General features: G+C 43.4%; 5 protein-coding genes across 5 annotated transcripts; 3 read left to right on the top strand and 2 right to left on the bottom strand.

Annotated features, from left to right (window-relative positions):
* The first annotated feature begins 3,964 nt into the window (after positions 1 to 3,964).
* On the top strand, positions 3,965 to 38,675 carry LOC149863635 (vitellogenin-2-like). Its single transcript, XM_090048510.1, has 35 exons — positions 3,965 to 4,004; positions 5,061 to 5,081; positions 5,252 to 5,403; positions 6,052 to 6,303; positions 6,485 to 6,646; positions 6,828 to 6,976; positions 9,082 to 9,232; positions 9,318 to 9,475; positions 9,563 to 9,728; positions 10,244 to 10,369; positions 12,813 to 13,031; positions 13,664 to 13,881; positions 13,990 to 14,087; positions 15,827 to 15,951; positions 16,729 to 16,830; positions 17,011 to 17,130; positions 17,222 to 17,411; positions 17,692 to 17,785; positions 19,434 to 19,619; positions 21,349 to 21,510; positions 22,860 to 23,008; positions 23,090 to 23,265; positions 24,792 to 25,169; positions 25,640 to 25,690; positions 25,861 to 25,968; positions 28,527 to 28,739; positions 28,835 to 28,977; positions 30,440 to 30,578; positions 31,330 to 31,462; positions 33,562 to 33,748; positions 35,581 to 35,675; positions 36,286 to 36,383; positions 36,474 to 36,633; positions 37,420 to 37,794; positions 38,542 to 38,675. The coding sequence occupies exons 1-35, from the start codon at positions 3,965 to 3,967 to the stop codon at positions 38,646 to 38,648; spliced, it is 5,403 nt and encodes a 1,800-aa protein (XP_089904636.1). The 3' UTR covers positions 38,649 to 38,675.
* Positions 38,676 to 38,725: 50 nt separating this feature from the next.
* On the top strand, positions 38,726 to 50,236 carry CTBS (chitobiase). Its single transcript, XM_090047125.1, has 7 exons — positions 38,726 to 38,945; positions 39,160 to 39,298; positions 39,562 to 39,770; positions 40,813 to 40,984; positions 43,423 to 43,520; positions 46,082 to 46,243; positions 47,308 to 50,236. The coding sequence occupies exons 1-7, from the start codon at positions 38,823 to 38,825 to the stop codon at positions 47,491 to 47,493; spliced, it is 1,089 nt and encodes a 362-aa protein (XP_089903251.1). The 5' UTR covers positions 38,726 to 38,822; the 3' UTR covers positions 47,494 to 50,236.
* A 3,188-nt stretch (positions 50,237 to 53,424) lies between these two features.
* SPATA1 (spermatogenesis associated 1) lies at positions 53,425 to 78,688 on the bottom strand. The gene is made up of 12 exons (XM_090048213.1): positions 78,255 to 78,688; positions 76,322 to 76,428; positions 72,985 to 73,102; positions 68,843 to 68,896; positions 68,407 to 68,758; positions 67,095 to 67,346; positions 63,373 to 63,514; positions 63,163 to 63,220; positions 60,783 to 60,900; positions 55,837 to 56,015; positions 55,174 to 55,272; positions 53,425 to 54,220 (listed from the first exon to the last, which is right to left on the bottom strand). Exons 1-12 carry the CDS (start codon positions 78,300 to 78,302, stop codon positions 54,116 to 54,118), a joined length of 1,632 nt encoding a protein of 543 aa, XP_089904339.1. The 5' UTR covers positions 78,303 to 78,688; the 3' UTR covers positions 53,425 to 54,115.
* A 2,829-nt stretch (positions 78,689 to 81,517) lies between these two features.
* Positions 81,518 to 85,182, top strand: GNG5 (G protein subunit gamma 5). Its single transcript, XM_090048723.1, has 3 exons — positions 81,518 to 81,653; positions 82,372 to 82,527; positions 84,933 to 85,182. The coding sequence occupies exons 1-2, from the start codon at positions 81,573 to 81,575 to the stop codon at positions 82,495 to 82,497; spliced, it is 207 nt and encodes a 68-aa protein (XP_089904849.1). The 5' UTR covers positions 81,518 to 81,572; the 3' UTR covers positions 82,498 to 82,527; positions 84,933 to 85,182.
* A 1,243-nt stretch (positions 85,183 to 86,425) lies between these two features.
* Positions 86,426 to 94,720, bottom strand: RPF1 (ribosome production factor 1 homolog). Its single transcript, XM_090048722.1, has 9 exons — positions 94,521 to 94,720; positions 94,300 to 94,356; positions 92,543 to 92,623; positions 90,958 to 91,053; positions 89,720 to 89,873; positions 88,668 to 88,750; positions 87,775 to 87,956; positions 87,565 to 87,691; positions 86,426 to 86,707 (listed from the first exon to the last, which is right to left on the bottom strand). The coding sequence occupies exons 1-9, from the start codon at positions 94,695 to 94,697 to the stop codon at positions 86,666 to 86,668; spliced, it is 999 nt and encodes a 332-aa protein (XP_089904848.1). The 5' UTR covers positions 94,698 to 94,720; the 3' UTR covers positions 86,426 to 86,665.
* Between the last annotated feature and the right edge of the window lie 15,850 nt (positions 94,721 to 110,570).

Below are 110,570 nucleotides of genomic sequence, written 5' to 3'. Positions count from 1 at the left end.
CTCTCAAAGTTATTTAAAATTGTAAGATAAAAGCAGAGCTAAAGTAATATGAGAGCTCAGGAAGTCACACTGTGCTTTGCTGCTCCTACTGTACATAAACGGTAAGGTTGGGATAGTGATGGACATAAAAGCAATGCTGAAGAGCTGGTGCTGTTTTTCATGTTAATCCAAAGGACCCCAGCAGAAGGTGGGGTGTTACTGTGTGTTTAAAGGTTTTTAATTAAACTAAGCATCATTATATCCACATGACCAGATTCAGCTAGTCCATCATGTCTGCAATATCACTGGGAACTGCCAGGTGGTGCTGGGGAGCCAGGGGAGGTCTAAGGAATCCATAAACGTGATGCACTGGCCAAGAACCCCCACGCTGGGAAGAGGGAGGCAGCAGCTGCTGTTCCAGCTTGTCTGGAATGAGCTCTCCTACACAGTTCCTTACCCAAAGCTGGTTACCTTGTGCAGGGGATGGAGCGATTAATTTCCCCTTTGAAATCTGTTCAGTGCAGACACAGACATAGCTCAGGCTTTCTGTCTTCCTCTCTCTGAACAGAGTGACATTTTATTTTAAAGGGCACAAAAAGCTTACCTCATCAGTTTTCAACAAGCAGAAAAGAAAACACGGACCTGGGATCAGTGCTACAGTTAAACAGAAGATAGGTTAGTAAAATATTTACTGTATTTAGAGAAAGCCCTTTCCTCTTCAGAAGCCACTTCAGCTCAAGGCACAGTGGCTACACAATTTTAAACTTTACAAAAAAGAGAAAATTAGATGGAATAAAAATGCCCTACCAGTTCAACCAAACAATATAACCTAGTAAAACTAAATCGTCCGCTTTGGATAATATTTGCTTTTCTGTTTTGTAAAACCAATTACTTATCATCTTTCCATATTGAAACAAACTGTAATATGTATTTTCTTTAAAAATTTGTAGTATTTTTGCTTGCAAATAAAACACTGAAAATAACAGTCCTGGGTTTATTATAAACCATGATTAATTCCTGCTCCCCCTACACAAACAGGTAGTCCTACTGAAGTAATAATGTTTATAACCAGCCATTTAAATGTGAACAAATCAGCAATCAGCCTGGGCCATATAACTAGGAGCCTACCATATTTGCTATTGTTTGATTATCGCAGAAACTGCAGATTCAGGCAGGTTCTGCAAAAAATGGCAGGCTCTATGGTTTTGGTGGGACTATTTGATGTCCTTTGTGGTTTTGGTGGGCTTGCTGCAAACAAATCCCCAACAAATTTACTGAAAATAAAATGGTTGCTCTCCAAAGGGAGCCAGCAGTCTTCATGGCACTGCAGCCTGGCTGCACAGCCCGGGGAAGTGGGACCGTCAGCACGAAGAGCTGCCATCAAGATGGATGCAGCCCCCACTGTCACTGCTGATTGGCTGAGAGGGCTGCCTGTCTCCAACAATCAGTGGTGAGGGGCAGGGCTGTATGACAGACAGCTCTTGAAGCCAATCAGCAGTGCAGGGCAGGGCCCCCAGGATCTCTTGGTCATTCAAAGGCTTGGGGGTCCTGCTGTCGTCAGCCCTGGGATCTGCCCACAACATCCACTAGCTTTCTTCTTGAGTTAGGTAGACCCTACATATAACCCACAAGCTCCCTGCTAGGTTAAAACTGTTCCTCTCACTTTCTTTATTCCAGAGCCCAGTTCAACCTGATCTTTGTTCCCCACTTCCCACGAGTCGAGAGGAACACTCTCAGCTTTATTTGGTAACTAGCCAATTGCTGGTCAAGAATGACGGGGGGGCGGGGCTGGGGTGGAGTGCCGCCACCTAACCCCACATGTTGCTGCTCTTCTGCCTCTTGCAGAGAGCGGGGCGGGGGGGCCAAGGCCAGCGCTGCTGGACCCGGCTCCCCACCCCCTGTCTGGTCCTCGGCGCGGCTTCGGAATCATGGCGGCGCTCCCCCACACTTGGAGCACTCTGATTACCTGTTTCCGTCAGCCCATCAGAGAGCGAATAAAGCATTACAGACAGACAGACCTAGGCTTTTATAATATTAGAACTGGGAGAAGAGCCTTCAGTTTGGTAGTAGCCACTTAGTTAGAGAGACTAAAGGACCTCAGAGGTTTTAGCGCTCCACAAGAAAATTTGCTGTTTAGTTCTTCTCATTCATGCCTGACTGTCTTCATTGTACTTGGTGGTCACTGCAAAGAGAAGTTAAGCTATGAAGACCAAAGGGCATCCCAGACAGATTAAGCACATGCAAGAGCCAAGGCATTGACTGAAGGAGCTGGTGGAGGTGGGGAGGGGAAGTTTGAAAGAAACAGGAGAAAATACTAGAGAGGAGGAAGTCTAGGATACACTCAGAACAGGCACTGGGAACATGGCCCTGATAGCACAAAAACAAAGTCAAAGAGACAAAGCTTTTGTGGCTAAGTGCTGACTGGAAAAGGGGGCCTGGAAGTTTAAGCAAAGACTCTTTTGTCATTGCGTTCTGCTGTGTTCAGGGAAACAGGACTTTGTACATCCTTAACAAACAAGATTGCATCAGAGAAATGTCTATTCCATCACCGGCTCCTCATAACTGGAAGAAATGAAGAGATCCTGAATTTTTGCACAATGCTTAGGTCAAAAGAGGTAATGCTATTAAACCCTGTAACAAAAAGCAAATGGAGACCAAAACAATCAGTTTCCATGGTCTTTCTAGCAATTAGACAATGTTCATATCCCTACATTAACTTACCCCTGTTACATGCTGTTTTGTGAAGTATCAAACATACAGCCTGTGAGCTAGATCTGGCCCATGGAGTTGCATGATTTGGCATGTGGACTGACCCCACACGCTGGCCCCAGTCCAACGCACTGTATGTGGTACATGGGCTGGACCCAGCACAGTGCAGCGCTTCACTGGATCGGCTCTGCATGCTGGACCTGGGGCCGGTCTGGATTGGGTCATGCTGGAACCAGTAAAAAGGGCCAGTCTGACAAGGTGCTACATGCAGCATGCTGCCCAAACCAGTCCCCTGCACTGTATGCGCTCCTGGCTGGCCCCACACACAGCCCCAGGTTTGCTGTTCACATGGCACATGGGAGCAGCACAGGGCATGCACTGCCTGTGGCGCACAGCCTGGGCCCAGCGTTGCCTGTGGCATAGAGAGTCCAGGGTGTGTGCTATGTGCAGTGCCCTGGACCAACCCCTTGTGCTGCCTACAGCACCAGATCCAGCCCATGTCCCATGAGCAGTGCATGCCCTATGCCAGCCCTGCTTGCCACGTGTACAGAGAGCCCTGGGGCCAGTGTGGGGGGCTGCATGCAGTGTGCTGGCTAGACCCAGTTCCATGATGCTGTACAATGGGTCAGTCCTGGTCCGGCCTACAGACTGCCCCAGCAACCCTCATCTGGCCCTAGGAGGCCAGATGAGTTTTAACTTATTTAGTATATAGCATCAAACTATTTAATACAGTTACTTATAAAATGTTGGAGGAAGCTTGTCCAGCAGTTTTTCTGGCTGTACAATTGGCCTAACAAAAGGCATCACAAAAAGCGTAGTGACAATTTGGAGTTGGAGTATCCCATATTTTGGCAAAATTCTTCTGGGCCACTATCAGTTAGATAAGATCTTGTGCTTAATGTCAGGTCAGAGTAACCAGGGCACATTTAGCACAAAGTGTAATAATGCCAGCAGCACCTTGTGAATAAAGATCATGGGCAGTTTTCCTTACAGAATAAATATTTTGTTTTAAATTATCTTTAAAAAACAATAAAAAGGGCAGCCCTTTAAAATGTATTTCTGTGAATGTATTTTGCTAGACTGGAGTAACTGTAAAAGGAAATTGCCAACAATACCTTCATTTCAGATTGAAACATCAGCATTATCACCAAACAGAGTTTGAGTAACTTGATAAAAAGTTGATAACTCAACAAAACTCATTCCAGCAGTCATCACTGTGTTGCCAATTCTTCTATAAAAGCTGCGTGTTCCCCTACGGTCTTCATTCATCTTCATCATGAAGGGAATCATACTGGCATTGCTCTTCACTCTTGTGGGTAAGTTTCTGTTTCCCATATTATTGGCCAGAGATATTCATTGTTGGCCTAGGAAAATAGACATCCAGTTCTCATTGATTTTCAATAGGAAAAGGAGCTTAACTCCTGAGGCTTAGAACAAAAAGCTCTGGCCACATGCGTTAGTGGATGTTTATGTATAAATAAGAGACTCCGGGCAGGAGTAGTGGACTGGTGAAGATTGCTGCCTAGGAGTGTGGGGTGAAATGGGCCCAGGTAAGACCACTCCTTTCCCCAGCCCTCTCCATGACCAGAACCATGCTTGGGATGTCCACACGAAGACTGGGGTGGTTGGACCTCCACTTCTCCTCCACTCCCTGGTCTGTGGCCCTGGGTAAAAGCTGACAATAAAGACTTCTTCTAGTAGAAGTAGCTGCAGAAGAGCAACAGCAGGGACCCTGGGCCTTTCAGACTACTTCTTGCAGTTCTGCCTGGACTCTGTGCCCTGTGCTGATTGCTCCTTTGCTTCAAAATTGTCTTTCATCTCTCCCAGACTCTTCACATCAGTCTTATTCCATATCTGTCCTTCTTATAATTCTCCCCACTTCCTCTCAGTGCCCTGTCCTTTCTGTTTCCATTTAGCTGACTCCACTGCAATAACTCTCTCTCCCAAACACTAACATGCCACTTGTTGCTCTTGTAAATGCTTTGCTTGTATGTCCACCACCCCGTGTCTATTTGGATTGTAATCAACTTTGGACAAAGACTATTTAATGGTCTGAAGCCTTGTCTACACAAGGCTGTTGCTGCCACCAGAAGCTGGCAGCAGACAGCAACCATGGAAGAGAGCCAAACAAAGTATTCTCAGACATTCTCCATATGTCTTCTATCAGCTCTGTACATCAGCTCTGTAACATTCATGGATACACTCAGGGTTTGGTCAGCAGAATGCACGGGCAGAGAACACTGGTATATGCAAAAGACCTAGCATTAGAGAGCCATTAGGCACTACTGTGATAACGCAAGTATAGGTAACATTTAATTGGAAGTTAAAATAGTTTTCAGTTTCTTACCTATCCATTGTTTTTGCTTCTACAGGCAGCCAGAAGTATGATGCTGGTAAGTGTATTGTTCCATCTGAAGCACTGGACCTAATTTGGCCTTCAGATGCATCTGACTTCACCCATGTTTCTGACGGCTGAGTTAGGTTTGTGCTCTTGTTGCTGTTGTGTTGATTGCTGTGCCACAAAAAATAGGATAAGGAGGTATTTTTACTATTTTTTCCCTAGATCCTGGCTTTAGCAGCAACAAGACCTATGTGTACAGCTATGAAGGCCTCATTCTGCATGGGCTGCCAGACAAAGGCTTGACAAGAGCTGGGCTGCGACTCAGCTGCATGCTAGAGATCAGCACATTGGCAGGCAATAACCACATTCTTAAGGTAAATTATACAGTGTAGAAGACAGTCAAAGCAGACACTCAAATAAGCTACGTTAGTTAGTAACAGTACATTTTATTTGTCAGTCCAATCAGTTTCATGGACTAGATACGTATTAAAAAAATTTAAATCCTCGGACCTGCTTTTTGGGTCTGATCTGACGATATACAAAGAACTGTTAAAGCCACTCTACTTTGCTCTTGTGCTTTTGTGTAGCACAGTGGCCATCAGCCATAATTTGTTTATAGAAACATTTAAGCGGTGTTTTGATAGTACTTCCTAGAATGCTTTTTATGGACATGGATTGAAAATTTGGGAATAAGGAAGGGTATTTCCCTGACCTGCAGTTAGGCTATGGTCAGAGTTTTCACCCTCTCCAGCATTCAGGAGGCAATACACAACTAACGGAGATTACTTTACTCGTTTAATTCTCTGTCAGAACTTAAGGTGGACAGAAGCTGTGTTTGGAAATTGTGCTTGCACAAGTACAGGTCTAAGAAAAGGAGACAGTTTAGTGCAATGATTGGGCAAGCAGCTTTGTGACCTAGGACAGATTGGGCTACTTCATTTACACACCTTCTCTCCATTCTTCCCTTGATATTTTAATCAATAACAATCTCAACAAATGCTTTTTCTCTACTTTTTTCTTAGGTCCGATCTCCACAGCTGGAGGAATACAATGGAATCTGGCCCAGAGATTCATTCATGCCATCTTCCAAACTCTCACAGATGATTGCAGCATGTTTCACTCAGTTTTTTACATTTGAATACAGTGGGGGAAAGGTTGGAAACATTTATGCCCCAGAAGACTGTCCTGTCATATGTGTTAACATAGTGAGAGGTATTTTGAACATGGTGCAAATAACCATCAAAAAGTCACAGAATGTATATGACTTACAAGAGGTTTGTATTTCTATTGTAACTCTACTGTCTTGGGAGAACATATATTTCCTTTATTATTGTACAAAGATGTGAATGTATATATACTTTCCATGCTGTTTTCCTGCTTGTGTCCTACTTCTGCTGTAATGAAAGTCGGTTTCAGATTAATAATTTAATTATGCTAATGTTTCAATATCTATAGGCTGGGATTGAGGGCACGTGCCATACAAGATATGTTATCCAGGACAACAGGAAGAATACCCAATTTGTTGTGTCCAAAACCAAGGACCTAAGCAACTGCCAGGATAAAGTGATGAAAAACATTGGAATGACTTATGTCCGTCCTTGTCCTACCTGCCCACTGGTATGAAAGATGTAAATAAGATGTGTCAAAATTCACCACTGGCATAACTACACAGAACCAAATTGATTTAAATAGAGATGCACTGTCCTCAGGCCAGTGTTGAATTTGACCCATGCATAATGAATCTGAATTAAACTGTTGTCTGTTCTTATTCACTTTGGGAGTTTCTTTGTACTTTTAGAAAGCAGGAAACATAAAAGGAACTGCTGCATTTACTTACAAAATGAAATATGCAGAGGCTGGTCTCCTGATCACACAAGTCACGTCACAGCAAATGTACCAGATCTCCCCATTCAGTGAACCTTCTGGTGTTGCTATTGTGGAAGCAAGGTAAGCCTTAACAGTTCATCTGCAAATAACTGAATTGACCATAACCAGGAGAGTTCACATAAAATGTGATCACCCAGGTTTGTGAATTAAGCAAAGTAAATTTGTTTTACTGCAACTGAAAGGTCCTCTTGCTAGCTTTCTCACTTTTGGACAAGTGCTCTGGCCAGTTACGTTTCTACCTATGAAAGAGATTATATCTTGTAGTTAATGAAGACCAAGTTGCTATACATTGTCTTCTACTTTTACCTAATTCCCAACCAGGGGATAATATGTATTGTTAACGCTGATTCCATATAGTTTGATGTTTTGTAGGTTTAGAAATGTTGTGAAATTTAAATCTGAACATTTTACTCTAAAAATATTCATGTCGAATATTTCCTATGAGCTAATATTGTGCACTTGGTGCTTTTGTACAAATATTTCAAGATGACTTACAATCTTAAATGAATGGAGGTGGTTAGCCATGTTAGTCTGAAATCAGGCAGAAGGCAGAACAGGGTGGCATCTTAGAGAAAAATTAGTTCAAGGAGGCTTTTATAGACAACAACCTACTTCATCTGGTACTTTTCATAGCATCTCACATATAACCCTCACTCCCCCTCCCCACAGCCAGTTGGGGAAATTTGGGGTGCCCATTATATATAAGGAAAAAGGCTCCCCATGGGTCTTGAAATTTGGCAGTTGAGGATGGCCAAGGGTGGAGCAGAGGCAGCGTTAATTACCATGGCTCTGGGAACCACAGCAATTAACATTGCCACAGTCTGCCCATCCACACCCCTTTGCTGCCAGATTTCAAGACCTGTGAAGAACGCCTCTCCCCAGCTGCATTCTAGATCAGGCTGACTTGTGGGGTCGGTCCATAGTCAGGGCACCATGTCCAACCTAGCACACCATGCTGGGCCTAGCATGCCAGGTCCAACCCTGTGTGCTGGCTCCTGGAGCCACATGAAGGATAGGATTCAGCACACCAAGTTTGGGACAACATGTCTTACGTTCAAGAGCCATTGTGCGGTCCCAAATAGCACTGGATTTGGAGCCAGTGTGTGGGGTTGGATCAGCCACATGGCCCCCATGCCAGGAAGTTGGATTGGGCCCTGCTGCACTGTCCCAGTGCTGGCATGCCAGATCAGACCAGTGCATGGGGTTGGTCTGTGCCCAAGGTACTAGGTCCAACCCAGCACATAGACCCAGATGCATCATCCTAGGTTCAACCCTGTGCACTTGCTCCAGAGCCACATTCTGGGTTGGCCTTGGCACACCAAGACCAGAGCTTAATACCAGGTCAGACTCTGCTGTGCAGCCACAGTGCTGATGTGCCAGACTGGACCCTGGGGCATGGCTTTACTCCCCCAACCCCAACACATGGCCCCAGACTTCAGGTACTTACCTGTACTCCAAGGTAAGATCTTTTTTCCTTCTTGGGGCCATCCAAAAATAGGTTGCATGTTATATTTAAGTCAAGTTATATGTGAGAAAATACAGTAGGTTGTTGCTTAAGGGTAGAAGCAGACATCACCTGATATTGCATTTATGCCTCCATAAAAATTATTATGGCAACACAAATGGTGAGCAAATAGATGTCCCTACCCTTTGTTGCACCACATTAATGGTGCAACAAAAGATACTGTTAAATAGTTTCACTTTATTGTGGCAAATGTCTGTTTGCTTGCCACACTCTTCATGTGCCCCAGGCAGGTGCTTCTGGGGGGTCTAGGACCCAATCCTGTGCACCTCTGGAATTCCTGTAGTAGGGTTGGGCTCCTCAAGCCCCTGGGCCACCTGCCCGGCTTTCCCTGCTTACAGAAATGCCCCCCGAGGGAATCTTGGGTACCTCTCTATAAGTGGGGAAACTCAGGGTTCCTCGCTTATGAAAACCTTCTCCAGGATCTCCATAGGCATGTCTTCATAGGAGGGAAAAGCCCATGTGGTCATTAAATTAAGATTCCCATAATATCACTGGCTTATGTAAATGACCAGTGTAGAGTGATTTGTGAGTATTCAAAATAAACATTCACTAATGATCTTTAATATGCCTCACATTAACATCTCACAGAATGAAGCAGCCTAGTGAAACATTTAATAGACTCTCAGTCTTTTTCCTGCAGACAAGAATTTACCTTGATTGAGATGCGGATCAACCGGGAGAGCACATCAGAAATTCAACTGGAAAACCATGGAAATCTTTTTTACCGTTTTGCAAAAGAGCTTATCCAAATGCCAATTCACCTCATAAAGATTAAAAATCCAGAGTCACAGGTATAAAAAGCTTAATTTTTTTAGGCTCTTTCAAACATTAAAAAAATACTTTAGAAATCCCTCTGCTTTCTCTTTTTTGTAATAGATAGCAGAAGCACTACAACAATTAATTCAGCATATTCAACAAGGATTGAACAGAGAAGCTTCAGCCAAATTTTTAGAACTTATTCAGCTTTTTCGTGTAGCAACCCCTGGAAACATTGAGTTTCTTTGGAATCAATTTGCATCTAAACCTCAGTACAAGTAACTGAACTATGTTACTCTCAACCAGTATTTCTGATCAAAGAAATACTGAAAATGAAGGTAATGGATGTCTTTTCTTGTTTACAGGCATTGGTTCTGGAGTGCAATTTGTACAGCAGGAACAACTGATACATTCAATTTCCTTATACAAAAAATGTATAATGAGGAAGTTAATTACCTGGAATCAGTTCTGATTCTCACCTTCTCATTCCATTTAACTGAGACAGATAATAACACATTAAAAGCGGCAGCAGTGAGTACATTACACAGTAATATTCCTCATTTTGTAATTATTTTACTTAGAAGCCTCCAGACTACTTTCATTTGTGAACATACATAATTATAAATGGATATTATGTATTCCCTCCTGAAGTGATACTTTTCCTCCTTAAAGAGCTGGGTAAAAAGGGAAATGTTGAATTTTTGATGAAAAATTCCAACAGCTTTGATATGTGGTTATAGACAGTCAAAAAACAAACAACCTGCCCCCACCCCCCCAATAAAACCCCCCAAGGAGGCCTCCAACATTTTCATCAATTTATTCTTTCAGAAGATACATTTGAAAAATTAAGACCAGCTCCAATATAGATTATAAAGATTAAAGTTCTAATTGATAATTCTGCACACTGGTTTTATGTCTGAACTATTGAAAATAGAGGGGAAAATCCAGGCTAGCTTTGTTTAACTGTTAAGGGCAAGGTAAATGTTCAATTAAATACTAGATCTCATGATACCAATGTTAAGGTATGTTGCTTTTTACTTGTACAGAGACTACTGACCTTGCCTCAGTTTCAGAGCGCTCCCTTGCTCCGCAAACTTGCTTATCTGGCATATGGTTCCCTGGTAAACAGATACTGTTCTGTGTCTTCATCTTGCCCCATTGAAATTCTTCAGGTGAGTGATTTTCATTTCATTTTCTAGAATGTGTAGGAATTAAAAACAAAAAAACAAACAGAATTCCCTCTGTTATTCCCACAAGATTATGCGTAAATCAAATAAACAGATGTTAACATGTCAATATTTGTAGTTGTGGTCAGCTGCAAACACAAAATTAGAAGCAGAATTAAGGACCTTGACAGTTCTATTCTTTTACAGGTCAGAAGTGTGAGAACAAGTAGTAAGAATACCTAGGGAGAACAGAATCTGTAAAGGAATTGAAATGAAAGCTGCATGTGGCAAACTGTAGGATTAGAATGTGAGTTCTGTGATACATGATCTTTAGTGTTGTTCCTAGAAGTCCCTTTACTCCTCCACACCAGTATAAATGAAGCTGTACACATTTCACAAATCCTGGTTTCCAAAATTATGAAGTATAAAAAAAGCTTCATGTCTGCACATTCCTACCAAGTTCTTTTTGGTCTTTGCCCTCTGATGAAAGAGACCTGATCTTTTGACCATAAATTACAGAGGTTATTTGACTTTAGAATGGGGCGGGCAATTATTTTGGACAGAGGGCCACTTAACCAGTTTTGGCAAGCTGTCAAGGGCTGTACAGGTAGCCCTGCCCCTTGACCGGTACCTTGCCCCTTGACCGGTGCCCCACCCCCTGGTCACCATCTTGGACCAATGTCCCAATGTCTTGGGACCAATGTCCAGAGCCAGCACCAGTGGGGCCCAGAGTGGGGTGCAGGCTGGCAGGGGTCTGCGGAGCCGGGCTGGGGTGCACCAGCAGGGAGAGGGGGGAGCTGGCCTGGCCCCATAGAGCCCCTGCTGGCTGGGACCCTGCACTCCTGCTACCCTGCTCTGGGCCCTGCTGGCACTGGCCCTGGAACACAGGTGTGGGTCCCATGCTCCCACTCACTCCCAGTGCCTCCCAGCCCCGCGGTACAGGCGGGGGGTAGCGTGCAGCCCTGACCCTGCGCTCACTGGCAGGGAAGGAGCTGGTGCAGAGCGCAGGGAAAAGTGGCCCCTCCCCTGCCCCGTGGCCAGCACTCCTTGCTGCAGCCACTTGCAGCCTGAATGGGGCTGTCCTGAGCAGGCACAGGCAGTCTCACATGGGCTGCGAGAGGCTGCAGTGCAGGGTGCTGGCCATGGGGCAGGCAAGGAGTCACTTTTCCCCACACTCAGCACTTTCTTGTAACCCACCCCTGCTGCCAGCCTGGGCCCCACGCCAGCTCCGGGCTTGGCTGTCGGGGCTGCGCCGCAGAGGCAGCAGCTGTGGTCCCCTGCTTGCTGCGCTGGGCAGTGTTTGCCACTGCCGCCTCTGGGATGCCCATCGTGCAAGCTCAGGGCGAGCAGCAGCAGCAAACACTGCCCAGCATGGCAATGGGGGAGACTGCAGTTGCTGCCATCATGCACAGCCCGACGGGCAAGCCTGGAGCCAGCGCGGGGCCCAGGCTCTCAGCAGGGGCAGGTTACAAGCTGGTGCTGAGCGCGAGGAGAAGGGGCCCCTCACCCACCCCGTAGCCAGTGTCCTGCACTGTAGCCACTTGCAGCCTTCCTGGGGCTGCCTGTGCCTGCTCAGGACATCCCCACATGGGCTGCAAGCTGCTGCAGCAGGGAATGCTGGCCACAGGGTGAATGAGGGGCTGCTTTTCTCCAGGCTCCTTCCCTGTCCGGGGTCCTCCTCCCCCCTCTCCCCCCTTACCTGAGACTCCCGTACTGGAGAAGCCATGTGGTCCCAGGCCAGAAGCCCCTGCTGGGCCTTCTGGGTGGAGGGCAGGGCCTAGCCTGCTAGGCTTCCCCTGGGTCCTATTGCCCCTGGTTTCCGTCATTTTTGACAGGAACCAAGGACAGATCACTATTAATTTTCAAAAATTTTTAGGGGCCCCACGGGCTGGATAGAATGGCCTCATGGGCCAGATGTGGCCTGCGGACCATATTTTGCCCACCCCTACTTTAGAATATAGGTTTATACCTTGAAAACTGGCACAAAATGGTAAACAAAACAAAGCCACTACAAAAAATAATCTGTCCTTGTTATAGTAGCAAACCTGGTGGATTAAGTTCCACTGGAAAGCAGTAAACATTCAGCAACCCTGTTGGAATGGAATGGGCCACAGTCTGTCATGGTGGTTGGACTCTGATGGGGACCTGCAAGGGAGTCCTGTCAGTCTCCAACTTGCCACAGATAAAGGCACCCTCTTCTGGAATCGTCTCAGGGCTCAGGTCAAATTATAGTTCAAAATTATTCAAATATTCTAAGCCAGTGAGTTCTGTTTGCTCTTCCTATGGTTGAGACTTCAATAAAGAGGAACTGGGAGGAAAAGTTTGAAAGGTTCAACTTCAAGAAGAGAGCAAAGTCTTGTGGCAAAGGTTGTTTTTATTCACTATGGGTAAGAAAAGCAATATGTATGCATTTGAAATAACAGAGCTATGAACTGTACTTTGTTTTTAGCCTCTGCATGACCTTGCAGCTGAGGCTGCCATCACTGGCCAGGAAGAAGACATGGCATTGGCTTTGAAAGCCATTGGTAATGCAGGAGAACCAGCCAGCATCAAGCGCATCCTGAAATTCCTGCCAACATTTTCACCTGGTGCAGCTGCCTTTCCCAGCAGAATTCACGTTGATGCTGTGTTGTCCTTGAGGAAAATAGCTAGGAAAAATGCTGCAAAAGTAACTGAAATGTTTATTTATTCTTTAAACAAAGACTTCAGAATTTCACTTAAAAAGTAATAGAGCATAGGGCCTTCTTCTCCTTAGATTTCTAGATGAGCATTATAAGCTGCATAAGAAAAATAATCCTGTTTCATGTAACATGATAGTAATGACCTTTTATTAATGTCAACAATCCAGGATATGATACATACTCTCTCTGCTTTTATCCCTTATGTATGACAGCTGTAACAGAGTTATTCAATGCACAAGTCCCACAGGTAACAATGAGAGGTGGGTGGGTGGGGAAGCACAAATCACTGTTCTTTCCCCAATCACAGGCAGCGCATTCCTGACTTCACTGGGAATTTGGCTAGCCTGAAGGTCATAAGACCAGCACCACTAATAACAGCAGTTTCTTTCACAGCTGTTTATTATGCCTCAGTAATACTTTTTATCTTTGTGTACCAGCTCCTGCACCGAAAAGAAATTCACCCCTTATTCTCAATTGTGCATGCATGCGTGCGTGTGTGTATGTGTGTGTGAAAGAGAGAGAGAGAGAAACTTATCACTGAAAATTACACAGGTTCTGTAGGGAGAATTTACCCCTCAGAGTTACAAAACACTCATAAAAATATGTTTTCTTCTTTCAGGTACGTGAAATCCTTCTCCAAATCTTTGTGGACCATTCACTGTCTCCTAATGTCCGAATGGTGGCTTGTGTTATCATCTTTGAAACAAAGCCTGCCCTTCCTTTGGTAACAGTTATTGCCAATTCTCTCCTGAAAGAGAGCAGTTTACAGGTGGCCAGTTTCACATATTCCCACATGAAGGTTTTGGCACAAGGCAGGATCCCGCAGCTCTACAATCTGTAAGCAGAGAGAGAAGTAAAACTTTCATTTTTAAGAGGTGATTTCTATGACAGTTTTCTACTAATGTAGTTACTAGGGCTTAATCCATTGTTATCTGTTTTACTTAGATCTTCTGCTTGCAACATTGCCATTAAACTACTGGACCCCAAAGTTGACAGGCTGAACTATCGTTATAGCAAAGTTATTCATGTTGGTGGTTATTACTGTGAGTAAAAATTGCAAAATACACTGTTCAACTACTTTGTTTGACATCAGGTTTTTGGAAAATTCCATAGAAAAGCCATGCAATGCCACAGATTTCACCTTGCAGACGAGGTTCTTTGGGTAAATGTGGTATCTTTTATTAGACCAACTAAATCGGGGCAGGCAAGTATTTCAGGTGGAAGGCCGCTTAACAAGTTCTGGTGACATGCTGAGGGCTGCATGAGTAGCCCCACCCCTTGACAGGTGCCCCGCCCCCTGGCCATCATTTTGAGACCAGAAGTCCCACCCCTTACCTTTGCCACCAGAAGTCCCTTCCCTTGCCCCCTGGAAATACTCCTTTCAGGATGGGCGAGTTGCCATATTAGAACCAGAAAACCAAATCATACACTAAAAGTTGAACACCTACTACAACATATTTCAATTTTATCACAAAAATTTTTTTGTCATGATTTGTGTTTCAGTAGTGTATGTAGAGATGATTGCATAATAACTCACAAATAAATTCTTAGTTTTTTTATATTGTGTTGGGGTGTGTGGTTGTGTGTGTCTTTGGTGGGGGTGTATGTAAGGTGGGAGTGTATGGGGGTGTATGGTGGGGGTTTATGATGGTGTCTGTGCGGTTGCATATGGGAAGTTTGTTAGAGGGTGTGGCTGTGTGTGGAGGTGCATAGGGTATGTTGGGAAGTTGCGTGGTGTTTGTGGGGTGTGGGGGTGTGGCTCTGGAACATGCTGTCATCTCCTGCAGTCAACACAAGCAACACGGCGGCTGAGGTGCGTGTATCTGCGTACGTCTGTGTGTGTGTGTGGGGGGGGCTTGTGGGTGTTAGGGAGGGGTGTGGGGACCCCTCCCACACTCCCCCCATGGTGGGCCATTTGTTTCCCTGGTGCTCCTTGCACTCATGGGGCACAAGAGAGAAGCCCCAGGTGCTGGAGCTGGATGCTTTCCCAGCCCCAGCCTGCTCCAGTGCCCCAGAAGTGCAGGGAGTGTGAGGGGAACATACAGCCCAGCAGGGCTGCGCTCCTTGCCCCCCTCACACCCACACGCTGCCCAGCCAAGCTCTGCACTGCTGCCACCCCCCGGGCAAGGGCTCTGCATTGCTTCCAGCCCCAGCCCTGGGCCATATTTTACCTGCCTCTGAACTAAATAGTTGGAAAAATAGTTCTTTGCAAGCTTTCAGGCACAAACAATCTTCTCCAGGCATAGGTAAAGTCTTCTGGTATTTGTGCCTGAAAGCTTGCAAAAAACAATTTTTCCAACTATTTAGTTGGTCTAATAAAAAATATCACATTCACCCAAAGAACCTTGTCTGCCTATGTCCTTAGGCCAATACTGCTACAACCAACAACCCTGAAGCATGGGACCAATTTCACCTGGAATCTATTCACACTTGAATTGGGGGGAAGGAGGGAAAGAGAACTTGGACTTCCTAAGGAGTTGATATCCCTAGCTCTGGGATGAGTTCTGTAGATTTCTGGACATCTGCTGTGGGCTGAGGTATTTTTGCAGAGACCCAGTATTCCTCTGACCTCTCACCCTGGCTAGAACACGGTTGTATTGCCTATGGAGTCATGCTTCTCTTTGTGGGACTTTCCATAGACAGAGTTGGCAATGTATGAAAACAAATGCTGAGACATTTACATGATTCATCACAGCATGCAAATATATCCTCATGGATTCAAAATACCAATGGATACTACAATGCAAACTAAACCTTTACTGCATTTTTCATTCTGTTATAGCGCAATACAGGGCTGGTGCAATTGGAAGGGTGTATCTAATGAACAGTGCAAGGTCTCTGTTCCCATCTGATATAATTATGAAACTGAGAGGGTACTATGCAAATTCTGCAGTGGATATTGTAGAGGTAAATATGACAAAATTAACAGTCAGAGCTATAGAAACATAACACACTTCAGTCTTTGGGATTTAATGCTACCACTTAACCCTAGCCCTGGGTGGGAGAAGATGCAGAGGTGAAAGTTTGGGGATGGTTATTATTTCACTTGTCTTTGGCCTTTACAGCCTTCATGGCCTATAGACTCTGACAAAAAGTGATATGAAGGTATTTCATGTAGAATAAATTGCAACCAAAAGAAAAAAATGTTAATTGAAGATCTCTCCCCATCTCTGATCTGGAGTTGGATAATATACAGGGTGGAGTTTTAAAGTTTTGGGGAGTCTATTGTTGTTTTTTATCTTACGGATTGTTTGTTTTTGATTTTAAGCTGCCCTGAACCATTTCTCGATAGGGTGGGATACATTTCTAAACAATAGTAATAGTGCACGTCTGCACTTCTGCTCTAATTCCAGCAAGTCTAGGCATTTAAATTAGCTAGTTCCTGAACTGGAGCTCGGAGCAGGCAAGCCACTCAGCTTCCCAGGCACGTTTTGCAGTTCACATTGAGTTCCACACTGCTGTGACTATATTGCTAGGCGTGCCTGTGCAAGCTAACTTAAAACTAGCCGGCTGTTATTTTTGCAAGCATGACTGCAATGTAGACGTACCCTTTTTTAAAGGTCACCTTAAACATTTACCTATATTCTTTAAATTAAGTGTATTACTAGATACATGAAATTCCTTTGCTCTCTATAGATTACTGTGTTGGATTCATTCCTGTCTAATTCTGTTTGTTTCATGTAGGTGGCTCTCCAGTCACAAGGCCTAACTGATATTATCAGGGAGCACAGCATTCCCTTTGATAAATATGCCACACACACATATCTGAAGGAGCTGGGGAAAAGTGTAAGTGTGCTTATTCTTTTCCTCAGTTTGAAATATGTTACACACAGCACCTACAGCCTTACCCAGACAAAATTCCTGTTGTAGCATCACTGAAATGGGAACTCATATGTGGTCACATCCTCAAGGCTGGATCCAAATTTGTTCATACAATACAGTGTATTAAGCAGCTTTTTTTCCTAGCTTCCAGGATGGAAGGAATTGCCTCCTGAAAACCCAGTGGTATCAGCCTATTTAAAAATATTTGGCTATGAGATTGTATATGGTGATGTGGACACAAAGTTCATCCAACAGACTCTGAAGGTATTGATTTTCCCTTATTTATCTATTTTGGCAGCTGCTCCAGAATTTCATTTCCCTCCATGTACCTACCTGGATCTTTGTTCCTTTATAGACTCTGATTAACCCATCAGACAGGCATGAATTGTTGAAGAAAATAATTAATCAAATCCAAAGGGGTATTGAAGGACAATGGGCACTGCCAATACCGACAGGAGAACTTCGTTATATTATGCCTACCTGTGTTGGCCTGCCCCTGGAATATAGTTTATACAGCACTGGCCTGGTACATGCTACAGCTGATGGTGAGTTTTGAAAGGTGTCATTTAATGTTTTCACCCAAACCTCGCTAGGAATTCCTAACGTCAAATCCCCATTCTAAAATTAGATCCCTCTGCAGTTTTGGCAAGTTATCCAGCTTACCTGTCTCAGGTTCACTCTACAATATGATGATAATATTTAACAGCTTCAGAGAATTAATTAGCTGGGGACAAATCCTGTCCTGCATATATCCATGTAATTCAGTTTCAAGAACAGTAAATTTGTTCTTTACTAATAGTACAATTCTTTTTCTGTCTTTTGTAGTTGATGTAAAGATGTCCCCTCCTTTATCTGGCAATTTTAAACCTTCACAGTTATTTGAAGCCAATATTCAACTTCAAACTAACATCAATCCAAGGTAAAAATAACTGGTATATTTATATACATTGAGAGAGAAATATTTTACTGGGATTATGTTTTGTGGACCTGTCTATAAGGTGCATCTCTACCTCACCACCTTTGTGGACCTGCACCACTGGTGAACTTTATCATTGCAAATCCAGCTGCAGAGACCCATACAGAACATCTGTAAAATAGTTATAGACTAGCATTTCCATACCTCAAAATGACATTTTAAGGGTGTTACCTCAGAAACTTGTAAGGCTAGCAGTGTACGCTGAATCCACACTCAGAAGCTGGGATTCTCTTATTTCCAGTTAAACTTCTGTTTTGTCCCTGAAGGGCACCAGATACTGTACATTAAAGTCATGTCATTGTTGTACATAAATACTTTTAGTAGTGCAGAACTGAATCTGGTCATAATGGGTCTTGGGCCACGGTCACTTTGGAAGGAAGAAAGAAGAATTTTTTTTCCAGAGCAGGCTAAATTTATTTTTATTTTTTAACAAGATTGGCAGCTTTTTGAAGCTGTTTCAGTAGTTTTCAGTCCTGGGATGATGGATCTGTGATGCAGAGGGCAAGTTAGGAGATCAAAGGTCTGTGTTAAATTTATTTATCACATGACCCTCCAGTACATCTATGGCTCTGCAACTTGTCACATGAATCTAACATCTAACACATGGATATCTCTTTATCCATGCACAGATGGCTAGATCAATATTGCTTGTCAAAGCTGTTGACCCTCAGATATATTCTGAGAACCATAAAGGTTTGAAGAGCCAGTCACACCAAAATGAAATCAACACAAACATAATGTAGATATATTTTAATAGCAAATTTAATAGAATACAGTTAGATATAAATGACCAACCAGCACAGATAATGCAAATCAAGCAAATTATATATCGTATATAATTATATATATATAAACTACATATTTATTTAAAGAAATCAGTAACATTGAGTAAATTTAGAATTAATTTCTCTAACTCCTAAATTTAAAAAAGAACAAACAAACAACCTTCTAACAGGTGGTCAGCTTGTTTGGGGGAAAAGACTTTTCATCTAGGTTTCAAATTCAGTTTTAAAAGAGTGCTTGCCTTAGCTCGTCTGTAGATGGGCTATTCAGCAAGAATCATAGTTCAAGGCTAAAAAACAAACATTCTGAGATGAGCCCAGATTTTTATACTCTGTTGCCTGGCTCAATATAAAAAAAATGTACTAAATTAGGTTAAAAAATACAAACATTTCTAATAGGTTTTACTCTAATTCATATGCGTATGTTTATTTTTTTTCCATATCTGAACTATGTTTAGTCTCAAATCAGCTTGTCCAACATCAAACCATTAATTGTACTCAAGGTGCCTATTAGCCCTTTTTTTTAATGTTTCTTGAATTTTCTAAAACAATTCACACCTTGTGACATCCTCTGGTTTCATTATCTCCTTTGCCTCTTCTTTTCTTAGCTAAACTTTGGTCAAGCAAATACTATACCATAACACCATTAAACTGCTGAGAGCCTACTATAATCTACAAAGTAAAAGCAACCTCTGATCTCTGGGAACATCTTTTATTTAAAGGGAATTCTGAATTTCAAAGTGTGATTGCTGGGTAGATATATGTTCATTTATCTAATCATGCATGTTTGTGTTTCCACTCTCTTTCAGAGTATATACACACACTATGGCAATGATGGGCATCAATACACAATACTTTCAGAGTGGGCTTGAATTTCATGCTGAGTTCCTTGCCAATATCCCACTGAAATTTGATACCAGATTAAACTTGAAAAGTAAAAATTTTAAGCTTGAAACCAATCCATGTCACCAGGAGATGGAGCTAGTTAGCGCAAGGTACAGCAGTTATATTTTGTGCGTTTCCTTTGAACACTTCTGTACTAGTGACTGTGACTTTCCTATTATAATATGAAAAATATACTGCTGTTTTCAAAGACTTTGCTGAATTATGACCATTACATAAAGCTTAATATTTTTTTTGTGAATAAGAAAGTTGAGAAGAAGGTCCACAGTTGAAACCACAGACTGAAAATGACCTGCCACTAAGTCTGGAGTCAACAGTGAAGGATTATCCCCTCAATACATATCAGTTTATCTCAGGAGTTTTTTCTGGGGCCTAGGGAAAAGAGGTGACCTCTAAAATAGCCAGATCCCAACCACATAAGGCAGTACCGAGGATAACTAACACTTCATATTTAACTAGAAGTAGATAGGAAACCTGGATAACTAGCACCTTATATTTGTAGATAGGAAACCCACGTAGCCCATAGAACAAAAGGTGTTACGTGCTTTTCACTTAGCAAGTAAACTTCTGACTAGAGTTCAAAAGCAGCTCTAAATATAATTTGTTATGCTTACACAGTCTGGATGTGGCAAGGGCCCCAAAGAGGGAAGGCAAGGTTACCCCAGCCTTTCAGAGAGAAATAAAGCATCCCCCTTGTGAAAACCAGGAGATGGAGCTAGTTAGTGCAGTTATATTTTGTTTGTTTCCTTTGAACACTTCTGTACTAGTGACTGTGAATTTCCTGTTATAAAATGAAAAAAATACAGCTGTTTCCAAGGACTTTGCTGAATTATGACCATTACGTAAAGCATAATATTTTTTTGTGCACCATGCTTAGTACGGATTTTGTATAGCACATTCTACTGGTGAGTTTTGTTTCTCCATCATTTAATGGCCAGGATCCTGAGGTCCATGCTAAGATAGTGAGTTCAATGAGCGATTTACTTCTGTTAGGGATGAAAGAGGTGGTCCAATGTATTTTGGGTGGCTAACTGCAGAGTAACTCATGGAGTAGTTTCCATTGTTGCATAATTCTTGATCAAAAGTGTGTCCTGAGCTGCACTCAGCAGGGAAATGAAGTTCTGCTGTGATGGGCCATTGGAGAGAAGTTCCACAGTTGAAAGCATAGGCTGAAAATGACCTGCTACTAATTCTGGAGTCAACAGTGAAGGGTTATCCTCAATGTATATCAGTTTATCTCAGGAGTTTTGCTGGGGCCTAGGGAAAAGAAGTGACCTCTAAAATAGCCAGATCCCAACCACATACAGCAGTACTGAGGATAACTAACACTTTATATTTAACTAGAAGTAGATAGGAGACCTGGATAACTAACACCTTATATTTAACTAGAAGTAGATAGGAAACCCATGTAGCCCACAGAACAAAAGGTGTTACATGCTTTTCACTTAGCAAGTAAACTTCTGAATAGAGTTCAAGGGCAGCGCTAAATATAATTCATTATGCTTACACAGTCTGGATGTGGCAAGGGCCCCAAAGAGGGAAGGCAAGGTTCCACAAAGAAATAAAGCATCCCCCATGTGGAAACCTGACAGTAGAAAGGAGTCCCCATATGGCCTAAGATCTTGAACATCTTTTGAAAAGGACAGAGGGACTCCACCAGCAAGAGTTTTATTTCCTTTTATTTCCTCAATTACTTTCTTCTTCCAACCAGCATGACCTATATCACTTCAGGACTAAACACAGCAAGAGTGAGCAAAACCAGAATAAAGTGGTTGAGTGGTTATGCCATTTATAAATCATATATTACATCTGTTCTTGCAGGACTAAAGTTTATGCTATGTCAAGAAACATCCAAGAGGTAGATTCACCTAAGCTATCCTCTGTTCTACCAGACAAAATCGGGCCAGATATCTCAGAGCAGCACTTCAAGTCAGCAGAAAGTGTGTCAAGAGACACTGCTGTGAAGGTAAATAACACTTCTCAGTTTTTACTTTGTGGGCACATCTACACGTGCAATTAATGTGAAGCAATAAATTCCAGGGCTCAGTGCTCTGGAGTTTATTGCTCCCAGGCATAACGTTTGAATGTGTACCTGGGACCCCAGCACATTGAGCTGGGTCAGAGCATCTCTGGCTACTAGGGGGCCCCAGGAGTCAACCTGCAAGCTGGGGGCTGCTCCCTACCAACTCAACGTGCTGCAGAGGGGCTGGCTGGGGCATGAGGGTACTCCAGTGCTGGGCTAGCTGACAGGCATCTCTACACTGAAGTACCCTCATATCCCAGCCAGCTGGGGCAGTGTCTAAATAATACTTGTAGAATTATTAGTATTGTTAGTAGAAACAAGTACTATCTTGTTTCAGAGTTAGTTTACTCCAGCCTCTTAAGGGCACATGTGTAGACATGTAACATTTACTATCGAGCTAATTAGTCTACTCTGCCACTAAACGTCTCATGTAAATGCACCTTGTATGTGCTAGATAGATAAGAACCTGATTTTCCAAAGTGCTGAATATCCACAACTGTAACTGAAGTCTGGGGAAGATGTAGATGTTAAATTTAAACAGCTACAGGATAACTTAATTCAATTCTTAGAATCAACTTGCACTTGTTATGAATGCAAGAACTGGCTCTTTCTTTACAGTGGTGGAAAAGCAGTGGATCCATAGGATAGACACCTCTCTCTTTCTCTTCCCAGTACTCCACAGACAGGCTTTCCAGAGGTATCAGACATATGGAAACTGTGGTTTGCAGGCAAAAGAAGGGAATGTTGAAGATAGGATGTTTATTTTTCTTCCCTAGCCCTGTGCATAATACAATATAACCATAGGTTCTTTTCATAGCGTGCCCTGTATACTTGGGATTTTCTTTTAAGGTAAAGCTCTAGGTCAGCTGCTGGCTTAGGAGTGAAGGCAGTAGAAATCTAATGGAAACAAGAAGGACTTCTGCTGGATCTAAACTGATAGACAGGCATAGATTCCTCCTACACACATAACCCACATATTTATGAAGACTCCTGTATGATGGCTGCCTGTTTTGTGGGTGTGGGTGGGAGGAAGCAGGGAAATAACCTCTCTTACAGAATAATGTTGTGGGAACTCCAGAAGGGCATCATTGAATGTTTTTTCTCTTTGTACTTCCTTACTCAGGAAAATCCCCCAGTGACCTCAGCATCAGTTGGTACTGAGAAGAGATGTTCAGATTTTACCCATTACTTGTAAAATGTTTTATCTGCCATGTTTCTTCCTAATACAGCAAAGATATGCTTCTGATATAATAGTCAAGAAATACTCCCGTGGTTCTGAAGAGGAGCCTTCCTCCAGTATAGGAAGAAGATATCATACACAAGTCTTTTGTGGCAAATTACCTGCTTTGGATTGCCAAGCCTGTCTTAATATAAAATCACAGGATTCCACTTTCTTAAGAAATACGTATCTGCACAATCTAGTTGGAGACCGTGAAGTCAAATTAATTTTGAAACCAGGTACAGAACAAAGCATGTAGTTTTTTGTTTATTCTTCTTGGTGCAGCTGGATATCCCCTAATGCATGTACTTGGTGTGTAGTCTATACAGATGCTGTTGTTGACAAAATACAGCTGGAGATTCAGGCAGGATCCAGAGCAGCTTCCAAAGTGATCTGGCTGGTAATGCCAAAATCCGAGGAGGAAGATGACTCATCTCTAGATGATGAGGTTCAAGCTAAACTGAAGATGTTCCTAGGAATTGAAAATATATTCAAGGTAAGTTAACTTTGGCATGAAATGCAACATAATTGGGTAAAAAAAATCTCCCATTCAGCCTAATAAATACAGTCTAAAAGAATGAGATAGAAAGTCTGCTGAAAGTGCTATTTGATTTAGTTGGAACTACAGTATGTTTATTTTCTAATAGTATTTCCTGAAAAGATGATCTCAGACAGTCTGAGTTTGTTCAAATAAAACAAAAGGAAAGAAGAGTTAAAAGTCTAATAGAATCCAGAACTATTCAGTAGGGGCATAGCTAGATATTTCAGTGCCCTGTGTTTCCCACTGCAGTGTCATTCATTTATAGGTATAGGGAGTCTGAAATAGTTGTGTGAGAGGATAAAGTGGGAGAATATGGTGGAAATAGAAGCAGTGTCATCACTGGGGATAATGTTCTTTATAGCTTGTAATCTGTTCTCATAGGGGATGTTGGTTGTACAGAGACATGGCATCTATGGTAGATAATATAGTGTTAACTGGAAACTTGTCAAAGGAGCCCAGTTTCTTAAAAAAATATGTGGTGTCTTTCAAATAGCTGGCAGCTCCAGTGGCATACAGGAATAGTATAGTCAATGTAGCCAGAAACTTCCTCCATAATGGTGCTAATGCCAGAGAAAATGGGGTAATCCTAGGTTTCTATGACAAGGAGCCATGCAATGATCAAGCTGCCACAGACTGAAACCATATACAACATAAAAAGGACAGCTCCTGGAATTTGCCTGAGGGCTGTAGCCCCACTCTAGACCTGTATATAACCTCTGTGCCCACTCTGAGATTATAGTATAGTTTGCCAGGTTTGTGGCTCTTGGGTAATCCGTGGCCTAGGCTCCTGAGAGGTGGAAGCATACCTGTGCTTCCAGAAGTAGTATCATTAAAAGGTCATTTAATTCCTCCTGGTATTGTGCTAGGGGTCCTTGGTCAGGAGGGTCTAAAACTTCATGTTGGAAATTTGTCTCCTGGGTTCCTTTATGTATGCTGTTTTGTCCATGGCAATTGTAGTACCCACTTTTCAACCTGCTGTATGACAATATTAATGGGAGGGGGTGGGGGTTGAGGCTGAGTATGGCTCTCTCTTTCACCGAGCAGAGGTTGTAATAGAGCATTATTTTTTTGGCAATCTTGGAGCAGGCACAGAGATTATATACAGGTCTAGAGATGGAAACAGGTTATATATACAGGTCCAGAGTGGAACTGCAGTCTTCAGGTGATTCCAGGAGCTGTCCTTCCTCTTATGTTGTATACGGGTTCTGTCTGTGGCAGGTTGATCACTGCATGGCTCCTTGTCGTGGAAATGTTTCCTTAGTCTTAAATACTAGAAGAAAGCCTTAAAATCTCTATACACTTATAGCATATTGAGTTATGTAGTATAATAGGGAAGAAAGAAAGACCATGGAAGAGTACAAACACCTTAGCTGGGCTGAGTGTGTCAAAGAGTAAGTGTGTCAAGTCTTGTCAAAGACTAAGTGTGTAAGTGTGTCAAGCCTGGTATAAGTCTTCAAATTAACATTTGATTGGATTTGCAGGTTAGAAATCGGCGTAAACATCAACAGCCGAAGAAACAGTCTGCCAAGAAGGTTAAAAGCAACATTGCCGAAATTCACATAGTCCCCACATCTACATCTCCACCCAGCTTGTCCTCCTCTTCCTCCTCCTCTTCTGTAGGTGACAAACATAGCAATGCTCAAAACCAAATGTGGCAACCTAGAGAAGGGAAAGGAAACAGCAGTAGCAGTAGTAGTAGCAGTAGCAGCAGCAGTAGTAGTAGCAGCAGCAGCAGCAGCAGAAGCTGCAGCAGCAGTGAAGAGGATTCTCCTGAACACAAAAAGCAACAAGGAGGAAGTGATGAAGTACTCAGGAGTTGTGGCAGTAGCAGCCAGGACCATGAATACTCCAAGAAGCAGGTAATTTATCAAGACTCCTATTGCAGTAGTACACATGACATTTCTGCTGATGAATGGATTTCTGTAGTTTGGTATCATAAATCAGGAAATTATATTTCATTAACAATACAGGGCCAAATGCTACTCTCACAAGGATTTCCTTGACTTGAACAAGAATCATTCCTTGTAACTGAGGGCAGAATTAGGCCCAGACACTAAAGAGGGCCTAGCACAATTTATTCTTACTTTCTAGATAATTACATATAGGATGGAAGAGAGAAACAGAAAAAAAATAGATGGTTCTCTACTATCATTATGATATGGACTAAATGACCTAGTATACATCTTTAAAAGGTGTTTTAACATTTATTTTTCATTTTTTAAATTCTTACCTTTTTTACCAAATGTATGTTGTTTAGTACATTTGTATGCAGTATCCAGAAAAAGTTCCCTTTGTAATATTTTATTCTGTGTCCTGTTGATTTTCACAGGCATATCCAGAGATTTATCAGTATCGGTTCAGGTCAGCACAGCAAAAACAGGTACATTTTCTACTTGGTGGATGCAGAGTTAAAATTGGTCTCATTCTCTACAGTGGAAGCAGGATTTGGGCTACAGAGAGGAATAACATGAAAATTACTCCTGGAACAGTTTTCTCTGAAATGTCTTGATATACCAGTAACTGAAGGACAATTTTTTCTCAATTTTGCAGTATCCAGGAAGGGAAGGCGAAAGAATCAGAGGTTATAGTAGCTCATCTTCTTTCACCTCTGCTTACTCTGAAAGTAGCGATGATGGTGGCTATGGAGCAGACGCTCAGGTTGGTGTGTCATTGAATAAGCAATACAAGTATATGAAAATCATGTCCACATTACCATGGATTTCCAATTATTCTAAAGTTTTGATTCTAGTAATAGAAAGAGACAGTGATTTATCAGCTCAACTAATACATAAAATATTACAGGTTTCTAAAGATAGCTCTCTCTTGTCTATATGAAGGCAGGACAGAGTTACACTTTACAGACCAAATAATTCAGGGATGCATAAGTTCTAATAAGCAACAGCTCACTTGGTCAGATGCTGTAAGGTGCAGCTCTACCTTGCCTTCATATACCTGCCTCAGACTAACACAGGTAACCACCTGACAGTGTGAAGGTAGTGTCATTGGGTGAATACCACAATGTTCAAAGACTGACAAACGCTTCATGTTTTAACCATGTGGAATACTGTCACAAACCAACCCATGGGGGGGACCCCCAAACCCCCCAGTTTCTCCCCACGATGCTGCCACTTCCCCCAAGAAACCGACTAAGGTTGCCTTGGGATAGCTCCGTATCCCAGCATGCCTCAGCTCCATTGCTCTTATACTGGACCCTGCAGCTGAAATGAGGGAACCTCTGCCAGCTGTGGGTGGCCAACCCACTGGGTTACAAAAGAAATTATAGGTCGCCCTTTCCACGGAAATGGTCGACCTGGAATATCACTTGCCCAGAAGTCACTCATCCCATAGGCAATCAGTAAGGAGACAAACAACAAAAGGATGTATTATTGAAAGAATTAAGGAATGAAGAATTAAGGAATAAAAGAATAAGGCAAGCAAAACTTACTACAGAAAAGCAAAACAAACAGTTTCCTACCCTCTCATTTGGTTACAGCTCAGCCCTCCTGAGAGACCTGTCGGTATCCCCAGAATTCAGTGTTCCTGCTGATTACACCAGCAACCAGCGTCACCGAACCCTCAAAGCCTGAGAGTCTGCCCTAGTTAGTTTCCAAACCACCTGCAAGCCAGCCCCACTTCCATCAGCATTATTTGACTTGCCAGTGAGCCACAGAACTCTCCAGAAGTTTCTGGCCTCCCTGGCATTCCTCTGACCTGATGGGCCATTCCTCTAAGATGCCTTTGCTATAGAGGAGCTAATTTCCACATTACAAGCAGACATGTAATTTCCACATTACATGCTTCCAGGGCCCAACCCCTTCTGCCTACGTCTGGGGGAGCGGTGATTCTTCTTGCCCTTGAGCAGTGGTTTTCAACCTGTGGTCTACAGATCCCTGGGGGTCCACAGACTATGTTTAAGGGGTCCATGAAAGAGGACTATGATCAATCAAGAGTATATGAATACCTACACTTACAAAGGTTTCACGCCTCCATTTGAAAATGTTTAGGCAAGCACAAATTAAAAGTTTGAAAAACGCTGCCCTAGAGTCACAATAGCAAGAGAGAATTAACAGTTCCATGCATTCTTCTTCCTTGACTAAACCATATCCAAAACTATAATAATGTATCGAGGCAGTATAACATAATCTTTACAGTAATATCAGCAACATAAATTAGTACGGCATAACATGGACTTTCTGATGAAACCGCACATCAGTAAAACACAAGCCTGCAAAACATAATGGGGTTAACAACATTAATTAACATTAATATTAGATTTGCTTGCTCACCGTGAATGGCCATTACCACACATGGAGTCACTCTGAAGTGCCATTTTGTGTGTGTGGAAGGGTAATAGCGATTTTAGGTTTGTGGGGTTGATGCACAGCAATTCCATCCAGCTTGAGGGCCTGCTTTAGTCCTAACACACGCTATGGAGTGTTTTTGTTGGCAGGTAGTTTCATTAATTTCAGTGACACTGAGGGTAAAATGTTCAAAAACATCTAAGGGACTTTGGAACTCTAGTCCATTTTCAAAACAGAGGTAGGTACCTGGAGCCTATAGTTCATGGAGAGTTAGTGGGACACTAGGAGTTCAGTACTATGCAGAATAAAGGTGACAGATATTGATCCTTGCTAAATGTAATGAAGTCTACAATATAAATCCACTGAACAGATCAGTTTGTAGTCATAAATTGTTATAGTTTAAAAATGAAAACTTAAAATGTGTTTATGAAAGAAGGTGGTTATTTCGGTTTAGTGCACAAAAGAATTGATTTCAGTAGTTTTGACTGAATAAGGCAACATAAATTAGCACGGCATAACATGGACTTTCTGATGAAACCGCACAACAAGACAAAAGAATCAAAGAATTGATTTCAGTAGTTTTGACTGAATAAGGCAATCCCAAAGCTTGTTAACAGAGCTATTCTTTAATAGGTCAAGTTCCTATTCCTCGTTTATTTTTGTTGGATTAAAAGTGCTCTTGTAAAAGATTCTTAAGTCGTTTAGGGCTTGATTGTAGAAGTCAGTGGCCAATCCCATTGACCCCAATTGAATGAGATAAAGTACTTATAATGTGCCACTGTACATGATCCCATTAAGTTCTGTACACCTGCTGTACAAGCCTACTCCTTTACAAACAAATTTCCTGATTAATGTATAGTGATTTATTTATAAAAATGTCCCAGCTTTTCTTTTCCTTTCCTCTTGTGATTTCAGCCTAAATTCTTGGGAGACAGAAGGCCACCAGTACTGGCTGTTATTCTTCGTGCTGCTCGAAATGACCAGAGGCTGGCAGGATTCCAGCTTGTGCTCTACTTGAATCTGAATTCCACAAGACCTAGGATGCAAGTATTTATGTCAAATATAACTGCACCAAGTAGATGGAAGTTCTGTGCTGATGCCTCAGTAATAAATTCTAATAAAGCAGCGGTGAGGTTCAAACATTACCTGATCAACAATACACAAAGTATACATATTCTAGTATGTTTTACACTGAAAATAAAGTAAGTATTTCCCTCCATTAGGGTTATCTAAAATGGGGTCAAGATTGCCGTGACTATAAAATTGCTGCAAAAGTTGCAACTGGTCAATTTGATGATCGACCAGCCATGCAGATGAAGCTAGAGTGGCCTACTATCCCTTCAAGACTCAAAAGAGCTGAACGATGGTAAGATTTTACCCATCAGTTTCTGAAAAATCCACATTCAGCAAAAAAAACTTGGATCAGTCTGGAAGGGTTTTTGTGGGCAAAACTAAAACAATAGGAAGGTGTGACAGGAAGCTTGTCACTTAAGAGGGGACGAGGCTCCATGAGAAGCAGCCTGTAGGTGTGGCAGGAGCCAATTAAAAAGCCACCTGGCCAGAAGGGGGCTGGGGCTTGAAGCATATAAGCCCAGGACCTGAGCTGGGCAGCCAGTCTAGCCCTAGAGCCATGAGGAGAGGAGCTTCTGGGCAGCAGGGCTGCAGTGGAGCTCCTGAATAACATCTGGGCTGGGGGCAAGCAGCCAGAGGTTTGAGGAAGGGACTAAGGGAAGGAAAGGAAGTCCCAGCTGGCTCTGAAGCAAGAGAGGGACCAGAGAGCTCAGAAGTTTACTGATGGGGTGAGTGTCAGCAAGGCCAGGAACGTTAAAGTTTGGAGCCCAGGAAGGGTGAGTGTTGGCAAGGCCAGAGAGCCTGGAGGCCTGAAGCCCAGGACGGGTGTATGTAAACACTAGCAGGGCTAGACAGCCTGAAGGTCTCATTGGCCCAGGAGGCTCAATTTTCCTAGGAGCAGGGCCAGGGCCTAGAAGGAGGAGCCAAAGACTGGGGGTCACAGCCAGAGACCAAGGTAGGGCAAGTAGCCTGTAGTTCAAGAGGGGCAAGGACTGGGGCTAGGAGCCCATAGCCCAGGTGGGCCACATGTCTGCCAAAATGAGTATCATATGTGAGGCTGTAAAGGGCAGCTGGAGCCCCAGAATTAGCCCTTAAGGCAATGAGGACAGATACCTGTGTTCATGAGAAGAGATCTGACTTGGGGCGCCCTGGGCTGGTCTTCTTTTTCTGAAAGTAACATTTCATCAAGGCATGGTGGGCAAGGAGAAGGGCAGAGTGCCCAAGAAAGGGCTGGGGTGGGAGGGGGGAGGAATTCCAGGGGCATCACAGACACCTTCAAGCCAAACTGTTACCGAATGTTTGTTGCACACGTGTGTGTGTGTGTGTGAGAAAGAGAGTGAAGTGGAGCACAACAGGGCCATTTGAAACACAGTGTTAATTATATGCTAATTGTTAAGGGCAGTGTTGCAGGTGTGGGATTGAAATTACAAATCTGGTTTTTTAGTTATTTGAATATACTGGTGTGCCTCACTTTCAGCATTGACTCTCTTTAAGGCAGCCAAGCTATCCTTGTTCCTGACTGCTGTCAGGTGGCTTCCTGAGTGCTACTATGTACTCTAGCAGTGTTTGGTATTCTGAGACTGCTGCCTCCCTGCTTATGCCCTGCTCTGCACAATACCATGCATGGCTGTATGATAGACGTGGCGGCAGATGCCAAAGTTTTGGCCTTTACTTCATGAGTGTTTCCAACCTGAATAGAATTTTTTAAATAATCCCTTCAAGGAAGATCAGTTAAGTCCCTTTATTCTGTTTCCCAGGATTTACGAGCTTGTTCCAGGACTCACCTACATGTTTGGATTCTTCCAAAAGGAAGAACACAATCCCCCTCGACAGGCCACTCTGGTGATGGCTCTGAGTTCTCCAAGAACCTGCGATGTTGTTCTCAAACTACCAGACGTAAATATTTTACTGACTTTTTAAAAAACATTTGCTAGAGCATTTTACCACTCATGAAATTGAAGGTTTATACCTTTGGCTTGAGCCACAATTTTTCCCCAATGAATAAAACCCTATGCTTCTGTTGCTTTCAGTTTTGTTTTATAAAAATATATATCTCATAAATGACTGCTCTTCTCACTCCAAGGGGCTTAAAAATAAATTGGTGTTCCTCCACAGAATAAGAACAATACATTCCTGTCCTCCCCAGCAATCACACCGAGAAATGATAGTTCTTACAGCATGCTTGAAAGGATGAGAGTTCAGGCTCCAGAGAGGCAGAACTTGTTTGCCCCTTATGTGACCAAGAATCATAACAGATCCTATAAACAGCTCTTTCCAAGTTGACCAGCCCCCACCTTGACTCTTTTCTAATCTTGATTGCAATAGTACAGGCAAGGACAGAGTTCATCTGTCAGGTGAACAGGTCCCAAACCAGTAGGGTTTTAAATGCTGTATCAATGAATATCAAACCTAGTCTATAACACTTCTATTTTTTGCAGAGACTGTAGATGTGCCAAATAATGTACTGTTTTGCAGCTTAAAGAAATGAGGATTTCCATTCATTTTTCACCTGTGAGCTAAGCATATATTGAAACTTAGACTTTGGAGTATAACATGGCTTTATCTGAATGTTATATAAAATGTTGCTTTCACTCACACAGTATACCTTGTATCTACTGTTGGTTTTATTTTCCCAATTCATTTTCAGGTCACAGTTTATGACAGAGCTATAAAACTCCCTGTGTCATTGCCTTTTAGTCCCCAGATATCAACCTCAGCACTACAGTACCCTGACTGGAATTTCCATTCTGTGCCATTCTCGGTCATTGGAAATCTTAAAGGTCAGCAATTCATCTACTTTAAAAACATGCATTCTAGAAACTCTGTCAATATCTACGGTATTTCTGACATTGCATGGAATTATTATGCATTCATTTAAAAATCAAATAGACTCCAAAGAATAGATGTAAATGTGTAATTAAAGACGGTGAGGTCATAGAGGTAAGAATGAAGGCAAAATTGTATTAACATTTAAATCTATTTAAATCCAGGTCAGAAATCAGGACTTGATTCTGTGCAATTGGGACTTCAGTGACAGTAATGAGAAACAGAGAATTTCCCAAATTTACACACATTATATTTTAGATTAAATATCTCTCTAGAAAATGACCAAGTGACTAATAATTTTGAGTGCCTCACCTTCTGGATATGTACCATGAGCTGTGCTATTAAACAGCAGTTGATATCACTTACATCCTGGCCAATCAATTAATTAATCTGCATTTTGAAGAAGTTACTTGCATATTAGTGGAGCACTAAGTTCCTTGGTCATTTTCAATTAAAGGACCATATTCAGTCGCAGTGTAAGCAGGCACAAGTTTCTAAAGCTAGTGGATTTGCATCAGAGATACCAAGGGCTTTTTTTCCCCACAAATCAGCATGGGGAGAAAACCCCTCCTCTGATGTTTGCATGCAGGGAACTCTCATTTAAATACATTGTCTGTCATTAAACTGCTGCCAGAAGCAGCGTGTGCTCAGCAATGGAAACCAGCTCTGAAGCTGACTGAATGCAGCCCACACTGAGCATGGCAGTAAAACATGTGGCCCATACTGGGCAAGCATACTGATGATAACCTACCACAAGGCTAAGTTAGTGCTGCAGCCCATCTGAATGATATATAATGCCCATTGTGCTCAGTCCCCCATAGCACCAACTCATTTTAAACTCATTTTTTAAACTTTATCAACTACATTTTGACTTCCCCTTCACTCCCACAGCTGAGTAGCACCTTCTTTCCCATTTCCAGTGATTCCTGTTTCTTCACCAGCCTTAAATGTCTGGCAAGCACCACCAAACATCTGTGTAGATGTTGTAGCTCAAAAGTGTGTTTATGGAGTACCTGTGTTGAAACTTGTGGCAGTTTCCAAAAAATGGGAAATGCATTACTTCTAGATGAATTAAGCTTGTAGGTACCCATAGTAATTTTAATGTGTGCAAATTACTACGGGTATGCTTGTTTCAAAGTCAGTATTTTTGGTTCTGTGCATTTTGTTCATCCAGCACGTGCTCAGGGAGGGAACAGAACCCGGGTAGGGTCCGAAAGTAAGGGGGGGGAAGAAGTTGGTAGAGGGAGTAGAGGACAAGAGGGCCACTTGACCTCTCCCCCCAGCCACCATTTTCCCTGCAGTAGCAGTGGGTGGGAAATTAAAAATGTATACATGTTACATATATAGAATATAATTATTGGGGGGTGTCTTAAATTCAGGTTCATATTAGATTTGAGTAAATACGGTAAATTTGGACTAATGTGAGCACAACAGAATTGGTTTGTTAATACAACCACAGGAGTGTAACCCATGGAACATACAGGTGCAATTCCTTGAAGTAAATCCTAATCAGAACTGATCAGAAAATTTCTCATAAAATGAGTTTAGTGGAAAATGGGGCGGGGAACATGACAATATGTGAAAGTGATTATTTTCTTTGGTTTGTTAACCAGCTCCAATTAGATATAAATCATTATAATGCATAAATCCTTATAGCTGTCAAATACTCTGGTGTAACTCCACCTTCTAATGCACTCATTTATGAATAGTAATAGTTAATGATGTGGCAATTACTAACCCTGTTGGGGAAATTCTCTCCTTTTCACTGTAGCAAGACTGCTAGAGTCAATAGGCCAAGTGAATAACATTGTGCCAATGCAAATGAGAGCAGAATTTCTTTTGCGGGGTTTAAAATCATTACATGTCTGCTCACTAGTTTGCAATAAAAAGCAAAGTTTTCTTCTCACACTGATGAAAATCTGAAATTGTTTAATCTAATTAGGCTATTTTGCATTTATGGTGCAGAAATTGATCCATCACGTTAAAAAGCAATTCTAAATTAGAAAAATTAAAATGTATAATGCTTGCTAACAGTGGGCTTTTCCTTTTTCAGCACATTGTTCAATATCAAAAAATACGATCACGACCTTCAATGATGTTGTATTTAACTATTCAATGCCCGCAAATTGCTACCACATCTTGGCCCAGGACTGTAGCCCAGAACTGAAGTTCCTAATTTTGATGAAGCAATCTGAAGAGTCACCTGACCTAAAAGAACTCAATGTCAAGCTTGCCAGTCAGTAAGTAATTTCAAAGTATGTGACAATTAGGCCCCTGACACACTACTCTTAAAATGATATTAACCAGTTAATTACATCTTAAATTGTAGCCAGGCCACAGTTTAAACAATTAATGGAGTCAGAATATCTAATAAGCCATAAAGTTGTTCCACAAAAAATCTGTAATAACTTTGTAATTGGTTCCTATCATGCCATTGATTGTGTGGCAAGGTGCATCCCCAAGGCTGGGAGTCCCATCAGTTGTGGGGTTCAGGTTGCAGGAGTGCATGGTACACTGCTATGGCCAGGGGGACAGCTCAGCTGATGAAACTCTAAGCCATGGGAGCACATGGTATGCCCTCAGAGCTGGAGGCCCTGTCACCTGAGGGGGCTCCTAGCTGCATGAGCCTGATAGTTGCCAGTACAGGGAGACCCCTCATGATGAACAATAAGGCACAATGAGATCTGCTGTGTGATTCACACAGTTGCACTTCCTGCCATGCGTGTGTGGCATGGCAAGAAGCACAATTGTGTGGATCACGCATCCTATCCTATCACATCTTTACCTGCACATCTGGCAGGGGCCTTAGATAACAAGGTAATTACATAGTAATCCTCTGTAAATCAGGGGATTAGATGATTAAAGGACATTTGTAATGGAACAGAATTCTCCCAAAGTCAACTGAAAAACTCCTATTTCTTATTAGGATCTATTTCTTAGGTTTCTTATATCTTGATCAGTCCTTTCAATCCAACTGAAGTCCATAACAATCAGGAATCTCCATTGTTGAGGAGCTGCTCATGAAGCAGTGGATGTTAACTGTTTGAGCCCAATTCTTAGGGATCTGATTATAAAGCCGGAAGAGACTATTGTAATAATTTAGCTGGCCTGTCTAGTAATTAATATGACATGACAATCTCAGCAGAAACGATGAGTCGTGAATGTAGATGGAAACTGAGTTATGCTTTCATTTTAGAAAGGACAGTTCCCTTATTCCAAGCCTAATGGCCCAGGTTTTACCAAGTCAGTTTGGGATATACTGTATCTCATATTACCCAGTAACTTTGCAGAATACCTGATACAAAAGTGTGATATTACTGTGTGATCTTGTATTTGACAATTGCATAAGCCAAGAAATATAGGAAACACTCTTTAAGGGGAATAAAGAAATTTTGATGTGAAAATTTTCATCACAGTTATCTCTGATTTCTTGAAATCACTGATGGGTTTCCCCAGCTGCAGTATATTGATGGGGTAGCATATTCCATACCTGTCTGGTGACAGAGTAAAAGGATGTGCCTTCTAAGGTCACTGGTATAGCAGTTTGGGTTCTTTTTCCATTCCCTGGTCATTTCATGTATTTGGACAAAGCTCCTCTGGCTTTTTTTATGAAGCAGTGGGCACTGTCTGGGGTTCTCTGCTCAATCTTTCCTCCTGGTACCTTGTTTTACACCCTTAAACATGCTCCCAGGCCTCTTTTCAGTATTTTGTCATAAGAAATTATTTCCTTTTTGTGTCTTACGATCCTTCCCTTACCTGAAAGACAGGCCTTTAACTTGGTAGGGGAGGATTCTGACCTACTAGAAGTCAAATAGGCTAGTCCATTTCAGAAGTGGTGACATTTTTTTGTTTAATGTTTGAAGAGGTGACCAAACCTGAAGTTATTACTGATCATTTGTATTTTGAAGTTGTACTTTTACATAGAATCTGGTTTGGGTGTTTTGCTTCAGTGAGAGATTGAAGGATTTTGGAACATGACACAATGAAAGCCACAAGAATTGCATGTTGTGTGAATTGAGTAACACACAAAAAACCGTATCTTCGATTAAATTCATTTTTCTTCTTTTTGAAGTGAGATTGATATGTATCCTTCAAATGGACATGTCTGGCTGAAGATAAATGGTGTTCAAGTCCCAAAAGATTATGTTCCATACACATCTAATTCTGGTAGGTGACATGATATATACATTGTATTGCATCCTCTTTGCCAGGTAGGTTAAGTAGTAGTATCAATATTCTGCTTAAAAAAACAAGTGTATAACTGTAGACTCATGGACAGGATTTAGGGAACAGGAATTTAGGAATTTGGTCCTGAAGGCTTCAATCAAAGTAAAGTTTGCTCAACTGGCATGAGTCATGCCAAAGCTGCTTGCACTAGTTCAGTCCGTAATTGGGGATATGCAGAGGAACAATGGTGGGACAACATACAGGGCAAACATTGCTCCATTTGCACATCACATATGCTATTTTTTGCTCTGGCTCCACATAGGAAGATAGCAATAAGCATGAGCAAAAAATGAGATTCTTGCTTTGCATAAACTTGCACAGATGTACAGCAGCTACAGTGCCTTGGTAAATCACAAGCCAGTGCTGTGGATGTGGTATACCAATTGCTCATTCTACCCCCTCCTCAATGAATAATATTTCATCAAACTTTCCAGCCAGTAGAGCAGACTCTTTCTGGTTAAGTCCTGGTGAAACTGAGTGTGTTAAAATCAATGGGTACTGGTACCAAAAGTCTGTTTCAGAGAAAAGTCATTTTGCTTTTGTGTTGCAGAAGCGTACATGCTGATCACCAGTGAGAAGGATGGGTATTTAATAAAAGCCACAGAGTATGGCATAGATAGACTTTATTTTGACGGACATACGCTTGAGGTATTCCCCCCTACACTCCATTTTGTCAATATTTTAATTTTTATAAAATAAGCATTTCAATGAACCTTTTGGTTTTTTTTTCCCCTGAAGATTCAGGTTGCTTTCTGGATGGCAGGAAAAACATGTGGCATTTGTGGAAAATACGATGGTGAAAGGAAACAGGAATATCAGATGCCTAGTGGATATGTAGCAAAAGATGCAGTGAGCTTTGCTCAGTCCTGGGTTCTCTCAGAAGACACTTGTGCTGGAGGTATTAAGATCCTAATACATATCAGCAGAAATTGATTAGCTTTTAGCACAGTTGTCATGTTTATATAGATAGATGTGTTGTAGTGAATAGAAATAGCAGAGGTGGACAGTGGAGTAGTTGCCAATTTGCTTCTGGACTTGCTTTTCCACTATCAGTGTGGTTATGTCCACAGGCAAAGTAAATTATTTTTTCTGAGATTGTGAGCTCATTGTTTGTTTCACTGTTACAGCGGCTTAGTTTCTATTATGTAATGCATGTGTGCCTCGGGTCATGTTATAAACATGAAAGCCACGGTGCAGTGTACGTCAGGGAAGAGCTAGTAAGTACGCATGAAAAGTAGCTACTTCCTTTACGGCTTACGAAAGACTTTGATTTGAGTTGATACTCAGCATGTGCAGAAGAGAAGCCTTGATGTCAAAGCCAGAGATGCCTACAGAGTTTAGGTACTTGTAGGGTTCAGAAGCAACTGGTTCAATATGTCTGACCCTCTTCCCATTGAAATCAATAGCAAAACTGCCACCAGCTTCAGTTGGAATAGACTTGGTGTATTCATTGACTTCCTTCAATTTGATTTAATTGAATCAATCAACATAATCAACCACAGCTGGAGAAACATACAGGGCTGTTGGTTGTAGCCATGTTGGTCTTGGGACATAGGATGGGAAAGTTCTTTGGGTAGATGTGATCTTTTATTAGATCAACTAAGTAGTTCTTGGTTGTAGCTGTGTTGGTCTAAGGAGAAACATGCATGCTTTCTAAAATGGCTTTAAAACAAATGTCTTGTAGCCTGTAAACTGCAACGCATGGCTGTTAGAATTGAGAAGCCAGTTGGTTTTGAAAAACAGATTGCAGAGTGCCATTCGGTCGAGCCAGTTTTACGCTGCGTAAAAGGATGCTCAGCCACCAAAACTGTTCCCATCTCTGTTGGCTTCCGTTGTGCGCTAGCTGGTAAGTCTACACAAGCCATATCTGGTCAGCAGGCTCCAGCCTGTTTGCTCAGCCAGCATGTCCAGCTCACGCTATTAAGACTCCCAGGAGTTAGTACCCCCCAGCTCCACAGCTGTAGGAGGGAGAGCAGCCCCCTCCTGCCACACAGTTGTTCCAGATGTAGAGTTTGCCAGGAAACTTCAGGGTGGAGGGGTAAGGAGCAGAGACACAGGCAGATCTAGAAAGGGGAGAGATGGGGTGAGGTGCATCAGCACCTACAAATGCACTATTTTCTCCCTTTAAAAAACAGAAGTGACAACTCTTGCCTGGTCTAGCACCAGAAAGCAGTTTAAAGCTGGGACCAAACAAAACTGCAGGCAGCTTAAAAAGTGGCTGATCTGATAAAAATATGACCCCTCATTGAATAAGGTATCAGATAAAGACATTTCAAAATGTAGCATCTTTTGTAATTTGTCTGGGAAGCTCCCACTCTGTGGCTGTTTTCTGATTGGGAGGGGAAAAAGGGAGCAACAGGCATTCAGTCTGGGGGCGGGGTTCAGCACCAGCTGGGGAACCCCAAGAAGAGCTTCCCTCTGCTGCTTCCCCCACTCACTCATATTGTGAGAAGAGCAGCGCTGGCCGTTACTGTGGCACGCTGGATTCCCCTTGCCCTGGGACCAGCAGGACCTTGTGCCTTGTCAGACATAACCTGTAACTCAGATGCTTTGCAGAATCACAGAGTTGCAGCCCAGAGCCACACTGCTGCCTGCACCCAGCACGCTTCACTCTTAGGGTTGCCAACTCTATTTGAATCTATTCTGGGAGGTTTCATCGGGTGATGCAACATTAATGACTGATCTACCGTACTGAGTAGACTTTATGCCAGAGAGGCAAATGCACATTACTACTACATTTAAAAAACCCACTGGACTGCTGTATAAACTGGATTTATACCCCGCTCACCCCCCGCGTTCTTCACAGACTCCCAGATCAGCTCCGCCGAGCGGCGGCGGGCGCCTGAAGACCTGCAGCAGCGCGTGGACGCTCACGAAGCCTGCGCATGCGCCCGGCTGCGCTGTCCGACTTGACCCCGCCCTGCGCGGAACCACCAATCACGCGCCGCGCCGCGGACCAGCCTCGCTCTGGCCGCCCAATAAATCTCTGTGTTTGACACGCACGTGTGGTCTGTGCGTTTGTGTCCTGCGAGTGCTCGGATTGTCCCTTGTCCCCTCCCGTCGTACAGCCGAACGGACGCCGAAGGCATGAGGCTGCTGCGGGGCCGCCTCGCACTGCTACTGCCCCTCGTGGCGCTGCCTTTGGCCGCCGCCTGCCCCTGCGGCGACCCCGACCTCTGCCGCCCCATCCAGGGCGCCCGGGACTTCGAGGTGCGCGCGCCGCCGGGGTTCGCGTGCTGGGGCGCTGGGCGGCGGCGGCCCCGCGGGCTTGGGGCCGCTGGTGTGGGGGAGCCGCGCGGCTGCGTGCGAGTGCCGCTCCCCGCGGCCGCCGGGGGGTGGGCGTGGGGGACTCGGCCCCCGCCCGTGTGGTGCGGCGGCCGGGCCGGGCGCTGTGAAGCCTCGTGCGGTTTCGCTCCGTTCCCAGGTCTTCGTGTTCGATGTCGGCGGCGGGACGTGGCGCTTCTACAACTGGACCCACATCACAACGGTGGCGACTTTCGGAGCCTACGACCCCGAGCTCATGTGTTACGCTCATGCCAGGGGGGCCAGGGTAGTGCTGAAAGGTGGGTTGCAGTGCGGGCAGCAGGCTTCCAGACGGGTGGGAAGCACCATCCTTGCGGGCTGTCAAAACCCGGCTGGGCGAGGCTCGGGTGGGGAGGATGTAGCTGGGGCCGGTCCTGCTTTGAGCTGGGATTGGACTAGATGTGACCTCCTGGTGTCCCTTCCCACGCTCATTTTCTGTGATTCAAAGTAAATACTAAGGATAAAGATGCTCTTTCTGGCACCATGATTTAAAAGTGATAACTTACAAAGATGTCCTGTTTAGGAGATGTACCTGTCGAGAAGATGCTTGAGCCTGCTGCGAGAGAATTGTGGATAACTCAACAGGTGGAACTGGCTAAAAAGCAGTATATGGATGGAATTAATATTGATATAGAGCAAGCAGTTAATAGGTTATCACCTGAGTATGATGCATTAACAAATCTAGTGAAAGAAACTACAGATGCTTTTCACAGGGCAATTCCAGGATCACAGGTATAAGATGCATTCTGTATAAGTATAGGTTTTAATGTTTTGAAATCCTCACCTAGTATAGACTACGTATTTAAAGTTTTCTGCAAACTTTTGTCATAGTCCTAGTTTTCCACTTGTGTGCTTTGTTCATTTTGCTTGTTGACCATCTATTTTTCTCATAAGAATTGCTAAACTTTTCCTACTGTGGAACCTAGTTATAAAAACAGAACCGTTGTTTTGCTGAGACTTACAATGTTTATGTTATAGCCCTCTTTGGTATATTATTGGCTGCCATTCCTAAATCACTTGCCATTCACTATAACAATGTGGTAGTGATATGGATTAATGAAACTTCTTGACAGTGTACATATGAGATCAGAAAAAAATAGGTCTTTAGAAATTAGTGGTATAATGTTGGAGAGATTCACAAAAGTTTTCATATCTTTAAATGGACAGCCCTAAACTATAAAAATCTAATTTCAGAGCAGCCGGAGGCCACACACCACATAGGTTGCAGGCCCTGGGCCACACATTGTAAGGTCTGCTTGCCTGAGGGGACACATGGGTTCCTCGGGATCCCTGCCACCATGCAGTTGCCCACCTCTACCACCATGGTGGTGATCAGCCCACCACCACCATTACAATTGCACAGATAAGTTTCCCCCCCCACCATGTGATTTCTGCCCCCCCTGTGCTGGCACTGCCAGCAAACTCACCTGGCTGCCTCCTGTACTGTTTTGCCCCAAGGACCCTGGCTGCCACACACATCAGAACAGCCAAAGCAATAGGGAAAGTGTTGGTAGGACAGGAGTCCATGGGCTGCATATGTGGGTTGGATACAGCCCTGTTATAGTTCAAGAGATGTAAAGTTCTGATCTCTTTAGTGATTTTTAAACTACAGTTGTCACAGACTTGACAAGACAAGAAGGAGCAAGTTAATTCTCCTATTTTTATGCGTGTTAAATGAATACTTCTATAGGCAGACTTGTTCTGAAAACAAGCATCAGAACAATAAAGTACATCAATTCCATAGGCAATATAAACTTCTGCTCTTTTCCCTTAGGTAACATTTGATGTGGCTTGGTCTCCAGCATGCATTGACCAAAGATGCTATAACTACATTGGCCTTGCGAATGCTTGTGATTTCGTGTTTGTGATGTCGTATGATGAACAGAGTCAAAACTGGGGAGAATGCATTGCAAGGCCCAATGCTCCCTATAATAAGACCGTGAGTGGTAAGGTTCTATTTAAAAAAAAATCGCCAGCCAGCATATACTTTTTTTATTAGAATAGCTTATTAGGTGAGGGCACTTTATTTTTTTTCCTTTTTCTTTTCTTGGATGCTTTTTGATTGCATTGTTGGAAGTTGTTGTGTTTTTATTTTGGTTTTTTTTCCCCCAAAGTCTCAGACACGGGTAAAACCTCTGAAGAGTATAGATTTCTTGGAGCTTTATGACACTGGATAAACAGTATATCACAATTGCATGGCATAATGAGACAAACTTTCAGAATGCAAGCAAAACATGGTGCAGTAGTGGTGTCATCCATTTCTTTGTAAAGAGCATTAAGTACTTATCTCTGAAAGGTGTGAAGTACCTCTCTGTGGCAGGTTAACTTGGATGCTATGAAATGGCAGTTCAGAATGTCTCACCTGTTTTCTGAGTGGAGTGGGGGAACCAACAATAGGAAAAGAGAGGGAAGATAATATGAAGATTTATGTACTCTGCTGGGAGTGGCCTCTCAGTTAATAGCTATTTATAGAAGTGCTTTAGAGAATACTGTCTCCTTTTGCACCCCCCCCCAACAGCCTCCACTTTGATCTTTGCAGATGGAGTCAGAGGGGAGGAACAGACCATATTGCAGATCAACTGAAAGTTGCCAAGGGGGATGAACCCAATGGGGAGGTCCAACCCTTTGACCAAAAAGCACCATCTAACTTACTCTGATACAGAGTGTGGGTTCAGAGGCATCTTCCTCTAGCTTCAGTAGCTGGTGTATATGTCCAGACCTGGCCAGAGATTACTGGATCACTTACTGTCAGTTCGTGATTTTTCACAACAGTGGAAATAGGAAGCAATTTCTGCTTGTGTAATGTTTAAAGTCTAATACCCTTTGCGTTTCTTGGAAGTGGGTGTTGAGCAGTGCTGTATGTGCCTGTGTTTTAATCCTCGCTTTGCCCGGGAGTGTATATGAATCCTAAAATCTCTGTGAGCCAAGCAAACCATGCCATAATTTCAGATATTCTAAACAGTTTATTGTGACTAGCATCTTTAAATAGGCAAGCCTTGGTTTGGAAGCAGAAGAGGAGATAGTAAAACTGATAGGCATTTTTTTAAAATACCCTGCCTGAAGTGGGGAGCAGCTGGCTTCCAGCCAAGGAATATAACAGTTTGTTCACCTTAGGTGGGAAGGGAAACCCTGGGGAGGCTGTATTTATTTGAGATCTGTCACTTGGGTGCTTCTAATTCAGGTCTTCCCCATAAGTGACGTGTGCCTCTAGCAGTGTCAGCAGTGCCTTCTTGTAGGTGGTGCATGTGCACCCACATGCACCCCCTACACATTGCCAGTGGTCTTCCCTATGCAGAGTGGTAGTATAAAAGACAGAATTTGGCACTGGTAGAGTATAACTTAAGTTCAGGCTTCCATACCTGCTGTTCAGCCAGTATGCCTTAATCTCAGACTGGTGTGATTGGCTGTAGAGGTGCATAGGGAGAGTTGCATTAAGCTATTTTTTGTTTTACTGGACTGTTAGTGATAGCACTTTGTGATATGGACATGCCTTGTTGGGGATTATCCTGAGACCAGAAACTCTTGAGGTGCACCAGAAAAAGATGGGGACTGTATTGGATTCCTGAAGCTAATGGCCTAGCATCTGAGTATTTATTACTGAGTTCTTTATGAGTTAAGTAGGCCAGGTCTGAGTGGACATCATATATTCAAAAGTAAGACTACAGAACATTTTCATGAATGCTGTGTGCCCCCAGAGGCTGTGGGGACACAGCAAGCACCAACCAGTGGTTTGGTGAACACCAGCAGACGCTGGTGCTAGCAGTGACCAGCAGCCATTGGGGACTGCCTGCAGATGCCACTGGCAGTGTTGGCATGCCTTTTTGCAGGGGGTGCCCCACAAAGCTCAGGGGGTGCATGTGCATCCACGTGCACCTCTTTCATGCATCGCCAATGGAACATGTACATTATTAGCATTATTTTTTAACATTTCCCACTTTGTTTTGTCTTTAATGCCATTTATTTATATTTATATTTATATTATTGATTTATATTTAATGTCACGTCGTAACCATTCCTTAACATGTTCATTTTAACATGACCCAACATCGACCTTCACTTTGGGTGTTTAGTATTGTAGTATTTCATAGTTAATTCTTGAATTATTAAGAATTTGTATGGAATATTAAGCAGCAAAAGAATCGGAGTAGGACTGGAAGGGACCTCCATAAATCATACAGTCCAAGCCCCTGCTTGAGGCAGGAACAACCCTATTGAAACTGTCCTATACAAATATTACAGGTGTAGATCATGTATTTTTTTGTTTTTGAATATCTTTCATCATCATTGTTCTTCAGTAATGTTGAAAAAATTAGTGTTGGCAAGCTTGGAAGCTTGTCACTGTATTAACGTGAAAGCCGGGCACACTTATATTCTGTTAATTTAGGATATGAAGACTACATTAATATGGGGATTCATCCTAAGAAGCTTGTGATGGGTGTTCCCTGGTATGGCTATGACTATACTTGCCTGAATTTATCTAAGGTAAGATAAAGGCATTTCACTCCTTAACCATTTTTAAATCATTTTTACTCCTGTAATATACTATGTAACTTTTGGTACTGATTTTTACAGTAAAGAAAAACAAAATCAGTGTCATCTGGTGGTACAGGCACAACACTTATGTTTTGGATAGTGGACTTCTTGTTTCTGAAGCTGATTTGACAGTGTGATGTTAGAGAGGATATTTTACTTCTGTCCCTCATGTTTCTACATAGTAACATTTTAAGATTATGAGATTTAGGCATTGTTATAAAATGCTTTAAATTAGTGGTGCCCAACCTTCCCAGCACTGTGGGTTGGATGCTTGGTGCTAGGTCAGGGGTGGGCAAAATACGGCCTGTGGGCCGGATCCGGCCTGCTTGTAGCTCACGTGGGGCTACCTGTGCCTGCTCCGGACAGCCCCACACGGGCTGCGAGCGCCTGCAGCGCGGCATGTGGGAGGGGCTGCTTCCCACCACACAGCTCTTCCCCAGGCTCCTTTCCTGCATGGAGAAAAGCAGCCCCTCGCTTGCCCCACACTGCAGGTGCTTCCAGCCTGCACAGGGCTGTCTGGAGAAGGCACAGGCAGCCCCAGGCCAGCTGCGAGTGGCTGCAGCGTGGGGTGCTGGGCATGGGGTGGGGGAGGGGCTGCTTTCTTCCCCCACGTTCAGCAACAGCTTTTGTAACCCAGTCCCACTGTCAGGCTGGCAGTGGGCAGGGTTACAAACTGGTGCTGAGTGCTGGGAAAAATGGCCCCTTGCTCGCCCCATGGCCAGCACCCCACGCTGCAGCCTGCATGAGACTGCCTGTGCCTGTTCCAGACAGCCCTGTGTGGGCTGCAAGTGCCTGCAGCAGGGAGCTCTGGCCATAGGGCGGGTGAGGCACCACTTTTCCCATGCTCAGCATAGTTTCCCTGATGGCAAGCAGGGGGTCGGGGCTGAGCACTGCTCCCTGCCTGTACCGCGGGGCTTGGGGGGCACTGGGAGTGAGTGGGCAGGGAGCCAGTGGGGGCACGGGGCCTGCACCAGTGTCCCAGTGCCAGTGGGGCCCAGAGCAGGGTGGCAGGAGTGCAGGGTCCCAGCAGGCAGGGGCTCTGTGGAGCCAGGCCAGCTGCCCCCTCCTTGGTGCAGGCCAGCCCGGCTCCACAGACCCTTACCAGCTTGTGCCCTGCTCTGGGCCCCGCTGGTGCTGGGACATTGGTCCCAAGATGGTGACCAGGGGGAGGGGCACCTGTCAAGGGGTGAGGCCCCTGTCGAGGGGTGGCGCTACCTATGCGGCCTTCGACAGCCTGCCAAAACTGGGTAAGTGGCCCTCTGCCCAAAGTAACTGTCTGCCCCTGTGCTAGGTAAATCCCTTGCCTGATGTGTACTAGATCCAGCGCGTGGGATTGGTCTGGGCCTGATCAAGCCCACCACATCAGCTCTGCTATTCCAGCCCTACCTGCACCAGATTGGGCCCTGACCCCATATGTTGGGATGGTGCCTGTCATCTGTGGCAGCCCTAATCTGCAAAAGCATTGGGGCCCATTATTTCTTCTTTAGGAATATTGGGACTTCCACTGAAAGGCTGGGTACATAAATCAGTAAACCTGACTTGTAGACATTGCAGGAAATCATGCACCAATGTAAGTAACATTTAATTCATGGAAGGGCTAGAAATTTAAATACAAGGTATCGAGCAAAGGAATTGGCTTTCAAAAACATGACCCCAACTAATCCTGTAAACACTAGAAATCTGTAGACTAAATTAGTAGGATACCCACCCCCCCCACACCCTTTGCTCCACACACGTGCACAAGCATACATGCATTTCCTGATGGTCTTGGTACCGCTGGGTTGAGTTCAATATGAATGGCTGGTACTAATTGCAGGGAGTTCAACAGCTGTGTTTTTTCAGTTGAACTGAGTCCCTGGAAGTTTCCATCCCTGGTCTTTTATTTCCACTGCAGGGGAAGCCCCATCTTACTTAACTGGCCTTCAGTCCTCAGAATCAGAGCGACATCTTCCTCCTACCCTGTACCTCCCACTGCCCCATGACTCCTTGGTCATATCTCCCTCTGTGTGTGGCCTTTGTCAGGCTCAGCTCTGATGGCTGAGCAATGGGCAAGGGATTTGGGAGCCAGTGGTTAAGTATTAGGTGTGCCAATTAAATACCTGGCCTAGCCTCCACGTACCATGCATGTGGGTTTGAGTGCATGAAAGCCAGGTGAGGGAGGCAAGTTCCAGTTCCGGTCTCCTGCTGAGATTTGCTTCTTTGAATTACCGATGAGCCACAGATAAAATAAATATTTTTATTAATCCTGTCATTAAGTTGGTAACAGCGATTTTTTGCTTTCTACATTGAACCAGTCTGAGGAGCTGGAACTTCCAACTAAATAATAATTATATGGACTTCTTTCTCTAGCTTAAAAAAAAAAAAAAGCTAGTAATTTTTATCCAAATATGTATTTCAGGTTGTTTTTCACAGGTGCCTTTTTTCCTCTTTTTTTTTTCCAGGCTTATTCTTTTTCAAGAGTTGCATAAAGTTGAGTAATATGAACCTGAGCTCCTTTTATTTTTCCACAGGATCACATTTGTTCTATTAAACCAGTTCCTTTCCATGGGGCTCCATGCAGTGATGCTGCAGGGCGTCAGGTCCCATATAAAATAATAATGGACCAAGTGACTAGTTCAATTTCTGGGAGCCAATGGGATGAGGAGCAGGAAGCTCCTTATTATGAATACAAGGTAAGCTGTTTTACAGATACTCTAGGCCAAATATAGTCTGGTTCACTTTGCCCACATGGTGCATAGTGGATGGATTCCAGCTTAGCATCTGCAGGGAAACCCTCCCTTGACAAAAGGGTGCTAGACATGGTGAAGCAGGTTTCTATACCAGAGTGCTGTTTCCTTGAGAGTGAGATGCTGTCATGCCGTAGAGAGAGATTTGGTAGAACAGACGTCCACTATTTTTTTTTTTTAATCTTCCACTGCTGTAAGGTCCTTTTTAAATGTCAGTGCCTAAAATTTAAGCTGCTCTTAACTTTCAGCTAGCGCTGATTTGATGGATGGATTAGGAGTTGCAGCCAGCACTGCTTTTTCTTCTCCACTGCATCCAGAATTCACTTGGAAGCAGTGGTTGTTGGAACCTCTGGAGTCTTCTACTTGCACTGTAATTTCCTATTCAGTTAGTGACACGCTCTCTCTTCTATTTTCTATATAACCTTCATCTGTTGATAACTCTATAAGATCTTAAAAGTGATTACTGGCCTGAAGTAATGTAAACTTATTTAGCAGAAGTTCATAACCTTTTCTAAACCTGCATTTATTGCTGGAAAAAACAAATCTGACATTCATTTACTGGTATACTTGAAATCTTAGCACAAACCTTAAGTTTATTTAAAGAGTAATAAATCATTTAAACAAATTTCAAATTTAGTCATTTCATTTAACCTTTTAATGAAACAAATCTCTTTTATAAAAGAGTTGCACAAAATGAGTGTTTTGTCTGGGAGATCAGCCCTGCTTTCCTTATGTTCTTTTTCCCTGTTTACTGGATCATCTTTTGTAGAAGAAAGAGGACTGGGTAGTTAGGTTTCCTATTTGTATTACTTTAAACTTTCTTGCAAAGCAGTGAAGAAATTTTTACATGAATACTTTAAAAAGTGACTCTGGAAAACCACTGTTGCATATATTCACATTTGTGTATCATGAGTTATACCTAACTTTTTAGGTATTTTGTATTCATTAAAATAGTCCTGTTAATGTAACTTTTATTTATACTAACACACACATTCTGGACATTTTTATAGGATGCTCTTGGTCATTTTCACCAAGTCTGGTATGATGATTCCTGGAGCATTTCCCTGAAAGCAGCATATGCACAAGAACGTGGTTTAAGAGGCATTGGCATGTGGAATGGAGATTGTCTTAACTACTCAAGAACTGCTGTAGCAGAACAGCAAACTGAAGCAATGTGGCAGGCCTTGATACCATAGCAACTGCATGAGATGATCAGCTTTTACTGCTTGGTTTAGAATGATGAAAAATTGAATGGGATATTAATTCTAAAGAGAAATGCGTATGTTGTTGTCTTACAAGCATATGCTGGTTATGAGCAAAACTTCTGAAACAATCAAAACGTTATTTTATCCAGTACTTTAGAAAGTATTTAATATTGCATTAATTCATTTTAAGAGATTGTTTAGATTTTCTATTTTTACAATTTTCAATTATGTTTCTTATTAGTCTAGCTGTTTACCTATCGCTCTGTTACTTTCACAATTTGAAAAGCTATGAAATCATGAACTCTTAAGAAATATCTCTCTCTCTCTCTCTCTCTCTCTCTCTCTCTCTCCTTTTTTTAAGACCAGTATTTTAAATTTCATATTATGAAAAGTATTTCTTAACCAGTTTAAAATACATTATTTACAATTAATATTTAAAATGAATATCTGATATTCTGAACTTCCTACTTGTGGTCACTGCACTGCTGTAGTTTGATGTATTGCTGTAAGGTTTGTATGCTGCTGTTAAATAACAGAGGAAGAGGTTGTTATTCTTGAAACTTTTCGAGGTTTCTTCTCTTCCTCCTAGTTGTCTGTAAATTGTACTAGTAACAGTAAGAAATGCACATTGCATTTCCTAGCGCTGTATTTTTCTGTATGCATTACACACCTTTTTTCCAGTAATTAGCTGCTGAAAATTGAAGTGTGTATCGTAAGCAAGGAAATACAATAATGATGTTTAGCTGATAGCTATAGCAGAGGACAATAAGTGGGACACTAGTCCCGAGCACTGATTTTAGGGAGGTGCCAGACTGGCACCCCTCAAGAGCTTTTGCTGCAACTGGTGTGTGGGTAGCCTGTGTCCTAGTGGAGCAGCAGCCTACTTGCAGCAGCCTGCATTGAGGGCAGAGCCCTGGCTGGGTCAGGCAAGACTCTGGCCCCACCCAGGTGTCACATAATATTCTTCCCTTCCTCTTCCCAGATCTTGCTTCACTTCTTATTCCCCTCTGCCCGCTTCACTTAGATACTCCAGCTACTGTTGGACTCCTGCTGAGTAAGCAGCAGCAGTTAGAGGGTTAAAGGAGCACTGACAGGCTGTTGCTTCCTGATCCCCTTGCTGTTCCTTGTGGCTCAGTTGATTACAGTAGGGGCACATGAGTGGCTGGGCTGTGAAACCTGTGAGCATATGCAAATAAGAGTGGGACATGGTAGTTATGTTCTGTCCGTGTCAGTGAAAAACGTAAAGTACCAAGAGAAGCAGAAGAAATTGGAAGGAGATACAGCAGCAATGAAGCATGAAAGAAGGCAAAGGAGAGAAACTGCTTTTGAATGATGGTGGTAGATGAGCATTTTATGGTGCAGGTGCATAATACCCAGAACTTGAAGAATAACTTTGGGATATGTGTGAGAGAGATGGCAATTTGGATATGCAGTGTCAGATAAAAGCATGTCAAATTGCAAGGGAATTTGGGTTAGGTCTTTAGGGTTGGCAGAGGTTTGAGATGGATCTTTTTATAGAATAAATGGATTTTCAGTAAGAAGTCTCATACATTTCCTAATGTCTGCCTGAGGTATATGAGAAGAAATTGACAGCTCTTGAACAATATGTGATCAGGCTCTGGAAGCAGCATTCATACCTACAGTCACAAAGAGGAAATAAGGATGCCATGTGATACCACAGGAAAGGAGAGTGGAGCAAAAACAGTCTATGGAAGAATGGGCAGATACAGAAAGCAGCACTGCATTGTGGTTGGTGATGGAGTGTTGCCAGCCTGTGTGGTCTGTGTTTTAAACCAACAGAAAACCTTCCCTAAAGAGAAGTTGCCACCAAGGATAATTGTGTGGGCACATAGAAAAGGATAGGGAAGCCAGTCCATCATTGTTTCCCAAGTGTGTATGGGAATACCCACCTGGTGCTGTTTTGCATTTAAGAGACAGGCTCACATTGGATAGGTTTTTAGAGAGAGCATGCAGAGGGAGTGAAGAAACAGCTGAAAGATGGAAACGGAGACCAATACCAGGAAGCACAACGTACATGCTTCAGCTATTAGATATCAGCAAATAATTATTTCAAAGCAAACATGAAACCTCTATATGCAGAATGAATAGCAACTAATAGCCACAGTTTGACCAGAACAGGGAATAGGGCAAGCTACACCAGTGGAACAGGGTTATATGAAATTTAAATGTTTTTTTAACAATGTGGTCTAAGGGGATGAAAAGTGCTGCATTTTTCTAATGGGCTGGATGGTAGTAAGGACTGTGCTGTGGGGGACAATGGTGCAGGTTCTGCAGGAGGCAGCAGTGATTAAAAAGTAAAGTTGATTACTGAAGGATTTGCTTCCTCATTGTTTTAATCCTCTTGTCAATTTTTTTTTTTTTTTTTTTTTACTTTATCAACTTCTAATGTGAGACTACAACACAGCCAAAACACCGAAGTCATTCTGCCACATGGCAATGAGAGATGTGAGGGTCTACATCAATGTATACAATAATTTTTTCACCTCTGATTTCTTGTTGCTGAAACCCAAGCTTAAATACTCTTTGCGTGTCCTAAATCCATGTATTTTTACACACAACTCAGGATGCATTAAACTTTCTTTTACTTTCTACCTAATGCTGCTTATAAGATTATTTTTTCATTCTGAAAATTTATCTCAGGTTAGTTGTCATATTTTCACAAAATAATTTATTGTTGGAAATGTATAATTATATTAAACTATTTGCAGATTGATTTTGGCTATGTGTGAGTGACTCTTCCCCCGTGCCTCCCCCTTACAAATGTTAAGGAAATGTTCTCAGCAGGACTAAACATAATGAACAAGCAGTGAAACTCGTAGTGCATCTACACTGCATTTGGCCTCATGTCCTAGCATGAATGCCCCTGAGCTTACCCCTTGCCCAATGACATTACAAATCCAGAAGAGCACCAGGGAGGTTCTACCAGTGGCCACAGCTGGAAGCCTTAAAGGGACCTCCCTACTGCTGTAAATGGGAGTGGGTGGTATAGATAACTTCCTTAAAGACATGATTAAACGGCTTGTGTTTTTCTCCCTTTAGCTCATGCGGTGGTGATGCAATCTTCTTAGACTGCCTTTAGTCTTTCAAAAAAGTCCTACTCTCTACTGGTCACGTAGATAGGCAGGACCTCACCCTGTAAGCATTTACATGTGTTCTTCACATGTTTTGAGTAGCAATCCCATTACACGCTTCCAGTATTTTGGCTGTAACAGGGTATTTGCATGTGTGATTGTGGTACTGGGAATGTTTTTTAAATATTGATGCAGTTTCACTAAGTTGTAGATGCACTAAAAGAATTTAGTGATAGAAGTGGAACATTTCTCTCTCGATTTCTGGTTTATTGTCAAATCAGGCCCTGTCCGTACTGCAGGTAAAAGTGATGTTACTTTCTCTGGTAACTGAAAAGTGGCCAACATTGTACACATCAACCATGACACTTCTCAAATTGTTTTTGCAGTTAAGTAAGTGTAACTGGACATTTCTTGGTGACAAAACTATAACAGTGTTGTTGAATGCAATTTAACCTGAGTTTATGCTGAATGCATTTGCAGCAAAAATCTGTTCCATGTACAGCACATCAACAGTGGTGGTGGTGTCTCTTGGAAATGTGCAAAGCTCTTTTCCTGATGCCAATTCAGGCAAAGGGCATGAGGTAATTCTTTCATTTAGCCATGATTGTTTGGTTAAATTTTTCCTGTGAAATGGAGAAGATCACAAAATATGGTCACTTCCTCTTCTTCAGAATCCTCTGAAACTTAAATCCTATGGGAGACTTCAGCAGTGTCAGGGTAGAGCATCACTGGGTTTGAGAGGGTACGGTGTAGGACAGCAATCATCTCGGGCTGCTGCTGTACTGAAGCCAGATTCCCATGGAGTGACTATGGGGTAAGAAAGAATGATACCGAAAAGCCATCATGCTCATCCTCCATGCCTCAGAGTCGTGTGTTGAATCTGAGTTCCTTGTAGAGTGCGTCTACGTGTTGCCACATGGTGATGTTGCTATGGGACCGTGCTCTAGTACTTGCTATTGCACTGTGCTTTAGTACTTTTAGTATGGGTGGCTACTGCTTTATGTGCTTGGTGCATGGGTAAATTTCACCACTATGTTGCCATAGTGGTGCACTATACCCAGGGACTGTGCTGCTACAGTAACATATCTGGCCATCACGTTATCACTGTCACATTAGCAGCCATGTCTCTATGTTGCCACAGGGCAACATGTAGACACGCCCATCAATACGTAAAGCTTTTGGTATTTCTGTAGCATATAGCACTTTTTCAGTTACTCTGTAATTTTCATTCACTAACTGAGTAGAACTTTCAAGGATGTTTGTTAATTCTGTTTAATATAAAGCTTCATTGATTGGCACTTTAGTTGAACTGTAATTAATCATACCAATTTGTTGCATCTGCTTCAGAGAATAGAGAAAATGCTGTTTATTTTTAGATATTGTTATTTTGTTGCAACAGACTTTAAACTCCATTTATACAACTCCAACACTGACAGTACAATCCATATATTTAGCATTTTAGGATTTTTTTTTCTTGAAGTGGAGCAATGTTTGATTGGTTTTTTTTTCTTTATTAAAAAGGTTTAATACCAGGTTAGATCAGAGACAAAGAGGTTGTTTGGATCGTAAGATTTAAGAGTTCCTCCTTTTAAAAATATTGCAAAATGTTCACATCCCATTTCTGATTTCCTGCACTTACTGTTGCCAGCAGTCGGTACATTCTTGTCAAGTGTTATGTTTTATGATGCAATAATTTTTCATAGTTTCATAGTAGTTTGGGGTCAGAAGGGACCTGAACAGATCATCTAGTCTGACTCCCTGCCACTGGCATGAGCACATGCTGGGATCACACGACCACAGACAGGTGTTTATCCAACCTCTTTTTGAATTTACCCAAGGTAGGAGTGAGGACCACTTCCCTAAGAAATTGGTTCCAGATCCTAGCCACCCTGACAGTAAAATAGTGCCTCCTAAACTCTAACCTGAACCTATTCTCCAGCAGCTTCTGGCCATTGTTCCTCATCACCCCAGGTGCTGCTGGGGGGAATAGGGCCCTTCTATTTGCTGCTGATCTCCCCTGATGAGTTTGTAGGGCCACCAAATCACCCTAAGCCTCTGCTTGTTGAGGCTGAACAGGTTCAGGTCCCCCAGCCTCTCCACCATAGGGCGTGCCCTGTTGCCCTCCAACAAAGTGGGTGGCCCTCCTCTGAACCCTCTCAAGGCAGGCCACATCCAGAACTGGACACAGTACTCCAGTTGCAGCCTGACCAATGTCACGTAGAGGGGGAATATCATCACCTCTCTGGACTGGCTTGAGATGCGTCTTTGGATGCACGACAAGGTGCGGTTGGCTTTGCTGGCTGCAGTCTGGCATTGGCAGCTCACGTTCATCTTGGAGTCAGTGACTCCAAGATCCCTTTCCGCCTCTGTGCTCACAAGGGGGAAGCTCCCCAGCTTGTATGTATGCTGTGGATTCCTTCTCCACAGGTGCAAACTATAGGACCAGGCAGAAAATAATTTTAAAAATGAAACATGAAGGTAGCTATTCCTTCCAGAAATTTATTACCCCCACAATGTGGAGATCTGAATTTAGTTAGTAAATGTATGCACAACACCACTTTTTTTTTTCCAAATATACCATATCATGTTCATGATCATATTTGTAATCTAGGTGGGACAAAGCTTGCAATTTTCAATAGTTTACAGAACACTTGATTGTTAACGAAGCTACAATTAAGGAACAGAAACTACTAGGTAGAAAGTCAATAGATTATTATGTGCTTTAGTTCAATTTTACATAATTACAATTTTACATAAATACTTTACAGAGACTGTGTTTTTCATGCTTTGATTCCACAATATAGTGAAAAAGTAAATTCTCAAGATCTATTATTAGATTTTTGCTTCCCTACTCAAGTAAACGGTTATTTTGTGTGTCAGTTAAATTGTACCTCTAAATAAATGATGCAGGAGTTTGGGATTTATGAATATACTTGTAAATTTGAACAACGTTTTTGTTAAACAAGCATATAGTTTATTATACAGATTGGATACATTAGAAAAAATTAAATTACAATTTTTCTTTAATTTTCCTTATAGCCAAAAATTCAGGTTTAACTGCATATTTCTGTTTAAAATAACGTATTCTGCCTTGGTGTCTTATTGACAAATTTTGCTGTATTTACACATTTGATAAATGGCTTTACAAAAAAAATACTAAGAACACAACCCAAAAAGTTGACAGTGCTTTTTTTTCTGTACAAATATACACTAAAGCAATGATTGTCAACTAGGGTGCCATGAGATCTTTTCAAGGTTATTGGGTGCCACACAATGTTAGCACTTAGGTATGCCAACACGGTTCACAATCTGAACACAACGACTTCCAATACGAATCTATAGTGTCAAAAACATCCTGACTCAAATTCTTTCTGACTTCTTTGCAACATAAGAATTGCTCTATTATTTTTTTTTGTAGTCAAAAACAAGTGAAAACTAAGAGCTGTCATTTTCCAAGGGGTGCCTTGAATCTAACAAGGTTGAGAACTCCCGCACTAGAAAATCCGAAGGTGTGTGATCTTCTAAATTACTAGTTTTCCAGTCTGCAGCATTAAAGATGACTGAATCTTCTTCTGTGCTAGCTCTGCTCTCAGTACTCGTAAATCAGAAGCTGCTTGTTTTCTCATCTACCAAGGAAGCAGAGATTATTTAAGGAAGACTCTGGAGTTGAAGCCCATGTTGTTTTATATAGATAAATGGTAACACAAACACAATATTCTAGTTCAAGCTCTGGTTTTCAACAGGGGGGTGGGGGGTTGTTTTGTTTTTTGTTTTATGTTTCTGGGGTTTGTTTGGGTTTTTATTACTCTATTCTGCTATTTTTAAGAATCAAAACCTGAAGTCCTTATTCAAGTAAACTTCCACTGATGTCAGTGGTAGATGGCTTGAGTAAAGAATAGCGAAAAAAAGATTGAAAATCTCAGGATTTAAGCATTTGATTCATAAAATATTTCCATGCTTGTGATTTTTTACTAGTAATGACAGAATTGGCTTCCATATTGGAATAAGACATGGGGTCACATTCTAATTTGCTTTATATTGTATTCAACATTTTCTCATTGTAATGATCTGTACCTTCCCTGGTGTAACTAAAATAAAAATGACTCCAGGTTTTTAGGTGAGAGGATGATTTGAGGACTTAGTCTGTCTACAGCTTAAGAACTTGTTGGTGTTATAAAGCTGTTACTATGGAAAAATTCAGTATTGCCTCATGCATTAGCCTTTTAATGACAAAGCCTCTAGCACACATCTGCCTAATGACAGTGGAGAGGAGTTTTGACCAATAACTGCTATGCTAAGGAGGTTGGCTGGAGCTGAGAGAAGCTACAGTTCTTAAGCTGTCTGCAGAGAAGGGGAGTTGGGGAGGTGATACTTAATAATTCAGGTTTGTCATTAACTCGAGCGAGAAAGCAAAAATACCATCACACTCGCAGGAAAGTTTAATTTGAGGAGATTTAATTATAATCTCAACTACTGACTAATTTTTGAAGTTTCAAATGCATGTTATGACTTGATGTTTACAGGGAAGGAAATCTATATAATTCTGATTTCCAGGTTTGTTAGGACACATGCGAATTACCTTAATTTCTATGGTAAGTTTCATTTTGATATTATCAAGCTTTCTCTTTAGGTGATCGATTTCATGTTGCTCTGTGGTGATCCGAATGATGGTGGCGTTCTGCGTGAAACAAACAAAGCGTGTTTATACCTGCAGTACCAGGAGTTTTATTCTATGTGGTCTACAGGATTAAGTACCTGAATAAATTGCTGAAGGACAGCGATAGGTATGTACCTTCTGGGGCGCCATGCAGGTACAGGTCAGATATATAAAGATACTTGGAGGTTTTTTCCCATAACAGCCCACACAGATCTTAACAAGGTGGAGAATGCTAACAGAACATGCTTATCTTACCATGAAACACTCCAGGTACATAAAAATTAATTCAGGGCTTGTCCTCATTAGGCACAGGGCACTAGACAGGTTTTAAACATGCAAAGCAAAACGGCACTAAAATTGTTTCAGACAAGTGATTTTTATCTTTTTTTTTTTTAAAGTGAATTGAGCTCTTTTTTTTTTTTATATCTATTGCTAGGGTCTCTCAATGAAGCCAGTTAGATTCCCTGCAGATTAATTAAGCACAACAGGCTGTTTTTACAGGTTCTGTTATTTCACATATCAAGCTTGAAACTTCTGGGTCCTTTAAAAAAAATTAGTGTTACAAATAAGAACCAGCAACCCTACCTTAGAGTCTGCAACATGTGTTGTGTTTTTTGCTCGTTTCCAGCTATGCCTGGCTTCCAGCTGCGACAGTAACTTTTGGTGAGAAAGCTCTAAGTCTTGCCGCAATTTATTTAAATAATCTTCAAGTGAAGCTGTAGCCTTTTTGGTTTCAAAGTACTTCTTTTTCCATGCCTGGCGAGCTATAAATGAAAAAGAACAGCTCTGCATGCTCTTCTCAGGTTAACTGGCATTGTAGAAGGAATAATGACAACAGGCATGTGGGTGGAGGGAGTTCAGGCAGGGGTTTTCAACCCCCTCAGGAGTGTGAGGCTGGTGTATTGGAGCCTCCCTGAGGGGTGTGTGGGGGGGGCTCCAATTCACCCACACCAGCCTTGAGCACTGGCCAGGGAGCCCCCAAGAGCGAGCTCCCTCCTGCCTTTCCCCGCTCCCATTCTGAAAGCCGAGCACTGGCAGAGAGCCCTGGCCACTGCTATGGGAACCCGGGTGCAGGCTCCCAGCCCACAGCTAGATTCCCCCGACCCTGGAACCAACCGTGAACTTCTGTTTGGTCTGGGGTAACGTCGTAACTTTATAGAAATCGTTCTGACTAGGAGCTGCACTTCTGTCTGCACCCCAAGTGGTTTGGTAACACTGTTAACTTCAAAGGGGATTATGTGTATTAAATGCAAAAGGGGATTTCTTTTTACAAGCACAATTAATGGCTAGCCAAAGTAAAAACTGCTTCATTTATACTATCACCAGTGGATCAGCTGAACTCTAACCAACTGAAACTTCAGATTAGCTCTGTCATGCAAGGTTTGTCCATGGCTGGAGCAGGAGTCCTGCAGCACTACACCTTCAGGCCTGTGCAGGCTGGCAGCAGCAGAGACTGCAATGTTCCCAAGTGCCTGATTTGTGGAGGTTTGTAGCAGCACAGGACTGGAGAAACAGGCCTAGGACAGTTCTTTACTTTACAGCAAGTGTGTTTCTTCAAGATGTTAGCTACATAGATCCAGACCTGTTGGAAAGGAAAAGGAGGGGTGGGGGAAGAGAGAAGGAAAGTGGGGAAGAGGGGAGTAGGCTGGAGGGATCTGGACCTGTCTAGGGGGAGGGGGAGCAGCCCTGGTTGTGGTGTGTGGGCAAGGGCCCAAGCGAGGCTGGAGCTGGCCACTTGTAGCTTCTGTTACTCCCCACTGCCAAACTTTCTGACCCATTGGGCTCTCTGTGGTGTTAACAGTAACCTTTAAATCATTTTTAAAAATCACTTAAAATGAAAATGTCCATTCATTAAAGGGTGTTAAACTGTGCTAAGTACCACCCTAAGCATCTTAAAGTAATGCCCTTGCAGGGGAGGGTTGGTTATCTTTGAGACTTTCAAGCTAGCTGGAGCTAGGGTACTATTAGTCTGCTCCACAGCAATAACATGACCACTTTGCAGTCAACTAGCACCCTAGGGTGCAGGGCTACCAGCAGCTCTGCCCCTGACACATTTTCCACCATCCAAAGCTTTACTCAGCAGCGTGGTGCTGGCCCCAGGCTAACACCCCCTCTCATCTGCTGCCACTGCCAGTGCATACTGTCCCTCCCCAAGCCCAGTTGGTACCGTGCTGTTGGCTCCAAGAATCCCAGGAGAGCCTGGGATGGGGCCCCTGAGACAAGGACCAGGCACCTGGGATGGAAGCGGGGGTGGGACACAGGGGGCAAAGATCTGGTTTGGTAGGCCCTTGTGCAGAAAGCTGGTGCACAGCCAGCTACCTGAGCTTAACTTGGCACTTGCCAGTCCCCATTCCCCCAGGCTGGGTCTGGTGGGTGAGGAGAGCACTTGGGCTCCCATCAGCTCCCCCATCACAGCCAGCATAGCCCCTGCCAGCCCTAACTCAATTGCACCCCCTGCCCTGCCAATCCAGTCCTAGTTCATTGAAATGCACGCAATATTTGGTCTTTATTTATTTTGTTTTTTCTCCCCCTCTTCATTTCAAACACTAAATTTTATTAAGCAATTTCTCCACCCCCACCCTTGCTTCTGTCTCCTGTTGTAGCACACACTGAGATGGAGGGAAGCCACAGCCCCCTATACTGCCTTCTGGCTTCATGATCCTGACACATGCCCCACCCCTCCCAGCCCAGAGGAGCGATATAGTCCTGGCTCCTGGCCATGCCCCTCTTTAGTGGCAAGTTACAATTATGCACATCAGAGACAACATTAAGCCTTAACCTGCAACTGCTCTGAAACACGTCTAACTTTACCACTGCCTAACATGCCACAGCTTTAGAATGGTTTAAAGGTCCCTGTAACAATGCCCTAAGCAGCATTCTTAAAAGCAACAGCAGACTGTTTGAATTGCTGTGAGTCCATGGAAGCCTTCTGGATATGATGCTCCCACATAGGATGTAACAGTCCCATTGTTCATACACAGATTTATTGAAGTCCCACAGAACACTCACAGGGAAAACAGATAGTTTACCCCTGAATTTCTTTGTACATTATACAAAGGAGCTTTTGGAATGGGGCTCCTTGAGCCACCTGATCATCTGTAATTAAGTACATACTGGGCACATCTATACATTCATTAATGCAGTGTAACGACCTGTAATGACAGATACTAAGAATGAGCCATAATCAGCACTACTGTGCATTAGCGCACATGAACAGTTTGTTTTTTTGTTGGTGAGTTAATGTGCATTAGACTAAATCTGTGCATTAGCACAGGTTTTGCCTGCCGTGCTAATGAGTGGTAGAATTAGTCCTCCCACTGTAACACTAGTGAAGTATAAGAATTCATACCGTTGTTTGCACATGATTTTAGTTTCTTCAGTCACCTCAAGATGTGATCCAATCAAAGCACGTACCGTGATATCTTTTCAGTTGGTTTTGTTCCAGCAGGCCTTTGGCTTTCTTGATCAGTTCCTCTCTGATTCTTTCCATGTGCAGTCTTTCTGCCTTCCTTTGTTCTAGCTGTTCTGCCAGCTCGATTTCTGAAGATATTGCAGCCTGTGCTTACTAAATAGGTGTCTGGAGTGGGAAAGCCCAGTCCTATTTAACCTTACTGCAGCACCCCCACCATAAAGCACGCTAAGCCTTAACAGTCTGTGTCTTTTACAGACTCATAGGGTGCATCTACACAAGATGCTTTATTGTGCAGTAGATTAGTCTACTGCGCAGTACAGCATCACTCCTTAGATGTGTTCACATTAATTGTGCAGTAAATTAGTCTATGGAAAGTTAGCTACTACCTATAAATACACATAGTTAATTAACTGCACAGTAGATGCTATGCAGTATAGACGCTGGCCAGGAGCAAATATACTCCTGGTCAGCCTAGACAGCATAGAGCCACAGTGGACAGAAAGCTCTCTGTCCCTGATCCTAGTGCTGCTGAGCTCCCCACAGAAGCTGGATCAGCACCAGGACTGGGGAGCTCTCTGCCTCCTGTCCCAGCATGGTGCTGGCTGCTCTAGGTGATAGGTTATGGCTGGATTCCCAGCCCCCCTCTCTGTCCCCAGAGCAGTCAGTTCCATACCAAGCAGGGCAGCTGCTGGTGAGCCCCGTTCCCCCCTGCCTGATAGGAGACTCCCCTGCAGCTGTCCCACACTGCTGGCAGCTCCCAGTAACCGCCTGCCGGCAGAGCCATCCCGGGGAGGGGGTGTGTGCAAATCAGGGCTACTGCCCTGGGCCCCACACTTTGGAGGCCCTGTGGACAGCGCCATTGGCATGTGCCGTGCTCTAGCTGCTCATCACTGCCTCCCCAGCCCCGCGCTCCAGTCCTTTGTCACCTCCTGGCCCCCTGTGCTCCAGCTGCTCGCTACCACCCCCCCTCTCCTGCACAGGCTCCACACAGGCCAATATGCTCCAGGCTCCACATACCCCTAGGGTCAGCTCTGTCTGCCAGGCAGGGAAGCCCTGCTAGCAGGGGGCTTCCTGGCAGCTGTGTCTGGATGAAGATGGAGCCAGGACGGCTCTGCTTGCTTGCAGGGGCTGCTCTCTTCCGGCTCTGTGCACATCAAATTTCCTCCTAATGTATACAGGGCCAGGAGACAGCTGCCATTGCAGCCAACAGAGCTGTCCTGGCTTCATGCCCACTGGGACCACCCCATGCCCCTTGCTAGCCCCCAGGCTAGCATGGGGTGGGGGAAAGCCTGGAGCTCCCTCTGGCTTCTGCAAGAGGGCAGAGCAGGGTGGGAGAAGCCCTGTAGCAAGCTGCTCCCACTGGGACCAAATCTGTTTTGAACATGGAGAGATGAGTTCCTTGGTAGGCTTACTGCACAGTATTTTTAATAGCACATGTAGGTGCACCCAAAGAATAGGATTTCAAGTGTCCTGTCTCTGACTGGTGTTCTGGAGAACAGGATAAAAATCTAAGATACACTCAGTCACTTATGGATGTATGAATAAACAACAAAAGTCCACTTTAAATGGGCATGAAATATACCACCAGGACTCTTATTAAAAGGGAAAGCAAGAGAAAAACACACGTGTTAACTTTTTGCCAGCTGAGGCCTAAAGAATAAGAGGCAATTTCAGTAAGTATACTATAACAGAATGGCTAGTTGCTCACTCACTGAGTCAGGAACTTTAAGATACATGTGCTTGCACCAGGCTGGCTCAGTACAACCAGCAGCCACTCAAATACTTCCACTACAAATACCTTTCAGTTATAGCAGGGATCTACTACAACCCATACCCTCTTGAGCCAGCATCAACTTATGCAGGTCTCCCTCCAATGGAGAGGAGACCACAAGAGTCTTTGTGCTCCAAACTCCCAGTGAGGGAAGCTGGGGAGCAGGGAGGATCCTTCAGCCTGGGGAGAGGCTCTTCTGGTGCCAATGGAAGCTTATTTCCTCAACTCAATTTGATTTTACAGTACTACTGTGAACTGCTGCTGTGAACTACAACTTTTAGTGAAACCCTCATTCCCATCTTAAGCAAATGTTCAACCCCTTGAGATCTTTGTAAAGCACATACTTACTCACTACCTGAAATACAGGAGCTTCTGTGGCATCTACAGGAAGAGTCAGCAGAGGTGGAGCAGGAGGGGAAACATATTTACTGGGATGTGCTGGATGACCTAAGTTATTCTCAGCTGTCTGGAGTCAAAGGAAAAGGGTATAAATGCAAAATATTGACCTCACTGTATTTGGAGGTCTTTAATATGAGGCAACCTCTACCTTCCCCTACACCGGGGCTACTCTGTAAAGCTGCAGGGGTATAAGGGAGATATGTCTTCTCTGTGTACCATCCAGTGAGATCACTCCTAAGTCCCCACTGGCTAAACCTCTGTCAACACAGCAAAGGGACTGGGGTGAAGAAGTTTTTTTTTCCTTAGAGTCAGGTTGAATGGTAGGGCAGATTGATTTTTTTTTAACTTGTAAAAAAGCTCCAATGTATTAGGAAGAAAGCCTGCCTCTGGAGCCCAGCAGTATAGGGCTGTACCTTGGTGCTAGGACCAAGGCGCTCAGCTCTGCACTTTGGTTACTACAATGCCTAGGGAATGTTGGACAACAAGCCATCCATCTAAGCCATCCATTTGTGCAGTGGAAATGGCAGATCTCCCACCTGAAAAAGGCTCTGAGGGGAAGCAAACCTACCGCTTTGACACCCCAATGGGCACAACTTATGCACCAAGCTACAAGTTAGGTCAGTAGCCTACCATCTGTAACCCCCCTCCCTTGAGGCTGTGACCTGTGTGGCCAAGGAAAGCAAGTTTCTGAGAGCCAGGAAAGCAGTCTACCAGGGGCCCCTAGTGCGGTAGCCCAGTGGGCTGGCTGCAGACCTGGAAGCAGGAGGTAGGGGTTCTGGCTAGTGTGTGTGGGACTGAGTCAGGCTGGTTCTCTTTGGGGCCTATTATTATTCAGGATAGAATATTTAGGCTGTCCAGGCTCTAGTCTGGCAGGGTCTGCAACCTCCTAGAGAGGACGCTATAGCCTCTGATGCTCATAGAAACTGGGTCTCCCAGTGCTTCAGGATATGCTCAGGATGGAAACCCACTTCTTGGGCACGGCCAAAGCGTGTCTAAGTCTCATGGCTAGAGTCTAGGCTGCCTTGACAGCTTGCCAACCTGCCCCTTGAGGCTATACTGCTGTGCAGAGAGGAAGCCAAGGTTTTTGGGGCCAGGAATAGGCTTGACTAATGGCAAGGTGGCTTGGGGCAGGGGGTGGTCTCTCTTTTTCCCCAGCCAGCAGCGTTTTCATGTAAAATACAGAACATCTCCACCTTGATAGGTGTGGTTTTACATCTCCACTGGAGAAGGGCATCAAACCCAGAACTGGGCAGCTGGGATGTTGCTTTGCTCAAGGGCTTGGAGATAAGGGGATTCAAACCCACATCTGTTTCCTAGACTTACACACTATCTACCAAGCTACTGGTCAGGGGTAAGCCTTCTCCAATTACCTCTTGAGACTGTGCCTCTGTACAGTAGGAAAGACAAGTTTCTTGAGGCCAGGAAGGGAGTATACCAGAATAAACCCCTATAGTTTGGATGTGTGCAGTGATGTTAGGTATGAGTCTGGTTAATCCTGCCCCACAAGGCCGGTGTAACTGTCCAGGCAGCACAAGTGGCCACCTAGGGCCACAAATTGAAGTGGAATAGCAACAACAGTGTGTGCACACCATGCACATGCTCCTTGGGGACCACCGCTGGAGTCTCGTCATGTGCTGAGCTGCCACTCCAGGGCTTTGTCTGATGCCTGCTCTTGCCAGGTATGTTACAAGGGAGGGTGGCAAACTTTTGTTTGCTTAAGGCTGCAAAAATCCTTGTGCCATTCCTGCCCTCCCTGCCACCTAGAACTTCCTGTTATTCAGCTAATAGCTAGAAGGCAGCATGGAGTCTTAAGCCTTCAAGTTGAGGGCTCACAAATCACTGATCTTCCACTTGGCAGAAGAATATTCTCAGTGGAATCAAATCTACAGCTCTGGACACCAAGGGACATAGTTGTAGCTACCAGCAGGCTGCAGTCTAGGTCAGCAACTTGACTTCTACAATCTCCCAACTTTGAGTTCTGCTTTGTCCAGGAAGACAAGCTTCATCTGGCTAAGGCGAAAGTCCAGCAGGGGCTGCTAGCTGAGCAGCCCTGTTGTTTCCCCTGGAGGTAAGAGAGAAGTTTCATTGCCAGAGGGAACCTGGCTCTGCAGCAAAGTATCTTTGTGCTAGATGGGGTCCCTGATTTTGGTCTCTACAGCCTGGATTGCTTTTCTAGTGTGTTTTAATTCACCCTTTTCTATTACATTCAAACCTTCATCTAAATTTTGCACTTGCATAATCTGAGTCAGTTGTACTATTACATTAAAAATCTTCCTGATGGAAAATATTTCTGTACACTACTAATAATAGGTTACCTCTAAAGACATACCTGATCATCCTGTTTCCCACCAATATCAGCAACAGACATGCCAGTTACTTGTTGATGGCTAAATGGTAAAATCACATAATGAAGTAAAATTAACTTAATTAAACTCACCTCAGACTAAGAGTTAATTAAAGTACTTGTTTTCCTTCATGGTTTCATTTTACAGAAGCAGTTTTTATGAATGAGTCAAAATAATTACTTAACTACATTTACCTTTTCTTATTATGAACATCTTGTAGGACATTGTCTTCCAATGATTCTGGAGATCTGGAATTTTCTGTAGTTTTTCTTTCTAAACTACCTTTTAAATTTCCTTCATATTCCATATCTGTAACCAGTACTGTAGGGATTTGATCTATGAAAAACAAAAGCTAAAATATTTAGACTACATTTATAACGCTTTAAGTCCTCTTTGGACTCTAATATTGGCACACCCAAAAAACAAAGTTAAAGCTATAAAACTCTCTAGTAAAATTTGGCTATTGTATTAATGATGTAATTTAAAACTGTATTTTATCAAAATGGATACTGAACAAAAAAATTAATTCTTCATAATATCATCAGAAATGGAAGACAAGGGAGTCATTAATAAGGTATGTTACATCAGTTTTTACTTAAAATTCAGCAAAAAATCCCCCTTTTTTAATCTTGAGGAATTTAAGGGTTTTACAGTATTCTGAAGACACATACAGGCTTTCATTATTCAGAAAACATCCAGTAGCAGAAGGGGAAGTAAAAATAGAAGGGAATGCGAAGTTGACGCATCTTTTTCAAAATCATTTCTCAATCCTGGCAGATGACTGACATTTGTAATGCAGTTTTATTCTAAACCCACCCACAGTTTTATATTATTTCCCATATAGACTATTCAGGGAACCTTTTTTCAGTTTTAAACGTAAACTCTCCAGTTTTTTTAAGTATATTAACATTCTACTTCGTAGGAGGAAAGTAGAAATATTTTCCATTTATTGGTGTTGTAAGTGATTAATAGTAAATCTTTGTAGAGATGGTTGATAAAGAACATTTCAGTGAATGAAATTCTTTCCCCTGTTATCGTATTCCTGTGCCAAGTGATGCAGGGGTTTATTTATATGAAATTCCTGCTGAAGCTACTCATGGAGACAGACCCTGAATATTTCCAAAGCTCCATGGGCAGAGGAATGTGTTGTAGTGCTCCAAGAAGCCCAAATTTAATTCTCCTGAATGTTTTATATGAAAACACTTCATTTCCCTATGAAATCAGGCAAATCCCTGAAACAAGTTTATGTAACTCTCTGTATCAATAAGTGAGGATGAAGCAGGGCTCTTTCAAAATAACTGGGTTTTTTAAAAAAATCTATAAAAATGTACAGGAATTGAAAGTGCTGAGCTCAACTATCCAATTTCTTCTTTTTTCTCTACCTGGTTATACAAAGAACTTTGACAGGGCAGGATTTTAAAAAAAAGGCTCTTAAACACACATTGTTAGGCCACAGACTATATCGGAGAGGTTGTGGAATCTCCATCCTTAGAAGGTTTTTTAATGACCTTAGAAGTTTTTAGACTAAGCTTTGGCTGGGATACTATAGCTGGGGATGGTCCTGATTTGAGCAGGGGGTTGGCCTAGATGACCACCTAAGGTCTCTTCCAACCCTCATTTTCTATGATTCTATGAACTTTCATTTAAGTCAATGGGAGATTTAAAGAGTATGAGAACAGCCTACTCCATTAATGTCCGTATACTTCAGATCAGGAGCTTAAATATAAAAATACATCTTTTCTGTACAACAGTCACAGAAAATAACTGGAATCTCACTATATATTTGACAAGACCCACAAAAAACTCTATATACAGTAGAAATTAAAACATTCCCACAAACCTTTACAGTGGTCAACACTTTGAAACAAACATGTCTAAAATTAGGATCTTAAAATATGTATTTAAGAAACTAAATAAAAGGAAGTTGATTTTTGTAAATGTTAAATATCTACAAATACCAGTAAATACAATGGATGTTACAGGTCATAAGGGCTTAGTTGCTTCCAGTTAGGTCGGGGTAGGCAAAATATGTCTTAGTCTTGCCTGGCCCAGGTGTTGTCTGGCCCGTGGCGCATCCTGCCACCCCCTGGGCATGCAGTGGGACTGGGGTGGCTCCGCAGCTGGACTGCCTTTGTAAGCAGCCTAGGCAGCAGTGGTTCCTTTCAGCTTCCACCGCCACTGGCACCAGCCCCATGGTACTGGTAGGAACCCATGCACACAGCCCCAACCTGGCCCGCCCTGCGCCTGCTCCAGATTGATCCACAAATGCTGAGCAGCGGCAGCAGCCAGGCAGAAGCTTCTGCTCCGTGCAGGGGAAAAGCGACCCCTCCCATTTGCCACTGCTTATTTGTCAAAGTAGTTCTTATAGTTAAGGGCCAGTGTCCAACTTTAACTACTGTCATTCCAAAGCAAAAAAATATCTAGAATTTATGCTGAAAACCTTTATTATGCTATATCTTCTGTGCTTTAGGGTTGTTGGTTCTAGCTGTGTTGGTCTAAGGACATAGGCAGACAAGGTCCTTTGGGTAAATGTGATATCTTTTATTAGACCAGCTAAATAGCTGGAAAAAATGTTCTTTGCAAGCTTTCGGGCACAAACATCCTTCTTCAGGCATATATAGAGTTTGTAGACAAAGAGCAATTTTCCCAACTACTTAGTTGGTCTAATAAAGATATCACATTTACCCAAAGAACCTTGTCTGCTATTATTAGTCTACATATATGTGCCATATAAGGCATTCAAAATAGTGGATGCAATTATGTTTGACTATATCTTTGGCATAACAGGGTGAGGTGAGGGAAAGGGAGTGTACATCTACATGAAACTCTTTACTGTGCAGCAGAGCAGTTTACTTCACAGTAAGCATGTGCATCTACACATGCACATGCTTACTCCACATTAAACTGCTCTAATAGTGAGTAAATTTGCTACTTGTGGCTGCAGAGCTGGCACTGGGAGCTCCCTGCTGGTGGGGGCTGGGAAGCCTGTTCCCTGCCCAGCTCCATGATCACAAAGCTGGGCAAGGAACAGGTTCTCCAGCCCCTGCCAACAGGGAGTTCCCAGTACCAGCTCTGTGACCATGGGGCCTCATCTCCCAGCACCAGTTCTGCACTCTTATGGAGCTGGCACTGGGAGAGAAGAATTGCCAAGCCTGAGCCCTGTGACTGTGGAGCTCGGGCTGGGAGATAAGGATCTCCACAATCATGGATCTGGGCAGGGAACAGCCTCTCTAGTCCCCACTCTGCAATTGCGGAGTGGGACAGATCCCAGCCCCATGCCCCGATTGGGCAACCAAGGTATGGGGCTTGGGAAGAGCTGCAGGGGTGGGGCAGCTGCTGCCTCACTGGCAGATCAGAGCAGGGAGCCAGGGCCAGCTACCTGCTCTTCCCCTGCAGTTCTTTCCAAGTCCCCTGCCCCTGATCAGGGAGCCAGGGCCAGGAGCTTCCCGCTGCCAGGACAGGGGAATATTGTTCCCACCCCAACAGCAGGCAGGTTCCGGGAGGGACAGGGAGCAATGTCTCCTGGCCCAGTGCTCCTTGCAAGCTCCTGGGTTAGGACCCAGGGGGAGCCTAGAGCCCACCTTGGTGGAAGCAGATGCCCAAAGCAGGACCCCAGGAAGCGGAAGCAGTTTGCTGCTTAAGCGGCAAATCTGATTCCACTTCCCTACCCATGTAGACACCTGCCTGGGAGCATTTACTCACAAGTAGTTTACTTGTGAATAAACTGCTCCCAAATCTGATGCACATGTAGACGCACCCAGGGTCAGATTCCTTTCCTTTTATGACTTCAGCTAATTCTTATAACTTTATCTGACAGTTTAAAAGATGTAATGCTATTTTTTAAAATTCTCACTTAGTTCTATTTATCCCCATTGTAAAGACATGCTTAAAAATAAATGAGTTGAATAAACTGTACCGTTTCTTCTCTGTGGGATGTGACTTTCCTGAGTCTGATTATTCTGCTTTTGTTCATGGTTTTCTTTTACATGAAGAACTGGAATGGTCCCTTTGTCTTTCTCATTCCAGTTTAGTGTATTACACTCCTTCTGATTCTCACTGAGATGAGTTTGCTGAGGATTTTGTGAAGGGGCAGGATTTCTTTTGGACTCCCACTTTGCAGGATTTAGATGACCTGGCAGGCAGAGAGACCCCTGGGATCCAGTTTGGTCTGTATTTACAATTGACAGTTTTTTACATGGGAAAATAATTCTAGATATTCCTTTATAATGTTAACAATAATTATTAATAAAAGCACTCTTTCGTTTTCAACAACTAGTGGCCTAAGACATGAAAATAAACAAAAGGTGACATTTCCAGAAAGCAATGCGTACCAAGTATGTTACAAAGGAGAAAAAGCAGTAGAAGATAAGTAATGCATCCGATCACAGTTGCCAACTTAAAAGGAAGAAAACAGTTCTGAAACTTTGCTTTCAAGTACTTGACTGGGGAGGATCAGTGGGGAAGGGAGGGGGAGGGTGGAGAGAGAAAGAGAGTATCAGGGTTGTGCTTGCCCCTTAAAAGAAGTTTATTTTCCCATCCTCCCACATATGGCACTGAATTATTGGGCCCCTAGAGATGCGCAGTTTGGTTGTTCCGATGTGCTGTAATTACAGTGCATTGGAGCATATTCAATTAATTGAGTCTGCTGGAGTGTGGTAATTATCATGCTCCAGCAGACTCCAGCATCATGTGTATCTGTGCTCCCGCGCTGAAAAACGGCAACGGGGGTGCTTTAACTAAAGCTCATCTGAAATACGTTTTTGTACAGTATGTGTATTAAATGGGAGTCATAAAAAAATCAAACCAATATTTTAATTTCGAATCTCAATTAAACAATCCATCTCTCTGATGTCATAACCATCTTGATCCTTCAGTTGCTTATAGTCATTCCCAGGGAAAAAGTTGTATGAGTCTGGATTTATAAAAATCAAACTGAGGGTTCAGAGGAAAAAATGCCACCCTTCTTTAAAGTCTAACCTGTGTGTGATAATCAGGTAAGAAAGGATAGCAATTCATTTCCCCCCTTTGCCAGTTCATTTTAATAAGGAATTGCCAGATACATATGTATAGTGAATATAAGGAATAGTTTCATCTTCAACCCTGAATTTGAGCCCTTAAGTTAGTTACAGTATTATTCAAACTAGGTTGGTTTTGTTGTATACTGTAATTACAGATGAGGTCTGTATCAAAGCATTTGAGTCTCCTTCCTCACACTGGTTACATCTTACCTTTCCTTCTTTGTGGAATCAGTTTTTCCTGATTTCTGTTGTTCTGGACTCCCTCATGTTGTTTGGAGTCATGCAGAACCTGAATTATTTCTTTTTCATTTTTATTCCATCCTGAAGAACCATGCTCTTCCTGATTCTGACTTAAATGATTTATTGGTGGACTTTCTAGAAATGCTAGACTTTTTTCAAGCTTTCTCTTCGGAAGGTTTAAAATAGTTGATCCATGGACATAGCTACTGGGTACTGCAGCGTCTTCATAAAAGTGTTGTCTTTCTGAAGTTGTGGATGATGATGAATAAATACTTTCTAAATGGTCTAATCCAGGCAGAAAATACAATTCAGGATAAAGTGCCTAAAAAAGACATTATGCTAGTTAACTAGACTCGAAAGAAGACTTGAAGTGAAAATTATAACTTGAAAATCAGATGGTACTTACATACGGGGGAGCAAACAACTTGAGTTCCAGTTCTGTTTCCTGTTTTGCTTTCACCTTGGAAGATAAAAATTGAAGTAAAAAAAGCAGTTTGTAAGAGAAATGCAGCATACCACTCAATTTGTATGGATTCTGTCTTCTTTGGAGATTAGCTAGGACATGCTACATTTATTAAAGCAATACTTTAATACTAATTTTAAGGCAACAGTCAGAATTAGCTTGGTGGAAGTAATATATAAAACAATTTTATTTGACTTTCTTACATAGCATCTGCTTGAAAATGAACAACCTGATACCACATGTGTGCCATAATCTCCCCAAGAGGAGTATGTGTGTATCTGTATAAATATCATCATCTCTTGCACCTGTACTTTGGGCTTACAGGGCCTGAGCCAACTCCCACTGAAGTCAGTGGAAAGACCTCCACTGTCTATTGGAAGTTGGATTAAATCTAATCTGACAAATATGTATCTAAATACTTAGTTCAGTTCTTTTTGTTCAATTCTTAAAACAAAGGAAGTAGAAAAATAACCGACCGAACTCTCCTACAGATGTCTACTGTAGTTAAGGACTTTCTTATTTGTCTTGATATACATGGCTATAGACTTTTCAGACTTCTACCTAAAAAGTAAAATGTAGAGTAAATGGTGCATATTTAAAAGCACATTTGAAAGACACGTGCCTTGTGGTGGGGGGGAGGGGGAAGGGGAGTGAAAAAGAAATCTTTTAGACCCAAATTTAATTAAGGAAATAATTAAATAAAAAAAAATCTGCTCTTACTTACTTCCTAGCAATGCCACTGATTCACTGACACAGATAAAAGTTAAAAAGAAGCAGGAGAAGAAAAAAAAAGGAGAAAATTAATTGTTCAAAAGTCTTTCCTTTGCAAGTGTAGTGGGCTCTTGCAATAGTTTGCAATGTCACTATTGTGAAACAAATAAAAAAAAAGCTCTGCAAATATTCGATGGCAGAGATAAAATTGCTTAAGGTTACCATGACTCCAAACAACAAATACTGAACTTTAACTTCCTCTACAAAACTAAATAGGAAGGAGTAGAACAGCTGCTTAAGATTGCTTTGAAGTTCAAATAGTGGGAGTGAACATCTGTTTTGCTTCAGAAATGTTTACTAGGAAAGAAAGTACAACATGAGCGCATCTACATGTTGCCCTACAGTGATGTAGTAACGTGCTATCTTGCTGTATGGTGCACTATGGCAATGTAGCAATCACTTTTGTCTGCATGTGATTACCAGCTATGTTGCTGTAGCGGTGCTCTGTCTGTGTATAGCATGCTGCTATGGTGATGTAGTGATGAAATTTAACCTTGCTGCACGCACTGCGCAGTAACCTCCCATACTGCACTATGCTTTAGGACTTCCAAAAAGAAGTAGTAAAGCATGGCGCCACAGCAACCTCACCATATGGCGATGTGTAGACACACCCCATGTTGCCTAATAGACCAGGGGTGGGCAAAATACAGCCCTTGGTTCCTGTAAAAAATGACAGCAACCAGGGGCAGTAGCACCTAGAGCAAGCCCTGGAAGGCTCCCACAACAGCAGGGCCTGCCCAGCCCTGCCCCCCCCAGCTGGAAGCCCTTCTGGCCTGGGGACACGTGTCTCAGGAAGGGGCGCCGGAACCTCAGGTAAGTATGGGGGAGGGAAGGGCAGGGGAGGACCCCAGGAAAAAGTGGCCCAGGGAAAAGCTGAGCACGGGGAGGGGGGGGAAAGTAGCCCCTCACCCACCCCGTGGCCGTTGCCCCATGCTGCAGCTGCTCGCAGCCCGCCTGGGGTTGACTGTGCCTGGTCAGGACAGCCTCGTGTGAGCTGTAAGCAACTGCATCAGGAAGCGCCGGCCATGTGACAGGGGAAGGGCTGCTTTTTCCTGCACTCAGCTTTTTCCCGGGTTCCTTTCTTGCACGGAGAAAAGCGGCTCTTCCCCCATCCCGTGGCTGGCGCTCCCTGCTGCAGCTGCTCGCAGCCCATACAGGGCTGTCCTGAGCAGGCACAGGCAGCCCCATGAGGGCTGCAAGTGGCTGCAGCATGGGGCGTTGGGCATGGGGCAGGCGAGGGGTCACTTCCCCCGCTTGTGTTCAGCACCAGCTTGTAACTCACTGCTTGCAGCCTTCATGGGGCTCTCTGTGCCTGCTCAGGACTGCCACACGTGGGCTGCAAGTGGCTGCAGCAGGGAGCGCTGGCCATGGCGTGGACGAGATGCCACTTTTCCCGGTACTCAGCACCAGCTCCTTCCCAGCTGGGGAGCAGGCCTGCATGCTGCCCCCCGGCTGTACCATGGGGCTGGGGGGGCACTGGAAGTGAGCAGGTGAGGGAGCCAGTGGGAGCACGGAGCCTGCACCATTGTCCCAGGGCCAGTGCCAGCAGGGCCCAGAGCAGGGTGGCAGGAGCACGGGGTCCCAGTTGGCAGGGGCTCTATGGAGCCAGGCCAGCTCCCCTCTCCTCCTGCTGGTGCACCCCAGCCCAGCTCCACAGACCCCTGCCAGCCTGTGCCCCGCTTTGGGCCCCACTGGTGCTGGCCCTGGGACATTGGTCCCAAGACATTGGGACACTGGTCCCAAGATGGTGACCAAGGGGCAGGGCACCTGTAAAGGGATAGGGCTAACCATGGGACCCTCGACAGCCTGCCAAAACTGGGTAAGCAGCCCTCCGCCCAAAATAATTGCCCGCCCCTGTTACAGACTAAAGAAATCAGAGCTGCATAAGCTTTTGTGAGCCTGAGCTCACTTCATCAAATGTTGTGACAGGACATGCATAGATCAGTGCATCAACTCAAATCACATCAAGTCAAATTCAAACAAATCAAATAAAGTCAAACCAAATCAAATCCCAGCACTACCTCCCCAACCCCTTCTTCTCTCCCTCCCTTGCACCCTTCCCTTCCTTTTGTATTCAAATCACTCTTTTTATTTGATAGATTGCTCTGTACATGTCCTTTCACAGCATCTGATGCGGTGAGCCCTGGCTTATGAATTTAGTTACTCTAAGGTGCAAACCTTGTGCTGCTTTCTGCCTGACTTTAGCCTCATATGGCTAGCTACCTCTTTCTCTCATTGCTTAATATCATTCTGTTTCAAAAGATTGCATGTTATTACATTTTTGTGCAATGTTTACATTTCTCCATAGTCCTTAAACTGCTTTTGATCTTGTTTTGCTCCCTCACTATTTATTGTACATGTCTTGATATTTATCCTAGTTTTTCAAACAGGTAATATTACTGATAACTTAATTGCAAATTCAGTCCATAACAGCACAGAATATTCAGCTTGTATATGTATTCCAAACTTCTGAGAAGCAAAAATGAAAGATGAAAAAAAATCCTACAAAGGCAGTGTTATTTCTAGAATGATTTAGCTATGAAATTATTCAACATTTAACTGTATTGTTTGCCTTCATAGTTTTTCACATATTGTAGCTATATGTAAAATAATTAAATATGCAAATATTTAATAGCTAAGAGTCACAGATGAAACTGTTTTACAGTGTAAACTGGACAGTTTATGCAAGTGGGCTGACAGATACAATAGAAGTGTAGAGTCAGACTGGATTTAAGCTACAAATTGTATTGGGAGAGCTAACAGGTAGAGCAGGACCTTTCGAAGTTCTGGTGGACTTAAATTTCATTACACATTTCTTTTTGAAAATATGCACGTGTTTCAAACATGGACTTATAATTTGTCATATTAAATAAAATCTGTAGTCCAAACACTTGGCTGAGATGCTTTAGACAGGAATGGCACTGAGCAGGGGGCTGAACTAGAAGCCCTCATGAAGTCCCTTCCTGCATTATTTTTCTATTAAGCTATCATTAAATTGGGTCTCTTTACAATGAAAAATAATGAATAATTTCCAATGTATTAGAGGACAGTGAAACAGATTAACTGTCCTGACCAACTGTGTACTAATGAATACAGAAGAAAACTTTCCATCCTGACCACAGCTGTTACCCTGAAGAACGCTATTTGGATATCTCATCAAACATACACATAACTACAAATATCAGTGTTGTTCAAAAAATTATCCATCTCCCATTTAAAACCTGTAACAATATTTAATCTACGGCAACTGAATCTGTATTTTACATTATTATTAAACAGGAGGAAAAACTAGAGAAAATAAAGCAATAACTTACCACTGCTAGCTTTTTCCCTATACATTTTAGAAATCTAAATTTATCTGCCACAGCATCTTCACCTAGGTACTTTCCAAGCTGCTCCCGTAGTGTTCTCAGTGTCAAGCAGGGAGATGCCCTGGAATGTCATTATTCATTATTCCATTTACAAGATCAAAGGAGGCTGGGTATTCAGTAAAAGTAGGAGGGGGTGATACATTGTGCTTAGGTTTGGGTGGATATAATGGAAAGAAATATACAATAGTCATGTCACACTTGATGGAACTGGGCCTGAATTGTTTTTATGTTCAGGTCAGTTTTGGTCTTGCCAAGTCATGATGTTGCCTCATAATGTGGTGACACTATGATACAAAGCTATCCTGACCCCAACTGAGAAGAATTCACATTCCAGGAACACACACAAAAATCAAGAGTGGCATGACCTGAAACCTGATAGAAACCTGAGGAATACTTTTTGCTTATCTGGCATTAGGTGACCGCTGGGAATTATCAGGGTGGAGCTCATCTGCCAAGAAAATAATGGCTTTCTCAGGAGGTAAAAGCAAAACAGTGTAAAGAACCCTCCCCAGAACCAAGGAGCATTACAAACCTCATCAACCTTTGGTCTAAGTGCAAGGCCCAGACATACCTTCTCCAACATAAATATAGCAATATGTGTGAACATAGGAATGTGCATGCATGTGTATAATTTAAAACGTCCTAAAGTATTTTTTCTCTCTCACCTCTTCTCTCCGCCCCCACAAACATTTGTCCTTTGGGAGGAGGATAAGAGAACATATACACATATTAGTTATGCTGCTTATTGGAAGGGATTCAGGTATTGAGAAGATGAGCTCTATATAAAAATTACTCAAAATAGCAACAGGAGAAAAAGTTGACTGCCAGGCAAAAGAAATGCAAGATTCTGTGTGGGAACATATGCCTGTCTGGTTGACTGCTTCCCACTACTCTTGCTTTTCCCTGCTCCAGGAATGATATTTTGGCTTTGGACTTCTGGGACTGGTGTTATAATATGATGACATTCATATTCTAAAATATTTGGAATATTGTCATGTCATGCTTCCACCTCAGATCTGGGACTTGGCTGGATTAGTGGTCCAAAGAATTTAAATTTAAAAAATGTAATTTTTAATTAGAGAACAAAATGTACCTGGAAACAGACAAATTTAAATTTTTTGTCCTTTCATAATGTAAAAAATAAAATTTACCCTCAATTTTTACTGATTGCTGGTTTGTGTTGTTCTGCAGAAAACATTCATGCTTCATTGGATGAGAGAAATTATGCCCATGGCCAAGACACTAGTGCAGGGGGTTGGATACTGGCTTGGGAGTGGGGAGTACTGGGTTCTGGTTCCTGGGCCAATGACTGGGAAACTCTTTTGAGAAACTAGGGAAACTCTTTGAGAAGATCCTCAAGGAGCACATCTGTGGTGGGCCGGCTTCAGGGATGATGCTCAAGGGCAACCAGCACGGTTTCATTAGGGGCAGGTCATGTCAGACCAACCTGATTGCCTTTTATGATCAGGTCACAAAGGCAATTGATGCAGGTGTTGCCGTGGACATAGTCTTTCTAGACTTCAGCAAGGCCTTTGACACCGTCTCCCACCCCATCTCATTAAAAACTAGGCGACTGTGGCATTGATGCCCACACAGTCAGATGAATTGCAGATTGGCTCAAGGGTCGTACTCAGAGGGGGGTGGTGGACGAGTCATATTCAGCCTGGGGGGAAGTGGGCAGCAGCGTCCCTCAGGGTTCGGTCCTTGGGCCCACGATGTTCAATTTCTTCATCAGTGATTTGGACAATGGGGTGAAATGCAACCTGTTTAAATTCACTGATGATACCAAAATTTGGGGTGAGGTGAGCATGCTAGTAGGGAGGGAAAGATTGCAGCAAGATCTGGATAGGTTACAAGAGTGGGCTAACATAAACAGAATGCGTTTCAATACTGACAAGTGCAGGGTGCTGCACTTAGGCAGTAGAAACCAGCAGCACACTTACAAAATGGGAAACTCCCTTCCTGAGAGCACAGAGGCAGAAAAGGATCTTGGCGTCATTATTGACTCCAAGATGAACATGGGCCGACAATGTGAGGTCACGGTTGGCAGGGCTAACTGGACCTTGTCGTGCATCCACAGGTACATCTCAGGTAGAGCCAGGGAGGTGATCCTCCCCTTCTATGCGATGCTGGTCAGGCCACAGCTGGAGTACTGTGTCCAGTTCTGTGCGCCCCATTTCAGGAGGGATGTGGACAACATCGAAAGGGTCCAGAGGAGGGCCACCCGCATGATCCGGGGACAACAGGGCAGACCCTACAATGAAAGACTGCGGGACCTGAACCTGTTCAGCTTTCACAAGAGAAGGCTGAGGGAGGACCTGGTGACAGTCTATAAACTCACTAGGTGGGACCGGAAGGGTTTGGGGGAGACACTGTTTCCCCTAGCGCCCCCTGGCATAACAAGAAATAATGGACACAAATTATTGGAGAGTAGGTTTAGATTAGACATCTGCAAGAACTACTCCACAGTCAGGGCAGCTAGGAGCTGGAACCAGCTTCCAAGGGAAGTGGTGCTGGCTCCTACCCTGGGGATCTTTAAGAAGAGGCTTGATGCCTACGTGGCTGGACTCATTTGAGTCCAGTTTTTCTCCTGCCCAGGCAGGGGGTCAAATTTGAAGATCTACAAGGTCCCTTCTGACTCTACTTCTATGATTCTATGACTGTTTATGCATTTCATCTAACAACCATATTTATGTAAATCCAGAAACAATCTTTGGAACTGGTCTTGGAACACAGGGCTTTCAGATCCAGGCAAGTGTCCCAGCTGTTGGGTAAGACAGACATATGCTCCAGCTTGCTTGCTCTCTGGCCTACATGGAATCCCATTCACTTCAAGAGTGCTCTAGGCAGAGTTTATTGTAGGATTGGGATCTTAGTTATACAAAGGAAAATAAATATTGTATAAGAGACATCTTTACTATATGAACTGCTCTTGTGGAATTCATGTTTTCTTGTGAACCATTCCTCTAACATCATGTTAAAAGGGGGGCAAATCTTTTTTTAACAGCCCCTTCTGAAGTGCATTTTAATGGTTTAAATTTTGGGCTGTGGTTACACCAAGTTCGATGTAGCCCTGGAAGCAGCAAAACTGGTCATGAGCCTGCTTTGTTCTCCCTGGATTTTGGAAGTGGGCAGGGAACAGAAATTGTTCTAGCTGGAGTGACTCAGAAGCACAAAAGTGTTGGAACACAATATAACAGAACTACTCACAGACATGAAGTTAAGCATGTGCATGAATATTTGCAAGATTTGGGCACTGTTCCTCATTAAAATGACTCACCTTATAAATCCAGCTGAAATGAATGTGCTAATATGATCTGCAGAAATTGTATTCAATTTGAAGTTCCACACGTCTTCTGGGACGTAAAAAACATGAAGCTCCACCAACTAAGTACAGTGAAAGAAGATTATTGCAATTACAGGTATACTTAGCATTCAGGTGAAAGGCATGCTGTTACAGCAGAAAAATGTAACATAAACCCAGTAAAAGGATTTATAAAATTAAACAAAAATAAAAAGTATGTGTGTGATCCACTGCCTTGTTCAGTTTGTTTGTATTTTATATCATTTTAAACTGTTCCTTGATCTGCCTATTTAGTTCACATTATAAATGAGAGGTCCCTTCTAGGTCTAAATTCCTATGAATGTACTTCAAAATATTTTTGTGCTGATTTCAGCAAGCAATTTTGATCCAAATTAGTTTTAGTACCACAAATTCTGTTATCACTTTCAGTCATCTAGATTTTTAATGTATTATATCAACATTGATTATCTGATAATGACTTTAACAGTTATACAGATTTTGGAGTAATAGCTGACAGGAGTTTAATAATAATAATGGACTCAAATCCCTAACTGCTTACTCTGAGACAGTTCTTAACAATAGTTCTGGTCCAATAATAAGAAAAATAACTGAAGTTCTGCAAAATGTCAGCTATGGAAAAGAAAGAGAGACTATACAACATCTTTTTCTTGATTGTACAGATTTGTTTATGTAAGTCAGAGCATTCCAGTAAATTGTAAAGTCACGTTCCTTGTCTGTTCTGCAACCTAATAGCCTTAATCTAATTATATTTTTTTGAAATTACATGTGTTCTGCTGTAAAAATAATACACTTGATCTTAGACAAAAGGTCAAAGAATGCTGTCACGAGGCCAAGACCGTAATGCTTAGACAGAGGAGCACACTCCTCTGAGTCATTGTTCCAAGCAGACATAATGATATTTTTTTTACATCTGATTGACATTTGGCAGGTTCTCTGTAGCTAAGAGATCCTCAATTTTCTTTTTTTTAAGTGAAGGCCACAAATATATATCACCATCAAAGTTAAAGATAACTCTGGGGACTATACATTTGTATATACGTAGTATATGATAAACTGACAACTGACAGTGCTGTCAGTGATTAAGTTGTAATTATAAATTACAAACAAGCAGAGGAGTAGATTTCAATTGACAGCACATTCTTTGTGGAAGTTTTCACAGAAATGTTAGAAAAATCTTGAAAATAAAAGTGGAGACACAGGAAGAGCTGTATTGCTGGATGTCACAGTGCAATGGATGGAACTTACTGGGAATACTTGGTAAGGATTTCTATGGGTGATAGCTTTTATTGGACAAACTGCATGGTTGGACCAACTGTATGGTAGACAAGTTTTTTAATACATTTTGGGAGAGCATATCATGGCCTACAGTTATTTCCTGGTTTAGACTTTTCTTTTCCTTAACTCCCCAAAATCTGTAGAGCTCTAAGGGGCTGCTTTGAAGTCAGTGGACTCATCCCAAGACCTTGTCAGCACAAGGCAATTTTTTCAATATGTTCTCACCATTGATAGCAGCGATAATAATACTGGAAGCATTCAAGTGAATAAATTGGTGGCTACCATAAGCAAAAGTATATAAGGTGACAGTGCATATCTTGGTGCTTGGGTGCTTAATAATTTACCTTTGGTGGAACTTAAAAAGGTCAGCAAGTGTGAGAATTTACTTTAAAAAGCTTTTGTAGTGTAAGTGTGGACACAAATAAGATATATTAAGTACTCCTATATTCTTCTGATTATTAAATATGTATTAGGCATGGCTTTTTACTTTACATAATAGTACATAACTGGATTTTTTGTACAGATCTGCCAAAAATGTTGCAAAGCAGCATTTTTTTAAAATTCAAAACAATTATACAGGTTTTTCTAAAACATCCAGTACAAAAGTTCTCACCTCTGATGTTGGAGGCCTGGTTTGACTGAATGACATACTGCTGTCCATACTAGGTCACAGTGATTTCCTGATGGACTTTTAAAAATTTCTTTTGGATCTAAGCATTTTTCTTAATAGTATGCATTATGATAAATCCAGTAAGTCTGAAATGGCATTTCATTCATTTCCTTCATTTTCACGCACTTTTCTACTTTTCTGTTTGAGAAAAAAGCAGCAGAGAATTTTATTACTGGTAGGTCCTAGACTGAGGCAGATGTCCTCCAGCTAAACCAAAGACAAACTGAAAGGAGCAAAGTGTTGCCTAATCTATGAAAACTCCCTTAATGTGAACACACCCTCTACAGTATACAACAGAATATCACCTAAGTAACCCAGAAAATTGCACAATCATGGGCATGCAACTGAAAGTTGCTTGTGTTCTATGTAACATTTGGTTCTTTCATCAAAAGATCTTAATTACTGTATATGAATTTCTATGTTTTTACAGCGCATGCAACAAACATAATATGTATTCCTTCCAGAGGCTGGATTTACCTTGGATAAGTGGCCAAGAATGGCAGAGATAGAAGCCAATGCAGCCTTTCATGCCTGTCACATGCAAGAGTCAAATAAAACAAGCATTCCAAGAAAACTAGGCTCCAGAACCAAGGGAAGTAAGTACCTGTAGATACCAACAAATCCTTGTAACACAGATCTCAGCTATGGCTACACAGTCTCCAATTCAATTGATTCCAATACCTGGATTCTTTCATACAATTGTACTCTCAGTTAAGCAGGATATGTATTATTTCTCTGTTGATTCAGGTGGAAGGGAGGTAAACAAGGCACCTTGGAGACTAACTGGTTCATAGGGGCATGAGTTCTCCCAGGCAACAAATTACTTCATCAGATTCCATGAACAGACTGGCAGAAATTATTTGATATAGAAGAAGAAGGGAACATTGATTGATAAGGGAGGTAATATGTGGGTTGATTAGATCAACTGAGATGAACAAGGCAGTTAATATCCAGAAGGATCCTAACAGTTAACAATTAGTCTGGGTAATGTAGTAAATCCACAGTATCATGGTTAATACAATTCAGTCTGTGAATGATTTTAAGTTCAAGTTAGCTGGTTTTCAAAGGTTTGTTGCTTATGGACAGCTGCTCTGAGGTCAGGGATGAAACATGCAGGTAAGTTAAAGTTCTGCCACAGCCTTTTGTGTATTCCTGGAATCGATCGTGAATTGGTATCCATTCCTTCTTTTACAAAGGGACTGATTTGGCCAATGTAGACAACAGAGGGGCTGAAGGTGCCAGATCTGGTCAGCAATGGGACTACCTTATCTGGACCAGCAAAAAGTAAATGCCAAACCAGGAGTAGAGCCTATCCCTTGGCTTGGGCACAAGACCCAACATCAAAAAGCACATATCTCATTGTATAACTGTATCACTTTCTTTACAACAGGACTGAAAGGGACCTCCTGGGTCACTAAGTCCAGTTCCCTGCTATCATAGGCAACATATAAAATAACCCCTGATCAAGTAGGTTGCTTGCCTCCACTACTCTTTATTAGCTATTCCAGAACCCTTTGATAGTTAGATACTATCTAATTTACAAACTAAATTTATGCTGGTCAGTTTACCCTCCTTCAACAAGATTGTCCCCTAGCATAAATTGTTTCCCCCCCGCTCCCCCCCCGGTGTTTAGCACCTGATGTATTTATGGAGGAATCATAATCCCTCTCACCTTTGTTTTGCTAGGTTAACCAAACCAAACATTTTGAGTCTCTCTCCATGAGGGAGGCTTTCCATTCCTCTGGTCAAGAGCACTTGTTTCAGTTTGAATTACATGTTCCTGACCATGGGTGACCAGACCTGTGTACAGTATTCCAGGTAATATCTTGTACAATGACACCGATGCTTCCCGATTTTGACCTTGCCTGACAATCCAAGAATGCATTTGCCCTATGGGTGCAATGATAGTTGCATCATGCTGTCGGTTTTTTGTTCCCCTGTGCTTGATCAGTACACCCAGGGTTTATTCCTCCCTAGTCACTTCCAACCTACGAGCCACCCAGCAGTAGTGTCACGTGGGGAGTGACCAGTGTGCCAGCCACAGGTGCTGATCCAGGAGAGGGGCCAGGGGCACCAGAACAGCAGCCCACAGGGAGCCTGTGCAGCTACTGCAGCCCAAACTGGAGGAGCTCGTGCCAAGGCAGCAGCAGCCCATGCTGTTATGACTGTCATGGCCTGCAGAAGGAGGAAACTGTCCATCCTTTTCTCCCTGTGTGCCCTGGGCACCAAAATGTAAAGTTACACCTCTGCTCATAGCAGAAATTCTTATTTCTTTGCACTTTTCAGGATTTTTCATTGCCAGGTTTAAAGCACTTCCTGGGCAATCAATAATGAGGACTTGTAAAATCTCTCTGAGGTAGATGAGTATTGTTATTCTCATTTCACAGGCTTCACAGCATGGACAAGGATGGCAGAAACTAGCTATATATAAAAACAAGCATCTAGCCCTATGGTGCTATCTACGTACAAATGGTAATTAAAATAGGATACCATCCCTAAGGTATTATTAGACATTCTCTTCTGCGCTGGATAACCACTCCCACACGTTCTCCATAACTAAACCTAGGGCCTAGTTCTGCTCCTGCATAACTCAATAACAAACTCTTGTCCAGTGAAATGGGAACAAGAATAAAACCGAGCATATGCTAAAGCAATTGCAAAAGCTTTTGAATTTGAGATTATAATCTAGCCTACAATACCATATTTATGGTAGCAGGACTGGTTACCATTTTTTCCTAGAATAAGGCAGGTAGAGGCAAGTATCAAAATGTGCTAGGTGGGCAAGATATGTGTTTTCTCAATATACCCCTTCTATAGGCTTTTGCATCACTATTTTGTTGCAACAAAGCCCATCAAAACTGCATCTGCTAAGCGGCCATCTTCTGACGAGTGCTTGGCCAGGGACACCACTTTCCGTGTCTCTTTCCGAACAAGGGACTAGTTTTGCTTCAAGATGCTTCCCCCTCCGGGAGAAATGTGCAGGTCACAGCCCTCAGCACGTGACGGCCTCAAAACACCGCTGTTTTCTTACTTTTCAATTTAATCCCCAGCCCTTATTCTGGGGCGTTTCTCTAAAAAAAAAAACACTCCGAAAAAAACCCTGAGGCCCGCCGCGGGCTCCGGTTGCTGGGTGGGGCCGGGCTGAGTAGGAATGCAGCTCAGCTCAGCGCCCCCTGGCGGCCGGGCGGGGCGGGGTGGGGCGGGGCGCGGCTGCGCAGGCGCGGGCGGCGGCGGGCGACGGTCGGGGCCGGGAGTGGGGCCATGTCGGGCTCGTCCAGCGCTGTGGCCATGCGGAAGGTGGTGCAGCAGCTGCGCCTCGAGGCCGGCGTCAGCCGCGTCAAGGTGAGCGGGCCGGCAGGGGGGACGGGGCGGGACCCGCTACCCGCCCCCCGCCGTGCAGAAGCCGCCCCCGTCCGTCCCGGGGTCCGCGGCGATGGCGGCGGCGGCGGGCGGGGCTGGCAGGTGCAGGGGCCGCCGCTTCCCCGCGGCCCGTAGGGCCAGGCCCGAGAGGATCCCTTTTTGGGCCTGGGTGGACAGCGCGGAAACAGACCCCGCCCGTGTCCGCGCGGCCTGCCCGGCTCCTCGCCTGGGAAACCCAGCCGAGCCCCCCGGAGCAGTGGGTCCCATACCGTGGGGCCAACATCAGCGGGTGGGGGTACGGGGCCGCGCGGAGGAAACGTTTGGGAAGCCACCTGGGCCCACACCAAATCCAGACGGAGGGAGGAGCTCCCTTTGGTACTGGGAGCTGTCCCAGTTAACACCGGGCCCCAGTGCTCTCAGCTCATTTGCCTGCATTGCCAGTGCAGACCAGTGTAAAAAGGGCTGGGCTGCTTGCAGTTGGGTGCTGCAACAGGACCGTACTGGCTGAGGGCCAGCTCGACCTCTGCACCTACAAATACCAGAGATGTGTTTTCTGACTGCACAACGGGTGCAATGCAGATGTTGCATGTACAGCAGCTGTACTACAGCGGGACTGCACAGGCACCTCACTTCCAACACTTGTAGTAAGTTATGGTTAGAGTGACACCGTAAATGCTAACGCATGCTTCGCCATGACTAGGTTTCTCAAGCTGCAACCGACTTGAAGCAGTTCTGTTTGCAGAACGCACAGCACGATCCCCTATTGACAGGAGTATCTTCAAGTACAAATCCATTCCGACCCCAGAAAGTCTGCTCCTTTTTGTAACATGGTGAAATACCGTTGTATCTTTCAGTGGTAAGTTTCTAAAACTACAAACAATGATGTTTTGTTTCTTTTCCGACACTGAGTACCTAAAACTAGCTATTCCTGTGTCTTAAAAGAGATCAGATCTTGGTGGGAAAACTTACTGAGAAATTCAAGTGCACTATATTTCCTCCCCAGAAAGGATGTACTGCTACTGTAAGGCATTTGGACAAAACTCTGTGCCTGTGTCAAGTAGGTACAGAGCAGCTACAGCATGAACTGTGACAAGGGCAACACTGCATTCTGCCTTGACACATTGCCTCAATCTGAACTTCTTAAAATAGCTTAGTCTTTATGCCAGTTTAGTTTTGTTTTCTCTCAGGAAAGGCTGCCAAGGGTAGTCCTAAGAACCCTTGTCCAATAGTAACCATACCAAGATCACAGAAGATTCTGTTATAGTCAGTGCTGACCACTTTGCTCACTCTATTGCCTGTGATAGATTTGGATTGAGCAGTGTAGTCTTCACATTTGCTTTGGATTGCCTAATATTGCTACCGATTATGAAATTAGACTGATTTACAAATTGCTTGAAAAATCCAGTTCAAAAACAGAGTATACATACAAATTTAAGGATTACTATTTTTTCTCAGCAGGCCAGTTATAGAACATGTAGGCCACATCCAGGTGAGCATGAATGTAGCAGTACATACTGCACACACTTTTCTCTGGTGCCACACACGCAGGCATTTGCCATGCTGCTATTTTGCAGCAGGAGGCCTTTTTTTTTTTTTTTAACCCTGGGAGATCACAGGGTCAAAAAAACCCATGGAAGAAAATCCATGCCATAGCTCTTTGCAGAGAGGGGGATGGGGGAAGAGGGTGGCTCCTGCTGCTGCCTGCACCCCCAGAGGATATGGGGAGGGGGTGCCCCCTGGATCTGTGTGGGATGGGGCAAGCAGCAGCTGGAACTATGTAGGGCTCCTCTCAGTGGGGGCTGGGCTCAGAGTGCTGCATCCCCCCCGAATTTCACTGCTGCTCTGCTTCCAGCCACGGCCTGGCTCTTCCTAGTGTGTGGGTGGAGGTGAGGCTGTGGCTGGCAGCAGCAGTGTTGGGAGTGGGGCGGCAAAATTTGGGGTGGATACAGCATTCTCCCAGTGCCTGCTTAGAGCCTGCTAAAAAAAGCTCCACTTCGGGGAGCATATACACACCCCTGTGCCCTCCTGGGATGCAAGCAGCAGGGGGAGCTGCCCCTTTCCTCACCATGGGGGGCACTGATCTGTCCCCACTCCCCACACCCCTTCCCTTCCACCATGCTGGGAGGCAGCTGCATCAGAAATCAGATTGGTATCTGCTAATCTGCCTCCTTAAATATCAGTATCAGTCCCAAAAATCTCTTATTAGTGCACCCCTAGTAAACAGGTCCCTCCCACCCCCAAAATGAATCTGAATGACAGTGTCATTAAAATGGCTTTAGAACTCCTGCAAAAATTGGCTGAGCTACTTCCATCTTGAATAATATAAACTTGAGTGTCTCACCTTCTGAAATGAGCTTGGTACATGGCAACATTCTTGACATATATTTATACTATAATATTTTCCTAAACAACATCTGAGACAGTGACTTCTAGATGAGGGGCTAAATGCTGCTACATTTTCTTAGCTACTGTGGGATATCAGATTTATAACTTACATATTGCTGATGGAAGCTCAAATGGTTGGTAATAGACTGTATACAAAAAAACCCAAAAAACCATACAGTACTAATCCTGTTCTGCTAGACTTTGTGACAACAGTGCTCAGGAATTAAGGTACATTGGTATCATCTCCTTTGTCACATCCTCTCTCCCTCCCCAAAAGCTTTTGAGTTACTTTTCTTGACTATTTCCATCATCCTCAGTTCCCCCACAACAGTCAGCTTTGTGGTTGTAATCTAAATATTTTAAGGAGGAGCTAGAAAGATTGGATGGTGGTAACTGAGAGGAGCCCTACATAGTTCCAGCTGCTGCTTGCCCCATCCCACACAGATCCAGGGGGCACCCCCTCCCCATATCCTCTGGGGGTGCAGGCATCTTTTCATAGTTAAAGGAAATGTAATTTCCTTAGTGGCCCAGAGCCAGCTACCAAGAGCTTGTCCCTTAGTGCTTTGCTCTACAATGGAGAATATCTAAAGCTGTTGTCTGGGGTTGGTGGAGAAAGGCAGGCCTTTCCATTTGTGGAAAACACATCTGCTGACCCAACCCAGTTAGTCTGGGTATCTCCAATCTGGAGGAGGTTGAAAAATTCACTTACAGAATTGGACAAAGGAAAGGAAATTTGTACCTACGGAAACAAATGTAAGGCAGCTGTGAAGCTAAATCAACTTTCATACCTTCAGTGTTCCCTAAGAGTTGTATGTTAGATATGGAGGTCATCATTCAGAATACATACTTAACTTTTTTCTTTTTTTTATCTTTCAGATCTTTTAACACCTTTTTGTAGCTGCAGATATGTACTGGGGTGGAGAGTGCCTTAAGGAGTGCCTTGATACGAAGTCCATGCAAAAAGCTTAGCTTCAGTGTGCCAAATTTAACTGTAAATTGCTACTGTTGTCAAACCTCTTACCATCTACCTCTCCAAATGAACTGTGTACCACTTGCAATAAATTCTGTTTCGTGAAGGAATCAATTTTATAATGCCATGCAAAAAAATAAAAATGTTTTAACTTGGCCTGTTTTTTTCCCCCTATTACTGATGCATAAACTCTTTCACTCCAGTGCTTGAAGCTTCTAGTCAAATTTTTTTCTAGAGCTGACATCAGATCTGAGTCTGTAACCACTGCAGGTATTCTACTACCTTTGCTTGGATTTCAATTGGAATGTTGTTTAAAAGAAAATCCCTAAGCTACATCAAAAGTATTATCCATACTCAAAAGTTGGAGGCCTGAGAGCAGTGTGTGTGAGGGGAGCAGACTGGGTTGGGGGGGACCCCTCCCAAAAGAGATCAGATACTGATTTATAATAGAGGAAGAACTTGCAGGTTTTGTATTTCAAGTAGAAAAGATGATAGTACAAGTTATAATCTGCTTAGATAGGGTAAAAGTACACTTAGAAAACAACTGTGTCCTTTGAGAAAGGAGGGGAGGTTGCACTACACAGGCCAGCTCTCTCAGCAAGGTATTAGATTGTGTGCATTTACTGTCTGTAGGACATTCTCACAGTGTATTTTAAACCATAAGTTCTCTTACAAAGACTCTTACTTTATTATATTGGTTTGTAAGGACAGATACTTAAATAGGCGATGTCTAAACACTTATGCAACTGATTTTCTTAAGCTAAAGAACTTTAAATCCTTTTTCCTGACTAGTTAAGTTGAACCTGAAACTTCTTGGTAGAATATTGGTACTGTAAGGGTAATAAGTGCATGGTTTAGAGAAGTGGTGTTCAATTCCCAGCCCACGGGCCAGATTGGGCCCCTGGCAATATGTCATCCAGCCAGTGGTAGTGCAGAGGACAGTGTGGAGCCTGGTATGTGGGGTTAGCTGGAAGCAGTACAAGATTCAATCCTAGGATGCAGGATTGGGTAGAGGCAGCATGAAGCCCATAGGCCCAATTCTGGTATGCAGGGGTGGTGTGATGCCCAGTCTAGGCTTGATCCTGGAGCACAGGGTCTGAGATCCAGCCCATGGACTGGCCCTCTGCCACTCATTTGGCCCATGGGTTTAGAGAAAAAGGAACTGGTGTTAATATCTTACCTGTTTAACTGCAAGCAAAGTCCGAGTTTAGCCACCTTACAAACCAACACCCAACCACGTTACTCTGAGAACAAATTGTTATTACAAAATTTACAACTTTGCACTGGTATTGGCCCTAAAACCTTTAGGCAAGTCACAATGAAGACAATGATTTATATATGGCAACCTACTCGTATTCCAGAAGAGCTTCTCAGTTTTGAATAAGAGGCACTAGCACTTTTAATATTAAGAGTCAAATGTTTATGCTCATTTGAAAAGACATCTTTCTTCATCTGCTCACAGGAAAGTCTGAAAATGCGTTTTTGTCTACCTGTAAAAATAATGCTCAGTAATGAGCACCACTGCTTACTAAATTGGAGATGACAGGATCCAGGGCTCCAAACTTGTTAATTTGGTGCAAAGAGTTCAAAAGCAGTTTGGTATTCCTATTCATCATCAGGTAAACCAGAACACTTCCCATTATAGATGGAATTTTCTTCTACTTGTATCCATTTCACGGTGCTGAAATGTAAAGAAAACATTTGGTAGTTAATGCAACAGCAGACCTTATCTTATACTGGACATTTTATTATATATGCAAATATAGTAAAAACAGTAACGAAGAAAAAGTTGCGTCTATTTCAAATGGCATCGCTGCTCCACCATAAAAATGCCTTGGTTCAGCTTCTGAGTAACAGCAACTGGGGAAAAGACAGTTCAGCTACTGCATTATTCAAACTCATAAAAGATAAATTCCCTTCTTTGTTTAAAAAGAAGACAGAGTACCAGTCCTGCAGCTGTGGCTAATGTTGCCTAATCTTGTTAAACTTGGAAGTATAACTCCATTGTAAAAAAGGTAGCAGAGTGGTTCAATATGATTTTTTTTACCATTTTCAGTTTATTAAAAATTACATAAGAGTTAGTTTAACTTTCCATTGCAAACGCTTATTTCCCATATAGAAGATATGGGAGATAAGTGTTTGCATCAAACTTAAACTCATTATTAATTCTTATATGCAGCTTAAAAAAAAAAAAAAAAAAAAAAAGAAGATCTAGTTAAGCTGCAGTAAAAAGGTCAGATCTCAGTGAACTTTACAAAATATACCACAGCATACTTCTATAATCAAGTATGTAGAACTTGAACTACACTTCGCTAATACAGAATCAAAGTATATTGACATTCATTATTCTTGGGTTTGGTTAGGTTTTTATTTACTGCTGACACAAAACATTTCTAGTTTGCAGTTTTAAAAAAAAGTTTTCAATATTTCACTTGACTCATTTCCATACTTCATAATAGGCTACCATTTGTAGCAGCATTTCAGAATGCCAGAGTTTAAGTATACCCGAGGTACCCAATGCCACTATGTCAAATATACCTTGTGAATCCACTCATACTCTCCAAACTTGGAATCAAAGGTTCCTTTTTGAATGGACCTTAGCTTCAAGGTAAAACGTGGCCCAAGCTCTTGAATCCCCACCTTCTTCTCACTCTTGAAGATATACCTGCAGAGTCAAAGGAAAACATATCAGATGGGCTGCTGCAGGACTGATGCCTTAGCCATTTACAAAATTTTAGAAAAATTCACCTGTGAAATCTAAAAAAGATATAGTCCCGCTGATTGTGAAACGTAGCAACTTGTCTTCCAATGAACTGAGGATCATGTGGAAAGAGAGAGGCAAGCATGCGACCAACAGAATGTCCCAGTCGTGTTGTAAAATTATTCAGGATTACTTCAGGTATGTGTTCTGTGGGCTCTTTCCCTTTTCGCTGGAATGAAGAAGTTGAGTTACAAGAGAACAACAAAATAAATACAGAGTTTTTAAAAGGTATTAGTTACCAACATCAAAAACAGGGGAGTCAGAGCTAAGTGATGTTATCATCCTCATAAAATGCTATAAAAAACCCTTTTTTTTTGTGTGCGTGTTATACACAGAAGTATAGGTATCATGTACATACCATCACTTGGTAATATGTGGGAACCTTAAATACTAAATGATAAAGGCAGCTTTCTTGAATAAGTTACTATATTATTCTCTTCTATAGCTTCATGTACTAAATAAATATCCTATGGGAAGTGTTGTGGTGATAGGTAATTCAGACAAAACATTACAGCTTGCTCCTTGCGACAGCACTCTAATCTAAATAATATCTATACAATCTGGGGAAGTGTCTTGAATTGGTACACAATTAGTTTTATATAATGTTATTACCATGACTGCAAGAACACATCACAGAAATAATTAACTGAAAAAAACTAATGCTCCTTCAGCAGCAAGAAAAACTTAGCCTTAAAGAAACCAGCAAATTACTATCATCTTTACAAAACAAAAATCGGACAACACACCAAGGATGAACCTTCCTCAGCATGCAGAGAGAAAGAGGGAGGAAAAAGTGTGTGGTAGAAGAAGAATCCTTTAAGCAATCTGGATCCTGCATATATTGGATTTTCACTTTTATCCAAGAGATAAGCAACCTCACCTTTATTTCTTTACGTAGACGAACACTGCTCATTTTAAAATGAGCAGTTGGACCATCAGGCAAATGACTTAAAACAAGACCGTCTGTTCATCTTGAGTTAAGACGAAGATAAAAATAATCCAGTGTGCAGTTTAAACATGCTACATCAAAAACATTTTACAAAGAAATATGAATTTTGGTTACAGAAACATTCAGTGTTACAGTGGAAATACATCATTTGTACAACCCATACTTAGGGACCCACTCAAATTACAATTTCATAAATTTTTGCAGAAACTGCAAAAAAAATTCCTGCAAAAAAATGGAAGTTTGTGATTTTGTATGGAAATCGCTGGGGCGGGGAAAGAGTTCTAAAAATAAAATGCTGGCTCCCCAGTGGGTGCCAGCAGCTGTTGTGGCCTGGCCTTGCAACCCAGTGGGGCAGGGGAAGAACTACTGGCACAAAGGGAAGCAGCCAAGATGGTGGCTACCCCCTCTTCCCTCCACCACTGACTGGCTGAGAGTGCTGCCTTTTTATACAGCTCTGCCCCACCTCCACCTATCAACAGAAGGGCAAGGCAGCATGAAAGGTAGCCCTCTTGGCCAATCAGTGGTGATGAGTGGGGCCGCTAGGGCCCCCTCAGTCAATCAGTACTGTGCCCAGGGTGGGGACGCACAGTGACAGGCATGTGAAATTGCCCGTCTGCCATCTCAATTGCATACTCTTGTTTCCTTTGAACCATTTATCTGGGATGTATTTATTTTGTGGCTCCCAGATTAACAGTAATTGCTCATGTTGCTCCTGGGCCAGTTACAACTGCATCATTGATCTACAGCTTTGTAGGTTATATTTGGCTTGTGCACTTCTAAAGGACAAAATAAACAAAATGATGCTACCTCAACTTAGAGCCATGGTGAAATGAAGAGAAAAGGAGCTTATAATAATATGGGAGAGATCTAGCATACTATTTAGCCAGATACATTTCTCCTTACATTTTCTGGTGCCAACTTAGTCATATACAGCTACCAGAGCCTACTACATGAAGAAACTGCTTCTAGTTTATGAAGGATACTGGGTATTTTGCGATCTTCATTAACAACTATTAGGTCCGTGAAGTTTCTTGCAATACACTGTGGGATAATTTTTTTCAAAGCAAGCCCTCTTCGATAGTAAACATGTGAGTTGGGTACAATGGAAGACAGCTGTTCACAGAATCTCACTGTTCTCTGCAAAACAAAGATTAGATTGCAATCTTTGAAAGAGAGCAAACCAAAAAGATGTAAAAAATGGTTACTCCTGCAAATGCCTCCCTCTATTTCACTCAAGTATCTAGGTTTTTTTTTAAAAAGGATAAAACATTTCTTCCTCAGTGATCCACCTTAGCTCCAAAGTAAAACATTACAAATTGAACATGGCACCTAAACAACAGAGCAAGCAAGAACTTTCACCTGATATTCTGTTGCATTATAGGTTTGAATAATACTGTTCATCTTTTATCTATGCATGTACATTTTTGGAAGCAAGGAGCAGCTTCCTCCTTTTGGATGAGAACTGTTCATTTCATCACCAAGCATAAAACTGGTAACGCTATTATTCACTATTAATAAGAAAACGAAGTATTAAAGGGATACTACACTAAAAAAAAAAAAAAAAAAAATCAAGTCAATTAAAGCACTGAAAAAGTCTCTCTCTAGTATAACACCTGTCCCCAAATCCCTTAGATAGTCTGGATTATGAAACCCTAAACTATGATATTTAAAAAAAGGGCGTGTCACTGTGGGAAAATCATGAATGGCCCCAGCCCATGCCAGGTATTGGCACAAGGGTCTGCACATGAAGTTCCTATTGCAAGACTAGGGTCAGAGGCAACCAATTATGAGAGCCAACAAGTTCATAAAATAAAATAACTGAAAGAATCCCAGATAGGAGTTCCTATTTCCTATGTAATGATATCACTTTAACACTGTGTGGGTAGCAGGCAGCTTTGTTAGATTTTAAGCACGAGCAACTCACAAAGAAAATTAAGCTTAAACAGTGGCACCACACTCTGCTTCCACCCTGCCTCAGAAGAACCACTTAGTCTAGAAGGAAGACTTTTCCTTGCTCATTCAGTCCTTTGCCTCTCTGTGGAGACTACCAACACAAATATGCTGGCTTAGGTAACTACTGGATCCAAGTTCTCATCAAACAGGATATGAAAGCCTCTCTATCCCATTAACAGTCACCTGGATCACAGAGACCCCCTTAAATAAGTTTAAAGAAATCAGAGAAACAGGAAAAAAAGTACAAGCTTCATATAAGTGTATTCACCCCTCGAGGTCTGTCTGATGTCGTGATAAGAATCTTGGGAAGCGTCTGTCTATTGAAGTAAGGTGCAAATTCATCTGTAGCTTCATCAAAAGCAACCTAGAAATATAAAGTGCTTTAATCCACTCTATTTTATTTCTAGAAAAAATTGTACACGCCAAACAAATTCTGGTGCCACTGAAGTCAATGGCAAAACCGCAACTATAACATTAAGCCAGAACTTACACACACACACACACACGGATTGATAGTCATGCAGCTGATAACTTTCTGCTGCTTAATGATTGTTTTTAGAAAAAACTTATTTCCCATTGAACTGTATATCTGTTTAAAAACCCAGTTTCAGAATGGAACAAATGGGGTGGATACCTACAAGTTTCATAGATTTCATAGACATCAGGGCTGGAAGGGACCTCGGGAGATCATCGAGTCCAGCCCCCTGCCTAAAGGGCAGGAAGTCAGCTGGGGTCATAGGATCCCAGCAAGATAAGCGTCCAATTTACTCTTGAACATGTTCAATGTAGGTGCTTGAACCACCTCCAATGGCAGACTGTTCCAGACCTTGGGGGCTCGGACAGTAAAGAAATTCTTCCTTATGTCCAGCCTGAAACGGTCTTGCAGGAGTTTGTGACCGTTCGACCTAGTCATCCCTTGGGGCGCTCTGGCGAACAAACGTTCCCCCAGATCCTGGTGAGCATCCCTGATAAACTTATAGGTGGCCATCAGATCAGCCTGGAAAAAGCGCAGGCTCAGGGGTGAAGAGTCCCATGGCTCTCAGCCTGTCATCGTAAGATCTGTTTTCCTGACCTCTGATCATGCGCGTGGCTCTCCTCTGGACTCTCTCAAGCTTCTCCACATCCTTTTTGAATTGTGGAGCCCAAAACTGGACACAGTACTCCAGCTGTGGCCTCACCAAGGCCAAGTACAAGGGGAGAATGACCTCCCGGGATTTGCTCGAGAAGCATCTATGGATGCAAGCCAGCGTTTTGGTCGCTTTATTAGCCGCAGCATCGGATTGCAGGCTCATGTTCATCTTGTGGTCAATCCTGACTCCCAAGTCTCTTTCTTCTGTAGTGCTATCCAACGTAGCACTGCCGAGCCTATAAGGATGCTGCAGGTTTTTCCTCCCAAGGTGGAGAACCCTGCATTTTTCGGTGTTAAACACCATCAGGTTCTCATCTGCCCATTTGCTGAGCTTGTCCAGGTCAGCCTGGATCATCCGCCTATTTTCTGGTGTGGATGCTTTGTCCCAAAGTTTGGTGTCATCAGCGAACTTGGCCAGTCCACTCCTGACTCCAATGTCCACATCGTTAATGAAGATGTTGAACAGGATGGGTCCCAGGACAGAGCCTTGAGGGACCCCACTGGTCACAGGGCACCATGATGAGTGACTGCCATCAATTACAACCCTCTGGGTCTGACCACGGAGCCAATTTCCCAGCCAGCGGATCGTGGTGGATCCAAGGCCACAACACACACACACACACACACACACACACACAGAAACAGACTTTAATTACACTCATTAGCAGATATTTTGGAGGGAAGTACAATTTCTTAAACACATGAAACCACACAGTTAAGTTACCTCTTCATCATTAGGATCCACAGTTGTTTCATCATAAACTCTTTGGTTTTCAATTGTCTTTGGCACAGGCTTTGGTGGTGCCTTAAATAAATGTACATTTGTTTATTAATAATATAAACACATTAACTAGATTCCTTTTTAAACATGAAATGCAAGACATTTTCACATTGATACTCAGCCAAGCAATATGCTCGCTCAATTCTACAATCTCCTGTCAATTTTTGGCAATAAACTTTTAAAATGCTGAAAGCAAAACTATCTTTACACAACCAGTACCAGTGATACTAACTCCCTCATCATGAACAGATTACCATGAGTCTGACAATAAAAACAACCCCCCAAACACAAACTACAAAACACTGTCATACTATTCAACCCAATTAATTTTATGCCAAGAATGAAAGAGGGCTCTAAACTTCATATGAAGTTGTTTTCTATTACTATGCTTTATTCTTCATGCTTCAGCTTCATTTCTTTCCCCTCTATTACCTCCAAACTACTGTCCGTGGCTTTAAAATGGAAGTAAATGATTTGGCCCATGGAGCCCCATGGGTTTTAAAGTTGATCCATGCAGCATGTGCTGAACCAGCCCAGCAGCCAGTATGGAACTATGTTGCCCACAGCACCAGCTCTGGCCACTCCTGGCTGAGGTGTGTGAAGTACAGGTCCTAGACTGGCTAGACTGCCACCTGCAATGCAGTCCCAGACTGGGTGCTGAATCCAACATAGTTTCATAGTGCTTAGGGTCAGAAGGGACCTAAACAGATCATCAGGTCCGACCCCCTGCCTTGGGCAGGAATGGGTGCCGCGGTCATATCACCCCAGCCAAATATCTGTCTAGTCTCCTCCTGAAGAGGAAACATGAGAGGCGGGGGTCCATGGGCCTCCCACTTGTCAGATCCAGTGCTCCCTCTGTTTGCAAGCTGTGCCCATCATGGCACTTGCCCTGGACCCGGCACTGCGTGCGCTGGATCTGATATGCTGGTGGGGTCCATGGGCCCAATCTGGTCCACAGGGCTGGCCCTGAACCATTCATTTGTCCTGCAAGGCCAGATGAGTTTAACACTCCTGTTTTAAAAGAACAGCACCACAGCCCTGCTGCAAGTTTGCGTAGCATTAAACTCATTCATGAAACAGACTCTTTGTCTAACTGCAGCTTGGGAGCAGCTAGAGACAAAAAACATCAACTGTTCTTCTCCAGCTGCCACTAAGCATCCAGAAACATGGAAAAAAAAGAGTCACTTGGTTTTAGCAACAGATAACTTTCATTTATCCTTCATAGGTGATCGTATTATATTTGTTTTATTCAGAGTTACTCACAATGCTGCAGTTTGCAGCAAACTTTAAAGACTCTTATAGTAACTGCATCACAAGCTTGCTGCCTAAGAGCCACTGTATTCATGCAAAAAACTAAATAAACAACATATCCAGTTTTCCAGAAGTTTACAAATTGACTGGGGGGGGCGGGAAATCACTAACTCCAAATAATACCATAGACCCACGCTACTTAACCGATGCCTCAACCATGTGACAACACTACTAACACTATGCTGCATCTGGAGATGTTTGCACCCTACCAGCCTGGGCAGGCCAATAACACCAAACCCCTCCAAAGCAGGGAGGAAAAGGTGTCCCGATTACAGGCCATGGCAGCCTGGGTGCTGCACTACTTGCATGAGGCAGCAGCAGTAGTAGCAGTAAGCTACTGGGGTGTGGCGAAGGGGTCCCAAGGAGGGCTGCAAACCGCCATCACTTGCCTGGTCTCCCAGCGCCTCTCTCTCCTTCTTCCGTTTTTTCTTATTTGCCAGCTTTTCCTGAGCAGAAATGAGAAATGAGGCAGGAATTAAGAAGTGAGGTCAGCTGCATCTCTGTGGCCAGGGGAGAGGAGGTGGGATCCCCCTGCCATATCCCAACCACCCCTCCCAATCCTGAGGCTCCCGCCCCCCTGCATGACGTCACGGGCGGGACGGGGTCCTACCTTCCTCTGCTGCTGCTTCCAGCGCAGAAACATGAAGTGCCGCCGCTGCTTGTTCTTGATCTCGGACACGCTAAACGCGGGCGGGAACAGAACCCGCTCCGGGGCTGCTCCATGATCCTCGGCAAGCCCCGGCGCCACTCCACACAACCTCGTCCCCTGCTCGCCTCGACCAGCCATGCCGCCGCGCGCAACCGGAAATAACCCTTCACCCTTGACCCCGCCCAGACCCTTTTCCTTTCCGGGGCAGGACTCTAGCCTCCCCCGCCCCAGCTGACGTAATCGCAGCTGCGCCTGCTTAGAAGAGGCTGCGGGCCCGTGGGTTGTGCGCCTGCGCGGATGGAAGGGTTTAGGGCGTGGCCACACGGATAAGCACTGTGCATATCCGTGTGTGCAAAATATATTTACATACACGTACAAATACAAATACATGTGGTCTGTGTAGCACTAGATAAACCACATGCGTGTATCTATGTAATTATAATAAATATGAGGCCGAGAAGGTTCTTTGGGTAAAGCAGATCTCTGCTATTAGACCAAACAGTTGGAAAAAATAATCCTTGTAAGCTTTCGGGCAGAAATACCCTTTGTCTGGGTGAGGAAGTATCTGCAATCGGTCTAATCAAAGATTCACCCAAACAACCGTGTCTCCCTGTGTCGTTAGAGCAACTGAACTACAACCTGCACCCCTATCAAATATGAGCCATTTCTCACCCCAGTTTCTGTGATGACCTAATTTCTGATTCTCACTGGTATTTGGGCCTGCAAGTGCAGGCGCTCAGGGTGGTGGTCTGTCACCAAAGGGAGTCTGATCTTGGCCATCCATGCCTCATATTATCCATAATGGCTTTTGCTGGGAGTTGGCAGGCAGAGCAGTCACCTGTCTTGTTCACCTGCATTTGTGAGGCCAGTGCAGACTGGAGCTGTCTGTGTTTGCATAGATCCAGCGGCCTCAGAACCCAGCAAGTGTTTTTTGTTTTTTCCTTTTCTCCCAGGCCAAAGGCTAACACTGTGTTTGGGAGGGTCACTTTACAACAAGCAGTCTTGCACTCTGATTAGGGGTACATCTGAAGTACACTCCACCTTTGCAGAGCCTGAATTGTGAATGCCGCAAGCCCCTGGAAGCTGGGGGGGCACAGCAAGCTCCCGCAGGTGGCAGTGGTGCTGTTGGCAGCAGGAGCGTGACGGTGACAAGCAGGGAGCTCCCGCAGGCAGCTGCAGTTCGCGGCTGGGGGGAGTGTGAACCAGCAGCGGTGGTGGCCAGCGGCAGTTGTGGACTACTTGCAGATGCAGTCAGTGGTGACAGTGGCAGGGGTGTGGGGTGGTGAGCGGCAACTGCCCTCAGGTACTGCTAGCAGCATCAGCAGCGCCTTTTCGCAGGTGGTGCACCATCAAGTTCAGGGGGTGCATGTGCATCCACTTGCACCCCCTATGCATCACCAATGGCCTGAATATTCAGACTTTGTACACCTAGAATGAATTTTCACACTTTGAGTCTTCTTTAGTCTCAAACTGCAGAGTAAGGAGAGGACAGATTCTGAGCCAGACAAGGACCAAACAAGTCCTTTCTTCTCCCATATGACTCTTGAAGAATTGTTTGGAAATCTGATACATATTTCATAATTTTTACATATATTTTACTTACAGTGCTTTGGAGTATCTACTAACGAAAGCCAGCACTGTAGGTTGAATATAAGCATCTGGGATCATGGGAAAAGGTGATGAAAGGACGTGGGCTACACATCTAGGACCTGATTTTCCTGTCTCTTAACTTGCTTTTATAGCAGCATAATTCAGATAGTTTTTCCTAATTAATGCTGGTGTAAATGAGAGAGAGAAATCAAGTCCCTCATTATGCATCTCTACACCCCACATCTCTCAAGAGAAAATACCTTATTTGTTTCCTGTTTCTCAGGGACAAGTTTCTTTTATAGTGATATTCATTGCTGGGGGTTCCAGGAAAAGCCAAATCCTGTGCTGCCCTAATGCTTTCTGTATTTTTCCTCATTACATCCAAAGAGTGGTAGGTGTTTTTGTTTTTAATTAATGACATGTTTTTGTTTTTTTTCCCTAGTAAAAATCTCTTTGACTGCTGCCATAATAAAATGTTTTAGGTTGTGAACCAATTGAAGTAGAATCTGCAGCAGCAGTTATCAATGACGCTTTTTCTCATTTCATTACCCCAGGTGGAAATGCAACTGGTTAACAAAAGCCTTTATACAATAACATATAGGAACAAATACTCAGCATAAACTATGGTTGCTACAAACATCATAATCAAAGAGTTTTTTCCAGTCTTCATTGCTTGAGGTTCTTCATACGTAGGCAATGCAACGTTGGGGTTGAAAAAAAAGAGATGGGATATTCCCACAAGGATATGGGAATAAAAAAAAATACTAATCTTTTAATCTCAGGACAACACTTTTTTATGATCACTTACCCTGGTAAGTCATCTCAATTAAATGTTAGGAAAAGAAGGCAGGAATTGGGAGTGTTTTATAGGAACAAAAAACTATTTGATGTGGTTAAGTAATTTCTATTAGCAAGTGTGTTAGGACATTTGAGCCTGATGAACCTGTCCTCTTGGCTTGCAGTGGGTTTTTTGTTGGAATGGTTACAGGTTGATTGCTAGATGGTAACGTGAAGTGTGTTGCCTACGTGTGAAAAAGCACGTTATGTGAAAACCCCCTGATTTGCAACGCTCCCAGCAAAAGGGAGTGATAAACTACTGACATCTCTAAGATTTCCTTCCAAAAAACCTCCAAGGCAACAATGAGCTATGTTAATATAAAAACTTCCTGGAGCTGAGGATATGCAACAATGATAACTGCAAACACACGAAAATTACTTTGTGTACCTAATAAGGATGACAATAACATAAATAAGGGTACAATTATAGAATGCTTTAATAAAAGAATACGCTAAAAATAATTAAACTCCTACTAAGCATACATTTGTTAAGAGAGGCTATCAGTCTCTGAGCCTGTTTGTGCATGGGTTCTGTCACCCATATGTTTCTTTGGTCTTAAGGCTTTGTGCTGATCTTAGCAATAAATTCTAGATAATAGTCCCTACTTGTGGAAAAGTTTACAGTTCATGCCTTTATGTCAGCAGATTTACTTTCTTGGGGGAACAGAGTAGGGGGAAGAAGCTTTTGGTCTTGTAGTAAGCAGAAGAACCATCAAGAGTTTTTGTTTTGGGTTCTCTATTAAATAGCCAGTTGAGAATCCATAATGGAAGAAATGTCTGTTTGACAGAATGTGTCTTTAGGGTATTTTTAGGAAAAAATATCGGTGCATTACTGCCAGTTGAGTTGCACAGGTGTTATTAAGAGTTGCAGCTGTAATATAGGCAAAATTCTCTAAGTCAGGCATTTTTACCCCAATGCTAAATCAGTTGGAAGTGATTTAGAGTTAGGTTAAAAGGAGGTTGTCTACAGCAAGGGAAAGAAAATTACGCTAGAAAGTATTTACAGAGAATTAAAGAGAAAATAAATGCAAGGATAAGGTTAAAAAATAAGGTTTAAAACAGCAAACAAGTGATTAATGGATAAAAACCTACAGTTAAGAGGGAATCCTTTGAAAAGGATTAGAAAACTACCAGTTTGGTTTTTTTCTTTTTATTTACTCTTATTTCCATTCTGAGGTAAATCTCTGAGATGGAGATTCAGTAGAAAGAATAAGCTATCCTGGAAAAATAACACTCTAACATACCAATGTATCTGGGAATGTAGGTTCTTAGATTTCCTCGAATTTGTCAAATAAAATAGGGGATAAATAGAGGATAAAAGAGGCAACAGATTTTCTAAAGGCTTTTGAGAAGGTCCTCTTCAAGAGTATACAGAATTGTTAAATCATCACGGAGAAAGAATCAAAGCATTGCTGTAAACCCCAAAGTTGCTAGCAGAAAGAAAAGAGAAGGAATATACAATCAATTTTCATCCACAGAGCTAGTGGAACCTCAGCCATTCCTAAACCCAAACTTGTGGGTGTGAAATTACTCTTGGCTGACAGCAGTGGAGATGCCTAAAATTCCTTGACTTCTCAGTTTCACCAGTAAAGCTCCTTAGGTGCCTAAAGGTCTATTTTTGAGCATCTTCAGAAGCACCTCAATTTTGATGATGTTGATTAGCTAAACACTCATATACTTAATCAGTAAGCATTCTCACAGCAGACTTAATGGCTTAATGCTACCCCCTTTTCTGCAGTGTTCAGTGAGTGCCTCCCTCTCCTGTTATCCAGAACCTCAGCGGCAGGTGCACACATGCAGAATGTGGAAGACCTGGCTTGAAATTGTGCCCTAAATTAACTCACATAAGACCCAAAGGGTCCTGTTGGCTTATCAAGTCCAGTCCCCTGTGTTTAACCATTCACCGAGGGTTTCCCAAAATCATTGCTTTCTTCATGTATGACTACAAGGTACACAACCAGAAACAAGAACGCTGATAGCAAGCCATAGATTAAAGCAGGGGAGATGAGGGGCACTGCTCATCACTACTGGTCTGATAGAGAAGTAATCTAATAAAGTGTTTCCCAACCTTTTCCAGCCCAAGGCATACTTACAGTAATAAATATTTTCTGCGGCACACCTGTTAAGGCATTTCCCATCCTCATACCTATTGTAGCTCATTGCCATGGCAAAATTCCGCAGCACACCTGTGCATTTCTGACAGCACCCTGGTTGGGAAACACTGACCTAATACGTGCTCAGAGGAAAAGGACCATGCAGTACCCCATGCAATAGATCCCTACCAGTCTCACTTAGAAGAAAAATTCCTTCCTGATCTCAAATTTAGTCATCAGTATGGCCCTGAGCAGAGGAGCATGACCCTCTAACTGGGAATCTAAGTTTTCTAAGTACTGACAGAAACACCACTGCACCCAGTCAAAAAAAACCCCCCATCTTCACTGTGATCAATGTGTCCTCTCACCTCCCTGAAGAGCAACCTAACTGCTAGGCTCTAGCCTGTTCTGAAGCAGGGGTTATCTTCTGCTTTTCCTGTTCAAGCTGTCCCACAGTGCAGAAAAGCTGTCACTGGGTCAGAAAGAGGGAGCATGATTATCTTAGTGGTTAAGATACACACATGGAGGGGGTGAGTCTTGGAATCAAGCTCTTGCTTCCCACATTTCTGCATTTGGCATTAAACAGCCATGGTATAAAGCAGACCAGAATGTGGATCTCTCCCTCCCAGGTGAGTGCTCTAACCTGCTGTTTCCCTCTCTCTTTCTGGCCTGATGCATCTTGAACATTTTTCTTCATGTAGAACAACTTCAGTAGAAACAGAGTGCCCCCTACCACTCTGTAGCCTGGTGGTTAAGGGTGCTCTCTGAAAAAAGTAAAGGTATGTAGATTTTGGCTCCATTGGGTTGCATTTTGAAGGGGGTCTGACCCTGTTCGTATGTATTAGGTGTGTTCTGAGACAGTCTACTGGATCAAGGCTCTCAGGTGGAGGAACGCGTAGTTTCTAAAATCTGACTGGGGGTAGGAATGAGAGTGGGGCAGAGCTAATCAGACAAGGCATTTCTGGACTTGCGCAGGAGTCCCACCCCAGGCAGTCATACTGGGGACTTTAAAATCAAAACGTAAGGTGCCTCCAGGTTGAAGGTGAGGGTGATGGAATGTAGGCTCTCAATTTTAGACTTGGGTGCTTAGACTTAGACTTATTGGATCTAGTCCTTAGGCACTTTTGAATATTTCCCCTACATTTTAACTGTAACATTTTTTTTTCAGCCACATCGAAGCCCCTGTCACATTCAATGGGCAAGAAGTGCTCAGTGAGATGCACTTTCTATTCATGTCATTCAGCCTATACCCCCAGGTTTTACAGGTTAGCAAGTCCCGTGTTTCTCAACCCCTGCATACAGAATTATTCATGTTCTTACAGGTTTTTCTATGGTGTTCATCCCTGTAATACAATAAATTAGGCTTTTGGCATCTTTGTGAGATGAGATTATTTTTTAGGGCTGTTTTATAGACAGGACAGAAAGAGGCAGAAAAGGATTTGCCAAGTCAAGATCTGTCAGAAACGTTTACTACAATATTTTTGGGTGTCAATGTGTGACAACCACAGACAAATCCTTATGGCATTTTTATAGCACTCTAAGCTCAAATCACAGCTTCAGGTAACTTCACTTGCAGTTGTGAGTACTCAGAACTTCTGAAAATCAGACCTGAAAATGAGGAACCCCTAATTAGTGGCCCTCTGTGAAAAGGTTAGCATCACACAGGAAAACTATGGTACAGGGAGGAATAACGTCCAGATCTCAAGGGTAGCATTTAGTTGGTTTAACTATAAGCCCATATTTCTCCTGCAGTCCCTACAGCATTCAGTATATACTGGTACTTTCCAACTTTGGCAACAAATGAAGAAATGATCTTACAGACAATACTACTCTACCTGCTGCAGCCCCTGTCCATTTCCAGAGCGCAGTTCAAACTTTTCACAGGGTCCTGGAAAAATAATGTGATCATGTAATTAAAAGTTGATCTTAGGTATGTGTAAAAGGAGCCAAAAGAAAGTTGTACTTTTGAGTACTTGGCTTTGCAACCTTAGCGTTCTTGAAGTTGCTTGGTCTTATTTATTTAATGAAATGTCCTAAGTTTAAAAAAGCAAACCAAAAAGAGAAAAATCCTTGCAACTATATTGGTCCCAATTGGGATTAGAAGTAGGGCTAGTACTCTTTGCATCCACAGATCTTTGCCCCTTAAGCTTACAGACCCATGGCTGTCACCCTTTATGAGGAGTGGGGGACCAGCCGTTACATGCTTCCCAAACTTTTCCTCAGCATGACCCCATTTATGGTCCCATTTCCTCAGCATGACCCCATTTCCTCAGCATGGCCCCTCACTCCCAACCCACAGTGCCCCACCCCTGAGATCCCATCTGCTGATGTTGTGTCCCCATTTCCGGTTGTGACCCATGGTTTGGGAACCACTGTGTCAGAGGATGAGACTCATGATTTGTTAGCATGTTTCACAATTGTTTGCTAGACCACAGAGGAATGCTGACACTCGAGGTCTACATTCAGTTCCAAAGCCAGAGAACCATATATCCTAGTGGTGCAGAGCACTCTGCTCCTAGCCATCTCTTGCATCAGTCCCTTTTTTGTGTCACTCTGCGACCTGTCCTTTTTCACACTGTCAGAGAACAACATGAAATGTATTATATAAGCATCACATATAGGAGTCATCCCCAGCTCCATCTAAAATCTAATTTACACAAGAAGGAAACTAAAATAACTTAGCAATTTCATCTGCTGAACTTGATGAACGCCTGTGACTGTATCCTAAATAAGGGAAATAATAACCATGTACGTCTTTACGCAGTCTCTGTCCAAGATGTTTTCAGAAAGTATGAGTCTGTTATGGGGTCTGAGGATGCTTAACAAGAGCAAGGGTATAGGTTTGAATGGTTTTCAAGGTGTTGGAATTGTTTGCCCCTTTTATGTTATACTGTTGTGTACATCTCTGGTTCCATAGTTTCATAGTTCCTAGGGTCAGAAGGGACCTGAGCAGATCATCGAGTCCAACCCCCTGCCATGGCAGGACAGAGTACTGGGGTCAAACGACCCCAGCAAGGTGACTGTCAAGCCTCCTCTTAAAGACCCCCAAGGTAGAAGCCAGCACCACTTCGCTTGGAAGTCGGTTCCAGATCCTAGCCACCCTGACAGTGAAGTAGCACCTCCTGATATCTAGCCAAAATCTACCCTCTGCCAGCTTGTGACCATTATTCCTGGTCACTCCTGGCAGTGCTTGGGGGGAACAGGGACTTCCCCAATGCCTGCTGGTCCCCTCTGACTGGTTTGTAACAGGACACCAGGTCCCCCCTCAGCCTTCTCTTGTGGAGGCTGAACAGGTTCAGGTCCCTGAGCCTCTCCTCGTAGGGCCTGCCCTGCTGTCCCCTGATCGTGCGAGTGGCCCTCCTCTGGACCCTCTCCATGTTGTCCACATCCCTCTTGAAGTGCGGCGCCCAGAACTGGACGCAGTACTCCAGCTGTGGCCTGAACACTGTCGCATAGAGGGGGAGGATCACCTCCCTGGACCTGCTTGAGATGCATCTGTGGATGCATGACAAGGTGCGGTTGGCCTTCCTGACTGCATCCCCACACTGCCGGCCCTTGTTCATCTTGGCATCAATGATGACTCCAAGATCCTTTTCTGCTTCTGTACTTACGAGAAGGGAGTTCCCCAGCCTGTAGGTATGGTGCTCGTTCTTCCTCCCCAGGTGCATCACCTTGCACTTGTTGGTGTTGAATCCCATCCTATTCTCGTCTGCCCACCTCTGTAACCTGTCTAGGTCAGATTGCAACCTATTCCTCCCTTCTAGACTGCCCACATCCCCCCACATCTTAGTGTCATCAGCAAATTTGAACAGGGTGCTTTTTACCCCCTCGTCCAAGTCACTGATGAAGATGTTGAACAGCGCGGGCCCGAGGACTGAGCCCTGGGGGACCCCACTGCTCACATGCCTCCAGGTCGAAAATGACCCATCCACCACCACTCTCTGGGTGCTGCCCTCCACCCAGTTGGCGACCCATTTGACTGTGTGGGTGTCGACACCACAGTCCCCCAGTTTCTTAATGAGAACGGGGTGAGAGACAGTGTCAAAGGCCTTCTGAAAGTCCAGGAAGACTATGTCCACTGCTACCCCTGCACTTAAGGATTTGGTGATCTGGTCGTAGAAGGCCACCAGGTTGGTCTGACAGGACCTGCCTCTAATGAACCTGTGCTTCCCCGACTATTCTTCTTAGCTCATTGAAGCCCTCCTGAAATCTAGGGCTGCTGCCTTGCTGTAGGCCTTTGCCACCTTGCTCTGGATGGTGAATTCCGGCAGGCAATGATCACTGTCACCCAGGTCGTCGAGCACCTGCAGACCCCTCACCAGGTCGTTGCCGGTGGCCAGCACCAGGTCCAACAAGGGGTCTCCCCTGGTAGGGCTGTGCACCTCCTGGGTTGGATGGAGGTCCTGCATTCTGGATAGGAACCTACGTGAGCAGTCAGGACTGGCTGGAAAGTTCAGGTCACCCATGATGACCACATGCTTTGACCTAGCTACCTCTGTGATCTGACTTAAGAATTCCTGGTCTAGCTGTTCCCCTTGGTTGGGTGGTCTGTAATAGACCCCACCATTACATTTCTTTCCCCTTGACTGCCCTGTATTCTAACAGAGCACTTCAGAGTGCCCCTCCTCTGATTCTTTGCTAATTGACGAGGATGGGTATTCCTCCTTAATGTAGAGCACCACACCCCCACCTTTCCTCCCTGCCCTATCCCTCCTGTGCAGCCTTACATACCCCTTGATATTCACCGCCCAGTCATGCATTGGGTCCCACCATGTTTCAGTGAGCCCCACTATGTCTGGGTTGGTGTCAGCTAGCAGGAGGGTAAGTTCCTTTTGCTTGTTTCCCATACTATAAGCGTTTGCGTAGAGGCATTTGAGGCCTCCTGTGGATGTGTGCACTGGCCCCCACTTTCAGCATTACCCTGGCCCCTGTTGCTTACCTGTGTATATGTTCCGCTTGTTGGTCTAGGCTGGACTGTACTTGTGGGTGTTGCTTGGTTTAGCAGTCCAAGGCTTTCTCCACCCTCGTCTTCCCCTTCCCCCAACGAGCCTAGTTTAAAGCCCACCAGAGGAGATCTGCCAGCCTAGAAGAAAACACATGCTTACCTTTAGGGGAAAGGTGGAGCCCATCCCATCTGAGCATGTCTCTTGTCGTGATGTGCGGGTCATTTTTGAGGAAGCCAAAGCCCGCCTTGAGACACCATTCCAAAACTGCCAGTTGGTCTCTATGATGCGCGTCGCATGCCATCTTCCACGTTCACTCACTGGTAGGATAGAAGAGAAAACCACCTGTGTGCCTATCTCCTTCAGCACGCCCCCCAGAGCGTGGTAGTCTGCCATCAGGTGATCAGGGCTTCTCCTGGCCGCATCATTAGTACCCACGTGGATTAGGACCATGAGGTAGTAATCAGTGGGCTGGATATTCCCCTTCACATCCATAGTATTGATGATAAAACAAAGTAACACCAACACTACAATTACACCCTACTAAAATCTCCAAGAACCTAAGAGGTACTATAGAGCTGTTTTGTTCTATTTCTTCCACTTATTTTTTTCCATACCTTCCTCTTGAAGTCTGTCCCATATCTTTAGAGCAGTGGTGGGCAAAATACGACCATTCTATCCAGCCCATGGGGCCCCTAAAAATTTTAGAAAATTAATATTTCTCTGTCCTTGGTTCCTGTCAGAAATGACAGGAGTCAGGGCAGTAGGACCCAGGGGAAACCCAGCGGGCTTCAGCAACTGCAGGGCCTGCATAGGGGCTTCTGGCCTGGGACCATGTGGCTGCACTGGCATGGGAAGCTCAAGTAAGTGGGGTGGAAGGGCAGGGGAAGACCCCGGTCAGGGAAGGAGCCCAGGGAAAAGCTGAGCAAGAGGAAAAGTGGCCCCTCACCCGCTCCGTGGCCAGCACTCGCTGCTGCAGCTGCTTGCAGCCCATACGAGGCTGTCCTGAGCAGGCACAGGCAGCCCCTTGCAGGCTGCAAGTGGTTGCAGCATGGGGCGCCAGCCGTGGAGTGGGAGAGGAGCTGCTTTGCCCCCCCCCCACGCTCAGCACCAGCCTGTAACTCACCCCCGCTGCCAGCCTGGGCCCTGTGCCAGCTCTGGGCTTGCCTGCTGGAGCTGTGCACGGCAGCAGCAGCTGTGACCTCCCTGCTTGCCATGCTGGGCAGCGTTTGCCCCTGCTGTCTCTGTGCTGCACAGTGCATGAGCTCCAGGTGAGCAGCAGCAGCAAACACTGCCCGGCACGGCAAGCTGGGGGGCTGCAGCTGCTGCTGCCGTGCACAGCCCCAACGGGCAAGCCCGGAGGCTGGCAGCAGGACTGGGTTACAAGCTGGTGCTGAGTGCAGGGAAAAGTGGCCCTAGAATGTGCCTGTTCAGGACAGCCCCACATGGGCTGCGAGCAGCTGCAATGGGTGTGTCAGCCATGGGGTGGGCAAGCGGCTGCTTTTCCCCGCACTTCATACCAGCTTGTTCCCTGCTGTTGAGCAGGGGAGTCGGGGCTGTGCTCTGCTCTCCACCTGTACCAAAGGGTTGGGGGGCACTGGGAGTGAGCTTGCGGGGAGCCAGCGGGAGGATGAGGCCTGCACCGGTGTGTCCTGGGGCCAGCATTAGCAGGGCCTAGAGCAGGGCGGCAGGGGTACAGGGTCCTGGCCAGTAGGGGCTCTATGGAGCTGGGCCAGCTCCCCCCTTTCCCTACTGGTGCAGCCCAGCCCAGCTCCACAGACCCCTGCCAGCCTGCGCCCTGCTCTGGGCCCAATCAGTGCTGGCCCTGGGACATTGGCTCCAAGACATTGGGACATTGGTCCCAAGATGGTGACCAGGGGGCAGGGCACCTGTCAAGAGTTGGGGCTACCCATGTGGCCCTCAGCAGCTTGCCAAAACTGGGTAAGCAGCCCTCTGTCCAAAATAATTGCCCACCCCTGCTTTAGAGGCACATGTGCTCTAAGTGTCTGAGGAACACTGAACTAGAATAATCCAAAAACGTCAGGAAAAGAGGGAAAAACTTTAAAATACATGTAATTTTAGGAGGTTTCCTTACAAATGCTAGAAATTGAATAGAAAATTCCAGTGTCTTCTGCAAGTGTTATTATGCAAAAATTGGAAACTGAATTAAATTATTATAGTTTGGAAATGAGGGACTTTAATACTGATGATTATGCAGATTTCAACACAAACTGAAGTATGGTGTTTACCTGACACTTAATTGCTTCCCACAGGACTTCCGAGGGTGGCATAACTTGATATTATATAGGTCTAGCCAAGTCAACTTGATAAAAAATGAGTGGTTTTTTTTCCTGCAAAACCTTCCCACACTGCTACTTACTCTTTAGATAATAAAGAGCTAAAGAGAATTTACATCAATTTCATACGGCCTGCACAAAGACTGGGAGGGTGCACCTATATGTACCATTAATGCACGGCAATACACTTTAGAGCTTATTGCTCTACAGTTTATCGCTCCCAGGAAGCTTCTGGGTATGCCATTTACACATGCGCCTGGACTATATCACATTAGGTCAGAGCAGCCTTGGTTGGCAGGAGGTCCAGGGGCTCAGCCTGCCAGCCCAGAGCCCAACTGGGCTCAATGTGCTGTGAGGGGCTCTGGCTGGGGCACAAGGGTGCTCCAAGCATGAGGCTAGCCAGCAGGCAGTCCCCACACTGAAGCACCCTCATGCTCCAGCCAGCTGAGGCAGTGTCTACATGTGCGCTGCTGCACATGAAAAACTCCACAGCAGGGTAGTATTTGTATTTACAAGTACTACCCTTTGGGGAGTTGATTAGTTTGTTGCACCCTAATAGGGGCGCACGTGTAGACACTGAGACGTTTACTATGCAGTCAGCTGCTTAGTAAATGTCTCATATAAATACACCTGGAATGAGCTTTCCAAGGCTTCAAACACAGAAAAAAAAAGGATATATTTGCTTTGCCCAACTGCAGATTTTATACTAGGCAGTTGTTATTTGGTATGTTTGGAACTGATTGTCTTTAGAAGAAAGTCAAACTAGAAGCCCTGCATGGCAAAGTGCTAAAGAATTGATTGTTTCCAAACTGATTTATGCTGAAGCTGCATTTCTTCTCTAAGAGACAACTGCCCTTTTTAAAAGCCACTTTATAAAGATAGACAAAACAGTCAGCTATTTTAGAAAAATGGTAACATTTCCTTTTGACTGCTTAAATATTGAGACTGTCCTTCTTTCAGGACAAGAAAGCACTGAAATTAAAAGACAATATGGCCAAGGCTGGCCAACGATTGGAAATGTGTTTTCCAGGAAATAACACTACTGAATTTTTAATGCAGAATTTAATTCAATAACCTGTCTTGAGTTTTCTTTATGTCCTACAAATTAGATGTTTCCTAGTCAGGCAAGCTAAACAAGATATTCTAGGGTTAGGGAAGACTTGGTTACAAAAAACAGTCAGATTACTAAAATCCAATAAGCTACGCTGTGCTTTTGAACAGTTTTTAAATTAGAAGTCATATACATACCTCATTTTGTACCCTCAACTTAAGCATTTCCTCTTTGGTCATTATAATGTTTTGGCTTTGTGCAGCGATCCAATGTTTCATATATTACTTTTTATATCTCTACTCAGCCTGGCTGCCTTCCCTCATCTGAGATACAATGACAATTACATTTCAAAAAGAAATAAAAAATAGGGTCCTGCTACTTTTCCCTCCACTTTCCTCTGGGCATTAAGGACTTCCCACTGAGTGCCTTAATAAATTAAAATAAAAGCTCTGAGGGTGTTTCTACATGTGTTCTCGAGGTGAAGAGGGGTGCTTTAATTAGAGCAGCTCTGAGAGCCACTCTAATTAAAATGCCCATAGTGTCATATGTATTTAGCATCCCATGCTTCAAAATGGCAGCAGGGACACTTTAACTAAAGCTCATTCAGTGAGCTTTAATTAAAGTACCCCTGCTGCCGTTTTGAAGCATGGGGGCGCTGAATATATGTGACATGGAGGCTGCTGAAGTGTGCTAATGAGCACCAAGCTTTGGGTCAGGTAGGACCCTGCCAAGACTTCTTCAGGAGAGTCCCACAATTGAAGAAACATGTGATTTGGGGGGGGCCCAAAAAGGATTTTGCTCCATAATCCCAGCCTAATCTCAAGTCTTTTTTCAGGGCTATGTACCTGATACATTATATTATTTTACATTTTTATTAGTAAATAAATACAATACAATACAATTTTATGACATTCTAATTCTTTAGCTTGTGTAATTCATTATTAATCACCTTTAATTGTGTAAATATTAGCTTTGAAAAGGAATGGGGAACTGGGAATAAGGAAATGTGAATGAGGATTAAGGAACTGGGAATAAGGAACCAACTTCAGCCTCTTTGCCTAGGTAATTCTTAGTTTGGTTAAAATTAGCTTCTTGCAGGAAACCCTACCTTTTGCAGTAGGGTAGGTATGCCTGTCTTCATCAGAGGTAAATACTAGTGTCTTTTTATTAGTGGTAATTAGTCATGGCTTGTCTTCTCAAATAATAACCTCATGTACAGTGTGTACTGGAGAAAAAAGAGTTTTTCTGACATTAGGAAGATTACTCATTTCTATCCAGATGTTTTACTATCTTCTAGCTTTTTATGATGCTTATTTTCTGTTATTTGTAATTAAAATATATTCTGTATTATTTGACTGTCTTCAGATAATAAATAGAACTGGCTCCTAGACAATAAATAGAATTTATTACAAATCTGTTCATATGTCTTTGCTTCTTCTTTCTGCTTGCAAATTGCCCACAAATAACTGACAACTTTCTCTTTCACAGCTATTCACAAAGTAATTCCTACAAATAATTTGACTGCAGTTTGTTTGCAAATAGCTTATTGCAAGTGTAAGATATTCTGAATTCAAGGTGCTTTTCCTTCTTGAAGAACAGGTTAACTAAGAAACAGGAACAAAGATACCATCATGATGTATAGGTGATTCTGTATATGTAGATAAAAAAAAATAGGGATGGACTCCCATGAATTGGGAACAGAAATCACATTATTTAAATATTATGTCTTTCTAAATATGATTTTTGTGTATTTCAGTTTCTAGCTAACATACTTATTAGTACTCCAAAGGTACTTGAAATGGGTAGATTAGTGATCATCAGCCTTTTTAGACTCAAGGCACCCATCATTAGACTCAAGGCATCCCACAAAAAAGCCACCACTTAGCTTTCACCTGTTTTTTTGACTGCAGAAAACAAATAGAGCAATTTTTCTATAGCAAAGAAGTCAGAACGACCCCGACAGAGCAGAAGGTTATTGACACACTGAATTCCTATTGGAAATCTCTGGATTTATTTTGTGATTCATGCGTAGGTGTTTGCAAACCTAACAGTCCTAATACTGAGCAGCACCCTGCAACATCCTTGAAAGGATCTGACAGCACCTTGGTTGAGAATCACTGGGGTAGGTAATAAAAGGCCTGAGTCTTCCCTCACAAGACTGATTTGGTATTGATGTGAAGGCACACTCAGACCTCTTATCTACCTACTGTAGAATAATCAGTCGGTACCATATTTTCTTGTGTGCACCTGGTTTTTGAAAGGGAGAACAAAATAAAAAAAACAAACAAAAGCTTTCCTTGAAAATACTGACAGGCCTGGTATTTTTCCAATAAAAACACAAGCAACTGTGGTAGAGAGAAGCAGAACATTGTGGGTGCTCTGTTAACTCCCTAGCTGCAGGACTTCATGGCCACTGCTGTCTGAGCCAACATGACCGACCTCTCTTCTCTTCTTGAGCTGTACTGAGTGGGCAGCCTGCAGGGTCTGCTGAGGGTCCATCCAGCTGAGTCAGCAGTGCCCTCTGCCCTAGCATCTGGGGCTCAGATCCACTTTAGAAATACAGGTGAGTCAGTAGAAGCTTCCCCATGTGGCACATGCAACGTTACTTATCTTCTGCAGAGGCTCATGAGGTTTAAGCTCTCGTTACCATATTTTTTCACACATGCACCCCAGTTTCCAGCAGCTGAGAAAATGCAGGATTTACAGAACGACACTACCAGTTTATAGTTTCAACTTTGTCCTTTATAAAATCATCTTTGCAGATCACCCAAACATCAGGGGCATGATAAATAATGCAGAGCAATCTGAATCATACAACTACCCACACTCCCGTGAGCAACAAGCAGTTTAATATAGTTAATGCAAGGTCATGAATCCTGGAAGGAAGAAAGGAGGATTTTTTTTCACAAAGCAGTAAATCAGCAAAGGCAATAAGGATCTTTGTGGCCAACCAGTGAACACGGGTTAACAGGACAAAGTGGTGGCTAAGAGCATGTGCATGCAGGCTGCAAGGCTAAAGGATGTGGGTCATTTACTGCACATCAGTGGCTTTGCAGCAATTGCCTGGGGACACTCCTGCCGGGTAAATGAAAGTTCAAGCCCCTCCTCCTTTTGTTGAGGGCTAAGCTCTGGGGATAGCAGCCTATGGCCTAAGGGCCAGATCTGGCTTGCAAAGTACGTCCCTATTATATGCCCTGTGC

This window comes from Crocodylus siamensis, chromosome 5 (assembly GCF_052110815.1).
Source record: "Crocodylus siamensis isolate JL-2025a chromosome 5, ASM5211081v1, whole genome shotgun sequence".
In the NCBI taxonomy this organism is placed as follows: Eukaryota; Metazoa; Chordata; order Crocodylia; family Crocodylidae; genus Crocodylus; species Crocodylus siamensis.
The sequence above is the reverse complement of the archived record's forward strand: the minus strand, read 5'-3'. Positions and strand labels throughout refer to the sequence as shown.

What these genes read in the sequence shown, in the direction of transcription:
- GNG5 (XM_090048723.1), top strand. Translation starts at nt 81,573, where the DNA reads ATGTCGGGCTCGTCCAGCGCTGTGGCCATGCGGAAGGTGGTGCAGCAG. An exon ending in CCGGCGTCAGCCGCGTCAAG is followed by an intron (nt 81,654 to 82,371) that starts GTGAGCGGGCCG and finishes CGCCATGACTAG; the next exon opens with GTTTCTCAAGCTGCAACCGA.
- CTBS (XM_090047125.1), top strand. Translation starts at nt 38,823, where the DNA reads ATGAGGCTGCTGCGGGGCCGCCTCGCACTGCTACTGCCCCTCGTGGCG. An exon ending in AGGGCGCCCGGGACTTCGAG is followed by an intron (nt 38,946 to 39,159) that starts GTGCGCGCGCCG and finishes CTCCGTTCCCAG; the next exon opens with GTCTTCGTGTTCGATGTCGG. An exon ending in GGCCAGGGTAGTGCTGAAAG is followed by an intron (nt 39,299 to 39,561) that starts GTGGGTTGCAGT and finishes TGTCCTGTTTAG; the next exon opens with GAGATGTACCTGTCGAGAAG.
- LOC149863635 (XM_090048510.1), top strand. Translation starts at nt 3,965, where the DNA reads ATGAAGGGAATCATACTGGCATTGCTCTTCACTCTTGTGG. An exon ending in ATGAATACTCCAAGAAGCAG is followed by an intron (nt 25,170 to 25,639) that starts GTAATTTATCAA and finishes TGATTTTCACAG; the next exon opens with GCATATCCAGAGATTTATCA. An exon ending in TCCATACACATCTAATTCTG is followed by an intron (nt 35,676 to 36,285) that starts GTAGGTGACATG and finishes TTTGTGTTGCAG; the next exon opens with AAGCGTACATGCTGATCACC.
- RPF1 (XM_090048722.1), bottom strand. Translation starts at nt 94,697, where the DNA reads ATGGCTGGTCGAGGCGAGCAGGGGACGAGGTTGTGTGGAGTGGCGCCG. An exon ending in TGAAGATCGCAAAATACCCA is followed by an intron (nt 88,751 to 89,719) that starts GTATCCTTCATA and finishes CAAGATGAACAG; the next exon opens with ACGGTCTTGTTTTAAGTCAT. An exon ending in ATCTTTTTTAGATTTCACAG is followed by an intron (nt 87,692 to 87,774) that starts GTGAATTTTTCT and finishes TTGACTCTGCAG; the next exon opens with GTATATCTTCAAGAGTGAGA.
- SPATA1 (XM_090048213.1), bottom strand. Translation starts at nt 78,302, where the DNA reads ATGGACAGCAGTATGTCATTCAGTCAAACCAGGCCTCCAACATCAGAG. An exon ending in GTGGGAAACAGGATGATCAG is followed by an intron (nt 60,901 to 63,162) that starts GTATGTCTTTAG and finishes CTTTGACTCCAG; the next exon opens with ACAGCTGAGAATAACTTAGG. An exon ending in CACATGTTGCAGACTCTAAG is followed by an intron (nt 55,273 to 55,836) that starts GTAGGGTTGCTG and finishes TGTTTCACGCAG; the next exon opens with AACGCCACCATCATTCGGAT.